The 121,873-nt window shown below is 44.2% G+C and overlaps 4 protein-coding genes across 4 annotated transcripts; all 4 read left to right on the forward strand.

The window, feature by feature from the left end:
• The first annotated feature begins 25,743 nt into the window (after positions 1–25,743).
• LOC133421599 (piggyBac transposable element-derived protein 3-like) lies at positions 25,744–27,853 on the forward strand. Its single transcript, XM_061711251.1, has 3 exons — positions 25,744–25,922; positions 26,326–26,557; positions 26,672–27,853. Exons 1-3 carry the CDS (start codon positions 25,744–25,746, stop codon positions 27,851–27,853), a joined length of 1,593 nt encoding a protein of 530 aa, XP_061567235.1.
• A 1,785-nt stretch (positions 27,854–29,638) lies between these two features.
• Positions 29,639–39,636, forward strand: pyya (peptide YYa). Its single transcript, XM_061711135.1, has 4 exons — positions 29,639–29,769; positions 33,720–33,907; positions 37,657–37,737; positions 39,265–39,636. The coding sequence occupies exons 2-4, from the start codon at positions 33,720–33,722 to the stop codon at positions 39,287–39,289; spliced, it is 294 nt and encodes a 97-aa protein (XP_061567119.1). The 5' UTR covers positions 29,639–29,769; the 3' UTR covers positions 39,290–39,636.
• Positions 39,637–49,169: 9,533 nt separating this feature from the next.
• Positions 49,170–80,201, forward strand: mpp2a (MAGUK p55 scaffold protein 2a). Its single transcript, XM_061712016.1, has 14 exons — positions 49,170–49,281; positions 57,045–57,088; positions 59,299–59,399; positions 59,493–59,648; positions 65,479–65,649; positions 65,795–65,902; positions 69,095–69,214; positions 70,234–70,365; positions 71,295–71,397; positions 73,234–73,302; positions 74,254–74,415; positions 74,997–75,199; positions 76,925–77,053; positions 77,159–80,201. Exons 2-14 carry the CDS (start codon positions 57,058–57,060, stop codon positions 77,333–77,335), a joined length of 1,662 nt encoding a protein of 553 aa, XP_061568000.1. The 5' UTR covers positions 49,170–49,281; positions 57,045–57,057; the 3' UTR covers positions 77,336–80,201.
• A 10,304-nt stretch (positions 80,202–90,505) lies between these two features.
• Positions 90,506–102,505, forward strand: LOC133421600 (all-trans-retinol 13,14-reductase-like). The gene is made up of 12 exons (XM_061711252.1): positions 90,506–90,665; positions 91,495–91,677; positions 92,143–92,281; positions 92,451–92,553; positions 93,950–94,145; positions 94,234–94,431; positions 96,120–96,239; positions 98,126–98,264; positions 98,520–98,629; positions 98,740–98,906; positions 99,938–100,097; positions 102,351–102,505. Exons 1-12 carry the CDS (start codon positions 90,506–90,508, stop codon positions 102,503–102,505), a joined length of 1,830 nt encoding a protein of 609 aa, XP_061567236.1.
• The last annotated feature ends 19,368 nt before the right edge of the window (positions 102,506–121,873 follow it).

Genomic DNA, 121,873 nt, shown 5'->3' on the forward strand with positions numbered 1-121,873 from the left:
TTTGCGGACTGAATCCAAAAAAGAAACATGGCGGACATTTCTTATTTTTTAGTGAATAAAATCAATATTTTGAGTTAGTTTCTGCATAAAAATGCGTTTTGATTACATTTCTAGCGAGAAATATATATTTTACATTCATAATATTCACTCAGTGAATGTACATAATCCCTTTTTTGTCCGTTGTTCGCGAAGATCGCGCCGGAGTAAAGGCTGTTACGTAAGCTACGGCGTAGGCTACGTAAGCTACGGCTTAGGCTACGTAAGCTACGGCGTAGGCTACGTAACCTACGCCGTAGGCTCTGCGTCGATTTAACGCGGACCCATAAGCTCCGGAGCCGGCAGGCAGAAATCTCCATTTTTTTGGGTGGGGGGGGTGACAACATCCACTGCCAATCCAGGAAGCAGGAACACACGGAGACACACGTCAAGCACTGGAAATCTGCAACAAAAAACCACAAACAAAACACGAAACCGGCACGGAGCCGACCAAAACAAGAACAGCAATCGAACCAAATCTTGAGATCTGATCGCAGTCTGAGCTAAGCTACCGCTACTGCTACCTAACCCCAAAAACTACAGAGCCAGCATGCAGGTGAACAAGCTGGTGTATCTCTATGTGTGTGTATGTGTGTATGTATATGATCATGCGTGTGTGTGTGTGTGTATATGTGTATGCGTACGTGTGTGTGTACATGTCTTTGTGGCTATGTGTGTGTGTATGTATATGTTTGTGTGGCTGTGTATGTGTGTGTATATGTATGTGACTGAGTGGCTATGTGTGTGTGTGTGTGTGTGTGTGTGTGTGTGTGTGTGTGTGTGTGTGTGTGTGTGTGTGTGTGTGTGTGTGTGTGTGTGTGTGTGTAATAAACCAAACAAAGCTCCACCTGAAGTGTATCTATAGTGGGGGAGGGGGGGAGCAACCCCGCCACCCGCGAGACCAGAGGCCGACACGGAAGAACCCGGAACCCAGGCCACCAGCAACCCCACAGAGGGGAGAAGTAGGAGGGAGGCAACCCACCGCCTGCGAGGCCCCCCCGCCCCCGGCGGCGGCCGAGGCGGGCCCCCACAGCGCGGGAAGAAGCAGCCAGGGATCCCGCAGCGGCGGACCGCGACCCAGGCAATCCCCGGCCACCCGGTCCGGGCCGGACACGTGGTCAGGAGGCCCTCACCCTTCAGGCCAACGACCCCCACCCGGCAGGGGGCCAGCCTGCCCGGAGAGACAGAGCCGCCCCGGGCCGCCGACGCGGGCAGGTGCGGCCGCCCCCACGAAAGTGGCCCTCCAAGACCAGAGGGGCGCCCCGCCGTGGAGGCAGCGGGGGGGACCGGAGACGGGCCCGGAAAGAGGGGACCCCCCAACAGGGCGACACCCGCGCAGGCCCGACAACGGAGGGCCCCAGACCCAGGCATCCCATTCCTTCATCCATTCACCTATCCGATACCTATACTAATAATAAGATATACTATACATAATAATAATAATAATAATAATAATAATAATAATAATAATAATAATAATAATAATAATAACCATCTTTGTATAATATAATATTGATAAATTATTAAGTTTTGTTGTCCTGCCAATGGAGGCTCAAATCCTCCATGGCAGGACCCTTCCACACCGCATTCTCACCGACACAGACACACAATCACGCACCGTTTCCCCCTCCCCGGGGGGGTCCAGCACCGCCAGAAGGCACCCCAGGCTGCACGGCGAGCCCCGCCAGGCCCGGGTATCCCGACCCACCTATCCCAGGTCGGCGAGGGAACGCGGGTGATGTGGGACCCCCTCCCGCCCCTGGTGTTGAGTGCATGTGATTAATGCCATAAAAACAGGGAGGGGGAGGGCCAAGTATCGATTTGACACCGACCCCCCCCCCCTCCCGAACTACGTGTCCTTGTCAAATGTATTTATTAAGTGTTGAATGTGCAGTGTCTACTTTGCTGTTAAAACCGTGAGGTGGGGAGTGCTGGGCCATGCGGGACAATGCCCCCCACGACCCGGACCCCCCGCCCCTTAGCCTATCTGCGTATGAATCGTGTAGGGGGGGAAGGAGGGGGAGCGGAGGCCGAAGCCAGGAAGCAGGACCAGCAAAGCCGGCCCTGGTAAGACACCCGCGTTCTCCCACCGGCCATCCAGTAGATGGGGGCCGGCCCTCCGAGCCGGGCCAGGGCCCCACCGTACCTCCACAGGCGCCCCCGGCGCCGCCGGAGCCCCCAGACGGAGGGGGAAACAGTCCAACATCCCCCCATTCATATGTGCCACCCCGCCGCCGCGCCCACCCGTGCACCCCCCGGTCAGGGGAGGCCCGATCCCCGGACCCGGCCCCACCCCCCCCCCGGCAGACACCCCAAGGGTCACGGAGTCCCCACATCCGCAGGGGCACTCGGCCCCTGCCCAGCAACGGAGGACCAAGGCAGCAATGCCCCCCCAGCGCAGACAGCCACCCCCCACCCAGGCAGGGCCGGGCCCTCCGAGCGGGACCCCCACGACCACGGCCCAGCCCCCCCCGGGAAAACCGGAGATGCCCAAGCCACCGCCCCCCGCCCGAGCCCATGATCATTTGTCCTTACACGTGCCTTGGGAGAGCTGTATAATATTTTTATCCAGTCAATGAAAGATTCGCCAAATCCAAATTTATGTAAAGTTGCCAATAGAAACTTTCAATTTACCTTATCAAATGCTTTTTCCGCGTCTAAGGATATAATAGTAGTTTCCTGTTTATTGATACTCGAATAGTCTATAATATTTAATAATCTGCGAATATTAGGAGACGAATGTCTACCTTTAATGAAGCCTGTTTGATCTGGATCTATAATAGAAGGGGTAATTCTTTTCAGACGTTCAGTAAGGGCCTTGTTAATTATTTTAAGGTCTACATTTATCAATGAAATTGGGCGGTAGCTCGATGGGAGCAAGGGATCTTTGTCCGGTTTTAATAAAAGACTAATATTAGCAGAGTTCATATTTAAGGGTAAGCTTTTATTCTCCCTAATATTTAGAATCATTTTATAAAATGTTGGTGCTAATATGCTCCAGAATTCCTTATAAAATTCAGCTGGGAAACCATCTGGGCCCGGAGCTTTATTATTGGGCATATGTTGAAGAGCTTCATGAAGTTCTCCTATTGAGAGCGGTGAGTCTAAATTCGTAACCTGTTCCTGATGTAACTTTGGCAGGTTAATTTCTCCAAGAAACTCATTAATGGATTGATCAGATGGTTCAATTTGTGACGAGTATAACTTCAGTCACTTCAGTTTCTTGTAGAAGTGGATGCATCTGAGTCTGGTGTGGGGGCTGTCCTCTCTCAGTGGTCTGCTGGGGATCAGAAACTTCACCCTTGTGCCTTTTTCTCTCGCAAGTTGTCTTCCACAGAGAGGAATTACGACATCGGCAACCGTGAGTTGTTAGCCGTCAAGCTGGCTTTGGAGGAGTGGCGGCATTGGCTGGAGGGGGCAGAGCTGCCGTTTGTCGTATGTGCCGACCACAAGAACTTGGAGTACATCCGTTCTGCCAAAAGACTGAACTCCCGCCAGGCCAGGTGTGCTTTGTTTTTCAATCGGTTCAACTTCACCCTCTCCTAAAGCCCAGGGTCCAAGAACACAAAGGCAGATACCCTGTCCCGCAAGTTCCAGGTCATGGAGCCCCAGGTCGCACCTTAGGGGATCCTTCCATCTGCCTGCGTGGTTGGTGCCATTACTTGGCCTGTGGAGGACATGGTCAAACAGGCAAGCTCTCAGTTTCCTGCCCCCAGTAATTGCCCCAATAACATTCTCTTTGTTCCAGACAACTTTCGCTCTGAGGTTCTTCAGTGGGGCCATTCTTCACCCCTGGCCTGTCACCCCGGTATCGCCCGCACCCTGGCACTCCTGAAGCAACGGTTCTGGTGGGCTTCCATGGAGAAGGATACCAGACAGTTTGTCGCTGCCTTTCAGGTTTGCTCCCAGAATAAGGGTCTTCGCCAGGCTCCTGCCGGTCTCTTACTTCCTCTACCAGTTCCTCATCGGCCTTGGTCCCACATCTCCCTGGACTTTGTCACCGGACTTCCTCCCTCAGATGGTAACACTGTCATACTCACTGTGGTTGACCGTTTCTCCAAGACTGCTCACTTCATTCCTTTACCCAAGCTACCATCTGCCAAACAAACTGCTGAACTGATGCTACATCATGTTTTCCGTCTTCACGGCCTCCCCAGGCCCATTGTCTCTGACCGGGGGCCTCAATTTACCTCTTGTTTTTGGTGTGAGTTTTGCAGGCTCTTGGGTGCCTCCGTCAACCTCTCATCAGTCCAATGGCCAAACGGAGAGGGTGAATCAGGAGATGGAGATGGCCCTGCATTGCCTCACGCCCCGCAACCCCTCATCCTGGTCCAAGCAGCTGTTGTGGGTGGAATACGCCCACAATACCCTTCCCAGCGCAACTACTGGACTCTCACCCTTCCAGTGTTCCCGGGGATATCAGCCTCCGCTTTTCCCGGCTCAGGAGGGAGAAGTCACGGTCCCATCTGTCCAGGCCTTCATTCGCAGGTGTCGGCACACCTGGCTGCACGCCCGCTCCACACTGCTTCGCACCTCTGACCGGTACCGTAAGGATGCTAACCGGCGTCGCGTCCCGGCTCCCCAGTACGCCCCTGGTCTGGCTTTCCACCTGGGACCTGCCATTAAGGGTGGAATCCAAAAAGCGAGTGCCCCGCTTTGTGGGTCCCTTCCCTATATCCAGTGTCATCAACCCAGCAGCTGTCCGACTCCGCCTCCCTCGTTCCATGAGGGTCCACCCCACGTTCCACGTTTCTCGCCTCAAACCTGTCAGGGAGAGTCCCCTTCTTTTTGAGCTGTGACAGGCCAACCATTTTCCACAAACTGAACTGAAAATAAATGTCAGCTATGTCATGCCTACATTGTGTTGGTCTTTGGTTTGAGTTTGGAAGGTTCTGTTTTTCTTTTTCCCCCCCACCCCTTTCTCTCTCCCTGGCAGCATGTGCAGCGGAGGGCGTGGACAGGCTGACATGCTCAATGAGGCACACCTGGTTCTCATCCAAGACACTCTATAAAGCCTGGCCAAGACATCACGCCTGTGCAAGATTATTCCGTCGCAACCGGTATTATAGTGGCTTCAGTTTCCAGTGGCTTTTGTGTTTAGTCATCGCTCTTAACCATTCCTGGGATTTTGTGCAGATACCGGGGTGCTTCTCTGCCGTGCCTGATCGCTCATCTTGTGCTTCAGCGTCTACCTGTGCTCAGCCCTGTCCTCCACCACCTTCTCCGTTTTTGGAAACACTGTATTTTACCAATAAAACCAACTTTGTTTCTGACTCTGCATTCTGGGGTTCCAAACACAAAACCGATACCTAACAAGCTATGCATTATGCATCTTCAGTACAAGTAAAAATATTTTGCCACAAACTGAATAGTTTCTCTCATGTGTGACTTGACTTTTTTCTTTTCCAGAAATTTAACAACAATAAATAAACTATGAAAAGTTCCAAACTCAAAATGCACCATGACTGTTATTTATCTTCTGCCAGGGCTAAGAGCTTCACCTGCTCCAGCCTGAGGCCGTAAGGTGAACCCCGGTATCCTTTCATCCCGCTCCCACATTTAGGGACGACACAATCTTTACATCATAAAAAAGATTGATTCATGCTCACCTTATAAGTAAAAGTTCGGAGCTCAAAACCCCCCAAGAGTCCCTTGAACCGCAAAATGGTACTAGTTTCTTCTGAGCGTAGTCAGATTTTAGTCAGCGGGTCGAGGTCGTCATGTGATCCCACTGCACACATAGGATGTTACTAGTAAACACAATATATTAATATTAATAACCCAATATCGAGCTACAGTTTGTCACCTCCACGACACGTATTGTGACGTTTTTGTATCGCAAAATTTCGTGGCACAATATATTATTACACCCCTAATATATAGGCAGACAACTGGTGTAAATAATAATAAAAAAAATACGTAAGAAATGTGATTCTCATTTCAAATCATATTTCGGCAGATTTAATGAGAGTAAAGCTGTGTTTTCAGCACATTGGTTAGATTTGATATGCTTCCATCACTGCAGTATCTAGATGTGTTCAGAGAAAGAAAAAGAGTCAACATAACGTGACACACACACACACACACACACACACACACACACTCACACTCACACTCACACACACACACACACACACACACACACACACACACACTTATAAATGACTAAATAAATGGCACACTAAGAGATAAAGTGAGGGACATGTGTGCATGCGCGCAGGCTCACAGCAGTGTACATTAGAGGGATATGTTATCCCTGATGCTGATATGCCCCGTTATCAGTCTGATGGTGAAACTGTCTTGACAGAGCGGAGATGCAGATAAAAGAATCGCAGGCTTAAATAAACACAGAAAGGCTCCCAAACAGCTTGACAGGAGATGGGCTTTAAAATCAAGCCTAAGCGTGCATTAGCACACGCCCAGCAAACCGTTAAAACTGTTAATAATAACACCAACCTGTTGACCTTGTGCAGCACATGTCTTAAAGTAAAGAAATGATAAGTGTGTTGGTGTGTGTGTGTGTGTGTGTGTGTGTGCGTGCGTGCATGTGTGTGTGTGTGTGTGTGTGTGTGTCTCTGTGTCTGGTTTTTTCTTCTCCTCCTGACTGATGTGCAGTGACAAGGCCGGCACTGTGGGTTTTATCAGTGCTGCTTAAATGTTTCCTGCCACTCTTTCTTCCCGCTTTCAGTGATTCTAACCTTTACACGCTTTCATTGATACGATCAGACAAACACGCGTGTACACACCGCTGCAGACACTCTCTCTCCATCGCAGTCTGGCTTTTTCTGAGCTGTCCCATATTCTCACATTAATATCCACAAACATATGAAGGATTTGTCTATGACGCCTGATGAAATAGAACCCTTAGCTAAACTTCAGGCGTGTCTTAGGGACATCAAGGACTGGATGCAAATTTTTTGCTTCTAAATTCAGATAAAACAGAGGTTATCATTCTTGGTCCAGAGCATCTTAGGAAGGGACTAGATGGTGTTGCGATGGCTTCCAGTGCAACTGTGAGAAACCTTGGTGTTGTTTTCGATCAGGATTTGTCATTTAAACCATATATCAGGATTGTAAAACAACATTTTTCCATCTCCGTAATATCACAAAGATTAGGAACATGCTGTGCTGGGGAAAAACGAATTCTTTCGTTTGTATCTTCTAGACTAGATTACTGTAATGTGTTGTTAGCAGGATGTCCAAGTAATTTGCTGAACAGGCTCCAGCTGATCCAAAATAAAGCAGCGCAAGTGTTGACAGGAACCAGCAGGAGAGACCACGTCTCTCCAGTGTTAGCATCGCTCCATTGGCTACCCGTAAAACTGAGAATCCAATTCAAAATTGTATTACTTGCGTAAAAAAGCCCCAAAATGCTTAGCTCCACGATATTTGCAAGACCTGATCGTGCCTTATGTTCCTGGCAGAGCTCTCCAATCTCGGAGTGCAGCTTTACTCGTAGTTCCTAGAGTATCCAAATGTAGATTTGGAGGGCGGGTGTTCTGCTTTCAGGCACCATTACTATGGAACCAACTTCCAATCTGGGTTAAGGAGGCTAACACCACCTCCACCTTAAAACTAAACTTAAAACCTTTCTGTTTAGTAAAGCCTATCGTTAGTGTTTAGTAAACCTCTAGCTGGTGTTGGTAAATCATTGTTGTCCATTTTTCTTGCAGTTTGCTGTGCTGGGGCCTCATTTAAAATGGACTGCGTAGGATTCATACTAAAAGTGCACGTACACCCAAAAGCCGAAAATGCCGGGCGTAAAAAAAAAATCCGGATCAATAAAACCATGTGCACGCAAATCTGCACGCAATGTTCACTTTATAAATCACAGTCCAGCTGGAAGGTTGCTCAGCTGAATCCGCCTCATATCCCGCCCTCTACACGCCCACTTTTTACCAATAAATGCATATGGATGAGCCTACTGAGCATGCGCAGTGGCTCCCTGCAGCCTGTTTGGCGTCAGAATGAATGAGAGGGTGTCCAGCCACCGTGACACTGACTTTCACAGAGACTTAGATCTATATGTTGTAGATGATGTGGAGGACAGGAAAACCACATTATTTGGTGGTCATAGTAAAAGTTAGAATAAGTATATAAATAGTATACAATAAAATAAAGCGAGTGAGTGGCCGCTGCTGCCCGTTAGTGCCACGACGCAATTACCACTGGGGACAGGGGGGACATGTCCCCCCCCACTTTTCAAAATCATGTATTTGTCCCCCCCACTTTACAGTTTAAAAACTAACGGTAGGCTCAGCCTGTGATTGCAAATCCTCAAGACTGTCTGTGCGAAAGCGATGCGAAGACGGGAGCGGAGCCCCGCTCCCCCTCCTCCCCTCAGAGGTGCTCAGGGCTGATTTATGGTTCCGCGTCAAACCAACGCAGAGCCTACGGCGTAGGGTACGGAATAGAGAAAAAAAAATCTGCTCGCCTTTTCTGAATTAAGGAGTAAATTATCTCAGAATTCCGAGAAAAGTTTTAATGAAAAAAAATAATTCTGTTCTGTTTTTCTGAATTAACCAGATACCTCACAACTTGCAAGAAGCTGTCATTCACTTGAGAGCTGGATTTCATGGAGGCAAACATGTTCCTGTCCAGTTTAATACAGTTATTTGCTTTTGGTTTGAAACATTGGGAGATACTTGTCTTTAAGTTATATAGATGGTATTGGTATTATTAGTTTGTCGACTTTGCGCAGGCACCTCAGGACTTTGCGGTCGTTCATACAGAAAGCCCATTCTGTTTTGCTGATCTGCAAAGCGCAGACCTCCGCCGGCTTTCCCATTGTATATATGTGTACGTGCTGCCGCGGAGCAACAACGGACCGCTCTGCAGCCGAGCTCGGCTGCACCAGAGGCCGCATGCCGCGGTGAATTGAAAATTTTTTCTCTCCCGCACCAAGACATTTGGGGAGAAAGAATCCCTGCAGACCTCATGTGATCACTATCACATCTCGGTTGAGGATGCTGAATTCACGACATTCATTCAGCAACTGCGTCGGAAGGTAGTGTTATAAGAGTGGCGTGGCTCCTTTAAAGAAGCATGAGGCAGGATTGAGGCAGGGTTTATGAAAAAAATTCGTATACGTTTTAAGTTTTCTAGTAATAATGTCGGATGAAATGTTCCAAACCAAAAAGAAGGAGCCCTCTAGCGTATCTCTCCGTTGCCTTGAACAGGCTGGGTGCTGCAAAATGTGCTGCAATTGTGTGTCCGAATTTCCCGCGCTGTCCTGCGGATGTGACGTCACATGACGCTGCATGCACGTTCTCCCCGTTCTCCCGTGCCGGCTTCGCTGTTGGCTGCAGAACCCCTGACGGCCGTTGTGGCGAAGGGTGGCGCTAATGAGTCTCATTTCTTAAAAGGACCCTCATGCTCCTTTATGGGACGGTGCAGCGTGTGCGTGTGTGGGAGAGCGAGAGAGAGAGAGAGAGAGCAGATAATGAACGCGTGGCTATCGAGTGACTGGGAAAGCAGCAAGCAGAAAAGTGTTAGTTAAGCCGGGGAAGTGCAGTGTAAAGGTTGTTGGCCTTATGAATAAAACCTGCAGCATTCAAGACCAAGTGGAGTTCCCGTGTTTTATTCCTAAACTGCTGGTAAAGTGGAGGGAGTTAACCCCGAAGTCCCATTATGAACTTCGGCCCTGGAGGAAAACAAATCTCCCCTGTGCTTCCTAACCACGGTCGGGGAGCCGAGCAGGAACGGTTAACAGTAGCCAGCAGGCTGGAATTTCCAAGTATCATGGAAATATTAGACCTTTGTGCATCTGACATTTTTCCAAACCCCAATAAACTACTTTGAGTCATCATCAGCCTTCCCATGACTTCTTAGTGTTGAGAGACTGTTCTCGGAATTCTGAGATGAAAACTCAATATGAGTGGTTGCCAGGGGTCCGTTTCACAAAGCAGGTTCAACAAACACTGAGTTTAATCCTGAACTCTTAGTTGATCTACTCTGAGATCGGAAACTCTGAGTTTTCGGTTCCAGAACAGCGGATTTGAGGTAATTTACTCAACTCTAAGTAGTTTCACCGGGAGTTAAGCGCGAGCGTGAGGGAAATAAAAAGCCAGCATCAGTAGAGCGCTGATACAAGGATTCACCATGGCAACCGGCGACACAAAAGAGCGACATACATTTTCTTTTTTTTCTTTTTAACTTTATTTATCTTTTCAATTTACAAAATCCCTTTGAGGAAACGTTAGTTTGCATCTGAAGATCCACATACTTCACGCCACTGGAGTTAGAAGCGTTAATACGTGCATATGGCGAGTGTGAGAGCATATTTTGAAAAAAAAAAATGAAATTTTATTGTCAATTAGATCAGGGCCGTCAATTGGGTACGGCAGCTGCCACACCTCGGCTTTTTAAATACATTTATGGAATTACTCTGTATCTATTTGTATTGATGTATTCTATTACTTCATACATATAAAATAACTACAAATGCATATCAGAACAACATGATGGATTTCAGTAGGTATTATCTATCCCAACACTTGTACCCCCCCCTCATATCTTGAAATGTCCCAGCGTCCCTGACGACAGTGGTCGCTATCAATCTCGTTTTTAGTGCGCTCTGCAGATATAATATATGTCCTGCCATTTTCTTTCTTTTTATTTAAATTGATTTATTTTATTATATTTATGTTACTTATGTAATGACTTATGCACTTCATCCACTTTATGTCTCATACTGTATTTGTTTATTTAATTCCTTGATGCCTGACTGTCCACGGTCAATGTTCTGACTGTATTTGGAACTTTTAAATAAAGTTTTAAATAAAGTTAAAAAAAAAGTGCGCTCTGCAGTGTTACTAACTTACAAAAATTAAAATGAAGCAGACAACCACGCAATAAAAAAAAAGAAAGAAGGCAAGTGATGGGTCCAGAATATATTAACGATGCTGTTAGCCACTGATGGATTAATTATGCAAGTTCATCTCAAAGTAAGATATAAATCCTCTTATACATCTGTTTAAGGGAAATATTTGACTTTTTTTTACTCTCCCTCTCCTTTTTGCATTTGGACTTTAACTGTTTGAAGTTAAACTGGGATGTCCCTGTGTTGCACTGACATAGTGAATAAAATACGTTGCGTTTGTCAGATACGCCTTTTCTGCTCTCTAACTCTGCCGCTTGCTGTCCGTGGTGCAGAAAACGGATGTGTATCGCGTAAAGACCCATTGGCTGAATTGACGCCACTGAGGGAGGAGACGGAGAGAAACTCCAGGTTCGCTGAAATAAACCTGGTCCCGACCAGGTTAGATTCAGAGAGTCTGTTACTACGGTAACTGACCGAGAGCTTAAGTTACCTCTCTTTGTGAAACAGGCTAGAGTTACCTCTCTTTCTCTGGTTTGAGTTACCTCCCTTTGTGAAACGGAAAACTCAGAGTTTCCCTCATTTCAGGGTTAACAGACTCAGAGTTTTCACTAAACCTGCTTTGTGAAACGGGCCCCAGGTCCCTAATGTCCGCGGTTTTCACGCATTACTTGATCAACGGCCGCACTGCTACATATGCTAATAGACCAGCTATACGTGAAAAACGGGCACCCGATCTGGCAACCTGGTTTTCCTCACTTTGCTCAGCTTTTAAACCGCTGGACAAAAAGCCGAACTCATATCACTATTGCAGTTTGTAGAAAAATACAACTTTTTGAGCTTCGGACTTTTTTGTTTTGTTTATGCCAAAGTTTGTTTACTTTATAAGATACTGCACGGTTTAGCTCCCCACCCTTAAATCTTAAATGCCATCCCTTCAAATATTTGATGTTAATGTTAAAAAATGGCTATAAGCACTGGTTTGTCCTATAGGTGAATTTATTATGATAGACATGAAATGTATTATTAATATTAATATAAATTATAAAATTATTAATGAATTTCTGGAGGGTGAGTCTGATATATAATTAATAATTAATTAAAAAATGTATTATATTATTGTATATATTGTATATAATTTATTTGTTAACTGGTAAAATAAAAACTGTCAGACTCAATTATTGATCCAAAAGATTACATATTTTTTTACAGAGTCACAGCGCGCAGATGGGATTCAAACCTGCGGCCCCAGGAGGTCTGTATCCTTAGAGCCACTGTCTAAACCCACTGCGCCACGGAGCAGGTGTTGATTTTTATATTTAAGCTCTCAGCAGGGCAAGAACGGGACGCTTTGATGAATCGGTCATTACAGTCCTGAAATACAATCAATGGTGGCATGTGGCTTTATAAGAATCTTTTTGCCCAGAAGAAAAAATAGCGACAACAACGACCATAACTATGTTCTTCTCTCGAAAAAACACTACTGCACCGCAGGCTTTAGGAGAAAAGGCGCTGCAGAGTGAGTCAGGATGCAGCGGCTCAGAAGAGCAGGGAAATACGTGCAAGACGGTGCTGATATCCACAATTTGAAGCCTTGTATAAAATAAAAGGTTGCTACTTCGCGGATTTCACTTATCACGGGTTCTTTTTGGAACGTAACCCCCGCGAAAAACCAGGGATTACTGTAATGAAAATATCTCCACATTGCGAAACTCGCCTCGCTCTCTTGGCCACGCCCGCCGATAGGGGGGCACAAACGGGTCTGTTGTCCCGGTCCCAGGGTAGGGGGGGGGGGGGGGGCCCAGAACTGAAAAAAAAATATTTTTAGTCTCATTAAATTATGGAATCATTTTTCAAAATGTTTCAAAATATGCCTATTTGTGGAAAAAATATGTAGTATTTGAGTTACATAAAAGCTTGTTATTTGTTTTCTTCCTAATTGTCCTTGTGGTCAAGAACCCCCAACACAAAAATGGTTTGGTCGCTGATCAAAATTTGACGTTATCATTTAATTCAACCATTAGAATGGTCAAAATGTCCGGTCAGCACAAGTCCGGTGCTCAGAAAAGAAGAGAAAAGAGAAAAAGAGAAGAAGAAAATATAGGCCTCAGAGATTCGCTACACAAATCTTTTAAAAAGGTGGTGACGGTGAAGCTGGAATTAATAAAGTCAGCGTAGAGCAAGGTAAGAAACAGTTACAACGTTTACCAACCTTGTAACTTAACCTAACAGGCTAGCTCTAATGTTAACGTCCATTAGCTTGTATAAAACCCTGAAGAGCAGAGGGAGAGGAGAGGAAGAGGGAGAAGGAGTATTAGTTACCGCCAAAGCTAAAACAGCGTTACTAAATAACGCGTTGGTCCCAACACCGGATATAACTCGAAGTAAGAATGTCATTGTTCAGAGTCACCATTTCATGTGACAGTGGTTTCTGGGATCTATGGTGGACCAGCCATATGGACAACACAAAAACGTGCGGCTGAGGTTGTGCTTGCTGGGACAGCTCAGACAGCCCCACCTGCCCCGAGACCTGCTGGTCAACTTATACTCTGGCATCATCCAGTCTGTCCTGTGCACCTTCATCGCTGTCTGATTTGGATCAGTGACCAAACTAGGACTTCAAACAGAAACAGGTAGGGAGCATCTCTGCAGACCTCTCACACCCTGCACACCAACGTCTCCTGTAACGCAGTACAGAGCTCTGCCACCAGAACCACTGCCACAGAGACAGTTTCTTCCCCCAGACTGTCACTCTGAACTTTCAGTAGTCACAGTGTCAAATACGTATGCAATATCTTCGTAAACATTGTTTCTGTCTTGTGTATAATGAACATATTTTTGATTGATTTTTTTATCTTCATTTATTTATTTTTTATTTATTTATTTATTTTTTTTACCTTGTCTGCACACATATTATTGATTGATACCATGACGGTAGAAACCAAAAGTGTATATGTGTGCATTATTACTATATATAATATATATACATATATATATGCACACATATGCGTACACATACATAAATATACACATACAAACCCAGTGTTTTTTTTTTTTTTTTTTTTTTTTCTTTTTCTTTTTTGTTTTTTTTTGGGGGGGGTTGGGTGACGACCTCCACTGCCAATCCAGGAAGCAGGAACACACGGAGACACACGTCAAGCACTGGAAATCTGCAACAAAAAACCACAAACAAAGCACGAAACCGGCATGGAGCCAACCAAAACAATAACAGCAATCGACCTAAATCTTGAGATCTGATCGCAGTCTGAGCTAAGCTATCGCTACCGCTACCTAAACCCAAAGACCCGGAGAGAGGGAACCCCCACAACAAGGCGACACCCGTGCAGGCCCGACAACGGAGGGCCCCAGACCCAGGCATCCCATTCATTCATCCATTCACCTATCAGATACCTATACTAATAATAATATAATATACTATACATAATAATAATACTAATAATAATAATAATAATACTAATAATAACCATCTTTAATAACCATATTAATGAAATCTTATTTCACTGCTGATCAAACACAGCGTGGTATCCCATCTTCTCACATCCGGCCCTCTCAAACTTGGACTCATCTGTATTAGACCATCCATCATCCATTGTGAAATCCTACTGCGTTGCTGTTTGCCCTTCTGCGTGATATTTTGAATCCCTGACAGTGCGTCACTATTGATCTGCCTGATCCCATGTGCCACAGTTTATTTGGTGTATTTTTTTACACCGTTTTATTCTTATATTTAATCACACACACACACACACACACACACACACACACACACACACACACACACACACACACACACACACACACACACACAGAGCAAATGACCATGTAGCAATAAATTGTCACGGGTATTATTTCAGGAAGGAACTATGGTGCTCTGCTTCTCCAAACACAACTACTTTCTCCAGCAAGTACTAAAATTTACATCACCACAATAAGCTCCTGGTGTGTGCGCGCGTGTGTGCGCGTGTGTGTGTGTGTGTGTGTGTGTGTGTGTGTGTGTGTGTGTGTGTGTGTGTGTGTGTGTGTGTTGTGTGTGTGTGTGTGTGTGTGTGTGTGTGTGTGTGTGTGTGTGTGTGTGTGTGTGTGTGTGTGTGTGTGTGTGCGTGCGTGCGTGCGTGCGTGCGTGCGTGCGTGCGTGCGTGCGTGCGTGCGTGCGTGCGTGCGTGCGCATGTGTGTGTGTTCAAGTGCATCTTTAATAATAGGTAATAGGTTCTATCTCAATCTTTGGAATGCAACATAAAAAGATACAAAATAGGAAAGTCAGCGGGATTAAATGCATGTTGGACATGTTTGTATTGCTTTCTCTGTGTAAGAGAGGAAGACATTAAGCTGCTTCAATGAGTTTATGGTTGTTGGGAGAAAATAGGAAAGCATAAAATATAATTGGGGCCGGTCACCAGATGTCAAAAGTTAGTATAGCAGCTGTGCCCTTCTAAATTGCTTGGATCCTTTTTACTACTACTACTACTGTCATTAAGCAGACGCTTTTATCCAAAGCGACTTACATCTGAGAGAACACAAGCAAGAAATCGCATAGTAGGGTACAGCTGGATCAGTGCTGGTCAGACTGCTGAGAGTCCTGTTGGACACACGTGCTGCCATGCCAGTGCTAGAGGGGTTTTTTTTCCTCACACAACACAACAGTTCCTTTATTCAGCAAAACTACGTCTTAAACTCACCACAATAATATCATCTTGTCATAAGTGCATGCAGCTTACTCAGTGCTGAGTCATGCAAAGAGCTGGACAAATCTCCTAACTCAATCTGATAAGCAAAGAAATTTACTAGATACAGAAGATACTGAATCTTTAGCTTGCTCTTAAAACACCATGTTGTGCTGAAGGCACCAGGCATCTTTCACTGGCTGAGTGGAGCTGTCGTGAGGTAGTGTAGCCAGTACTCGAGTTGAGGGGGGATGAGGGGGGACGGCATCCCCCCTGAAATAAAAACGGTCCAAATCATCCCCCCTGTAAAACTGCCATCCCCCTTTCCATCCCTTATGTCATTTCATCAATGAATGTGGTTTTACTGCTATTTCAACATTTAGAAACATCACCAGAAAAATAACCCCAGAAAAATAACTTATTTGACAATTTTCACCTGTTTCAAGTAGATTTTCACTTGAAATAAGTAGAAAAATCTGCCAGTGGGACAAGATTTATCTTATCATTACAAGCAAAAAAAATCTTGTTCCACTGGCAGATTTTTCTACTTATTTCAAGATAAAGTCTACTTGAAACAGGTAAAAATTGTTGTATTTTCCAGTGATGAGTCTTGTTTTAAGTGTAATGAGATTTTTTTACTAAAGTTAGACATTTTAACTAGAAATAAGACAAATGTTCTTGTTAAGATTTTGAGTTTTTGCAGTGATCCATTTTACTTATCCTGTGAAGGACAGAGTCATATTGATAAGTTCAGAAAACTGTTTTTATTGTTGTGTTTTGATGTATTTGATGTAAGCCCAGTGGATATTTAAAGCTTACAGAAGGCTGCATTTAACTGCTGCTATGTCATTCCTGCAGTATTTCTGCAGCTGTTTTGGTCACTGCTATTATTTGTAATATATTATATTATTTGTAATCAGCACAAATTATCTGTCCCCATATGATAAAATCCACCAACCCCCCTGATTTTTTTTTACAACTCGAGTACTGAGTGTAGCTGGATAAAGGAGTGAAGGTAGGCGGGAGACATTTTGGTTGCCAAAAGCACAGCTTTGAACTTGATGCATGCTGCAACTGGAAGCCAATGCAGAGATTAGCAGCGCAGCTCTCTTGGGTTGGTTGAAGACCAGACGTGCTGCTGCATTCTGGATCATCTCCAGAGGTTTAACTGAGCAGCAGGAAGACCAACAACCAACAAGGAATTACAGTAGTCAATGCGTGACATGACCAGAGCCTGAACCAAGAGCTGTGTCGTATGTTCTCTCAGGTAGGGTCTGATCTTCCTGATGTTGTAAAGAGCAAACTGGAAAGACCGAGAAACTGAAGCATCATGGTCCTTAAAAGGTCAGCTGGCTGTATAATATGACACCAAGATTCCTAGCAGAAGACGTGGGCGAAAGTGTGGTGAAGTTCAGCTACACGTTTATTTGAGGAGGTGAGGAATCACTGGCTGGACAGACAATAAGCTCAGTCTTAGACAGATTTAGCTGAAGGTGACGGTCCTTCATCCAAGCAGAGATATCAGAAAGACAGGCCGATATTGAGACGGCAGTGTCCCCAGTTGGGGATGAAAGGAAGAGCTGGGTGTCATCAGCATAGCAGTGGTAGGAGAAGCCGTGAGAGCTGATGATTTCACCTAGTGAAGTGGTGTATAGTGAAAAGAGAAGAGGGCCAAGCACCGATTCTGTGGCACCCCTGTTGCCAGCTCATGCGATCTGGACACTTGTCCTTGCTATGATACTCTGAAGGATCTTCCTGCGAGGTAAGACATGAACCACAAGAAGACAGATCTTGAAATGCCAAACTTTGAGAGTGTGGAAAGGAGGATGTGGTGGTTGACTGTGTCGAAGGAGCTGACAGGTCCAGCAGTATGAGGACTGAGGACAGACCAGCAGATCTGGCAGCCCGTAGTGACTCAGTAACTGACAGAAGAGCAGTTTCAGTTGAGTGGCCCTGCGTGAAGCTAGACTGATGTGGATCATATGGGCAGTTGTCGCAAAACCAAGATCAGGTAACAAACTGCTTTTTAAGTCCTAAAAATCCTTAACTAAGTGTGTAATTATTTACTAGAGTAAAAATCCTGAAATTATGTCATAAATAGCCACACAGAAGAAGGGCGGGAATGAGATACATGTGGAAAAAAGATGCATTTGGGGGAATCTAAACCATAAAAGTCCCTTTGTGCCCATCACCAAGACTGGCTTTGAAAATCTTGACATTTTACTAATGTCAAATCAATAACAAGAAATTAGACAATAAATAAGAGCCCCGTAGGGACGCGGAAGTCACACTGATGTTATTGAAGCTGCTCTAAATGTTTAACTGCAAGGTCAAATTTGATACAAGAGAACTCAATCATGACAATTCTTGAAAAGCTTCTAATTGCACCTGATTCGAATGTTGTCAGACAATGAGAACCTTAATAATGAATGACAACACCTTCTAACCTGCTATTATGTTAAGCCGCCCCTTATAATCCATAGGAAAGGGGCCAACAAAAGATAATAACGACCATTCAATGGTCTGACAACATTCAAATCGGGTACTAATTGCATGTGTCAGTCATTGCAAATGTCCTTCTTCTGTTTATCTCAAATGTGATGTGTGTTTAAAAATGTATCCTCTTTAAAACCAAGTTATTTGGGAACATTGAGAGATTAAGGCCAATTGTGAGTTGAAAACTGTCATATCAGGTGTCAATATTGATTTTATAAAGTTAATTTTGTCCATGGTTTTACAATTTAATTTGCTCATTCTTTTTGTCGGACCTGAAATTAGTAGTTTTTTTAAATACCTGATGTTTCGGCTATTCCTTTCGCCTTCATAGGAGTCACAACATGGTGTATGTGACACGTCAATGACAGGAGGCGTGACTCATCTGCCAGATTTGACAGGTAAAGCCTGATTTAAGGTTCTGTGTTAAACCAACGCAGAGCCGACGCCGTCACCGTGACGCCGTCGTGAACCCTTCGGACTTCTCCGTCACGCCATTTCTCCGCGGTGCAGTACCCCCCAGAGCACTATTGATACTTTGTTTAGCTTCTGGTTTTTCTGGTCACAGTGAATCAAAGAGATAAGGACAACTATTGTGCAAAAAACCAAAACAACCCAAAAAAAAAAAATCACACACACACGAAGAAAAGAGCGCTGAAAGTGTATGACTGCTTCACGAACCGGAACTGGAAATGAGTTGCTACCAAGCAAACCAATCACAGCCCTCTCGGTCTGCGTTGGGTCCAGCCCCCCAGTCTCGCACTCAGCAGGCACGGCGATATTTCCCAGTGGCCAGTCGCGGTAGTGCAACAAAAAATCCCATGAGGCCCAAAAAGCTTTTTTCCAATAAACCGCAATAGTAAAAGAGAAGCCTCTAAAACTGTTCACAGGAACCTCCAGCTGTAATCACCAGCAATTACTAATCTTTGTATTCTATATTTTTAAGTCATGGACTTTATATCCGTCAAAAATGTTTTATAACGGCCAGAAAAGTCAAAGAAAAGTCTCTTTCTGGGCGTGACGTCACGGCTGTGTCCGTGCACTCCATGGATGTATTATATTAATATATATTATATTAATACATATTATATTAATACTCGGGTCATTGCCCCGGGGCATGATGGGAGGCCCAGAGCATCATGGGAGGTGACTCAACTGCGCATGCTCTTTGGGCAGTAAGTAAACCCGGAAGTCCTGAACTCTTTTCGGCTTATGCGCCAGGCGAGCAACTTACATTGAAATGAATGGCGGCCATTTTGCGGTCTTGCATCCAGTAATATAATAGATCCATGGTTGGGTCTGCGTCGCCTCGACCCGAAGTTACATTTTTTGCACTTCAGGCTACGGCGTAGCTACGCAGAGCCTCCCGCGTAGCTGCGTACCCTACGGCGTAGGTTTAACGCAGAACCATAATTCAGCCTTAAGTCCTTTCCTCTGCTGTCCGTTGGCCCCCTCCAGGATGCTCCAGGTGGGAGAGAGCATATGGGCTCCCTCGTCCCTGTTAATGGTCCTCGGGCCCCACTTCCTGATTTCTATGGCCTCCCTGATCCAGCGCTGGTGTCTTCAGTGCGATTGACTCTGGCCTTTTCCCAATTCATGATGTGATTTTCCCTTTTGCAGTGATCGGTGATGGCTGACTTATAATGTTCCTGTTGTGTCTTTTCTTTTGTTGCTCTTGTTAGGGCACGAGCACTTGCAGTGCAAAGGCCCTATTGTATCTGTAGGAATTTTCCTTTTCCTTATTTTTCTGACGAAAGGAAGGCCTGCCCCCCTAAACGTGCCCCAAAAGTCACCAAATGTTGCACGCAAGCCAGGCCTGGCGATAAATTTGATATTTCACGGTTTGCATTAATGGGCATGGCAAAATGGCTCAACAGCGCCCCCTAGAAAAATTTGTGCCTCAAGCCCCACAATACGGTTTGACGTACATGCACGAAAATCGGTACACACCTGTATCATGCAACTTAAGGAAAAGTCTCTTGGCGCCATGGCTGAAACCGAGCCCGAACCGTAACGTGCACCCAGGTGTGTTATACATCAAAATGTGCGTCTCGATCCTGCGGCGCCGCGCCTTACTTTTCTCAGTCAAAAGCGTTACCGTGGCGACGATAGACGCTAAAAAGATTGGTCCATATTTGATAGTTCCTACTTTCTGCCATAACTTTTGAATGGTTTGACATAAAGACTCGTGGGTGGTGTCATCAGACATGGTTTTGAGTCCTTGAACATAATTGGTACAAATTAGCCCCGCCCCTTCATCTGATTGGTGGATATCTGATAGTTCCTACTTTCTGCCATAACTTTTGAATGGTTTGATATAGAGAGTCGTGGCTGGTTTCATCCACTAAATGTCCAGGCCTGAAGAATCTACATGCAAATCACACAAGCGCTTCCACTGCAGCCTGAACGTGCACAAGGGTGCGAGGGCCCGTTCATCGCTGTTTGCAGCTTTAATTTGTCTTGTTGGTGTATCCTTCTCGCACTCCTTTTTATGTTCCTTCTTCCTTGTAATAAAAGTCCTCCCTGTCTCCCCGATGTATGTTTTATTGCATGAGTGGATGGTATTTTGTAAATAGCCGGTATCTGGCGATGTGTTGTGTGGTTTGACAGGTGTGTTGATGTTGTATTTTTTCATTGTCCTTTGGATGTGTTCGGTGAGTCCTCTTATGTATGGCAGTTTTACGACGCCTCGGTGTTCCCGTGTATTTGTCTTATTTGTCTTTTTTTAAGCCGATAAATCAGCTGTTATCTCGTCTTTTCCACAGTTTCCCCTAGTAGCTCTTCGTATATAAACTTTTTTTTTTTTTTTAAATATATTTTTATCCCCAATTTTTTTCCCCATTGTCATCACCCAGTGCTCTACCTAAGTGACAGTCCTGGGCATTGCTCCCCTCTACCAACCCCAGGAGGTCCTGCACCGAGCTCAAGTGTCCTTCTTAACCTGAGCAGCAGCTTCTTCTCACCCGACAGGGTGGGGCTTCTCCGGCCGGACGTAGCACGTGGAAGGATCACATTATTCCGGCCAGATCCTCCCCACCCCATCTGGCGCCCCGGTTGGCCAGAGGGGGCAGTATAGCCCACTCCAGAGGGGGCATGTATAACCCACTGTGTGTCATGTCACTGAAAGGTTGGTTGGTACGAACTGATGTGACTCAGCAATGAATGAATAAAGTTTTTATTGAATGTTGAGGCAACTTTCAGTCTGATATCGATTCGGCTGCAAGTGGGCTAACACCCATGCCACCTGAAACGTGAGCAGTACATAAATCTACCGCCTCGCTAACATCATTTGTAGGTTGCACTTGTCGATTCGTAATTACCTCATCAATGAAGTCCTTTAACATTAACAAGTTCACCATCGCACCATCCTCCAACTCAAGCAATGTCTTACTGTACATGAAATAACTGATGTATCTGAAGCATTCTTCCTGGTCTTCCGCGTTGAGCTCTGGCTGATCTGGTCCCTCTGAACCCACATTTTTGGCGACCTTGTAGAGCTCCTCCTCCACAGAACAGGACACAGAAAATACAAAACCTTTGGGTGTCCGAACTGTGTTGAAAAGAATTGTTCAGATTGTTGCCATTGTGTCAGCTGTGGGGAAGAAAGCCACAGGGCTGCTTGAAAAAACGTAAGAATCAGGGAAACGCGAACTGGTCTCTGCCGTGGGGCAAGCAGTGACTGAGTCAGGAAAAGAGCCCCAGAGCGAGCACTTAAGGGGGGAAGTGACTCCGCCTAGCCTTAATAACAGCAAACCAGGTTCACCCTTGTCGGTTAGGCCAGAGGTAACTAATCCTCAGCGTGAAGAGTCACTCGCTCCATCTAGCATTATGTCACACCAAACAAAACGTGGAGCAGTTGCTAAGCTAATCGGAAAGAAAGCTTTCATACAATGTAACTTGAACGGCTTAGCATTGAAAGCATTAATTGACACAGGTGCTCAAGTTAGCATCAACAGTCGTCAATGGAAAGACAAATATTTACCCGACTTAGTCATGCGACCTCTGTCAGAGATCATAGAGTAAATGGACGAGTTGAGAGTGTGTGTGGTCAATGGAGAAACCATACCATTTGACGGTTGGTTACCCATAATGATCAACTTATCGGGGGGTGAGGACCCTAGCCTGTCCATTAGTACTCCGGTTCTCATCAGCACTCTGCCTATGGACAAACCATTGATTGGTTGTAATGTTTTGGAACAGATCATTGAGGGACAATCGGAGCGGTTGATACCTACCCTTGTCATGTTGCTTTGTAATGCCATTTGTCTGCCCCCTGAGAAAGCAGAAGTGATCATAAGCTTCATCCAGACGGTAGAGCCGAACAGGTCACAAGGGCGCTTGAGAACAGGTGAAAGGGACGTAGTCATCCCTGCGGGACAGGTCACCTGGGTGAGGTACCGGGTCCCATCGAACATGAACTCGTCTGATGGTCTGATGTTGTTTGAGGCCGAGGAGGGCAACCAGGCCCTAGAACAGTTAGATGTCTTGACAGGGTTAGTTCAGGTGCGAAATCGAGCTAAGCCCTACGTCACCATTGCTCTTAGGAACGACACTAAACATGACATTACTGTAACCAGAAGAACGGCTCTAGGCACCTTGCAGCCGAATTAACGTATTGTGGAGGCGGAAGCCCCAAACAAACACCAATCTGCCGTGGCAGTTCACGAGGTAACAGTTGAATCAGCTGAACCTCCTTCATCTGCATGGCACCCGCCAGTGAACTTTGATCATTTAGACGAGAAACAACAAGAGATTGTAAAGAAAATGCTATTTTATGAGTGCAGAGCTTTCGCGAAGGACGAAAATGATATCGGTTGTAATCTCGATTTTAAATGGTGATCAATTTAAAAGAGGACATACCAGTGCAGAGAGCATAAACTTCCATACCGAAATCACTGCTGCGGGAGGTTAAAGATTATGTTCAAGACCTCCTGGTGAAAGGATGGATAGTAAAATCCAAATCCTCTTATGCTGCTCCGATTGTGTGCGTGCGGAAGAAAGACGGTTCATTCCGTCTCTGTATAGACTACCGGCTGTTGAACCAGAAAACAGTGCCGGACCGACAAATACTGCAGCAAATACGAAACCTGCTCGATACCTTAGGATATTCTTGGTTTAGTATACTCGATCAAGGTAAGGCTTATCACCAAGGGTTTGTGGACGAAGGCTCCCGTCATCTTAGGGCCTTCATCACGCCCTGGGGCCTATACGAATGGGTGAGAATCCCGTTCGGGTTGACTAACGCACCCGCCGCCTTCCAGAGAAGTATGGAAGAGATCCTTTGTTTTCTGCGGGATGACTGTTGCATCCCATACCTGGATGACATTCTTTGTTATTCCCAGTCTTTTGAGGCTCCAGAGGGACGGTCTCGGGACAGAGCAGACGGATCAGAGGGACGGTCTCAGGACTGAGCGGACGGATCAGAGGGAACCCGAGGGACCGGCTTCGGGGGACTAAGGATCCGATTGGCCGGCTTCAGGGGACTAAGGATACGAGGGGCCGGGTTCGTGGGACTAACGATACGCGGCAATGGCTGAGGGGGACACCGGGTCCTCGGCACCGGCTGATGGGGACACCAGGTCCTCTGCACCAGCTGACGGGGACACCGGGTCCTCGGCCCCGGCTGAGGTGCGTCCAGTAGCCCCCCCTCAACGAACGCCCCTCGGCGTTCCACCCGGCCCGTCGGGGAAACGGAGCAGGTGGGGCGACCAACGATGAGTGGGTGGGAGGCGGGGCGATGGCCGGAGGGCTGAGGTCGCCCAAGCCCAAGGGTCTCAGCAGGGAAACATGGGGCGGTGTGTCTGGAACAGGAGCAGGGGCTGATGCGCCCGGGACCACCGCAGGTACAGAAACAGTGGTTGATGTGTCCAGGACCACCGCAGGAACAGGAACAGGAGCTGAGGTGTCAAGGGACCACTGCCGGGTCAGGAACAGGAACAGGGGCCGATGCACCCAGGACCACCGCAGGAACAGGAACAGGAGCTGAGGCGTCCGGGACCACCGCAGGAACAGGAACAGGAGCTGAGGCGTCCGGGACCACCGCCGGAGTAGGAACAGGAGCTGAGGCGTCCGGGACCACCATCGGAACAGGAACAGGGGTCTCTGTGTCAGGGACCACCGCCGGAACAGGAAGAGGGGTTGATGTGCCCGGGACCACCGCAGGAACAGGAACAGGGACCGATGCGCCCAGGACCACCGCCGGAACAGGAACAGGGGTCTCTGTGTCTGGGACCACCGCAGGAACAGGAACAGGAACAGGGGTTGATGTGTCCGGGACCACAACCGGAGCAGGAACAGAGGCTGCGGCGTCCGGGACCATCACCGAAAAGGAACAGGAGCTGAGGCGTCCGGGACCACCGCCGGAGCAGGAACAGGAGCTGAGGCGTCCGGGACCACCGCAGGAACAGGAACAGGGGTTGATGTATCCGGGACCACGGCCGGAACAGGAACAGGGGCTGATGCGTCCGGGACCACCGCAGGAACAGGAACAGGAACAGGGGTTGATGTGTCCGGGACCCCCGCCGGAACAGGAACAGGAGTTGATGTGTCCGGGACCACCGCCGGAACAGGAACAGGGGCTGAGGCGTCCGGGACCACTGCCGGAGCAGGAACAGGCTGGGACTGCCTCCACCGTCTTTTCTCCTGAAGCTGGAGACTCCTGGGCCCATCTCGGGCCAGGCGTGTTCCCCAGAAAGGGGGAAGAGGCTGGGGTGCGTCCGGGACCACCTCAGGAACAGGAACAGGCCGGGACTGCCGCAGCCATCTTTTCGCCTGAAGCTGGAGACTCCTGGGCCCATCTCGAGCGAGGCGTGTTCCCCAGAAAGGGGGAAGAGGTATGTAAGCCCCTCAATGTTTGTCTCTTTGTTTTACAGGCTGGCCTTCAATTCCTCCCAGCAACAAAAATCTACAAAAAAGACACAACAAAATCAACAAACAACTTCAATAAAAATATTAAATGTTTTGTGTTTGTGTCTTAATTTACTGATGATCACCATAAATACTATAAAATACACAATAGCAACAAGTAATGAAGAGGGCCTTCATTACAACACCGAACTTTACTTTAACCACAAATCCACGTTTCGGGGCCTGGAATCCAGTTGTTTCTGCAAATTGCAGTGATCCATTTATCTTTCTTTCTTCCCTTAAACAGGCATCGTGCAACAGGAGATACAATGTCTTTAACATCCTGTAGGGGGCTTGATTGGAAGTTTTCATCAATTAACTTATCATTTATCAAAAGTCTTGTCTTGTGTTAGTAAGTAGGTCACATGATTTGGTTCAGGTTATAGGTCATCGTTTAGTCAGCCTGATCAGAAATCATCATGGCTGCCAGTGGTGCAGGACCTGCTTCCCGGAGGGTAAGTAATTAAATATTAATCATAGTTATTTTAAATAAAACAATAATATAAATTCATAAAACTAATTAGGACTGTTGTCATAATGTGCTAATGAAGAAAAAATGTTCTAACTTTTGAAATGTATGTATCCCACAAGATACGTTGCCAGATTAGGGGTAGAAATGATAGAAAGTTGGTCAATGTGTATTATTCAAGATTTAGTTTAAAACTGCAACATGTGTTAATATTCACTGCAAAAACAGATATTATCATGTACATGTATGTACATTATGACAGTATAACCATATATTTTGTTCTATATATTTTCCTGCAGGGCATCACAGTTAGCTCTTTTTATGGCAAGGCTCAAAAATGAGAGAGAGGATGAGAGTGATCCCTGCAAGCTCTTCAGACTCAGACTCAGACTCAGTCAGTGATGAAGATGAGGAAGTCATTTTCAGGCAGCAAGAGATAGCGGCAGCAAGTGAGGATAGTTCTACTGAGGAGGAGGAGGAGACGGATCAAAAGTCCAAAAAAGCCAAAGGATTCAGGTGACAGCTAGGGACACTTACATGTGCGATCTTGCAGAAACCTCTTAAGTGCAAACCATAATAATTGTATTATGTAATATCTGATGTGAAAAACGCAAACCTATTGTATGGTCGTAATATTTACTGAACTTGGAATGCTAACCAGCTAACTTCAGTCTGTACTTGCTTCTTATACAGTACGGCTTTGTCCACACAGCATTGCACAGTTGTACACAATGCATGCCTGCACAATGTACATGTTGTGTTTTGTCTGTATTTTTGGTTTTGGATTTATAAGAATAATGTGTGTAGTTCATCATAAGGGAGAGATTAGTATCTGGGGTACTTACAAATATTGACAAAGTAAGAAGTTAACTCATTTCATAACTGTGCACGTACTACCTCTCTGTGTTTTTTTTCACAGCTGGCGGAAGAAGAGGTTTGAGCAACAGTCAACAGCAACTGCCAGTGAATTCAGAGCACCTGATGAGCTGTATCCTCCTCGTAGCTACTTTGCCCGTTTTTTTGATGACGATCTGTTTCAGCATATTGCTGAACAGACAAATCTCTACAGTTGTCAACAAATTGGAGCCAGCATTAACACCACTTTGGATGAGCTCAAGTCATTTGTTGGCATTAAGCTAATCATGGGAGTGGTAAGAATGCCATCTATGGATGATTATTGGGCAGAAGGCACACGTTATCCCAAAATAGCTGATGTGATGCCGGTAAAAATGTTTAAATGCCTCTCAAGATTCATCCACTTTCAGGATAATGAAACATCGAACCCTGCCCAGGATCGGCTCTGCAAAGTCACACCAGTGCTGGACCATGTAAGGAAGAAATGTCTGGAAATTGATAGCGAGAATCAGTTCTCCATAGACGAGATGATGGTCCCTTACAAGGTAACAAAGGCTGGGTCTCTCCGACAATATCTTCCAAGCAAACCTCACCATTGGGGTATCAAGATCTTTGTTCGAGCAGGTGTTTCTGGGATAGTGTATGATTTCCTCACATACACTGGAAAGAGCACATTTGGCATAGCACAGGGTCCTGTCAAAGAAATTGGAGTTGGAGCCAATGTTGTTGTTCAACTCTGCAAGACCATCAGGAACCCCTCAGAGTGTGTGGTCTATTTTGACAACTTTTTCACCTCTCTACCACTCATTGTGCACCTGAAGGAGTCCTTTGGCTTGCGAAGTCTGGGAACCATCCTCAAGAACAGGCTAAAGGGATGTATCCTTAAGGATGACCGTGCTCTGCTGAGGCAAGGAAGGGGCAGCTATGACTACAGGGTGGATAATGAGGCAGAAGTGGCTGTTTTAAAATGGGTTGACAACAAAGCAGTCACTCTAGCTAGCTCCTGTGCTGCTGTAAGCCCTCTTAAAGAAGTCAGACGATTCTCCAGAGAGAAGAGAAGAAGAGTTGGTGTTCCTTGCCCAAACATTGTGTCACAATACAATTTCCACATGGGAGGAGTTGACCTTCTTGACATGATGGTGCCCTTGTACCGCACCCCTGCAAAATCACACCAGTGGTACATGTGCCTCTTTTGGCAAATGGCTGATATAGCCATCAACAATGGATGGCTACTCTATCGCCGAGATGCCAAAAGCCTTGGTATGCAAAAGCACAAAAAGCTGAAGACATTCAGGTTGGAGGTTGCAGATGCACTTATCAACGGTGGAAAGAAGAAGGGAAGGCCCTCCAAGGGAAGGGAGGAGGATGTGCACAGTCCCACCAGGTGCATCCAAAGACCAACAACCCCAAGACCTGTGGCTGATGTCCGCTATGATCAAGTGGATCACTTCCCGGTTTTCATTGACAAGGGAAGGTGCAGGTTTTGCTCAGATGGACAGACAACAATCTACTGTCAGAAATGTGGTGTTCGTCTATGCATCGTCACTGGGAAAAGCCCACGCAACTGCTTCCAAATATTCCACAAAAAGTGAATAAAGAGAGGAAGTGAGAGGCATTGTAGTTCATTTTTATGTGCCTTGTCCTTTTTAAATCAGTTTTGTTTTTACGTTACTTTTTATGCAGCAAAAGGTGATGAAAGATGTTCCTGTTGGAGGTTTCATTGGTAAAACTGAAAGAAATCAATTTTAAAATTAGTATGTATGATGTAAATGACAACAATGTATAATATATGTTCATCAAATTAAACATTGAAATGTTTACCATTTTGACTCCGTTTATACAGGATACAGGATAGGGCAACGTATCTTGGGAGATACAACTCATAAAATCTAAAATATACACAAAAAAAATGTTTTAATTGTGGAAATGTTTTACTTAGGGGCAAATGAGATAAGTAGTGACATTGAAATTATTTTTTACAACTCATTTTCCACTCCTGCCTGTTTAAGGGTTAAAGGGGACCTATTATGGCATCTAATACCTGTTTTAAACAGGCCTTGAATGTCTTAAAAACAAGCTTTTGATTGTTTTTGCTAAATAAATTAGAAATTCAGCCTCTGAGCCATGTCTTTATCTTCCCATTCTCTAACCTCACGGGGTCACAAGGGTCTGCTGGAGTTTATCCCAGCCAATTTCAGGTGAGAGGCAGGAGCTCCACCCTGGACAGGTCACCAGTCCATCACTGGGCCACATAGATAACACACTCACAGCTACGGGCAATTTATCTGATTAATAATGTGACAAAGAAAATAAGAACACAGCTGTTGCCCAGAGTAGAACTAAAACATTTGGTGATGCTGCTTTTATCCACGATGCTCCAAAACTGTGGAACAGCCTGAGGATCTGAGAGGAGCTGGAAATGTGGACATTTTTAAACGTAGACTCATTTAAGATTAAGATTCCCAGAATATTCAAATCTTTTGAGATTTCTTAAGCTGTAAGCCATGATCAGCAATATTAAAATAATAAAAGGCTTGCAATATTTCAGTTGATTTGTAATGAATCCAGAATGTATGACATTTCTGTTTTTGTAATTGCATTACAGAAAATCACAATATTCTAATTTTCTGAGACGGTCCTGTATGTTGTATGTCAGTGTGCATTGGTCTCCCAGTTTTTATTTTATTTTTATTTGTATTATGCTTATTTTTCAGTCAAATTGTTAAGCACTTTGTATTTCATGGATGAAAGGTGCTATACAGTATAAATCAAATCTGATTGATTGATTGATTGATTGATTGATTGATTGATTGATTGATTGATTGATTGATTGATTGATTGATTGATTGATTGATTGATTGATTGATTGACATGCATGATCGCTTAACCATTCAGTCTTAATGGGAAAATATACTTAGTCAAGAAGATCATGAAAATGAGTTCCACTTTCAGTCCCTGAATAATGATAGCATTAAACTTGAGCAAGTCAATGATGAGCAAAAAGGGATATCTGATTTCTTTCTCATGGGGTTATTGCTCAATTTCAACTTTTAATTAAAAGTTTGCAAGGGAAAATGCAGTTGCATATACGATTCTGCTTTGCAGAATATTGTACAGACCTTGAGCAACCAAATATGTAATTGCGATCACTGTGATGAAGTTTGTGAGTGTCATGGCCTGAAAGGTCATCTCCCGAGTCCATCAGGAGCACAGGCGTGTTAGTAATGTGTCCTTAGTAATGTCTCCATCATCACTAGGATCTGACGCATTCGCTCTTTTCACCCCCACCCTTCACAGACGTGCTTGTGTAACCCCTCCCTCCTCTACTGTCTGTAAACTATATAAATTACCGCTGACGGTGCGTAGAACCAAGGTGCAGCGACCTGAAGACTAGATCGGCACTCCAGAGGAGAGAAGGGGAAACATCCTTGACAACGCACCGAGCTCCTGCTGTAGTTAGAATCCACCTGTGGCTCCGACTCCTCTCTGAACCTCCCAGTCTCTCAAAGTAAGTCTTCATATTCTCCCGTCTGTCTATTTACAATAACCAGCTCACGGGAAATTATTATTATAAGCCAATCAGTTGTTTCAGCTTATGTATATGATGTTGATTTTGATTGATTTTGATTTTGAGTTTTTATTTCGGTCCATTTGGATACAACATAATACAACATAAAAAAGGTCCAATATTTTAAATGGCACCGAAAAGGTTTAGGCTGAAGCCGAGGCTTATTATGACTACCCTTTTATGAACCTCCACTCAGGAGGTTTTATACAAAACAAAACTAATCATTTGGATTCAAACATTGAAAAAGAATGGTTATATTTGACAAGTAACAGAGGAATCTAGACAAGAAGCAAAGACAAAAAAACAAAGACAAAAACAAAACAAAAACATACTATGAATTGCAAGGAGTGATAAATTAAGTGGTTTTTGGCTAGGGACTGTACAGTGCGGAGAGCAGAGGTTAAGAGTAGGGTGTGTAAAAATAATTTACATGTTATGGAAAGCACAGCATTGCTATTCACTCATGTTGAATGAGTTTCTATAATCAATTTAATTTTCAATTCAATTTTATTTATATAGCGTCTAATACAACAAAAGTTGTCTCTAGGCGACCAGAGACCCAGAACATGAACCCCCGAGCAGTTTTATAAATAATTAAACCCTGCTTCAATATAGAAGTTGTCATTTCTCTCTTAGCTTTCCATAGTTGGGATAAAGAGGATTTCAATATCAGTTACTTTGAGGGTTATCTATTTCACAAGTCATGTTTGCAGATTTCCATTGTTAAATGTTTCAGAAGTTTGCGTGTGTCAACTTTAGTAAAACCAGCTTGTTTAGATGTGCCATGGCGTTTTCAGAACCAAGGATTTCTCAGATTCATGCAACTGACATGTTTTGTGCATCCGTCTCCCCTTTTACCCCTAGAGAGGCAACACGGTAGGCTTGAGCCTAAATCAGCATTTTACTCTGTTGAGTTGCCACTGACTTTTAATTAGCTTTTTAAAATGTATTAACAAAGATGTAGGCATTGGACTCAGCAGAAGCATGAGAATGAATGAATAAATAAATAAATAAACGGTACAACCTTAAAGAAATTAAGGAATGTGGATTTTTATTATTTTGTCCTGTACAAACCAAAAAAAAAGACTTTTTAGGCAACGCAGAAGGTAAACGTTCAAAATAACTGTATTACTACAATAATTCAATTCGATTCAATTGTATTTATATAGCGTCTAATACAACAAAAGTTGTCTCTAGGATCTTTCCAGAGACCAGGGGCCTCATTTAAAATGGAGTGCGTAGGATTCATACTAAAAGTGCACGTACACCCAAAAGCCGAAAATGGCGGGCGCAAAAAAAAATCTGGATCTATAAAACCATGTGCACGCACACTTGCACGCAATGTTCTCTTTATAAATCACAGTCCAGCTGGAAGGTTGCGCAGCTGAATTCGCCTCATATCCCGCCCTCTACACGCCCACTTTTTACCTTAAAAGGGTAATGCAAAGTAGTATTTGCATATGAATGAGCCTGCTGAGCATGCGCAGCAGCTTCCTGCAGCCTGTTTAGCGTCAGAATGAATGAGACGCATGATGACACGTGTCCAGCTACCGTGCCACTGAATTTCACTGAGATCTGAGATGGAGATGTTGTGGATGAGGTGGAGGATAGGAAAACCCCATTATTTGGTGGTCACAGTAAAAGAAGAAAAAGTATATAAATAGTATAAAATAAAGCGAGTGAGTGGCAGAACGTTGTTGCTGCGCTGAACGCCGTGAGTGCCACGGCGCAATTTCCACTGGGGACAGGGGGGACATGTCCCCCCCACTTTTCAAAATCATGTTTTTGTCCCCCCCACTTTTTACAGTTTAAAAACTAGCGGTAGGCTCAGCCTGTAATTGCAAATCATCAAGACACTCTGGGCAAAGACGATGCTTAGACGGCCCGGCAGCCCCGCTCCCCTCATTTTCACCTCTCTTCTCCGCTACTCCCCCCCATTCAATTCAATTCAATTAAATTCAATTCAATTCAATTTTATTTATATAGCGTCTAATACAACAAAAGTTGTCTTCAGACTCTTTCCAGAGACCCAGAACATAAACCCCCGAGCAATTATTACATAAACAATGGCAGGTAAAAACTCCCCTAGTGGGAGAAAAGCCTTAAGCCAAACAGTGGCAAGAAAAACTCCCCTTAAGGAGGGAAGAAACCTGGACCAGGACCTGGATCATAAAGGGGGACCCTCCTGCCGAGGGCCAGACTGGGGGGTCGGGGATGTCAGCAGCACAGCAGGCAGGTGGAAGCAGCAGCGGGATGACCAGAGGGGGGGACCGCAGGCCAGCACGCAGCTCCCGAAGCTCCGGCCCAATCATCAAGCCCCAGGTTAGGTGCAGGGTCGGGGAAAGGTTGAGAAGGGGCAGGGCCAGGGAGAGGAGTCTTGACGGACAAATCTCTCCCCCGCCTGACCGGGCTGTTACCCTGCCCCTCTCACTCCCACGCTGCAGGTTCCGGTGTTGTGCATTCAGAGATGCTCATGCCCATGCTTGTCCAGCTATGATGGGAGTCTACCAGCGTAGCTGACCACGCCCACACACAGGGACAGCCAATCAGTGTCCACTTCAAGGTGGGATGGACCGTTGTTTTCCGCCCACCACACAAACACAGATTTCCCAAATAAAGGCAACCTGCAAACAGAAAAGGTAAAGTTAGAGATAAAAAAATAGATTAAGTAATTTAAAAAAAGCGCAATAAATATGCCTGTAATTAATCAATCGCAATTAACACGCTAATTTGACACCCCTAAGATTTTCATTTATTTTTCACATTTAACCAATACTATTTAAACTATATGTCACATATATCAATACAATTGATCTATTTGACAGTTTAAAGAGTGTCCACAAAAAAAAGAAACGCCACGTTGGAAACAGTAAGACTTTACAACAAATTGTATTCAAGCCTCTGTTGAGAGACTTTACGTATGAAGGCACATCTGTTGGATTTCAACCCTGGCGAAAGCTCAATCAATGTCAGTAACATTTATAACCAGCAGCTCAGTGTCTCTGTACGTCTAAGGACACCAGAGATTTGCTGTCTGTCATAATGGCTTCATAGGAGTAAAAGTGACATGTTTGCCTGACGACGACTGGACCAAACGTGTTACCAAAGATGAAGTAGATTGCTACTATGAATTGATACACAAAAAGACTAATCTTTTTTTTCCTGAGTTTCCGATAGTACGAACAAAAATAAATAAGGAAAACTTGACACTCAGAACACGGATAACAGAAAGTATTGATAAGAGCAAACTTTGCTTTTGCCCTGTCACTAGTAATAACGCTACAGATTCCTGATAGAAATAATTTGCTTGTATCATCGCACATAAACCTCTCCCATGGTGTTGAAACATAGAGTAATTTCTCCTGTAGAATTAATATTGGTGTTTTATTTTCTTCATTAATGGAACAACACGCTGTCTAAAGACTTAATCCATGCCCCAAAGCTGTGTCTTTCATTTTTATTTATGTTTTTGACCAATACATTATTATTATTATTATTATTATTAATAATAATATATAAATTAATAATATTAGTATTAATAATAATAATAATAATAATATTGGAATCCCTGTTTTCAAATACCTTTTTATTTTTTGTATCTTGAATGCTATTGAAGCCAAACAGTAGTGTGTTTCTGTATCACAAAAGATTACCTGTGTCCTCTGCTGTACCTTTTTTTGCAACACTGATTATTAATAATAATAATAATAATAATATTAATATATATATATATATATATAATATATGCGTATTTTTCGCACTATAATACGTATAATAGTAATAATAATAATAATATTATTATTAGTTATAATAATAATAATAATAATAATAATATTAGTAATAATAATAATAATAATAATAATAATAATAATAATTGTCTATGGTTGCAGATGGCCATGCTGCTGAAGCCGTGGACGGTGCTGGTGGCCGTATTACTGTGTGTGCTGGTCTGTCTGGGTATGCTGGCAGACGCCTACCCCCCAAAACCCGAGAACCCTGGTGAAGACGCACCACCCGAAGAGCTGGCCAAGTACTACACGGCCCTGAGACACTACATCAACCTGATCACCAGGCAGAGGTATGAATCACTCATCCCTGGCCAGCCGGACCATTCTTTCACATTCCTTTGGCATTCTGGAAAAGGTAGACAATAACGACCGTCAAAATGAGAAAGCAGAAATGTGGAAAGGCAAATCCTCTAATATAAAACAACTAGCTCACATATTCTTTTCATTTTTTTTAAAACTCATGCAAGGATAGACAATGTTAACACATACATTTGTTCTGATCCTCTATCTCATCTTGATCATTGTATGTCCCTAAACTAATCCCATTGATGTGCAGTTAGAAGACGAATGCAGAGTGGATTTATAGAGTCCCTCAAGAAAAGTAACCATTCAGACTAGGTGATATGTTAACTTTAAAGCATTATTCTTAAATTGAAACATATTTTTTTCTTTCCTTCTTGTTTTTGAGCCAACAATTTACAGGACTGTCTCAGAAAATTAGAATATTGTGATAAAGTTCTTTTCTGTAATGCAATTAAAAAAACAAAAATGTCATACATTCTGGATTCATTACAAATCAACTGAAATATTGCAAGCCTTTTAATATTTTAATATTGCTGATGATGGCTTACAGTTTAAGATTGAAATTCCCAGAATATTCTAATTTTTTGAGATATTCTTAAACTGTAAGTCATGATCAGCAATATTAAAATAATAAAAGGCTTGCAAATTTCAGTTGATTTGTAAAGAATCCAGAATGTATGACATTTTTGCATTACAGAAAATAAAGGACTTTATCACAATATTCAAATTTTCTGAGACAGTCCTGTATTTTCTTCTATTTATGTCACCACAATGAGTAAATTGGCTCATGAGCCCACATTTCTACCAACGTGTGAGGTGTGAAGGCTTCAGCCAACAGAAGCTCCCCGATTAGATTACCCTTCACTCCACAAATCCTCCAGGCCTCTAAATCAACAGGATCAAAGCAATAAATGTGGCCCGGAAGGTCCTGGGAAGAATCCTGACGGGTAATTGTGTTAGTGGGGTCTGAGAGTAGGCCTGCTGGGTTCAGGTATAAAACTCCACTGTGTGGAATCCTCACGCGTCCTAAATCTTTATGTGAAGCCGTCTGACTCATGAGCTATCTATTCTTATTCATGAAAGTCAAATAGCTCATTGATATTTGACTGCTAGGGTGAAAGTGGAAAATAGAAGCTAAATTTGTTTTGGCAAGGCAAGGCAAGTTTATTTGTACAGCACAATTCAACACAAGGTCATTCAAAGTGCTTTACATCAACACTAAAAGCGGCAAGACACAATTAAAACATAAATAACAAATCAAATGAAGTAAAATGATAAGAAAAGAGGTAAAATAATAAAAATCACAAGTTGTTAAAAAGTAAGGGCAGTAGATCCAGCAGGTTCATCTCATTCTTACAATGGCAAGAATTACGTTTCTATACGGTCAAAACGTACAAAGACCGGGTCAAATACAGTATTACAAAAGTAATCTGTAACAATTTATACGGTGAATTAAACCAATTAGACAATTCTATGCCACAATGCCTGTTTCCAGGTCTTATTTTACACAAATGAGAATTATGTTTCTATACGGTCAAAACGTACAAAGACCGGGTCAAATACAGTATTACAAATTAATCTGTGCCGATTCGTGAGGTTAATCAAACCAATTTGACAATTCTACGTCACAATGCCTGCATTCAGGGCTTATCCATAACTTTGTGTGGTTTTCAAAAAGTATTTAATTTAAGAGTACACATGAATAACAAATAAAATGAAATAAAATTATAAGAAAATAGATAAAATAATAAAAAGCACAAGTTGGTAAAAATAAGGGGAAGTAGAATACAGCAGGTAAGTATTTAATTTAGGAGTACGCTTGAGTAAACAGTAATGTTTTTATCCTGATTTAAAGGATCTACAGTTGGAGCAGACCTCAGGTCTACAGGCAGTTTGTTCCACCGGTGAGGAGCAGAATAACTGAACGCTGCTGAACCTTGTTTTTGAAAACATTCTACTGGGTATTTGCTTATGAAGACCCATTTCATGCAATAAGGGAAGTCCTGGTTCCAGTGGTGTGGTTGGGGATCAGCTAAAGCACTGTCCATGCCAGCTAATGGATCTAAACAGCCTACTGGCTGCATAATAACTTAATATAACAACTATCTTCAATGTCACAATTTATTTATTTTTGTCTAGAATCTTTAATTCTAAGATTTTACATGAACCTTTTATAAAATTACACATTTTAAAGGAACGTCAGACCTACTTTCTGCAGGGACAGCAAACTATCTATTTTTGTCGGTATATATCTTACGAAACACACTGAAATTGTTCTCCACTTTTAACCCATCACTAGTTAGACTAGGAGCAGTGAGCTGCCATTTTCCAGCCCTCAGTGAGCAATTAGAGTTAAGGGCCTTGCTCAGGGGACCCCCCTCTGGAACCACTAGAGTAGACGACCTATACCTAAATATGTCTGGAGCCGCAAAAAATTAAAAGTCTTGTATCAGCCTTAGAATGAAGGCAACACATGCTGCATGTTTCTATATTAGTTAGAACTGGGGGAAGATTTTTTTTTCATTATGCACTTCGAGAAAAAAGTTGAAATGTCGAGAGAAAAGTTGAAATTTCGAGAAAAAAAAGTCGAAATGTCGAGATTAATGTTGAAGTAGAATTTCGAGAAAAAAGTCAAAATGTCGAGGAAATAGTAAAAATTTCGTGAAAAAAGTCGAAATGTCGAGAAAAAAGTCGAAATTTCGAGAAAAAAAAGTAAAAATGTCGAGATTAATGTTGAAGTACAATTTCGAGAAAAAAGTCAAAATGTCGAGAAAAAAGTAAAAATGTTGAGATTAAAAAGGAAAGGAAAAGGAAGAAAAAAAAGAGAAAAAAAGAAGAAAAAAGAAAAAAAGAAGAAAAAAAGGAAAAAAAGAAGAAGAAAAGAAAAAAAAGAAGAAAAAGAGAAAAAAGGAAAAAAAGAAGAAGAAAAGGAAAAAAAGAGAAAAAAAGAAAAAAAGGAAAAAAAAGAAGAAAAAAAAAGGTCAAACATTTTTGAAAAAGCTCCAGGAGCCACTAGGGCGGCGCTAAAAAGCCACATGCGGCTCTAGAGCCGTGGGTTGACGACCCCTGGATTAGATAATCAAATTCAGTACTTTTATTCTATTATGTTTCTCAGTTGCTAATAAAGATAACAAATAGTTTTGTCATTTGTTACAATACAGAATGGATAAACTTTCCCAATCAGTTTTTTCCAAGATAATTGGAGAAGTATAAAACAAAAGTAAAAGAAATGTAGAGCAAAAGCAGAAGATGGATTGAAATAAAGGCCGACAATCAGCCAAGCAGATGGAGAATGGGAGCACAGCCAAGCGTGATGGTTGGCTGATGGATCCTATCTGAGGGCCAAACATCCCACCGTCTACGCTGCCAGCAGGGAAAAAGCATATGTTGCTTGAATGTCTCCTTACATGACAGAAGCCGCAAACACTGGGAGGAAGCAGTGGAGCGTATTATTAAGAGCAGGGGTCATGGGGAGAAGTGGATCAGGTGACTGATGGGAAAACAGAGGAACTGCTGGTATACTCTGCCTTTTCACATTTGGAATTGACCGCCTATTTTATACACGATGTAACAGATACTCAGAGGCACTTGAATCTGAACCCGACTGTGAAATGTGAGCAATTAAGGTGAAATGCTCATCAACATTTTGGAAAAATGTGTGTAAGATGCCAAAGACCAAGGACAGGCAGTTCCTGCGGACCCACCGGTCGTAAACACCACTTTTATCCTTTGCCAGGTATGGAAAGCGCTCGGCTCAGGAGGACGTGATTGCAGAGCTGCTGTTTGGCAGCGACAGCAGCAGGGATCAGAGGCCGAGGTGACGTTTCTCACACAGCAGCACCAGGGATCAGTCTTATAGAGGGAATGTGCATGACGTCACAGATGAGACTTCACAGCGGGTTACGACCACTGAGTGTCAGAAAGACTGAGTGTCAGAAAGACTGAGTGTCAGAAAGACTGAGTGTCAGAAAGACTGAGTGGCAGAAAGACTGAGTGTAAACTTGTGGCAGTGTAAACTTTCAGTTTGAGCAACTGGAAAACATCTAAAATGGGAAAGAGCTGTTGTGGGATCGACTGTACTCAAAGATTTAGCAAGAAATCAGAGTTAAGACAAATGGATCGCTGCAATTCACAGAAACAACTGGATTCCAGGCACCGAAACGTGGATTTGCGGTTCCCATTTTGTATCAGGTAATGTTGGATTTTTGGGTAGCTAACGTTAAATGGTCAAATCATAAAGTTTGGTATCCTCATCAATTTAATTTCTACAACAAATCCTGCCTTGAAGTCGGACCAAGCGTCAAGACTTTTGTATGCCTTAGTTTAGTTTAGTTTATTTGCACATAAAAAAAAAATATATACAACCGCCAAAAGTTCAGACGAACAGTATGCAAAAAAAAGGAAACAAAAAAAAAGAAATACAATGTAACAGAAAAAATGTGCAGGAGGAACCAAAAAAACCATAAGGGCTTGTCGAGTGGTCCTCCTGTAATGAAACAAACAATATCTACAGAGATATGTAAAACATAGGACAACTAAGGAGAATAAGCTAAATTACTAGAAAAACAGGAATCTGATGAGGATGTGCAGAGAAGAACTGGAAATGAATGGTTAAGCTTTGCTAAGCTGGGTTAGAAAAAAAGTTGTGATTTGTTTTTTGAAATTATTTGTGCTCAAGCATTTTCTAATATTGAGTGGTAAGGTGTTCCAGTAAAGAGGAACCTCTGAATCTAACTGAAAATTGGCAAAAAGTAGTCCTGAAAAAGGTGGGATGGAGATTGTTTGCAGACCTGGTAGAAATTAATCAATATAAATATCAGGAAACTGGATTTGTGGCCAAATATTAATGTCCATGGACCACTGGTTCTTGGTAACTGTACCAAATATTAATGTCCATGGACCACTGGTTCTTGGGGTAACTGTACCAAATATTAATGTCCATGGACCACTGGTTCTTGGTAACTGTACCAAATATTAATGTCCATGGACCACTGGTTCTTGGTAACTGTACCAAATATTAATGTCCATGGACCACTGGTTCTTGGTAACTGTACCAAATATTAATGTCCATGGACCACTGGTTCTTGGTAACTGTACCAAATATTAATGTCCATGGACCACTGGTTCTTGTTGGTAACTGTACGGGTCACTGTCAAGTCCAACTGACTTTAATTTAAGCTGATAATCAGCTGTTATCCCGTCTTCTCCACTAGTTGGAGCTGTTTTTACCACTCAGTGTGAGTAAGGGGGCTGGTCCAGTGGGGAAGTGACGTCAATGCAGACCCTCTTTTGCTTCAGGCGTATTTGAAGTTACAGTTTCTACTCTTCGTCTGTCATTCAACAGATATGATGACTCCTACATGTGGTGACTTCTCGCTCACTGGGCTTTTCCTCTGGCTGCACCGCACAATGCACCTGGACAGGCCAACATGTGCCTCTCACTCCTGACCCCCCATGAAGACGAGTGGAACAGAAGCCCTCTCTGCCTCTCCTGTCATATCTCACATCTGTGTCTTTACAACAAAACTGTATATAATTTATTATTCAAATGAAATATGTATGTGAGATCATAGCAGCGGATCAGAAAATGAAGGTTCTCTGTGTGTGTGAGCATCAATGTTCTCCTGCTGTCCATCCCTCTGTAGAGTTGGACATTCTTGTTTAACTGTTGTTCATGTAAAAAGTGTCGTCACAAATAAATATGTTTTCTCTGAGATTAAGATTGGTTGAGGCCTTCTTATTCCCTTTTTTTGTGGGGATTGATGTAAGCATAATAGCGTTTTGGTTTTAGTCACTATTGAGAAAATACAGTGACAAAAAAGTTTTTGTACCTCTTGGCATCAAACGTTTTCTGAATGAATTAATAATTGATCTTCATCAGTCACAATAACAATTCAATTCAATTCAATTTATTTATATAGCGTCTAAAATAACAAAAGTTGTCTCCAGACGCTTTCCAGAGACCCAGAAGATGAACAAAAACCCCTGAGCAATTATTACATAAACGATGGCAGGTAAAAACTCCCCTAGTGGGAGAAAAGCCTTAAGCCAAACAGTGGCAAGAAAAACTCCCCTTTAGGAGGGAAGAAACCTGGACCAGGACCAGGACCATAAGGGGGGGCCCTCCTGCCGAGGGCCAGACTGAGGGGTCGGGACGTCAGCAGCACAGCAGGCAGGTGGAAGCAGCAGCGGGATGACCGGGGGTGGGGACCGCAGGCCAGCACGCAGCTCCCGAAGCTCCGGCCCAATCAGCAAGCCCCAGGTTAGGTTCAGGGTCGGGGAAAGGTTGAGAAGGGGCAGGGCCAGGGAGAGGAGTCTTGACGGACAAATCTCTCCCCCGCCTGACCGGGCCGTTACCCTGCCCCTCTCACTCCCACGCTGCAGGTTCCGGTGTTGTGCATTCAGAGATGCTCTTCGCCACCAGCAGAGGATGCTGCATCATGTACAAAAGAGAAAAAAGAGAAAAAAGGGGGCCAGCACAAGAAACTACAGGAGCGATGGAGAAATATGATAGCTATGAGATACTTATAATAAATAAAAATGGAAATGGAGAAGAGAGGAAGGGAAGAGGAGAGGAGAAGAAAGGTGGATCATGTCGGTGCCCCCCTGCAGCATAGGCCTATAGCAGCATATCTCCCGCGAAGCTATGTTTGAGACTAACTAGTCTTGTCCTATAGCTGCAACTATGACTACTGACTCTAACACACTAGAGTTTACACTAACTAGAGACTTACCAACACCAGCTAGAGGTTTACTAAACACTAACTATAGGCTTTACTAAACAGAAAGGTCTTAAGTTTAGTTTTAAAGGTGGAGGTGGTGTCAGCCTCCTTAACCCAGATTGGAAGTTGGTTCCATAGTAATGGTGCCTGATAGCAGAACGCCCGCCCTCCATATCTACATTTGGATTCTCTAGGAACTACAAGTAAACCTGCACTCCGAGAACGGAGAGCTCTGCCAGGAACATAAGGCACTATCAGGTCTTGCAAATAATGTGGAGCTAAGCCGTTTTGGGCTTTATACGCAAGTAATACAATTTTTAATTGGATTCTGAATTTTACGGGTAGCTAATGGAGCGACGCTAACACTGGAGAGACGTGGTCTCTCCTGCTGATTCCTCTCAGCACTCGTGCTGCTGCATTTTGGATCAGCTGGAGCCTATTCAGCAAATTACTTGGACATCCTGCTAATAACACATTACAGTAATCTAGTCTAGAAGATACAAACGCATGAACTAGTTTTTCTGCATCGCTCTGTGAGAGGATTTTCCTAATCCTTGCAATATTACGGAGATGGAAAAACGCTATTTTACAAACCTGATTAACATATGGTTTAAACGACAAATCCTGATCGAAAACAACACCAAGGTTTCTCACAGTTGCACTGGAAGCCATCGCAACACCATCTAATCCCTTCCTAAAATGCTCTGGACCAAGAATGATAACCTCTGTTTTATCTGAATTTAGAACCAAGAAATGTCTGGACATCCAGTCCTTGATGTCCCTAAGACATGCCTGAAGTTTAACTAACGGTTCTGTTTCATCCGGCTTCATAGACAAATAGAGCTGCGTATCATCAGCATAACAATGAAAGTGTATGCCGTGATTCTGGATTAGGCTTCCCAATGGCTGCATGTATAAACTGAACAAGATTGGCCCTAGCACTGAACCCTGCGGAACACCATAACAGACCCTTGACTGTTCTGAAGAAACTTCATGTACATGAACAAACTGGAACCTGTCAGATAGATATGATTTAAACCAACGTAGAGCTGTCCCTTTAATCCCAACAACATGCTCTAACCTGTGCAGTAAAATGCCATGATCTACAGTGTCAAAAGCAGCACTGAGGTCCAGTAGAACCAGTATGGACACTGTGGCAGGGTGGAGGAGCAGCAGCCACTCAGGTGATGGGTCACAGGTGTGTCCCATCAACCTCTCCACCCTGCCTGCCTTGATAAGGCAGGGCTGGACAGCAGCAAGGGGGTCTGCTGAGAAGGTGCTTGTGCACGTGTGGCGGTGTGTTCTGGTGAATAAAGAGTTCTACCCGAAAACCCTGTGTCCTCTCTGTCCTGTCGACCGGGCTCCCGTAGCACTCGCCCCGGTACACTGGCGCCCAACGTGGGGCGTCCGACAGGATGGAGGAGGGGGGAACGGAGCGGGCCCTGGAAGCGCTGGCCCATGCCCTGGCGGACCTAGCAGCCCTACTCCAGGGCCAGGGGGAGCGGCAGCTCACGCCGCTGGAAGCGCTGGTGGCACCGCAGCCGGCAGGCCGGGAGGCAGAGGCTGCGGGACCCGCGGAGCGACCCACCCCGCGCCACGCCTGAGGTTCGCCGCAGCAGCGATGCTGCTGCGGCGATATATACGATATATGTCGTCCATATATTTATGTTAATGTACACCTCGAAGGGCATTATCCCGCTTATACCACGGTCACTTACCAAAAAACACAAATATTAGATCAGTTATTCATGCTTTAATGTGTTTTCAGTGTAAATCATTAGTTTTATAACAAGCCACAGCTGAGCGGCTGAGCAACTATTTAATCTCTCGTCTGCAGCTGTTGGAACCTGGTAAGTTACAAAGTTTTTTAACAAGCCATAACTCAGTTTCCTTGGTAACGGGAGATATTCTAGACCATTCAGCTCTGCTCGGCTATTTTCTTTTCTCTCCTTTTCTGCATCCCAGTCATCAAAATTGTTAAATTCACCAAATTAGAAGAAACTACAAAATCTCTTGTCAAGCATATGAGCTTTGATGCACAGCTATGCGTTCCGGAGAATAAGCAGAGTGACTCGTTTTATCAGCTTTTAGTCTGCTGGCATATTTATTCAGTCATGCCGCATAAACCTCTTCCATCAGGAATAAACTGGCGCTCTCCGTGAGAACGTAATGACGTCACACCCTGAGCGTACCGTAAACCTTGTACAACAATACAACAGGGTACCGTAACATATAGAGTAAGGGCGCCATCTAGTGACAACACTTAACATCCCTCATGTGTCCGTCCTGCGGTAGCCGGCTCTTCTTCTTTGAATCTCTGTTGCCATGGTTACCACTTGGCAGTTGATCCAGCGCAATGATTTTAAATTTATCAGGCAATTTGACCGAACTTGTTTTCTAGGTGTAGGTTACCACTTATAACCTACAACTGCCAGCCAATTAGAATAAAGTATTCACACAGACCGTGGTAAAACTCACAAATAATTACAACGTGATGATTTTCTCTGTGCCTTCAGAGCGCTGGAAGAAAAAGTAAGTGAACCTTTGGAGTTCATACCTGGTGAACAGCTGGTGGACCGCCCCCCTCAAATTAACCTGTGACAGCAGCTCCATGCCTTAATGTTGCGAAACCAGCCCCAATCATTATGCTCCTGGAATAAACTACTGTTGGGAGGAAGTTTCCATGTGGGTAAACTGTACCCTTTCTGGGCCATACATAGTAGTAACCTTCATCACTCCACAAAGCATGATCCCAATAGTTTCCTGGATTTCCAAGATGCTCTGTTACAATCTTCAGGCATGCAAAATTGTGTTTTTGAAGAGCGGCAGTTTGTTTGCAGCAGTGGGGTCTAATCTCTGGAGCAACATACCCTTCCACATAAGAGCCATCCAGATGCTTGAGTTATATGGCTCAAAACAAGTTGTTTTTTTTCCATGCAATATCTGTCTGTCTACCTCACACACATTCAACCTGCTTTTTTTGCACTGCTCTTTTTTCTTTCGCACTGCTTTTATTTCCATTGCAATGTGCTGTATATACTGTGTATATTTTCGTAATTATATATATATGTTTTACTTTTTACTTTTTTACCCCTCCCCTGCATGTGTGTGTTAAGTGTACTGCTGCTGAACAAAGTGAGTTTCCCCATTGAGGGAGAAATAAAGGATTATCTTATCTTGTCTTATCTTATCTTATCTTATCTTATCTTATCTTATCTTATCTTATCGTTATGAGAGCAGATGTTTGTATTGCCTGTACAGCCCTTTGGTCAGCTGAGGCTGTAGAAATGTTTAACACACATAAACCTGAGATGATGACTGTTCACAGAACATTCTGAAGATGATTCTCTCCATCAGATTAACACAATAAAAATACAACTCAGTTAAGATGCAATACTAAAACCAGGCCACATATCGGTGCTGCTGCTCTGCTTGTAGCTACTTTTGTGTCACCCATCGCACCATTCCTGCCCAGCTGCATGAAAGATAGTTTTTTCTTTTTACTTGATTTTTATGTTTTAAAAATTTTTAAATGGGAGGATTAACATGACGCATAAAAATCCAACAGGAGAGACTTCACAGGAATAGACCGAGGGGGCGCTGGCCTGACGCCTGCACAATAGCTTAGTACCCGGAAATGAGAATGTATTGTAACGTCTCGTACAAACTCACCAAGACGTTCCCAGCTTAGGGTTATTTATTAAATAATTACACAGGTTACTGTGGGGCGTAACCAACGCAAGTTACTCCTCCGTTCATGTCCCTCACCGCTACAATGAACAGCCCCCATTCACCCGTTAACTGGACAGAACAGAACAGTTTAACATTCAACATTAACAGTACGTTACACTACCCCCCCACCCCCCCCCCCCCCCCCCGCCCCCCTTTCAAAGTCCCCAAGGGAACAAACAAAGTCTCAAGTGTCCAGGGGGTCTGCGGTTTCTACGGGTCCGCCCCCGACCTGGGGAAGGGGAAGTGGGAGACAGGCCAGTGTCTGAAGCAGGCACAGGCCTGAGGGGCAACAGTTCCTTTTTTGGCCGGGGTGGACGGGGCACTCAAGTCCGCAACGGGACCCTGCGATGGGTTCAGCACCACGGTTGGGGCTGCACCGGCCCCAGAGCCCGGCTCTGACGAGGCAGCCTCTCCCCGGTAGGGTGCCAGCCTATCCCAGTGAATGTCAACTTTCTTTCCTCTAGATGGCAGCTGGACCCTATAAACGACTTCAAATTCAAAATTCAAATTCAATTTTATTTATATAGCGTCTAATACAACAAAAGTTGTCTCCAGACGCTTTCCAGAGACCCAGAACATGAACATAAACCCCCGAGCAGTTATTACATAAACAATGGCAGGTAAAAACTCCCTTAGTGGGAGAAAAGCCTTAAGCCAAACAGTGGCAAGGAAAAACTCCCCTTTAGGAGGGAAGAAACCTTGAGCAGGACCAGGCTCATAAGGGGGGACCCTCCTGCCGAGGGCCAGACTGGGGGGTCGGGGACGTCACCAGCACACAGCAGGCAGGTGGAAGCAGCAACAGGATGACCGGGAGTGGGGACCGCAGGCAGGTGGAAGCAGCAACGGGATGACCGGGGGTGGGGACCGCAGGCCAGCACGCAGCTCCCGAAGCTCCGGCCCAATCAGCAAGCCCCAGGTTAGGTTCAGGGTTGGGGAAAGGTTGAGAAGGGGCAGGGTCAGGGAGAGGTGTCTTGATGGACAAATCTCTCCCCCGCCTGACCGGGCCGTTACCCTGCCCCTCTCACTCCCACGCTGCAGGTTCCGGTGTTGTGCATTCTTCAACACTTCAACACATTCTTCAATACTTCACGCAGTCTCTCCAGGATTCTGCAAGGTCCCAACCAGTCGCTGTCTAGCTTTGGGCACCTGCCTTTTTTCCTCTGTGGGCTGAACACCCAGACCAACTCGCCAGCTAGGAAATGCCGAGCCTTGACCCGCACGTCATAGTTCCTTTTTTGCTTCGTCTCTGCGCTCCGCAGCTGGTCCCTGGCAAACTTATTGGCGGGCTCCAAGCAGCCCTGAAGTTTTCTGGCATACTCAGGTCCCGGGGGATCTGCAGGGGAGTAACGCAGAACCATAATTCAGGCTTTAGAAGCAGCAGACTTGACAGTGCATCACCGGTCAGGCACATCGCTAGTTGGAGGGCTTTTACTTCAGTGGACCTCTTCGAGCTAGCAGTTCGAAACTGGGCATGAAAAGCCTCCCAATCGGCCTTGCCATCGTACCTGGGGGTCTTCATTGGGGGCACTGCACCCCTGTGCGTGTCCTGTCCCTCATCAGGACGACTTGTCCGGTAAAAGCCTGCCTCAGCAGCCATTGAAGCAGTCATTTTTCTAACCCCCTCTCTGTCCTCGGGCACTCCCCAAGCCCAGAGGTGGAAAAAGTACAAAAATATTGTACTTAAGTAAAAGTACAAATTTTCTGCTTGAAAATTACTTAAGTAAAAGTAAAAAGTACCCATTAAGAAAATTACTTAAGTAAAAGTATAAAAGCACCTCAAATTAAATATAATAAAGTACCGAAAGTACATGGTGTAAAATGTACTTAAGTACAAAAGTACAAAGTACAAAGTACAAAGTACAAAGTACAAAATTCAAAGTACAAAATTATTTTCAAAAGGATTGCAAAGAAATGAAGAATCCAAGAATTTGCTTACAACTCTAAATAATGGTTATATTATTCTGACCCCTTTAGCGTTTGTTTCCATTACCCCATTTTAATTTTGTCGGCTTGAGCGTCGGCTGCCGCTCAAGGCTGATTTATGGTACCGCGTTACACCAACGCAGAGCCTACGGCGTAGGGTACGTACCTTACGGCGTAGGGTACGTACCTTACGGCGTAGGCTCTGCGTCGATTTAACGCGGACCGATAATTCAGGCTTCAGTCTTCATCGGTCCTCGACGCAACGGTGGTTCCTCCGGCCTTTCCGGCCCGCCTCTGCAGCGCAACTCCCCCGGGAGATGCGTCTCCTTCTCGGGGAGGCCGGGTCTCCCCGTCCGCCCCAGGTCTCTCGTCACGGAGCCGCCGCCGGGCAATCACGGGCAATTCACTCGCCCCCCTTCCTTCCCGTCCGCCTTATGGTTCCGCGTTAAATCGACGCACACCCTACGCCGTAGGCTACGGCGTAGGGTGTGCGTCGCCGCGTACCCTACGCCGTAGCTCTGCGCCGGTGTAACGCGGAACCATAAATCAGCCCCCGCTGTGCTGTTCTCACGGCAATAGCCTACATTTTCATTTAATGTAAGACTTTAATTTGTAGCGAGTAACGACGTGTCCAATTTTAAATAGCTATAGCGGATTAAAAGTACGATTTTTTCCTTGAAAATGTAACTAAGTAAAAGTAAAAGTACAGAAAAATGAAAGTATCAATAAAAGTACAAATTCTCAAAAATCTTACTTAAGTAAAATAACAAAGTACTTGTACTTCGTTACTTTACACCACTGCCCAAGCTCCAGCGGTGGCATACTGATCCAACTCGTCAGCCTTCTCATCCTGTTTCATTTTCGAACGGACCGTTGGCAGCATTATCTCCAAGTTTCCGATTGTTTGCGGCTAAAACGTGTCGACACAGAGGCGACGTCTTGATAGCTTTACTTCTGACACCAGTGTAACGTCTAGTACAAACTCACCGAGACGTTCCCAGCTTAGGGTTATTTATTGAATAATTACACAGGTTACTGTGGGCTGTAACCAAGGCCAAACAAACAAAAAACTGTTCACTCCTCACTCCAGTTACTCCGTTCACGTACCTCACCGCAACAACGAACACTACTCTTCCATCACTGTCTGGTTCGGATTGGCCACCAAACTAGACAGGCACAGACTGCTACGGACAATTAGTTCTGGGAGAGGATAACTGGGACTAACCTCCCATCTATCCAGGACCTGTACCGGTCCAGGACCAGGACCAGGAAACGGGCAGGTAGCATCTCTGCAGACCCCTCACACCCAGGACACAGTCAGTTTGAACTCCTCCTCTGGACGGCGCTGCAGAGCTCTGTACACCAAAACCTCCAGACACAGGGACAGTTTCTAACCCCAAGCTGTTGCTCTGATGAACCTCATCACTCATAGAGTCTCAGAGAAATCAATCACTGTGCAATAATAATAAAAACAATAATAACAGTAATATAACACAATCATATGCTGTAAAAATGCACCTTCCAATAATAATATCTACCTCATTCTGCTGCACCTTTCACTTTTTAAAAATTGTATATATGTTATTAAGAGGCGTCATTACCATGTTTACCTCATACTGCTGCACCTTTCAGTTTTTTAATTGTATATATGTTAATGTGCCACATCTGTTTATTTACTGTAACTATTTTTTAATCTTGGTACAGTGAGTGAAATAACCAGAGTCAAATTCCTTGTCGGGCAATGTTCAAACTTGGCCAATAAAGCTGATTCTGATTCATGTTCTGGGTTTTTGCCATCCTGCTAAACAGCACTTTTTGTTTGATTAAATAAATCACTGCTTTTTGGAACTCCTACCTCCTGCTAGTGCTCTCCTACATCCAGTACTTGAGTTGTAAAAATAAATCAGGGGGGATGGTGGATTTTATCATATGGGGACAGATAATTTGTGCTGATTACAAATAATATAATATATTACAAATAATAGCAGTGACCAAAACACCTGCAGAAATACTGCAGGAATGACATAGCAGCAGTTAAATGCAGCCTTCTGTAAGCTTTAAATATCCACTGGGCTTACATCAAATACATCAAAACACAACAATAAAAAACACTTTTCTGAACTTATCAATATGACTCTGTCCTTCACAGGATAAGTAACATGGATCACTGCAAAAACTCACAATCTTAACAAGAATATTTGTCTTATTTCTAGTTATGTCTCATTTTAGTAAAAAAATCTCATTACACTTAAAACAAGACTCATCACTGGAAAAAACAACAATTTTCACCAGTTTCAAGTAGATTTTCACTTAAAATAAGTAGAAAAATCTGCCAGTGGAACAAGATTTTTTTGCTTGTAATAAGAAGATAAATATTGTCCCACTGGCAGATTTTTCTACTTATTTCAAGTGAAAATTTACTTGAAACAGGTGAAAATTGTCAAATAAGTTATTTTTCTGGAGTTATTTTTCTGGTGATGACTCTAAATGTTGAAATAGCAGTAAAACCACATTCATTGATGAAATGACATAAGGGATGGAAAGGGGGGATGGCAGTTTTACAGGGGGATGATTTGGACCGTTTTTATTTCAGGGGGGGATGATTTGGACCATTTTTATTTCAGGGGGGGATGATTTGGACCGTTTTTATTTCAGGGGGGGATGTCATCCCCCCTCATCCCCCCCTCAACTCCAGTACTGGGTACATCTGGGTCTGACTCCAACCGCATTCCCAACACTTTGTATTTCCAAGTGTTTTTATTTTGAAATGAGAGTTTAGTTGTAGTTTTTTCTGCTCCCCGCCGCCATCTTTGTAGTTCATAACGACCGCCGCCATCTTTGTAGTTCCTAACGGCCGCGAGCGAGACGACAACAGAACGCACGAGCAGCGCAGACTGATGAGTGTGTTGTTCAGGTCTGGTTCAGGTCTGGTGAGTGAATGGCTTTGTGTCCGACACAGACGACACGGTCCCGAGCAGCGAGCGGTGAGGCTTTATCTTATTTTCTTTTGTTTCCTCTCACATCATCATCTCTGGCTTGGTTATTGTAATAGAACTGGGTTTTAAAGGTGCGTGTGTTCTGCTGTAAACGCCAGTGCGCGCAGTCACACCGCAGACAAAAAGGATGGTTTATTGTTGTTTGGTTTGTTTTGGTTGTTTTTCTTCCTTAGATGAGCCGGTATGTGCGGGGGAATGTCTTGCTTTGTTGTGATACAAATATACAGGACTGTCTCAGAAAATTAGAATATTGTGATTTACTGTAGCCTAATGCAATTACAAAAACAAAAATGTCATACATTCTGGATTCATTACAAATCAACTGAAATATTGCAAGCCTTTTATTATTTTAATATTGCTGATCATGGTTTACAGTTTAAGAAAACTCAAATATCATATCTAAAAAAAATTGAATATTCTGGGAATTTTAATCTTAAAATAGAATAAAGAACTTTATCACAATATTGTAATTTTCTGAGACAGTCCTGTATGGGCATCTATTTGGCAGAGGTTCTTCCCCCAGTGTACACCTGTGTTAGGAGGAGGATACGCGCTGGTTAATGATAAGAATGATTTAAACAAACTGAAAATACAAAGTTATCATTTGAAAATATTCGATTAAGAAAATAATCTGTGAAATATATTTTTTTAAAAGCGCTCTGTGTCCATTCAAACAATAATCGCCTCCCCAAGGGCCCGACAATAATGTTTATGGTGTAGTTTACTCTGCATTACTGGATTATATAGATTTATAGTCATTTCTATGTATATAATTGGAGGTAAATATATGAACCATACAGCATATCTACTCTTATATAGTTAATCAAGTATATTGTTATACCATTGCTGTCTATTGTTCTCTATTATATTGTAGTATTATAGTAAAGTAATGATAATGTAATACTATGCATTATAATTACTTCTATTATTACATACATACATAGTAACAACTAAATGATGGGCGTTTGTTTTGTTTTCTTTTGTTTGCCTTGATTTGTTTGATTTTGACTATATTTATATATATATATATAATGTAATATTATATCACTGTATTGAACAGTTATTGAAACTTGTCTTGTTATATGTAAGAATGTATGTAAGATTCAGGGGTAGGACTTGACATGTATATGCAGTACACACACACACACACATATATATATATATATATATATATATATATATATATATATATATATATATATATATATATATATATATATATATATATATATATATATATATATATATATATAGTATTCTGTTTTTTCACTTTTTTGTACGCTTTTTTTTATCATGCATGTTCGAAATAAAATCATCAAATCAAATTAATACATCCCAGTATGCGGTGGAGTTAGATGCAGCTCTTTAAATGTGTAAATATGACAATAAAGTGGGAGAGAAAACGCATTTAATTTATATTTTAGCATTGGGTCACACAGAATATTTGTCAGCAGTTCCGTGTGAACTGAGAGCAGCATCAACGCCTCAGTCTGCGTGAGGGAGCAAACATCCGTATCTTTATCCGCGCAGGTCGGCAGATGGAAGGCGGTGGGAGATGAAGGGAGGAGGGGCAGGAGACGAGGTTGGGGGATGCATAAATAACGGAACAATAAAGGGGAAAATGTCAAGAGAAAGCAAATAAGGAGGGGGGGGGGGGGGAGTCTGAGCAAGAGAAAGCAGAAGGATGAGACAAAATAAATGAATCAGTCAACGGACCGAGGGTGGGAGCGGGTGAGAGCATCATTAGGGAAATTGTAAAAGCGGCGAGGAGAGAGACATGAATCTGATGAATCTGAATCGTATATGAATATATGAGGGGACCAGTAAAGTATACTACTAAATATGAGGCCAGGAAGAGATGCAAGATGGGCAGCAAATGGTTTTAAGAGGATCTACTTTATCGTGCTGAAGGGAAATCTGCCTTGGGTGCTCATTTCTGTGTTAGCTGCAGCATACGTGTGTGTGTGTGTGTGTGTGTGTGTGTGTGTGTGTGTGTGTGTGTGTGTGTGTGTGTGATTGTGTTTTTTACCAGTGGTTTTATTACAAATACAGGACTGTCTCAGAAAATTAGAATATTGTGATAAAGTTCTTTATTTTCTGTAATGCAATTACAAAAACAAAAATGTCATACATTCTGGATTCATTACAAATCAACTGAAATATTGCAAGCTTTTTATTATTTTAATATTGCTGATTATGGCTTACAGTTTAAGATTAAGATTCCCAGAAAATTCAAATTTTTTGAGATAGGATATTTGAGTTTTCTTAAGCTGTAAGCCATGATCAGTAATATTAAAATAATAAAAGGCTTGCAATATTTGACTTGATTTGTAATGAATCCAGAATGTATGACATTTTTGTTTTTGTAATTGCATTACAGAAAATCACAATATTCAGATTTTCTGAGCGAGTCCTGTATTTAATTTCTTTGACTGTTCTATTCTTGAACCTATTTGACCGACTGAGGTGTTGATCATTTTAAAGAGATGCTTGTGAACGGCTTAGACATCTCTTATCAAATTTAATCACTCAACATGGCGGAAAAGATCAGACAATATGTGTCATTCTGTTTCTTTTTTGTTGTCTTCATGTTATTTTGGTATAATTGTTCTTATTAAAACAAAACATTCTGATGATGTAACAACAGTACGGCTCTTCGTGTGAATGAATGAGAGATGAGACACATTTTTAAAGTGTTCACTGTATTTGTGTGTTTGGGATTCATGCAGTCGTATTTATGATTGTAAATGAGGAAGATGAAGCTGGGGTCAGGTTCAGATGTTGGAATGTTTCAGAGAAACTTGTACACACAATCTTATCATGCTTCTAATCAATTGTGCTGAAATGTGCTTGCATCACATTTATGTAACAGATGGGTCGTTACAAATGTATCATTTACAAATTCTAGGTTTGATCATATATTTTTATTGCTTTCATCTTTGGGATATAATTTCTCTTCCAGCCTACCTCCCTTTTGCCTGGAGTGTTATGTAACGCAGACTCTGGCAACAGGCAGTGATGTGTCTGTGTAAAACTGTAGGAGGGCATGTTTCCATGGCAGCTAGAGCTTTAACAGAAGCTTGTCAAGCAGCAAACATACAGTAGATAGATAGATTGACTACGTTTACATGCAGTCAAAATTCTGGTTATTGCTAATATTCCGGTTACTGAAACATTGGGAATATTCCGTTGATAATGATAATGAATCATTCTGGATATCTGGATCAAACCAGCGACGCACGGAGAACGTGATGACGCAATTACTGTCATTTCCCCTTCTTCTTCCTGTATCCAAATTCAAAACAAATGCTGCTTCAACTTTTCTCTCACCTTCTTGTAAATCTTCTATCCCGGTACTTTCTACCGTCTACAAATGCAGAAATGTTCATATCCTTCATTACATTTATGAAGTGATTAGTCTCCTCCTGGTCTTGGTTTCTCCGTGTTTATAAGAACTTCCTGGACTCAAAAGACCAGGATTCCTTGTGAACAGAGCATGAGCAGAAAACAAATTCCTGTTCCGTTTGATGGGGATATTCCGTTTGGATATTCGGGTTTTTAAAAACCCGATATTCGGGTTTTTAAAAACCCGAATATGAGCAAATTGGGGTTATTCAAAGGGGTTATTGGTGTTCACTAGGGGTGTAACAATATATCGTGCCACGAAATTTCGCGATACAAAAACATCACGATACGTGTCATGGAGGTGACAAACTATCGTGATATTGGGTTATTAATATTAATCTATTGTGTTGACTAGTAACGACTGCGACTCGACCCTCGGACCAAAATCTTCCTCCGCTCAGAAGAAACTAGTTCCGTTTTGGTCCCGATCACGGGACTCTTGCAGGGTTTTGAGCTCTGAACTTTTACTGATGTAAGGCTGGTGTAGAGTTAAGCCTTACCTTATTAAATTAAACCTTTTTGGGGTGGTGAGTAGGATAAACACGGGGAAACTTCTGCTGAGTTCCAGAGTACTTTAATGTCCCTCAACAGTGTAGGATTTTAGAACATCAACACAGCACCTAGTGCCGTACTGTGGCGTATCACTCCGCCCAATCTAAAACAGACTAATCACTACAGATAAACTGACTAGTGTCATTATAGTCCCTGATTTACATCAGAATATAAAGAATATATTTATAAAATAATCAACCCTGAATTACCAAAATAACCTTAACAAAAATAAATCTCTTACACTTATAAGGTGAGCATGAATCAATCTTTTTTATGATGTAAAATTGTATTTATTTACTTTTATTTATTTATTTAATTTTAGTTGTTACATTTCTGGAAAAGAAAAAAGTAAAATCATACATGAGAGAAACTATTCAGTTTGTGTCTAAATATTTGTACTTGTATGAAACTGAAGATCATAATGCAAACCTGACATTTACTTTTAGTTCAGTTTGTGGAAAATGGTTGGCCTGGCTTTCTCTTTAAAACTTAAACAGTTATAAAGCATTACAAACTGTAACAATAGGGCAAACGCACAGCATTGTTTTGTATTTTGTGTCTTTAAAATAAAAGACCATTTTTTCCAGTCATATGTTCCTCATTCAAGGTTGTTAAAAAAATACTGCTATAATATCGTATCGTATCGTTATCGTCACCTCAATATCGTGTATCGTATCGTATCGTGAGATTAGTGTATCGTTACACCCCTAGTGTTTACATGGCCGTGCAAAATCCGGTTATTGCCAATATTCGGGTTTTAATAGGGTTATTGATGCATGGAAACGCAGTCAGTGTTAAAGGAAATAATGGAACATGTGGCTCTTTTGCTACCTTCCTTTTTTCCCTGAAAGGACGGTTGTCAGTGTTTGTGTTGTCATGGTGAGGAGCAGGTTTGTTACATCCATGGCCCACCTTAGTTCCTATTGAGCTCCTTCTCGTCCTTCTTTACTTCTCTCTCTCCTCCAACCTCTTTCTTGTTCTTTCTTAATGAATCTTCAAGTCCATGTCCAAGTCCCTGCCTGGTTGACGTCACCTCCCGCTGTGTGTCTGTCAGTTCTGCCGTCTGACTGGTGGGAAAAGGAGGAGTATACATAAGATCATTCCCAAATGCACACACTCTCCACACGGTCCTGCACGCGCTGCCAGGCCTCTGCAGTTTTACAGCTGAGACTTATGTAACTGAACGTTAGTAATTAGCACCTCCCTAAGTGAAGGAGAACTTTTGCTCTTAGTTTGTAGTGGGATCATTTAGATCTGGATGGAGAAAAGGCATCACACTCACGTTCAATTAGCTCTGTTGTTGCTGCTTAAATCCATCCACGTAGTCTACAGCCTACTGATTATAAGACCCAACAAGGCGTCTCAGCTCGTATTGCACACAAACATAAGGTTGCCTGGGAAACCCCAGCCAGACATCAGGGGCCTCGTGTACAGAGAGTGCGTGGATTTCAACGGGAATCTGTGCCTGGAATTCTTGCATACGCAAAAGAAATTCTGATGTTCAAAACTGTGCGTACGACCAAATCCACGCAGGTTTCTTTGAACCTCGCAATATACGTGGAATTTTGCGGATATGGGGGAGCACAACACTCCGCCCTGTTTCCTCCGTCGAGTAGATCAATTTGAATATGGTGATGAGGATAATTATCCACTAAAAACCGCTCAGAGGGAACTTGCAAAAACAAGTAAAACAAATAAAAAAAAAACATCGGCCGTGAGGTGGAGACATTCCTGTCAGAAGTTGAGGCCTGGAAAAAATAATTTAATTAAATAATTTATGATTCAAATAATGCGCTGGAAAAATAATTTATTTTATAAAATAATTCTTCCAATTTAAACTGTAAAAGAAAACAGAGCAACGCGCTGTAGTTGTGTTGACCGCATTGCATTGTGGGTAACATTTTCCTTTGCTTTGTGTTCCGTGAAGAGTTGTGGGTTTATTATGTTGGTAAGGGTTTGTCAGCAGCACACAACAGTCATGTGGAAGCAGCAGCGGGATGACCAGAGGAAGGGGGGTGGGGGGGGTGCAGGCAGGTGGAAGCAGCAACGGGCTGACCGGGGATGGGGGGGGGGGCGGGAACACAGGCCAGAACGCAGCTCCCGAGGCTCCAGCCTGCAAACATGCACAAAAGAGAAAAAAGGGGGGCCGGCACAAGAAACTACTGGAACGATGGACAAAAATGATAGCTATGAGATATTTATAATAAATAAAAATGGTAATGGAGAAGAGAGGCAGGGAAGAGGAGAGGAGAAGAAGGGTGAGAGGCACCGCCCAGCGGATCATGTCGGTCCCCCCTGCAGCATAAGCCTATAGCAGCATATCTACCGCGAAGCTATATTTGAGACTAACTATTATAGTCTTGTTCTATAGCTGCAACTATGACTACTGACTCTAACACACTAGAGTTTACACTACCTAGAGATTTACCAACACCAGCTAGAGGTTTACTAAACACTAACTACAGGCTTTACTAAACAGAAAGGTTTTAAGTTTAGTTTTAAAGGTGGAGGTGGTGTCAGCCTCCTTAACCCAGATTGGAAGTTGGTTCCAAAGTAATGGTGCCTGATAGCAGAACGCCCGCCCTCCAAATCTACATTTAGATACTCTAGGAACTACGAGTAAACCTGCACCCTGGGAGCGGAGAGCTCTGCCAGGAACATAAGGCACTATCAAATCTTGTAAGCGGAGCTAAGCCGTTTTGGGCTTTATATGCAAGTAACAAAATTTTAAATTGGATTCTGAATTTTACGGGTAACCAAAGGAGCGACGCTAACACTGGAGAGACGTGGTCTCTCCTGCTGATTCCTGTCAGCACTCGTGCTGCTGCATTCTGGATCAGCTGGAGCCTATTCAGCAAATTACTTGGACATCCTGCTAACAACACATTACAGTAATCCAGTCTAGAAGATACAAACGCATGAAATAGTTTTTCTGCATCACTCTGCGAGAGGATTAGTACATCATTACACTATTTTTTTATTGTTTGTATTTTAAGAACTGACACCAGAACTTAAGTTGGTGTAGGAAAAATGGCTCCTTGTTCCACTTTATTGTCACGCGTATTATATACTGACGGATTAAGACCAATGTACACGTGTATTGAGTCTTATAGTTGGCATTGTGGATGTCCGTGTTCACCTCTCTCATAAGTATAACAATGTGAGCAACATAAACTTATATTTAAAACACGAAGCATCACAATCTGATTCCTCTGCTGCAGAAATAAAGACAAGTTTTTCCAATGTGATCATCGAGGAGCAAACGTGAGAAATCATCGTCATAAGCTTGTATGATGAATGTTTTGGTTGAATATTTCCTGGCGTGTTGTGAACATTTCTCTGGTAAAGTCACCAGGAATGTTGTCAGAGTCTAATGAGTGAAACAACCCTTGTTCATTTAGGGTTAGGGTTAGGATGGGTTAGGGTTAGGGTCTAAAGAGTGAAACAACCCTTGTTCATTTAGGGTTAGGGTTAGGATGGGTTAGGGTCTAATGAGTGAAACAACCCTTGTTCATTTAGGGTTAGGGTTAGGATGGGTTAGGGTCTAATGAGTGAAACAACCATTGTTCATTTAGGGTTAGGGTTAGGATGGGTTAGGGTTAGGGTTAGGATGGGTTAGGGTTAGGGTCTAAAGAGTGAAACAACCCTTGTTCATTTAGGGTTAGGGTTAGGATGGGTTAGGGTTAGAGTCTAAAGAGTTAAACAACCCTTGTTCATTTTAACAGCTTCACTTTTCAGCACCTGTTGACAATAAACACTGATTTAATTTATTTTCCTGTCTCCGTGTGTCTCAGACTGACTGAAGCCATGCCTGTGGCCTCCACCAGGACAGAACCTGGTAAGACCAACATTCTCAGGCTTTTAACTGACTCATTTAACTCTTTTACATTTCTTATGCTCACCCTTATTTTTATTGAATCTTACTGCTCTGTTTTATATTTAGTTTATCCTTTCTTATCGTATTTTATTTTTGTTTAATCTCAATGTTTTATCTAAATATTTTAGTTGTTATTTATGGTCTATTTTATACATTTTACTGTTTTATTATTTTAGTTTTTAATGTCTTACTTTCTAGACATACTTTTAGGATTTTATGTTTGTATGTTTTATGTTTTTTATAAACTCCTTTAGTGTATTTTATCCTGTTTTCTTGTAGCTTTTATCTCCAGTGTTTCCTCATGGGGAGCCTCCATGCTGGGAGTGACTCTGGCCTGCAGGGGGTCGTCCTGGGGGTCGTTCTGGCCTGGATGGTTGTGGAGCTCTGCACCACGGCTTCACCGCTGTGGTGTGGACTCCTCTATCCGTCCGGGCCGGAATGGTCTCTGTGGGCCCCCCCCCCTTGTAGCTGCGGGCTATGAGACCTCCTGGCGTGGACGGCTCCCCGTTACCGTTTCCTCACCTGGATCCTCTGTGCCTAGCCATGTCTACACCATGTGTCTGCGTGTGTGTCTGTGTGTGTAATTTAGGAATTTAGGTGAATTGTAGTGAGCTTTTGTCTGCGGGGAGGGGGGGGGGCATTAATAAGTTTTATGTTTATTTGTTTTTTCTTGTTTTTCTTTTTTTTCTGTTAAGCACTTTGTGTTTCATTATTTGTAGGAAAAGTGCTATATAAATAAAGTTTGATTTGATTTGATTTGATTTGATTTGATTTGATTCCCATTAGCAAATATCACAATGTTATTTTCTGGTTTATTTATTGTCAAACCTCCATTACGCATTTAAAACTTTTTTTTCACTGAGAGCAGCAACAGGAACAGAACAGATTTCGACAAAAGTAATATTTTTAACACCATTATAGAATGTCTGTCCCACTGAACGAGGAACCTGAATGTCAGTCTTTTCAGTACTTTAATGTGTGTGTTGTGGCGCTTTTCCTCTAGCACCTACTCAGCCCGACTCCACTCGCCTCGGTTTGGTTCTTCTCCACCAGGTCAGGGGTCGGCAACCCAAAATGTTGAAAGAGCCATATTGGACCAAAAACACAAAAAACAAATATGTCTGGAGCCGCAAAAAATGAAAAGTCTTCAGCCTTAGAATGAAGGCAACACATGCTGCATGTTTCTATATTACCGGTAGTTATAACTGGGGTTAGATTTTTTTTTTCATTATGCACTTTGAGAAAAAAGTTGAAATGACGAGAAAAAAGGCAAAACGTCAAGGAAATAGTCAAAATTTCATGAACAAAAGTCAAAATGTCGAGAAAAAAGTCGAAATGAAGAAAAAAAGAGAAATAAAGAAAAAAGAAGAAAAAAGGAAAAAAAAAGAAGAAAAAAGGAAAAAAAGAGAAAAAAAGGAAAAGAAGAAGAAAAAAAAGGAAAACATTTTTGAAAAAGCTCCAGGAGCCACTTGGGCGGCGCAGGTTGCCGACCCCTGCACTAGGGGTCTAACTACCGAGTAGAGACTTTTCTGTAACTATTCTGCCGAGGTTCTAAGCGGCTGAGTCGGCTGTATCTGACATCATCACACTACAGGCCACCGATTGGTCGGGGTGTTGGAGTCAGACGTCTGAGTCAGGAGGAGGAAATCAGAGAAAGAGACTCTGACGGATTATTGTTCATTTTATTCAACCAGCAACGGCAGCAAAAGTCTGTTTCATGATCCAACTCTGAGGTGCAGATGTTCATAAACCTGGTGCTGAGGAGAGAATTAAAAAGATCTAGACGGAGATAAGGAACGACCAGATCCACCAGGAACTCAGTCTCTTCATAGCTGCTCACGGCTCCAGCTGACTTTTCAGCAGCGCAGAGACAAACTAACAAAATTAAAAAGCGTTGCTGCTTGAATCTTCTCTCACTCTCATTTTTTAACTTGATATCAAACACAAGCCACAGATCCAGCAGCACATCTATCATCTCCTCCAGGTTCTACATCTTTAGTGTTCGTTTAGATCACACAATCAAATACGTCCCAGCAGCTTCGCTCCAACCTCCTACTTCTGATCCAGGTGGTGGATTGTTATGGAAAAGAAACTTGGCCGAGTTGAGCCGAGCTGAGTTGAGTAAAGCCGAGTAGGTACTAGTGTAAAAGCTCCATTGGTGTGTTTTGCAGGACTCCAGGTATTGGACGCAATGAGCGACAGCACCACCAGCTCCACCATTGCAAATGACCTGGACCTGATCTACCTTAAGGGCATCATGGAGAGCCCTCAGGTCGGGGCACACACCCTTGCATGATGACCATGTGTGAAAAGCTTAAAGTAATATATCAGTTACCGGCGGTTGTGTGTAACTGTGTTACAATAGGAGCAGGAGGAGAGCCTGAGAGAGCCGCGGTTGTCAGCGGTGAGGGAGAACAACGTGGAGCTACTACAAGAGATCCTCAAAGACCTGGACCCGTTCACAGATCGCTCCGACACGGCCGCCGAGCTGACCCGGATCCTCACACAGCCTCACTTCCAGGTGGCCAACACACACATCACGCTACAGGACTGTATCTCCTGCTTAGGCCATCCCCACTGTACACAGTGGGAAGTTTAACTCCTCTTTAATTCAGAATTAAAATGAAATCCAATTTAAAATGATTAAAAATTACCATGGCCATTCCGAATTAAACTTAATTCCGAAGTAAGTTGCTGGTTTATTCCGATTTCAAATCTGAATAGAATAATTCCGCGATCATGTATTCACTCATTCCTCTTAATTAATTCTGGTCTTTCTTTCTGCTCGTTCCCTCGTCCGTCTGTCTCCATGATCTTATATTCCGCGCTGGGCTGGTTTTCCAAACAAAGTTTCAAGATGCAGCAGCAGTAAACGCTGGTCAAGAGCAGAGACCATTTATTTAATAAATAGAAATCATTAAAAGAACACATGGAAACAGGAAACATCAAAATTGTGAGCTTTTCAAAGTTGTAGCGGCTAAGTTAGTTTTTCTTAGTTAGTTTAACTTCCGGTCCGCCCCCTATCCAATCAGAACCTTCCCAACCCCCAGACCTTAATGCCTGAGATATACTTGCAGTTCAGACCGCGTACGCATCGATGACGTCACGCGTATCCTGCGTTCATTTGACGCGTCGACGTGCACGTTCTCAAAAAGACACTGAATGCGTACGTGACCTGCAGTTCTGGATCTGGCCGCGAGTGACGCTGGTCCCGGTCTGATACCAGCTGGTCCCGGTCTGATACCAGCTGGTCAATTCAATTCAATTCAATTTTATTTATATAGCGTCTAATACAACAGAGTTGTCTCTAGACGCTTTACAGAGACCCATACCCAGAACATGACCCCCGAGCAGATATTACATAAACAATGGCAGGTAAAAAACTCCCCTAGTGGGAGAAAAACCTTAAGCCAAACAGTGGCAAGGAAAAACTCCCCTTTAGGAGGGAAGAAACCTTGAGCAGGACCAGGCTCATCAGGGGGGACCCTCCTGCCGAGGGCCAGACTGGTGGGTCAGGGACGGCAACAGCACAGCAGGCAGGTGGAAGCAGCAACGGGATGACCGGGGGTGGGGACCGCAGGCCAGCACACAGCTCCCGAAGCTCCGGCCCAATCAGCAAGTCCCAGGTTGGGGTGCAGGGTCAGGAAAAGACTTGTGCTCCGTAATGCAAGCTACAAGCCACCCATGGCCACCTGCAGGACAAAAGAGAGAAAAGGGAGGAGAAGGGGGGGGCAGCAACGGGATGACCAGGGGTGGGGACCGCAGGCCAGCACACAGCTCCCGAAGCTCCGGCCCAATCAGCAAGTCCCAGGTTGGGGTGCAGGGTCAGGGAAAGACTTGTGCTCCGTAATGCAAGCTACAAGCCACCCACGACCACCTGCAGGTTCCGGTGTCCGGCAAAGGATGCTGCAACATGGACAAAAGAGAGAAAAGGGAGGAGAAGGGGGGGCCAGCACAAGAAACTACAGGAGCGACTCTGACACACTAAAGTTTACACTACCTAGAGATTTACCAACACCAGCTAGAGGTTTACTAAACACTAACTATAGGCTTTACTAAACAGAAAGGTTTTAAGTTTAGTTTTAAAGGTGGAGGTGGAGTCAGCCTCCTTAACCCAGATTGGAAGTTGGTTCCAAAGTAATGGTGCCTGATAGCAGAACGCCCGCCCTCCAAATCTACATTTAGATACTCTAGGAACTACGAGTAAACCTGCACTCTGAGAACGGAGAGCTCTGACAGGAACATAAGGCACTATCAGGTCTTGCAAATAATGCGGAGCTAAGCCGTTTTGGGCTTTATACGCAAGTAATACAATTTTAAATTGGATTCTGAATTTTACGGGTAACCAATGGAGCGACGCTAACACTGGAGAGACGTGGTCTCTCCTGCTAATTCCTGTCAGTACTCGTGCTGCTGCATTTTGGATCAGCTGGAGCCTATTCAGCAAATTACTTGGACATCCTGCTAACAACACATTACAGTAATCTAGTCTAGAAGATACAAACGCATGGACTAGTTTTTCTGCATCACTCTGTGAGAGGATTTTCCTAATCTTTGCAATATTACGGAGATGGAAAAAGGCTATTTTACAAACCTGATTGACATATGGTTTAAACGACAAATCCTGATCGAAAATAACACCAAGATTTCTCACAGTTGCACTGGAAGCCATCGCAACACCATCTAATCCCTTCCTAAGATGCTCTGGACCAAGAATGATAACCTCTGTTTTATCTGAATTTAGAAGCAGGAAAGGTCCCGGTCTGATACCAGCTGGTCCCGGTCTGATACCAGCTGGTCCCGGTCTGATACCAGCTGGTCCCGGTCTGATACCAGCTGGTCCCGGTCTGATACCAGCTGGTCCCGGTCTGATACCAGCTGGTCCCGGTCTGATACCAGTTGGTCCCGGTCTGATACCAGCTGGTCCCGGTCTGATACCAGCTGGTCCCGGTCTGATACCAGCTGGTCCCGGTCTGATACCAGTTGGTCTGATACCAGCTGATATCAGACCAGCTGGTCTGATGTATCCTTCACCGCCGGTACGACGTGCTCTCCTCGCGTGCTACGCGAGCGACGTTGCGGTTGGTGGTGCACGCGAACGGACATGAACGGACGCAAACGCAAGCACCAACAGCAAGTATATCCCAGCTTTAAGCGGAATTGGATAAAGCTGATCAAACGTGTTTTCCATGTAAACCTCATTTCGGAATTACTATTTCCATCTAAACTCGAAGGAAAATAGTTTAATTCTGAATTATTTAATTCGGAATAATTAATTCCGAATTAAAAAACATGTAACCGTGGCCAATATTGTTGGTGAACCGCTTCCCCTTCCTGAGCTGCCGGATGGTGGACCGCAATGTCTTGGAGTCCGTCCAAAAGTCATTCTCCATGGCCTCTCCAAACTCCTCCCACACTCTGGGTTTAGCCTTGGCACCCAGCGCAGCTGCGTTCTGCTTGGCATGGCGGTACCTATCCGCTGCTTGACAACATCCCTAACAACTGGTGTCCACCAGCGCGCTGGGGGATTACCACCACGGCAGGCACCGGCAACCTTACAGCCACGGCTTTGGCCAGCTGTCTCCAGAACAGAAGGATGTTGAAAGTGATAATCTCCCTTTACAGGGCTCAACTCTGAATTTGGCTGTTTGAACCACCCTTTGCTCTCAGTTTTCTGCAGTGACAACAGACTGTGAACCTCACAGAAACTATTTGAGCTCAATTCAATTCAATTCAATTCAATTTTATTTATATAGCGTCTAATACAACAGATGTTGTCTCTAGACGCTTTCCAGAGATCCAGAACATGAACATAAACATAAACATAAACCCCCGAGCAATTATTATATAAACAATGGCAGGTAAAAACTCCCATAGTGGGAGAAAAGCCTTAAGCCAAACAGTGGCAAGAAAAAACTCCCCTTTAGGAGGGAATAAACCTTGAGCAGGACCAGGCTCATAAGGGGGGACCCTCCTGCCGAGGGTCAGACTGGGGGAGTCAGGGACGTCAACAGCACACAGCAGGCAGGTGGAAGCAGCAGCGGGATGACCAGAGGTGGGGGGGGGGGCGTCAGCAGCACACAACAGTCATGTGGAAGCAGCAGCGGGATGACCAGAGGTGGGGGGGGGGCGTCAGCAGCACACAACAGTCATGTGGAAGCAGCAGCGGGATGACCAGAGGGGGGGGTGCAGGCAGGCAGAAGCAGCAACAGCAGACATCCACGTAGGCAGGTGGAAGCAGCAACGGGATGACCGGGGATGGGGGGGAGGGCCGGGAACACAGGCCAGAACGCAGCTCCCGAGGCTCCGGCCTGCAAACATACACAAAAGAGAAAAAAGGGGGGCCGGCACAAGAAACTACAGGAACGATGGACAAAAATGATAGCTATGAGATATTTATAATAAATAAAAATGGTAATGGAGAAGAGAGGCAGGGAAAAGGAGAGGAGAAGAAGGGTGAGAGGCACCGCCCAGCGGATCATGTCGGTGCCCCCCTGCAGCATAAGCCTATAGCAGCATATCTACCGCAAAGCTATATTTGAGACTAACTATTATAGTCAAGAATGCCTTAAGCTGGGCATACACTGTGCGATATTTTAAATCGTTTGAGACAGCCCCATCTCAAACTGCACGACTAGATCGCTGAGTTCAAAAGTTCACAGCCCACGAGTCTCGATGCTCTGATGCGACCCGTCTGCCTACACTATACGATCATAATCATCACGTCGGACTTCTGTTACTGGAACTCGAGGCCGGTTTTGGGGCAGGGGTGAGCTGTGCCCACCCAAACGTGCGTCCTGCCCACCCGATCAAAGGTTATGGGGATCCTTTATTTTTTTTATATATAAAATAAAATCACAGAATATCTGTACCATTTCTGATTGGGTGGGCACTGCGCATCATTTTTAGACACAACAATGAACGCATACCGCAAAAGTTTTGTCTCGGCGGAGGGACCGGAAGTCCCAGCAAAACAGAGAAGAGAAGTGTTCAGAACAGCACACAGAGCGCGCACTAAAGGCTGATTTATGGTTCCGCGTTACACCAACGCAGAGCCTACGGCATAGGGTATGCGGCGTTGTGCCCCGTACGGTGCGTTGGTGTAACGCGGAACCATAAATCAGCCTTTAGCAATTTGTGCCATTCTGTGTGGCGATAAATTAAAAAAGATTAGACTACGCCGTGATTGGATAAGGAATTGAAAATGCAGCCTTTTTTTCTGCTATCAAAACATGATTCGTAATGTGAATTTGCAACACTTTAAAGTACAAATAACAGTTTTTGACGTGACATCAGAGATTGTGCATGCTCTCTGTGAAAGGATGAGTCCAATCGGGTCGCAGCTGCTTCAACTGTGCGAATCCTTCACAAGGAGCGACCAGGATTTCAAACACGTTAGATTTTCTTGCGAGCACACGATTTGTGATCGGGAGCTCGTCGTGAGGTGTTAATCTCTCGTCGTGAGGTGTTAATCTCTCGTTGTGAGGTGTTAATCTCTCATCGTGAGGCGTTAATCTCTCATCGTGAGGCGTTAATCTCTCATCGTGAGGCGTTAATCTCTCGTTGTGAGGTGTTAACCTCTCGTCGTGAGGTGTTAATCTCTCGTCGTGAGGTGTTAATCTCTCGTCGTGAGGTGTTAATCTCTCGTCGTGAGGCGTTACTCTCTCGTCGTGAGGCGTTAATCTCTCGTCGTGAGGCGTTACTCTCTCGTTGTGAGGTGTTAATCTCTCGTCGTGAGGTGTTAATCTCTCGTCGTGAGGTGTTAATCTCTCGTCGTGAGGTGTTAATCTCTCGTTGTGAGGTGTTAATCTCTCGTCGTGAGGTGTTAATCTCTCGTCGTGAGGTGTTAATCTCTCGTCGTGAGGTGTTAATCTCTCGTCGTGAGGCGTTAATCTCTCGTCGTGAGGTGTTAATCTCTCGTCGTGAGGCGTTACTCTCTCGTCGTGAGGTGTTAATCTCTCGTCGTGAGGTGTTAATCTCTCGTCGTGAGGCGTTACTCTCTCGTCGTGAGGTGTTAATCTCTCGTCGTGAGGCGTTACTCTCTCGTTGTGAGGTGTTAATCTCTCGTCGTTACTCCACGTTTACTACACAAGGCACGACCAACGATTGGGTCGAAATCCGGCCCGATCCAAAAAATAGTCGCACGACTGGAAAATCGGCTCAAAACGAGCCGATAATCTCACAGTGTCTGCCCGGCTTTATTCAGTTCAAGGTTGCTGGATTAACCTGTCGTTGTTGCCTGATTCCACCGCAGCTAAAGAGCCATGGCAGCATTATGTCTTCATCAGGATTTTGAATGACGTTTAAATGTAATGAAAATAAAGATATTTTGTCATGTCTTTGTGTTCAAGTCTCTACTGGAGACTCATGATTCAGTAGCATCCAAGGCGTGTGACAGCCCCCCTCCAAGCCCATGTGATTTTGTGGATAATGAACCAGAAGAAGGGCACACTAACAATCTGCATCTGCCCCCCGACGCCATCCGCATGGTGGGCATACGCAAAGTGGAAGGGGAGCATCTGGTAAGAAACAAGTGTACAAGCATGCGGTACCTGAGTATTTACTGTATACGCAGAATAGATGAACGAGAACATCTAGCCTGACTTCAGAATGAAAGTGGTAATTTTTTAATGACACTGACAACGACCTGCATGAATTCCTTTCCAGGGAGTGACATTCAAGGTGGAGGGTGCAGACCTGGTGATCGCCCGAATCCTCCATGGCAGCATGATAGACCAGCAAGGACTGCTGCACGTTGGAGACGTCATCAAAGAGGTTAACAACACTGTTCTTCCTATTTCCGTACATCAGTGTTTAAGGATGTTTTTCATTAATACATTATTTAATATTATACAAAAGTTGGCTCCTCTGTACAGCTTCCTGATGTTGAGTAACACAATATTTCAATTATTTTATTACCGTGAAGCCTCGTAATCACGGGGCGTTTATTTCTACAACCATCGCTACAACCGTCTCTAAAACAGCTTCTACAAACATCTCAAAACCGTCTCTAAAAAAAACTCTACAACCGTCTCTAAAACCGTCTCTACAACCCTCTCTAAAACTTCTCTACAACCGTCTCTAAAACCGTGTTTAAAACTGTATTTAAAACTGTCTCTAAAACCCTTCTACAACCGTCTCCACAACCGCCTCTAAAACCGTGTTTAAAACGTGTCTACAACCGCCTCTAAAACGTCTTTACTAACTCTAAGATGTCTCTTGAACCGTCTCTACAAATGCCTCTAAAATGTCTCTACAACAGTCTTTACAACCTTCTCTACAACTGTCTCTACCACTGTCTGTAAAACCGTCTCCTAACCGTCTCTACAACCGTCTCTAAAACGTCTCTACAACCGTCTCTAAAACGTCTTTACCAACTCTAAGATGTCTCTTCAACAGTCTCTACAAACACCTCTAAAACGTCTCTACAACTGTCTTTAAAACCATCCTTAAAACGGTCTCTAAAATATCTCAGTGGCAAGGCACCGGGGGTGGATGAGATTCGCCCTGAGTACCTCAAGTCTCTGGATGTCGTAGGGCTGTCTTGGTTGACACGCCTCTGCGACATTGCATGGAGGAAGGGGACAGTACCGCTGGAGTGGCAAACCGGGGTGGTGGTCCCTCTGTTTAAAAAGGGGGACCGGAGAGTGTGTTCCAACTATGGGGGGATCACACTTCTCAGCCTTCCCGGGAAAGTCTACGCCAGGGTACTGGAGAGGAGATTACGGCCGATAGTTGAACCTCGGATTCAAGAGGAACAATGTGGTTTTCGTCCCGGTCGTGGAACACTGGACCAGCTCTAGACCTTCCGCAGGGTGCTCGAGGGTTCATGGGAATTTGCCCAACCAGTCTACATGTGCTTTGTGGATCTGGATTAGGCATTTGACCGTGTCCCTCGTGCCATTCTGTGGGGGGTCAGTGAGTATGGAGTCCGGGGCCCTCTATTAAGGGCTGTCCGGTCTCTATATGATCGGAGCAGGAGTCTGGTTCACATTGCCGGCAGTAGATCAGACTTGTTCCCGGTGCATGTTGGACTCCGGCAGGGCTGCCCTTTGTCACCGGTCCTGTTCATAATTTTTATGGACAGGATTTCTAGGCGCAGCCAGGGGCCGGAGGGGATCCGGTTTGGGAACCACAGGATTTCATCTCTGCTTTTTGCGGATGATGTTGTCCTGTTGGCTTCATCAAACCGGGACCTCCAGCATGTGCTGGGGCGGTTTGCGGCCGAGTGCGGCGCGGCAGGGATGAGAATCAGCACCTCCAAGACCGAGGCCATGGTTCTCCACCGGGAAAGGGTGGCATGCCTTCTCCGGGTGGGTGGAGAAGTCCTGCCTCAGGTGGAAGGAGTTCAAGTATCTCGGGATCTTGTTCACGAGTGAGGGAACGATGGAGCGGGAGATTGACAGACGGATCGGTGCAGCGTCCGCAGTTATGCGGTCGATGTACTGGACCGTCGTGGTGAAGAAGGAGCTGAGTCGAAAGGCGAAGCTCTCGATTTACCGGTCAATCTACGCACCTACCCTCACCTATGGTCATGAACTTTGGGTAGTGACCGAAAGAACAAGATCGCGGATACAAGCGGCCGAGATGAGTTTCCTCCGTAGGGTGGCTGGACGCTCCCTTAGAGATGAGTTTCCTCCGCAGGGTGGCTGGACGCTCCCTTAGAGATGAGTTTCCTCCGCAGGGCGGCTGGACGCTCCCTTAGAGATAGGGTGAGGAGTTCGGTCACCCGGGAGGAGCTCGGAGTCGAGCCGCTGCTCCTTCACATTGAGAGGAGGCAGCTGAGGTGGCTTGGGCATCTGTACCGGATCCTCCTGGACGCCTCCCTAGGGAGGAGTTCCAGGCATGTCCCTCCTCCCTAGAGAGGAGTTCCAGGCATGTCCCTCCTCCCTAGGGAGGAGTTCCAGGCATGTCCCTCCTCCCTAGGGAGGTGTTCCATGCATGTCCCTCCTCCCTAGGGAGGAGTTCCAGGCATGTCCCTCCTCCCTAGGGAGGTGGTCCAGGCATGTCCCTCCTCCCTAGGGAGGTGTTCCAGGCATGTCCCTCCTCCCTAGGGAGGAGTTCCAGGCATGTCCCTCCTCCCTAGGGAGGTGGTCCAGGCATGTCCCTCCTCCCTAGGGAGGTGTTCCAGGCATGTCCCTCCGGGAGGAGACCCCGGGGAAGACCCAGGACACGCTGGAGAGACTATGTCTCTCGGCTGGCCTGGGAACGCCTTGGACTCCCCCCCCGGAAGAGCTGGAGGAAGAGCTGGAGGAAGAGCTGGAGGAAGAGGTGGAGGAAGAGCTGGAGGAAGAGCTGGAGGAAGAGATGGAGGAAGTGTCTGGGGTGAGGGAAGTCTGGGCATCCCTGCTGAGGCTGCTGCCCCCGCGACCCGGGAACGGATAAGCAGAAGAAGACTTCTCTAAAACAGTCTCTAAAACCGTGTTTAAAACCGTCTTTAAAACCATCTCTAAAACTTCTCTAAAACCGTCTCGAAAATGTCTCTAAAACCGTCTCTGAAACGTGTCTACAACCATCTCTAAAATGTCTTTACCACCGTCTCTAAAATGTCTCTACAACAGTCTCTACCACTGTCTGTAAAACCGTCTCCTAACAGTCTCTCAAACTGTCTCTAAAACTGTCTCTAAAACCGTCTCTTGAACCTATAAAAAGCAAAATCCTCCCTTAGGTTTCTACTTAGTTTCCAGATTTCATGTGTTGTCTATATTACTGATTCAAGAGCTGCATGTGGTTTACAAACACCAACACATGTTTGAAACTACTTCAGAGTTCAGCTCCAACTGAAACCATTTGAGTTTTTCACAATCAGAAACATTCATTTGGTTCTGTGTGGTTGGTTTTGCTTTTCTCTGAACAACTTTTGGAAAATCCATTTTTGGCCGTATTTTTACTAATATGTTCACAACTGAGTCCTCTCAAAGGTTGTCTTCATTGTTTCTCCTGTGATATCTGACTACGGCGGTGCAGGTGAATGGGCGTGAGGTGGGCAGGGATGCTAGAGTTCTGCAGGAGGAGCTGCAGGCAGCCAGAGGAATCGTGGTTCTGAAGATCCTACCCAGCTACCAGGAGACCATTCCACCAAGACAGGTAATAGTTTCCCCAAACGTTTTCTATGATTCGCAACATGTTTTTAATAAAAATGGGCTTTAGGCTATTTACCCCCTGCTACCAATATCCATGTATGCTATTTGCAACTACCGTATTTTCCGCACTATAAGGTGCACCTAAAAGCCTTTAATTTTCTCAAAAACCGGCAGTGCGCCTTATAATGCAGTGCGCCTTATATATGATCATTATGGTAATTTCTGTTACTGTAGTCAGGGGGATTGTGGGTAATGTAGTTGGTGTCGCCGAAGTAATGGCGCTAAAAACGTCAGGAATCGTCACAGACGTTCAAAACAGCAGCGACGCTGACTCACATAATGGAGACTTTGACGAGACGGAGCAAAGCTGGTTTTTATTTTGTTAATAAAGTTTGACATACAGTACTTTTCTTCTTGTTTTTTTTTTGCATTTGCTGTAGGATTTTGTAGCATTTCCTGTAACGCAGCTCCATCAGGTAGATACGTAACTCAACCCCAGCCACTATAGTACGGTATTTTACCATATATTTAGTGCGCCTTATAATGTGATGCGCCTTATATATGGAAAAAGTTTTAAAATACGTCATTCGTTGAAGGTGCGCCTTATAGTGTGGAAAATACGGTATGTATTATTAGAAAAAAAATGTAAAAACAATTATTTATAAAAAAAAATCCATCAGCTCAACAGTGATTTACAGGTATTCACACCACTTTTGATAAACTTCATTTAATATTAAATATCTTACAATGACATAAGAGCAAAAATTGTTCATACAACAGTGTGAGAGTAGATGTTTGCCTGGCTCTGTTGTTTGACATGGTTCCAGTTTTAGAGTGCTGCACATGCACATGGGCAACACATTTGTTTTCATCTGTCAACAGGGTGTGGATAGCTCAGCTGGTGAGGGCTTGCTATTTGTACCCTGGTGCAAATAGTCTCTCTGATAAAAATGTCCCCAACAATAAAGTGTTGTGTCTCTGAGAACACAAGACTGACATGACGACGTGTCTGCTTGTCTTCAGGTCTTCTTCAAGTGTCACTATGACTATGATCCAGCCCATGACAACCTGATTCCCTGCAGAGAGGCGGGGTTAAAGTTTGAAACCGGAGACATCCTACAGATAGTCAACCAGGACGATGTCAATTGGTGGCAGGTAATGGAGACAACATTCATACCATAAAAACTCCTTTTACCTGCCATTGTTTATGTAATAACTGCTCTGGGGTTTATGTTCTGGGTCTCTGGAAAGCGTCTAGAGACAACTCTGTTGTATTAGACGCTATATAAATAAAATTGAATTGAATTGAATTGAATTGAATTGAATGTCCGACAAGAGAGACAGAATTGTTATGATACAAATGTAAATGTAGAGTTCTATGTTCAATAAGAATCACAATTAGAATGTTTTCACATACAGGGGATTCGTCTTGGGTTCTAGTATTTTTCCTGAGAACTGTAAAATTGTGCAGGGCTGATCTGCAAAATATAAGGAATGGGCATTCAGTTATTCACAGGTTATAAAGTAAATTTTTATTTTGTCAGTAAGTATGTTGGACTAGCGTATGAGTTTGTAGTTTGGGGAGCATTATCTGGCTGAAACAGGACGGGGGGGCGGGGGGACTTCACTAATAAAACCAAGTTGAACTTAGTGATTTTCAACATCGTCATATTATACTGTTTAGCCAAAAATAGATATATTACCTCTTTGCTATCCATCCTGCAAATGACCGCTGAAAACAGAAAAGTAGTTTTGAAAGTCCGTCCCGTCTTATTTCATTCACTATCAAAACAAATGCAGCGACGGGACAGGAGTTTTCCGGCAGTACACGCTGGTGCTCATGGGAAATGTAGTTCTTTCTGGTAAAGCACTACCGCTTCTGTCCAAAGGAGCCGCCAAACTCAACAAAAGCTGAAAGTTACATTGTGCTGCTTTAAACTGTCAGTAGGCTGATGGGATTAGTGAATGCATGTGGAATGTTCTTCTTTTTTGTTTTTTTCTGATAATAATGCAGGTGTTAACCGATCTGAAGACAGAGTTCAGAAAGACCAGAGTAATTCTTGGGTGTTTCTTTGTGCCCTCAGGCCCGTCATATCGAGGGAGGGAGTGCAGGTCTGATCCCCAGTCAGATGTTGGAGGAGAAACGGAAAGCTTTCGTGAAGAGAGATGTGGAGTTGGCCCCTGCAGGTAATTTCAGTATAATCATGATGAAGTCTGGTGTCAAACGGCTGCTCGTTGCTGCCATCCTGTGGTCAAACCCCTCACTGGTGAAACACACGTGAAACATTTGATGAAACTAATCCATCTTTCTTTTTATATATATTTTTTTTATTCAAGAAAACACAAAATAAGATGCATTTAAATACTTTTTAACGAACAAAACCCACCCACCCACAATACCCATATACTGCTGTAAAGGGGGAAAAAAAATTAACTAAACAAAATAATAGTAATAATTAAAAATTACACATTACACATTCAAGTACATGTCAATATTTAGGCAAGACCAAAAATATATCCCAGGGCTCCATAGGCTTATGTACGACGGAGTATTAGGGCCAAACTAAGACAAAAAAAATGGAAATTACGAGAATAAAGTCATAATATTTTGAGAATAAAGTCGTAATATTACGAGAATAAAGTCGTAATATTAAATATATCATAAATATATAAATATAACTTCACAAGATGCTCAATATTCCTCATTTTAACACAGGGAGAAGAAGCTCTTCCTGTTAAAGTTCTCATGAATTATATTGTCATAATATTATGAATTTATTCTCATAATATTACGACTTTATTCTCATAAATTACGACTTTATTCTCGAAATGTTATGACTTTATTCTCATAATGTTACGACTTTATTGTCGTAATATTACGACTTTATTGTCGTAATATTACAACTTTATTCTCGTAATATTACGACTTTATTCTGAAAATATTACGACTTTATTCTCACAACATTATGACTTTATTCTCGTAATTTCCCATTTTGGCCCTAATACTCCGTCGTACTTATGATGGAAGGGCCATGAGATTTTTTAAGTACACAATCAAAGAGTCCCACATCTTGTGAAATGTTCTTGTTGAACCTCTAGTAAAGTATTTCATTTTCTCTAATTTCAATAAAACCATTAATTCAGTGAGCCAAACAGACACTTTGGGTGTTTCAGGAGATTTCCAATGTAAAACTATATTTCTCGGGGCTATCAAGGATGCAAAGGCAAAAGCGTTCATCTTGTCAGTATGTGTGTGCTCATTAACCAACACTCCAAAGATGGACATCTCTGCACATGCTTTTACCTTGGTTTTAAATGCATCACTTAGTGTTTTACAGATAGAAGACCAAAATTAATTTAACTTAGGGCAACTCCAGAACATACGGGTCATATTTGCTGCCGCAGAACCGCAGCGCTCATACTTATCATCAATGTCCTCATAGATTCTTGAGAGTTTATTAGTGTAGTAAATTCTGTGAACTGTATCAGGCTGAGCCGTGCACAGGACGATGTTCCATTAATTCTTTCCTCAGCGCGTTCCCAGAGGTATCCAGGAATTTCAGAGTTCTTCAGACCATGCAGATCTAAGCCCATCTAATGACGTTTCCAGGAGAGAAGTAATTATATTTGAGATGCTCGCCATATGCCTCCTGAGATGCATAGGGTTACGCAAAATCTTCTCAAGTCTGCTGGAAAATTTGGACTCTGGCTTTGAATAAAATGACGGGCCTGGAAATATCTAAATAAGTCAGATCTTTGTAGGTGGAATTTTGCAGAGAGGTCAGTGAAATTGGCAAAAATAGCATCTATATAGAAGCGGTGACATGCGTCCAAACCATTCCTACTCCATAGGGTGAAGGTGTGGTCCACTCTGGCAGCAGGAAAAGGTGATTATTACAGTGAGGGCTGGATATAGAACATTCTTTAAGTTTGAAATGTTGTCTGAATTGTGTCCATCTTACTAATCCATCTTTGACGTAACTGTTAGTCTTGCATGAAAGGAGTTCATGTTTAATCTTTCAGGGAATCTTTGTAGTGGTGTTGGCGGGAAGAAGAAGAAGAAGATGATGTATGTGACCACAAAAAATGCAGGTAACTACAACTCCTGCATGTGCTTTTCCTGCATAGGCCACATCTTCTGTGCTACGACTTGATCTGAATCATTTTGGTGTGTAATATTCAGGACCTAAACTTTTAAAAGCCTATACTGCTCCATCCACAACGATTGATTAGAGCCTTCAGCATAAACTCGTACCAGCCCAACGGTCTGGAGTACGGTGGCCGAGACCCGCCATTGCTGAAAATAAAAGTAACGCTGCAAACCGAAACAAACGCCGCTGCAAATAAAAACAAACGCCGCTGCAAATAAAAGAAACGCTGCAAATATAAAGAAACCCTGCTGCAAATAAAAAAGCCACAACGGAAGTGAATTACCGGGGACTATTTTTGCTGATGCACCAGTGTTTTTTATGTGAGAGGAGAAGAAGAAGACGAAGAGGACGTAAGTGAAAAGAAATGAGAAGAGCGAGGAATAAGAAGAACAACGAACGAGAAAATAAGTAAAAAGGTTAGTGTTCAATGTCGCTAAGTGTAATTTTTTTCGTCTTCTTCTTCTCCTCTCACGTAAAAAACACCGGTGCATCAGCAAAAATAGTCCCCGGTAATTCACTTCCGTTGTGGCTTTTTTATTTGCGTCGTTTTTTTATTTTATTTGCAGCAGCATTTCTTTTTATTTGCAGCGTTTATTTTATTTGCAGCAGCGTTTATTTTTTTTGCAGCGTTTATTTTATTTGCTAAGCGTTTATTTAATTTGCAGGGCGTTTGTTTCTGTTTGCAGCGTTACTTTTATTTTCAGCAATGGCGGGTCTCGGCCACCGTACTGGAGCGATGGAGCCTAAACAGACGTGATTACATGCATTCTCTGAATGAAGCAGTAAAACCTCTTTTCTTACTGTTTTGTATTTCATCTATCAATGTCTTCTTTTTTTCCCCTGCATCTTATTCCCCAGGTTTTAATGTATCCTGTCCATGTTTGTGTCTCAGAGTTTGACAGGCATGAGATCCTGCTGTATGAAGAGGTGGCCAAGGTTCCGCCCTTCAAGAGGAAAACTCTGATTCTGATCGGAGCCCAGGGCGTGGGCAGGAGAAGACTTAAGGCCAAGCTTCTGCTAAGGGATCCACAAATGTTTGGCACCACCATCCCATGTATATATACATCATTTGTATCTTCTTAGATTGGAATGCGATTTAGAGATTTTTTATTCCACTTTCTTTTTAAATGTTGTAAACTACCTCAACTGAAGTTTTGAAAACAAAGGAGCTACAGTTTTGGATTGAAAGTCATTTACAGGACTGTCTCAGAAAATTCGAATATTGTGATAAAGTTCTTTATTTTCTGTAATGCAATTAAAAAAACAAAAATGTCATACAGTCTGGATTCATTACAAATCAACTGAAATATTGCAGCCTTTTATTATTTTAATATTGCTGATCATGGTTTACAGTTTAAGATTAAGATTCCCAGAATATTCAATTTTTTGAGATAGGATATTTGAGTTTTCTTAAGCTGTAAGCCATGATCAGCAATATTAAAATAATAAAAGGCTTGCAATATTTCAGTTGATTTGTAATGAATCCAGAATGTATGACATTTTTGTTTTTTTAATTGCATTACAGAAAATAAAGAACTTTATCACAATATTCTAATTTTCTGAGACAGTCCTGTACACCAGGCACAATGTGGGTATGGTGTGATACTTGTTTTCTTTTGTTTGCGATGTATTCAGACACCTCCAGAAAGCCCAAGAAGGGCGAGCGTGACAGTCGGATGTACGCCTTCACCAGCCGCAGCAAGATGGAGGCCGACATCAAGAATGGACTTTATCTGGAGTATGGAGAGTATGAAGGGAGCTTGTACGGCCTGAAGATGGACTCCATACACGAGGTGGTGGAGGCGGGGCGCGTCTGTATCCTGGACGCCAACCCACAGGTATGAGAAAACTACTCTAAATAGTTTAGAGCCCCATAAACACCAGGTTCCACCATAACAGAGGACTTAAGAGTTTCACTTAGTTCCCAATTCTACCAGTCAAGTAAATACTAGTGCTGTCAGGCCATTAAAATTTTTTTTTATAATTAATTAATCTAATTAATCGCATTCTAATCTCATATCTGCTAAAGTTCCCAAATAAAGAATTAGAATTCTAGGACATTACAAAATTGCAGTGACTAATCAATTGAATACACTAAGAAGAGAAGATTTGAAATCCACATTTTTTTTGGTGAAGTGTTTCATTGAATGAAATTCAAAAGAAAAAACTCAAGCACATCAACAAACCAAGCCAGGTGCATTATTCAAAAATGCAATGCAAATACAGTTAAATAAAATTCAGAAATAAAATAAGGCTGAGTCTCAAAAAGGCACTTAAGTAGACTCTCAATTCAAAATTAAAACTAAAGCTGACTCAATACAGCGATTCAAGCCGCTCGGTGGCGCAGTGGGTTAAGCAGCGGCTCATATACTGAGGCTACAGTCCTCCTCCTGCAGCGATCGCGGGTTTGAATCCAGCCTGCGCACCTTTGCTGCGTGTCTTCCCCGTTCTCTCTCTCTTGGCGCTTTTGCATTAGTATCAGTTCAGCTCGGTTCTACCCGTTTTGCGCTTTCGCACTAGGGCTGAGACGGGTAGAGCCGCTCCAAGTCGATACTTTTTTCTGTAATCATTTCAGTGAGGTTCTGAAAGCAGGCTGAGCAGGGACTATTTCTGACGTCACCACCTCCTCGCCTCTGATTGGTTGGGGGGCGGGGCCGTCACCACCCTCCGCGCCTCTGATTGGTCGGGGGCGGGGCCGTCAGACGTTTGAATCAGGAAGCGGGAGTCATCCATGGAAGGGACTCGCGGCTCGCTGCGATTTTATTATGAAGCGCAAAACGTCTGTTTGGTGATCCAACTCTGAGGTGCAGATGTTCATAAACCTGGTGGCTGTCGAGAAAAAATTTAAAAAGGGATGTAGACGGGCTGTTTTACTCTCAGCCGCTCCCGGCTCCAGCTGATTTCTCCTCTGCGCCGACATGAACAAAGGTGTTGCGCAATCGAGTACGTCACAGCAGCTTCACCCCAACCTGCCCACTTCTCCCCTGGCTGTGGAAAAACACATGTGTGGGGCCGTGTAAAGCCGCGCCGAGCCGTGCCGGGCTGAACCGATACTAGTGGAAAAGTGCCATCTGTCCCTTTCCAGTCTGCATCTCCAATAAAGGGCCACTAGAGCCCAAAAAAAAAAAAAAAAAAATACAGCGATTCAAGTACTAGTAGCTGTCCCTCATCTTCACGAGAGCTCCCGCACGCTTGCCTCCTGTGTGTCTCCTGTGAAAGCGGTAGAGAGCCGCTGCTGCTCCGACCAAAATCTCCTTAAAACTGTCCAGTTTCCATGAAAACCGGGTAAAAAGTTCCGGGAGAAGACTTCCCAATGTTAAGGACTTGTTCTCTGCTGAAGGTGACCCGTGGTGGGCAGCAGGAAACATGAAACACACACAAAATGCTAAAAAGTAGCAGAGAGCGGAACACCGTGGCGAGCGTCCAAGGCGCCATCTTGCATAAACCCAAGCAAGCTCAGTTACTCAGTCACTATTATTAAACGTCAGTTTCAACTTTGTGGTGGAAGGATGATTTCAGCCTCATATTCCCGTGTTTATCAGAATTGTTTCTCTTCTTTCCAGTCTCTCAAAGTGCTGCGGACCTCTGAGTTCCTGCCCTACGTCGTGTTCCTTCAGTCTCCAGAGTTTGAGGTGCTCAAGGCCATGAATCGCTCAGCTGTAGAGGCAGACGTGGTCACAAAGACACTGATGGTACCAACAATTTACCCTCTCACACTTTCACCTCAGTATTTATTTCAATATATTGATTATGTTTCAGAAAGAGGTGACTTCAGCAAGTTGTGTTTCTGGTTACAGGATGAAGAGCTGCAAAGGACGTGTGACGAGAGCGCTAAAATCCTGGCAGATTACGGCCACTACTTTGACCTCAGCATCATCAATGACAACCTGGATGAGACCTACCTTACCGTGAGAGCAGCACTGGAAACCGTTTCTAAAAACCCCCAGTGGGTCCCAGTCACCTGGGTGTTCTAGAGACAGGCTGAAAGAGTGGACACGTCAGACGCACCGAAAATAGTCCATATTTATGCTTTCATCACTTTCTGAACAGTATTTTAGCAAAGTTTAGACATTTAAGCAGGATTATAGTCTTCTTTGCAATAAGGAATCATTAGAAAGGAAGAGTGCGTGTGTGTTGAGGTCCAGTTTAAAGTTCAGAATCACGTGTGAGCCGGTGTGAAGTCCTCTCAACCAGACTGTGCTGGGGCATGTGACCTGTTCACATAAGGCCGTGACACTTGTTTCTTTTTCCTTTGAAAGTTTTTAGAAATTGTGCCATTACTGACGATCATCAGCAGATATTCTAGACGTTTACATGTCCCAGTGGCATCCTCTTAGTTGTTTCAGCTTATGTATATGATGTTATGGAAAGCACAGCATTGCTATTCACTCATGTTGAATGAGTTTCTACCATCAATTCAATTTTCAATTCAATTTTATTTATATATATCGTCTAATACAACAAAAGTTGTCTCTAGGCGCTTTCCAGAGACCCAGAACTTAAACATAAACCCCCGAGCAATTATTACATAAACAATGGCAGGTAAAAACTCCCCTAGTGGGAGAAAAGCCTTAAGCCAAACAGTGGCAAGAAAAAGCTCCTGAAGCTCCGGCCTGCAAACATGCACAAAAGAGAAAAAAAGGGGGCCAGCACAAGAAACTACAGGAACAATGGACAAAAGTGATGGCTAGTGATGGATACTTATAATAAATACAAATGGAAAAAGAGAAGAGAGAAGAGGGAAGAGGAGAAGAGAAGAGAAGAAGGGTGAGGGGCCCCGCCCAGTGGATTGGAAGACAGGTTTTATTTGCAACAGATAAATTCAATAAAAATAAATAAAATGAGTAGAATAACTATTTTAATCAAAACTCAGCCGGCTGGGCTTTCCTCCGCGGCCCGGTCAGCCCCCCGGCCACGCGCCACGCCGACAGCCCGCTGAGTCCCAACACGGACCGGGGGTCGTCTCTTGTCTCTTGCCATCGTCTGTCTCTTTTGCAGAAACTGAGCTAATGTTGCTGTTGTGGTCTTCATTAGCAAACTCCTCATACTCATGCTTTATGATGCGTCTTGAGATGTTTTATCAAGTTTCTGGTATTAAACGACGTATTCTCCTTCCCTCCTCTTGACACCTTAGCAGCAAGTAGCTTCAGTCTGCCTTGCTTCTGTCGTCTTATTTTGAAATATGTCCACACTGCTGACGTCCCGCTGCATTAATTGTTGCTATCTTGCCTGAAACGGCGCTGCCAGTCTCACTCATGTATCATTCTCTTCTCACTCATGTATCACTCTCTTCTCACTCATGTATCACTCTCTTCTCACTCATGTATCACTCTCTTCTCATCACCACGCTAAGCTTAGCCGACTAGCAGCTAACCGGAACAGCTAGCTGAGCAGCGGCGGCTCGGCGGCTGCTCCACCGCCAGGCTGCACATTCACCCGGGAACATCTCCCCCTAGAGTCACTAACCAGTAACTACAACAACAATGTAGTGGTATGGGAGAATTTTTGCAGTACGAGTATATGAGAGAAGTATCGGGGCATCCCTACTTTTTAAGTACTAAATACTAAATTCAAACTACTTCAACACTGAATTCCAAAATATGACAGAGATGTAATGTTTCTTTCTGGAGCTGATGAGCCAGTAGATGTAATCAACCTGAGAGGATGTCAGGAAATAGAACTGCTTTGTTTTCCTCCAAACGGAGGATCTCCATCCTCCTTCAGAGGAACAGTTACCAAGTTAGAGAACTAAAACTAAAGCTCGGGTCTGTGTTCAGCTGTCGTACTTTCATATCGTCACAACTCTGATTTTAGAGATGCAGAAACTCAGTTGTATACAGTTTATAGAGATATGTAGATAAACTATGATAGGACTGATCCGTTGGTGACATTCTTCAGGACGACGTCTATGAAACCTGTTTATGGTAACAGACACAGGGGCTGATGCTGAAGCGCTCCTAATGTTTCCCCCCCTTTACTTTTGCTGTTTTTAAACTGTTCACCCCTTTGTTCACCATCCACATCATACCATCCTCGGTGCCAAGAAACCTTTCTCTGCAGAGTCTTTGTACTCAGGTGTTTTTGTGGCAGCTATAGCATAATTTTGATGCAGAACGACTTGTTTAGTGATGACTAAGGAAAATTAGAATTTGTGCCAACACAAGTCATTGATTGTTGTTTTCAGAGGTGTTCCCCCGTCCCCCTTGGTGCAATTTTACATGTTCTGTAAAATTGCACTAAGTACTTTCTTATGAAGCCCATGCAACAGGAACACTTTTGTGAATCGTTACCAGTTTATGCTCATGTTAGCATGGAAGCAGGTACATGTGTCTTTCTACTCTGCATTGTGGTACATTTACATTTATTACATACAAACTAGAATAAGTGACTTGAAGTTTACTGTACATGTGTACTTATTATTTAATAAGTGCATATGAGAAAAGTTTAATAAACTGTGTTTGTACTTATTAAGTAGTGTTCAAACATTCCATATTTTTACATGTTCAGTACTCAAACAGTACTATTCTGTACCGAAGCAAGTTCAGTCAGAATCCAGGATCCTTTCTCAAGGATGAAGTCTGGTTGGTTTCTGGAGACTTGAGTAAAACTCAGAAAGACAGACAAACATAAAAAGTGTCTTATAGGTATGGTAAGGTATATCATGGATGGTTTTCACTGGCCCCAGGAAAAGCCACTCCAGCATTAGCTCCCTGTTGGGGTTTGGCTGGGGAAGTGACCCCACCTTCATTAGGTCAATGACTACATTGCATGATGATGAATTGTCTCCTCTGTATCTCCAATACACCTGGAACTTGATGTAAGCTTGCAAATAATGATGTCTTCAGAATAAATTATTGATTTGACTGATGTAATTTGTGATTTCATGGTTCTTTTCTTCAAGTGGTTATGGTGTTTGAAAAATACACTGAAATAAGGTATAAAACTGAGATAACATTTAATTCAATTCAATTTTATTTATATAGCGTCTATTACAACAGAAGTTTGCTCTAGGATCTTTCCAGAGACCAGAACATGAACAATTATTACATAAACAATGGCAGGTAAAAACTCCCCTAGTGGGAGAAAAACCTTAAGCCAAACAGTGGCAAGAAAAGCAGACCAGCACAACAAACTACAAGAACGATGGACAACAATGATGGCTATGAGATACTTATAATTAATAAAAATGGAAGAGGGGAAGAGAAGAAGGGTGAGAGGCACCGCCCAGCGGATCATGTCGGTGCCCCCCTGCAGCATAAGCCTATAGCAGCATTATTACCACGAAGCTATATTTGAGACTAACTATTATAGTCTTGTTCTATAGCTGCAACTATGACTACTGACTCTAACACACTAGAGTTTACACTAACTAGAGAGTTAACAACACCAGCTAGAGGTTTACTAAACACTAAATAGAGGTTTATTAACACTAACTACAGGTTTACTAACAGTATAGGTTTACTAACTAAATATAGGTTTACTAACACTAACTAGAGGTTTACTAAACACTAACTATAGGCTTTACTAAACAGAAAGGTTTTAAGTTTAGTTTTAAAGGTGGAGGTGGTGTCAGCCTCCTTAACCCAGATTGGAAGTTGGTTCCATAGTAATGGTTCCTGATAGCAGAACGCCCGCCCTCCAAATCTACATTTGGATTGTCTAGGAACTACGAGTAAACCTGCACTCCGAGAACGGAGAGCTCGGCCAGGAACATAAGGCACTATCAGGTCTTGCAAATAATGCGGAGCTAAGCCGTTTTGATTCTCATCCCTGCCGCGTCGCACTCGGCCTCAAACCGCCCCAGCACATGCTGAAGGTCCCGGTCCGAGGAAGCCAACAGGACAACATCATCCGCAAAAAGCAGAGATGAAATCCTGAGGTCCCCAAACCGGATCTCCTCCAGCCCCTGGCTGCGCCTAGAAATCTTGTCCATAAAAATTATGAACAGGACCGGTGACAAAGGGCAGCCCTGCCGGAGTCCAACATGCACCCGGAACAAGTCTGATCTACTGCCGGCAATGCGAACCAGATTCCTGCTCCGATCATACAGAGACCGGACAGTCCTTAATAGAGGGCCCCGGACTCCATACTCACCGAGCACCCCCCACAGAATGGCACGAGGGACACGGTCAAATGCCTTCTCCAGATCCACAAAGCACATGTAGACTGGTTGGGCAAATTCCCACGAACCCTCGAGCACCCTGCGGAGGGTGTAGAGCTGGTCCAGTGTTCCACGACCGGGACGAAAACCGCATTGTTCCTCCTGAATCCGAGGTTCAACTATCGGCCGTAATCTCCTCTCCAGTACCCTGGCGTAGACTTTCCCGGGGAGGCTGAGAAGTGTGATCCCCCTATAGTTGGAACACACTCTCCGGTCCCCCTTTTTAAACAGAGGGACCACCACCCCGGTTCGCCACTCCAGCGGTACTGTCCCCTTCCTCCATGCAATGTCGCAGAGGCGTGTCAACCAAGACAGCCCTACGACATCCAGAGACTTGAGGTACTCAGGGCGAATCTCATCCACCCCCGGTGCCACTGAGGAGCTTACGAACTACCTCAGTGACCTCGGCTTGGGTGATGGATGAGCACGCCTCCGAGCCCCAACCCTCTGCTTCCCCAGTGGAAGGCATGTCAGTCGGGTTGAGGAGATCCTCGAAGTATTCCTTCCACCGTCCGACAATGTCCCCAGTCGAGGTCAACAGCTCCCCACAGCTCCCCACACCGTAAACAGTGCCGGCAGAGTACTGCTTCCTTCTTCTGAGGCGCCGAACGTCCATCCATCCATCCATCCATTGTCCACCGCATTATCCGAGTCCGGGTCGCGGGGGCAGCAGTCGGAGCAGGGATCCCCAGACTTCCCTCTCCCCGGACACTTCCTCCAGCTCTTCCGGGGGGACTCCAAGGCGTTCCCAGGCCAGCCGAGTGACGTAGTCACTCCAGCGTGTCCTGGGTCTTCCTCGGGGCCTCCTCCCGGTGGGACATGCCCGGAACACCTCACGAGGGAGGCGTCCAGGGGGCATCCTATACAGGTGCCCGAGCCACCTCAGCTGGCTCCTCTCGATGTGGAGGAGCAGCGGCTCTACTCCGAGCTCCTCCCGGGTGACAGAGCTCCTCACCCTATCTCTAAGGGAGCGCCCCGCCACCCTGCGGAGGAAACTCATTTCGACCGCTTGTATCCGGGATCCCGTTCTTTCGGTCATGACCCAGAGTTCATGACCATAGGTGAGGGTGGGAACGTAGATCGACCGGTAAACCGAGAGTTTTGCCTTTCGGCTCAGCTCCCTCTTCACCACGACGGACCGATACAATGACCGCATTACTGCGGCCGCCGCACCAATCCGCCTGTCGATCTCGCGCTCCGTTCTCCCCTCACTCGTGAACAAGACCCCAAGATACTTGAACTCCTCCACCTGAGGCAGGAACTCTCCCCCGACCTGGAGGGTGCAAGCCACCTTTGTCCGGTCGAGAACCATGGCCTCAGACTTAGAGGTGCTGATTCTCATCCCAGCTGCTTCACACTCGGCTGCAAACCGCCCCAGTGCATGCTGAAGGTCCTGGCTCGAGGGAGCCAACAAGACCACATCATCTGCAAAAAGCAGAGATGAAATCAAGTGGCTCCCGAACCGTACCCCCTCCGGCACTTGGCTGCGCCTAGAAATTCTGTCCATAAAAATAATGAACAGAACCGGTGACAAAGGGCAGCCCTGCCGGAGTCCAACACGCACCGGGAACAGGTCTGACTTACTGCCGGCAATGCGAACCAAGCTCCTGCTCCGGTCATACAGGGACCGTACAGCCCTCAGCAGAGGGCCTCCGACCCCATACTCTCGGAGCACCCCCCACAGGATGCCTTGTGGGACACAGTCGAAAGCCTTCTCCAAGTCCACAAAACACATGTGGACTGGTTGGGCAAACTCCCATGCGCCCTCGAGCACCCTGCGGAGGGTGTAGAGCTGCTCCAGCGTTCCACGGCCAGGGCGAAAACCACATTGTTCCTCTTGAATCCGAGGTTCGACTATCGGCCGAATTCTCCTCTCCAGCACCCTGGAATAGACTTTCCCCGGGAGGCTGAGGAGTGTGATTCCCCGGTAGTTGGAACACACCCTCCGGTCCCCCTTTTTGAAGAGAGGGACCACCACCCCGGTCTGCCAGTCCAGAGGCACTGTCCCCGACTGCCACGCGATGCTGCAGAGGCGTGTCAGCCACGACAGCCCCGCAACATCCAGAGACTTGAGGTACTCAGGGCGGATCTCATCCACCCCCGGTGCCTTGCCACTGAGGAGCTTCCGAACTCCCTCAGTGACTTCAGCTTGGGTGATGAATGAATCAACCTCTGAATCCTCAGCCTCTGCTTCCTCGACGGAAGGCGTGTCAGTGGGATTGAGGAGATCCTCGAAGTATTCCTTCCACCGCCCGACGATGTCCCCAGTCGAGGTCAACAGCTCCCCTCCTCCACTGTAAACAGTTTTGGCGGAGCACTGCTTCCCCCTCCTGAGGCGCCGGATGGTTTGCCAGAATTTCCTCGAGGCCGACCGGTAGTCCTCCTCCATGGCCTCCCCGAACTTTTCCCAGACCCGAGTTTTTGCTTCCGCGACCGCCCGGGCCGCAGTCCGCTTGGCCTGCCGGTACCCGTCAGCTGCCTCGGGAGTCCGCCGAGCTAGCCAGGCTCAGTAGGACTCCTTCTTCAGCTTGACGGCATCCCTTACTTCCGGTGTCCACCACCGGGTTCGGGGATTGCCGCCACGACAGGCGCCGGAGACCTTACGGCCGCAGCTCCGGACGGCCGCGTCAACAATGGAAGTGGAGAACATGGTCCATTCGGACTCAATGTCTCTGGCCTCCCTCGGAATCCGGTCAAAGCTCTCCCGGAGGTGGGAGTTGAAGACCTCCCTGACAGGGGAATCTGCCAGACGTTCCCAGCAGACCCTCACGATACGCTTGGGTCTTCCAGGTCTGACTAGCTTCCTCCCCTGCCAGCGGATCCAACTCACCACCAGGTGGTGATCAGTTGACAGCTCAGCCCCTCTCTTCACCCGAGTGTCCAAGACATGCGGCCGAAGGAAAGATGACACGACGACAAAGTCGATCATTGACCTCCGGCCTAGGGTGTCCTGGTGCCACGTGCACTGATGGACACCCTTATGCTCGAACATGGTGTTCGTGATGGACAAACTGTGACTAGCACAGAAGTCCAACAACAAAACACCGCTCGGGTTCAGATCGGGGAGGCCGTTCCTCCCAATCACGCCTCTCCAGGTATCACTGTCATTGCCCACGTGAGCGTTGAAGTCCCCCCGTAGAACAATGGAGTCCCCAGTTGGAGCACTATCAAGTACTCCTCCCAGGGACCCCAAGAAGGTCGGGTACTCCGCACTGCTGTTCGGCCCGTAGGCACAAACAACAGTGAGAGACCTTTCCCCGACCCGAAGGCGCAGGGAAGCGACCCTCTCGTTCACCGGGGTGAATTCCAACACATGGCGACTGAGCTGAGGGGCTATAACCAAGCCCACACCAGCCCGTCGCCTCTCACCCTGGGCAACTCCAGAGTAGTGGAGGGTCCAGCCCCTTTCAAGGAGCTGGGTTCCAGAGCCCAGGCTATGTGTGGCTATGTGTGGAGGTGACCCCGACTATCTCTAGCCGGTATCTCTCAACCTCACGCACAAGCTCCGGCTCCTTCCCCCCCAGCGAGGTGACATTCCATGTCCCCACTGTGAGGGTTTTAGTCCAGGCACCCCGCCACGACTGCTACCCAGTCCCCATGGCACCGGCCTCTCACGGACCTTCCTGCGGGTGGTGGGCCTACGGAAAGGCGGGCCCACGTCGCCGTTTCGGGCTGAGCCCGGCCGGGTCCCACGGGCAAAGACCCGGCCACCAGGCACTCGCCTACGAGCCCCAACCCCAGGCCTGGCTCCAGGGCGGGGCACCGGTGACGCCGATCCGGGCGACGTAACGGTCCTTGGTTTAACTTTATCCATGTTTGGCTTGTGAACCGCTCTTAGTCTGGCCCGTCACCCAGGACCTGTTTGCCATGGGAGTCCCTACCAGGGGCATAAGTGCCCCCGACAACATAGCTCCTAGGATCACTCGGGCACACAAACCCCTCCACCACAGTAAGGTGGCGGTTCAAGGAGGGGTAGCCTATACTTATGTGACTAAATAACGCCTCATTCAATGGGCTGATAACAGTCAAATTGAGGGCAAGTGATCAGGGCACTCGTCACGTGTTCAGGATCCCGCTCGTCACTATGACGTAGAGGGGACGCCCGGAGGGAATTCCCCATGTCAAACGTTCCCATATAAATAATAATAATGTAATAATCCTAGCTGCTCCCGGTTGTCAGGCCAGCGCCGTTGTGTGGCAGCTCCGCTGACAACCGGTGTGTGAATGGTGCATGTGTGGGTGAATGTCTACAGTGTAAAGCGCTTTGGGGCTGTAGGAGTACAGCTGGATCCCAAATGACTTCGCATAGGTACAATATCCTTGTTGCTCACACGGAATTTTAGAACTTAAACATCATCAAAACACCATTAAAACATCAATAAAACACTGTTAAAACAGCGTTAAAAACATGCTTTTACAAACTGACAGTAACAAACAGTAACTTGCGCTCAAAACTCATAACTTAGCCACTATAATAAAGAATAATATATAAATAATAATAATGTAATAATCAGGTTGCCGTCCAGCAACCAAAACGTTGCGATTTCACATTATTCTGGCGAGATCTGAAACAACTTCGCAACAACGAGCAAGCGAGTGATTATGTACATTCACTGAGTGAATATTATGAAAGTAAAATATATATTTCTTGCTAGAAATGTAATCAAAACGCATTTTTATGCAGAAACTAACTCAAAATGTTGATTTGTTTCACTAAAAAATGAGAAATGTCTGCCATGTTTTTTGGTGTCACGGCCAGAATCTTGAAAGTCACGTGACTTGGACACAAAACAAATAGTCAGAAAAATGTAACAGTTATACAATTCAAGGGCTATTATTGTAACCCCTCTACGTTTTTGCACTTTGGACCAACGTAGGCATGATTTGATAATTGAAACCCTTCTGACAAGTCATTTCTGGGCAGTCAGGATTTGATCCCATTTGTGGTGGAAGCGACCTTTTCATGGCTCAGATGGTTAGCTTGTGACCTGCAACGTTTAGTGATGCTTTTGATAAAAATCACATTATTGTACTCAGGCTTAAAGTGTCATTCTGATTAAAGGAATCATGTTAACTTGGTTTAAACTAGTTGAAGTCATATTTATCTGATAGATTCAGTTTTTTTCATGGTAACATCTTCTTGAGACTGGAGAGTTATTGATGGAGTACCTCATGGTTCTTTACACTGATTGTGTCTTTTTACTCTATATATATACCTCTATTATTTGCCAGCAAGACCGACTTGCTATGCAGATGATACCCAGTTATAATTATCCACCAGTCCAGGTGAGATCATCCAGAGAATCATGATCTCATGAGACAATAAGACAAACACCTGGATTATTTCTACTTTCCTGCTGCTAAACTCAGAGGACACAGATTCTCGTCTCTGGACCCGAGCATATCAGGAATACACTGTTTATTTATTGGTCATCTTTGAAATTACTTTTGACCAAGATATTTCTCTTAATTAACACATAAAACAAGATTCTAGCAGTCTTTTTTTTAACTACAAAATCGCGCCAAAATGAAAAACGTTCACCCTAAACAAAAATCCAATCTATTCAATTCAATTCAATTATATTTATAAAGTCTCTATTACAATATAAGTTTTCTCTAGGAACTTTCTAGGCTCTTCTTTATTCTCTCTGTCTGATCTCTCATTTCCCGCTCTACTCAGCTGGTCTTCAGCAGGAGGGCCCCCCCTTATGATCCGGATCCGGGTCCAGGTTTCTTCCCTCTTATAGGGGAGTTTTTACCTGCCATTGTTTATGTAGTCTCTGGAAAGATCCTGGAGACAACTTGTATTGTAATAGATGCTAGATAAATAAAATTGAATTGAATTCAAGGGGGTACCCTCCTGCCCAGGGCCAGACTGGGGGGTCGGGGATGTCAGCAGCACACAGCAGGCATGTGGAAGCAGCAGCGGGATGACCAGGGGTCCATTTCACAAAGCAGGTTTAGTGAAAACTCTGAGTCTGTTAACCCTGAAATGAGGGAAACTCACAAAGGGAGGTAACTCAAACCAGAGAAAGAGAGGTAACTCTAGCCTGTTTCACAAAGAGAGGTAACTTAAGCTCTCGGTCAATTACCGTAGTAACAGACGCTCTGAACCTAACCTGGTCGGGACCAGGTTTATTTCAGCGAACCTGGAGTTTCTCTCCATCTCCTCCCTCAGTGGCGTCAATTCAGCCAATGGGTCTTTACGCAATACGCATCCGTTTTCTGCACCACGGACAGCAAGCGGCAGAGTTAGAGAGCAGAAAAGGCTTATCTAACAAACGCAATTTAACTCGTTCACTTTATTCACTATGTCAGTGCAACAATATCACAGGGACATCCCAGTTTAACTTCAAACAGTTAAAGTCCAAATGCAAAAAGGAGAGGGAGAGTAAAAAAAAGTCAAATATTTCCCTTAAACAGATGTATAAGAGGATTTATCTTACTTTGAGATGAACTTGCATAATTAATCCATCAGTGGCTAACAGCCTCGTTAATATCTTCTGGACCCATCACTTGCCTTCTTTCTTTTTTTTTATCGCGTGGTTGTCTGCTTCCTTTTCATTTTTGTAAGTTAGTAACACTGCAGAGCGCACTAAAAACCATATTGATAGAGACCACTGTCGTCAGGGACGCTGGGACATTTCAAGATATGAGGGGGGGGTACAAGTGTTGGGATAGATAATACCTACTGAAATCCATCATGTTGTTCTGATATGCATTTGTAGTTATTTTATATGTATGAAGTAATATAATAAATCAATACAAATAGACACAGAGTAATTCCATGAATGTATTTAAAAAAAAAAACATTTACATTCTCCCCTGAAGCCGAGGTGTGGCAGCTGCCGTACCCAATTGACGGCCCTGATCTAAATGACAATAAAATTTCTTTTTTTTTTTCTCCAAAATATGCTCTCATACTCGCCATATGCACGTATTAACACTTCTAACTCCAGTGGCGTGAAGTATGTGGATCTTGAGACGCCAACTAATGTTTCCTGAAACGGATTTTGTAAATGGAAAAGATAAATAAAGTTAAAAAGAAAAAAAAGAAAATGTATGTCGCTCTTTTGTGTCGCCGGTTGCCATGGTGAATCCTTGTATCAGCGCTCTACTGATGATGGCTTTTGATTTCCCTCACGCTCGCGCTTAACTCCCGGTGAAACTACTTAGAGTTGAGTAAATTACCTCAAATCCGCTGTTCTGGAACCGAAAACTCAGAGTTTCCGATCTCAGAGTAGATCAACTAAGAGTTCAGGATTAAACTCAGTGTTTGTTGAACCTGCTTTGTGAAACGGACCCCAGGGGTGGGGACCGCAGGCAGGTGGAAGCAACAACGGGATGACCGGGGGTGGGGACCGCAGGCAGGTGGAAGCAGCAGCGGGATGACCGGGGGTGGGGACCGCTGGCAGGTGGAAGCAGCAACAGGTGGAAGCAGCAACGGGATGACCGGGGGTGGGGACCGCAGGCAGGTGGAAGCAGCAGCGGGATGACCGGGGTTGGGGACCGCAGGCCAGCATGCAGCTCCCGAAGCTCCGGCCCAATCAGCAAGCCCCAGGTTAGGTTCAGGGTTGGGGAAAGGTTGAGAAGGGGCAGGGCCAGGGAGAGGAGTCTTGACGGACAAATATCTCCCCCGCCTGACCGGGCCGTTACCCTGCCCCTCTCACTCCCATGCTGCATTGAAGATACCAGAGTGAACCTGGAGTCCTGGTTTAGGATTCCTTAACACACTATCCTTAGAAGGTACAGTTCTACCTTGTAATTTTTACTCACTTTTTACTTACTTTTACATTTTACGTAACAAGTTAATAATGTTGTTGATTCGGTGGTTCTGCATTTAAAAATACAGTAATCCCTCGCTATAACGCGGTTCACCTTTCACGTCTCGCTGCTTCACGGATTTGCATCGTGTTCTGCATTCTGATTGGCTAAACAGTCTCCCTGCTTCTTCACTTCCTGTGTCAATAACGTTGGTCTTAGCAACAAGCTGAGAACGGCCAATGAGCTTCAGCAGCAGCTCAAGAACGGGAGCCTTTGATGAATCGTTCATTACAGTCTCAGATATAATCCATGGTGGCATGTCGGTTTAGAAGAATCTTTTTGCCCAGAAGAAAAAAGAGCGACAACAACGACCCATAACTATGTTCTTCTCTGGAAAAAACACACCTGCACCGCGGACTTAGGAGAAAAAGACGCTACAGAGTCGGGATGCAGCGGTTTATTTGTTTATACAAATAAACTTGCCTTGCCATGCCTTTGTTGTCATTATCTTATACCTTGAATTTCTGATTCCTATCTTTTAAGCTCCCATGAATGGTCTTTCCTGTACTCGTCTTTATTTTGAGTTTTATGATTTCCATCACCCGTCATTAAAGTGATGTTAAGGTTTCTCCATGAAAGCCAAATACTCAGTGTCCCCTTCCCAGTACATTTACTGAGAGCATCTTTGTTGGCCGTGCGCTGCTGGAACTGTGATGATTTCCACTACACAGAAAGAGTTTTGTGAAACCATCCTGAGGCGGTAACGAGCAGCTCTCAATCAGTCTCATTGAAGGCAGAACAAGCGGCTCCTTCGTCTCTGCCAGCCTCATGTGCTCGGCATGGAGAATGCTTTACCCACCATGTCATTTTAAACCGGGAAACTCCAGTGTTACGTGCTGTATATTATATTGCTGCTCTTTTCTTAATTCATAACCGCTTATCCTCTTTGCTTTAACCCTCAATATCACCACCTCCTTTTCCATACTTTTTTTCAGGGAAACCTTATTGGATCTCTTTCCTCTCTCCCTAACTCGTATTTCTGCTCAGCCTTCACACTTCAAATGATCCTTCTCAACCTCTGCATTTGTCTTTGAATTCCCCTGTTTCTAACTCTTTTTGATTGTTTTTGCTAGCGTGTGTGCAGTCTTCCCCTCCAGCATCAGTGTTCCTCTCTCCAGCATCAGTGTTCCTCTCTCCAGCATCAGTGTTCCTCTCTGCCATGTGGTGGTGGCTGCTGGGAGTCGTCTTCCTGGTCCTGGTGGCCGTGCTCTTTTACCGGACCGTGGGCCGACGTCACGCCGTGTTCAGTGAGAGGAGCCTCCGACCTCTGGGGCCTCCGGTCACCGACAGCAAACAGAGGGATGCCCGGCTCAAGAGAGGTAAAACTAACTAAGACCATCTGATACAAAGACTGAATGCACTTTTGCTTCACCTGATATGAGAAATAATACGCAGAAAATCCTCTTCAGTTATTTGATTTGATTTGATTTTGTACATGTAAAAACAACAATTAAAGAGAAGATAAGAAAACAAAACAAAGAATTTCATACTTTAACACTTAATATCTTAATTTATATGTGCAACTCTACACAAATTTGGATTTGGCAAATCTTTTATCGACTGGATAAAGATATTATATAGCTCTCTCAAGGCATGCGTAAGGACAAATGATCAAGTCTCAACAAGTTTTAACTTGCAAAGAGGTACCAGACAGGTTTGCCCTCTTTCTCCTTCACTATTTTCAATATTTATTGAGCCCTTAGCAGCTGCTATTAGGCAAAATCTAGATATTAAAGGTATACAATGCAAAACATTAGATCACAAAATAAGGTAGCTTCAGTTTTTTATTTGTTAAAAAAGTTTGAAATATCCAATACATTTTGTTCCACTTCATGATTGTGTCTCACTTGTTGTTGATTCTTCACAAAAAATTGCAGTATTATACCTTTATGTTTGAAGCCTGAAATGTGGCAAAAGGTCACAAAGTTCAAGGGGGCCAAATACTTTCACAAGGCACTGTATTCATTCAGGAGATGTTTCTTTACTAACAATTTGAATTATTTAGTATTATATTTGTTTGTTTAATTTTGGCTCAGAAAAAACAGACAATGTATCCGATCTATAAGAGCTGTCTATGTCTGTGTTGAAGATGCCAAGAAAAGCTTCCAGCCCACCTCCCCCATGCTGACTAGAACCGTTCCCCTGCAGGGTTCCGAGTGGACAGGGTTCCCCCTGCACTGGACGCGGTGGTGATTGGCAGCGGCATAGGAGGTTTGGCAGCAGCAGCATTTCTGTCCAAAGCTGGAAAGAAGGTTGTAGTTCTGGAACAGCATGATCAGGCTGGCGGCTGCACACACACCTTTCAGAATAAGGGATTTGAGTTTGATGTAGGTAAGTTTCTTTTGTGGAAAAAAGTATCTGATACCTCACATTTTAACCACTCAGGGTGACTGCAATACCTGAATAAGATGGAAATGATATAATGGTGCTCTAAAACAAAGACTTGGCAGCATTACTTGAATTATTTAACTATCTTTCTGCATGTAAAATGGTTCACAGTTATATCGCAAGTTTCAGCACCAGGGGCGGGGCGCAGGCAAGTGGAAGCAGCAACAGGATGACAAGGGGGGGGGGGGCTCCTGAAGCTCCGGCCTGCAAACATGCACAAAAGAGAAAAATCATCATAGAATCGTAAACTGCTGCCTTGTGTCCCTTTCCATAACTCTTTATAATTTTATCTAGGAATTCTGCATTCCCCAGACCCAAAAATCCCAACCAACATATGTCGAAGTTGCAGGTACCTAAAAAAGTGAGATGTAGGAGGGACACTTGTTTAAACTCTTCCGGCTCCACCAGGCATCCATTACTTGGGCCAGCTCCATGAGAACAGCTTGTTGAAGGTTGCTTTGGATCAGATCACAGAAGGACAGCTGCAGTTTGCAAAGCTGGAAGAGCACTATGATACGCTGTTCCTGGGCCAGCCTGACCAGCGCAGGTGGGATGCGTGTCCTTACTCTTGTCCTTACTTGTCTGCATTTGTTTCCAGATAGTGTTCCCTTACATTTGAATTTGTCTCCAAGGGAAACAAATTAGGAAATAAATAACATTGTGCCCCCTCCATTAGCCTTTAAATTATTTTCTCTTGTGTATGTTTTTGTTCTCAGGGAATACCACATCCATTCGGGAAAGACTGAGATGGCAGCTTCCCTGAAGAAGCAGTTCCCTGGAGAAGACAAGAGCATTGATGAGTTCATGAGGTTGATGAAGGTAGGGAGAGAGGGAGGCGACGAAAAAATAAAAATTTGTAAAAACAACCAAACAATAAAGGTATGAATAGAGCGAATGCGCATCACGTCACAGATGCAACACAGTGGGTTACGCCCACTGAGTGTCAGAAAGACTGAGTGGCAGAAAGACTGAGTGGCAGCGTAAACTTTCAGTTTGAGCACTCAAACATCTAAAATGGGAAAGAGCTGTTGTGCGATCGACTGTACTCATAGATTTAGCAAGAAATCAGAGTTATCGTTTTACAGACTGCCGAAAAATAAGCTTACGAGAGACAAATGGATCACTGCAATTCACAGAAACAACTGGATTCCAGGCACCGAAACATGGATTTGCGGTTCCCATTTTGTATCAGGTAATGTTGGATTTTTGGGTAGCTAACGTTAAACGGTCAAATCATAAAGTTCTGTGTCCTCATCACTTTAATTTCTACAACAAATCCTGCCTTGAAGTCGGACCAAGCGTCAAGACTTTTGTAAGCCTTCAAGCTTTGCTTCGTGTATTTCCCCGGCGTAGAAATTAAGTACATATAAATATCAGGAAACTGGATTCGTGGCCAAATATTAATGTCCATGGACCACTGGTTCTTGGTAACTGTACCAAATATTAATGTCCATGGACCACTGGTTCTTGGTAACTGTACCAAATATTAATGTCCATGGACCACTGGTTCTTGGTAACTGTACCAAATATTAATGTCCATGGACCACTGGTTCTTGGTAACTGTACCAAATATTAATGTCCATGGACCACTGGTTCTTGGTAACTGTACCAAATATTAATGTCCATGGACCACTGGTTCTTGGTAACTGTACCAAATATTAATGTCCATGGACCACTGGTTCTTGGGGTAACTGTACCAAATATTAATGTCCATGGACCACTGGTTCTTGGTAACTGTACCAAATATTAATGTCCATGGACCACTGGTTCTTGGTAACTGTACCAAATATTAATGTCCATGGACCACTGGTTCTTGGGGTAACTGTACGGGTCACTGTCAAGTCCAACTGCCTACAGTTGCAGCTGTTTTTACCACTCAGTGCGAGTAAGGGGTCGTGGTCCAGTGGGGAAGTGACGTCAATGCATATCCTCTATTAGCACCAATCCCGCTGTTTTTGGCTGTTTTTTACCTGAGTATAGATTAAACTCAAGCAGCTGAAGGCTCCGGTGATCTTGGGCCTCTGTTCTTACTTGCATCAGTCCAGAGGTTTTGATTCCATCCTTGTAGGTCTGTGTGCTCCGTGGCACACACATGACAGACCGTCAAAAAAAGAACATCTATAAAATACCAACAAACTCTGTTGTATGCATTTGAAAATGCTTGTAAGACAACGTGAAGACCTGTCTGATGAATAAATGGACTGTGTTCTTGCAGCTTGCCTCACGGAGGACCCCGCTGATTGCGGTTTTGAAGATTTTACCCTTCTGGCTGGCTAACTTCCTGATTTGGACCGGCCTGATATACCGCATATCTTCCGTGTTTCATCTAGCTGGAACCAACCATTCAGAAATGATGATCCGCCTCACAAAGAACAAGGACTTGCAGGCGTTGTCTGCGTACCTGTTCTACGGTGCCAGTCCCTCACACACGCCTTCAAACAGAGCTCAGTAAGACTGCGCACACCTCTAACTATCTTGTGTCCCCTCCTTCTTTCGTAGGTGTCCCTCCTAAGGAGTCCAGCTTTCTCATCAATGCACTTCTTCTCCACCACTACAAACGTGGGGCCTACTACCCGATTGGGGGCGCCAGTGAATTTGCCTTCCACATTATCCCGGTCATTAAGCAGGCAGGCGGTGAGGTGCTGGTCAGGGCTCCCGTGCAGCGCGTCCTTGTCAACGACCAGGGGAAGGCCTGTGGTGAGTACCGCATGCTGGGGAAACTGTCACAGCTCAAAAGACAGAGAACCCAAGAGCACAACACCAAACAGAGTATCAGAGTCCAAGAGGCTTTAATCAGGTCAAACGTAGGCAGGAGTCAAAAACCGGGCAGACAGGCAGATCAGGCAGACAAAACCAAAGGGGCCAGGCAAAAATCCAAAAACAGGGAATCAGGCAAAGTGGCAGGCAGGCAGAAACAGACAGACTAAGGAACGCTGGAAAGCTAGGCCTGAACACTAGACAATCTGGCAGGAAGCATGTGGAAGTGGGCCGGTATATAAAGGGGAACTGATGACAATGGAAACCAGGTGTGGAGATGGGTGGGGAAGCACATGTGAGGGGGAATGAGTAGTTTGTCTGGCTGATGAGGGTGGAAAGATTCTGTAAGATCCAATAAACCCCCCCCCCCCCCCCCCCTCTGGTCATCCCGCTGCTGCTTCCACATGACTGTTGTGTGCTGCTGATGCCCCCCCCCCCCCTCTGGTCATCCCGCTGCTGCTTCCACATGACTGTTGTGTGCTGCTGACGCCCCCCCCCCCCCCACCTCTGGTCATCCCGCTGCTGCTTCCACCTGCCTGCTGTGTGCTGTCGACGTCCCTGACTCCCCCAGTCTGGCCTTCGGCAGGATGGTCCCCCCTTATGAGCCTGGTCGTGCTCAAGGTTTCTTCCCTCCTAAAGGGGAGTTTTTCCTTGCCACTGTTTGGCTTAAGGCTTTTCTCCCACTAAGGGAGTTTTTACCTGCCATTGTTTATATAATAATTGCTCGGGGGTTTATGTTTATGTTTATGTTCATGTTTATGTTTATGTTTATGTTCATGTTCTGGATCTCTGGAAAGCGTCTAGAGACAACATCTGTTGTATTAGACGCTATATAAATAAAATTGAATTGAATTTAAAACCTACCGACATCTGTAGATAGTGTGTGGGTTTATTTCTTAGAAGCACCACAGTGACCCAACGTAGCCCTGTTGAAAATACTGAAGCCAAGCTTTTGTTCATGCTAGCGTTTTAAACTGCAGTCTGCAGCTCAGTTTCATATGTGACGTCAAAAAGATGCTGGTTGCAGAACAAATTCACAGTTTATTTCACAACAAAGTTATTTTAAAAGCGTTTTACACGAAAAGCAAACAAGTTTAACGCAGTCCAATCAAATGCAGTCCTCTTCTGTTATTCGCTCTGAGAGCTACTTAGTCCAGTAACTAAAGTTTATCAGACTGGCAAAAGTGCAGGAAAAGAGGAAAAGAAACACAAGGGAAATTTAGAAATTGAGTTCTGAATTGTGCTAGGTTATGCAAATAAATAAATATAAGTAATAACACAAAACAAATCCAAGAAAAACCATAGCAATCTAATTATTGATTGTTTTCTGTCATGTCGTGCTGTACTCCTCTCAATTCAATTTAAGTTTGCATGAATTTTTGAAAATGGGGAAACTTTATACAAACCAGTTAAGATTTATTTTGTGCAAGTTCTCAGTATTTAATTGACAAAAGCAATGAATGACTTTAACAGGATAAAACATTAAATATCATGGACCAATGCTATCAGCAATGAAGAGCCTGCGTTTTTGAATTTGTTTAATTTTCGATTCCAACTCTTTTGATTGCAAACCCTCTGATCTTATCCGCAGTAATATTAGTTGTGTCCTTTTTGTGCTTGTGCCTCAGGTGTGACTGTTCTCAAAGGACAAGAAGAGGTTGAGATCCACGCTCCTGTTGTCATTTCCAACGCCGGAATCTTCAACACATTCCAGAAATTTCTACCTCAGCACATCCAGGACAAACCAGGTAGCATGTTTGAACAAACTTAATGAAATGTCTTCATTTGTTTGATTGTCTTTGTATGGTGGAGGAAGCTACCTTTCAATTCAATTCAATTCAATTTTATTTATATAGCGTCTAATACAACAGATGTTGTCTCTAGACGCTTTCCAGAGATCCAGAACATGAACATAAACATAAACATAAACATAAACATAAACCCCCGAGCAATTATTATATAAACAATGGCAGGTAAAAACTCCCTTAGTGGGAGAAAAGCCTTAAGCCAAACAGTGGCAAGGAAAAACTCCCCTTTAGGAGGGAAGAAACCTTGAGCAGGACCAGGCTCATAAGGGGGGAACCCTCCTGCCGAAGGCCAGACTGGGGGAGTCAGGGACGTCGACAGCACACAGCAGGCAGGTGGAAGCAGCAGCGGGATGACCAGAGGTGGGGGGGGGGGCGTCAGCAGCACACAACAGTCATGTGGAAGCAGCAGCGGGATGACCAGAGGTGGGGGGGGGGGGGCGTCAGCAGCACACAACAGTCATGTGGAAGCAGCAGCGGGATGACCAGAGGGGGGGGGGGCGTCAGCAGCACACAACAGTCATGTGGAAGCAGCAGCGGGATGACCAGAGGGGGGGGGTGCAGGCAGGCGGAAGCAGCAACAGCAGACATCCACGTAGGCAGGTGGAAGAAGCAATGGGATGACCAGAGGGGGGGGAGGGCCGGGAACACAGGCCAGAACGCAGCTCCTGAGGCTCCGGCCTGCAAACATACACAAAAGAGAAAAAAGGGGGGCCGGCACAAGAAACTACAGGAACAATGCACAAAAATGATAGCTATGAGATATTTATAATAAATAAAAATGGTAATGGAGAAGAGAGGCAGGGAAAAGGAGAGGAGAAGAAGGGTGAGAGGCACCGCCCAGCGGATCATGTCGGTGCCCCCCTGCAGCATAAGCCTATAGCAGCATATCTACCGCAAAGCTATATTTGAGACTAACTATTATAGTTTTGTTCTATAGCTGCGACTATGACTACTGACTCTAACGCACTAAAGTTTACACTACCTAGAGATTTACCAACACCAGCTAGAGGTTTACTAAACACTAACTATAAGCTTTACTAAACAGAAAGGTTTTAAGTTTAGTTTTAAAGGTGGAGGTGGTGTCAGCCTCCTTAACCCAGATTGGAAGTTGGTTCCATAGTAATGGTTCCTGATAGCAGAACGCCCGCCCTCCAAATCTACATTTAGATACTCTAGGAACTACGAGTAAACCTGCACCCTGGGAGCGGAGAGCTCGGCCAGGAACATAAGGCACTATCAAATCTTGTAAATACTGCGGAGCTAAGCCGTTTTGGGCTTTATATGCAAGTAATAAAATTTTAAATTGAATTCTGAATTTTACAGGTAGCCAATGGAGCGACGCTAACACTGGAGAGACGTGGTCTCTCCTGCTAATTCCTGTCAGTACTCGTGCTGCTGCATTCTGGATCAGCTGGAGCCTATTCAGCAAATTACTTGGACATCCTGCTAACAACACATTACAGTAATCCAGTCTAGAAGATACAAACGCATGAACTAGTTTCTCTGCATCCCTCTGCGAGAGGATTTTCCTAATTTTTGCAATATTACGGAGATGGAAAAACGCTATTTTACAAAAACTGATTAACATATGGTTTAAACGACAAATCCTGATCGAAAACAACACCAAGGTTTCTCACAGTTGCACTGGAAGCCATCGCAACACCATCTAATCCCTTCCTAAGATGCTCTGGACCAAGAATGATAACCTCTGTTTTATCTGAATTTAGAAGCAAGAAATTTCTGGACATCCAGTCCTTGATGTCCCTAAGACATGCCTGAAGTTTAACTACCTGTGTGTCTTTAATAGTCTCCATTTGTTGCCGTAGAGATCCGTTCACTGTTGGGTAAGGTGCGTCATGGCATGGGTTCCTTCTTGGTCTTTGTTGGTCTGGATGGAACCAAGGAAGAACTGAACATCGTTTCCACCAACTTTTGGATGTATAAAGGCAATGACTTGGACGCGCTGTAGGTTTTACTTTTCAGCCCTTTTTTTTTTACTTTTTTGTCTGATGTTTTATTATTTCTGGCAAATTAGTCAAAAATAGAGGTTTCCTATCCTCCAGCTTTTTCACTCACTTGTCTACAAATTCAGAAATGTACACAGCTAGAACAAAAAAAATAAAGAATAGAGCACAACTTTAACCGTGTTGTATATTGGGTTTCTTGTATTGAACTAACTAACGTAGTGCTTTGTATCTGTTTGTGGACATATGCGTGAAGTATGGAGCGTTACTCTTCTCTAGGCAGAGAGGAGGTATTAGGAAATATACCCATGATGTTCATCACCTTCCCATCTGCTAAAGACCCAACATCCAGCATTAGACACCCAGGTGAGGGATTGGCATGGATGAAGACGCTTCGTCCAATCATCACGTTTGCTCGCCTGTTCCAAGGTGTTCCACATTGTGTTTCCCCCCCCCCCCCCCCCCCCCCCCCACAGGTAAGTCATGTATGACACTGCTGACCATGGCGCGGTACGAGTGGTTCGAGGAATGGGAGGGTACTAAACTTGGCAAGCGGGGCCAAGACTACGTGGACCTGAAAAACAGCATGGCGCAAGAGCTGCTGGACTGGGCGTTGATTATCTTCCCTCAGCTACGAGACAAGGTGCGTCCCAATCATCCCACGTTGCTGCTTTTATGCACTTGCCCTGAGTTTGTTTTTCTTTTAAATGTTGATATATCTGTCTTTTTGTCATCATTTTTAATTCATCCAAGGATATACAGTATTAGGGGTGTAACAATATATCGTGCCACGAAATTTCGCGATACAAAAACGTCACGATACGTGTCGTGGAGGTGACAAATTGTAGCGCGATATTGGGTTATTAATATGAATATATTGTGTTTACTAGTAAGGCACATCCTATTGGTGCAGCGGGATCACGTGACGGCCGCGCCTCGACCCGTGGACCAAAATCTGACTACGCCCAGAAGAAACTAGTACTGTTTTGCAGTCCTGATCACGGGACTCTTGGGGGGTTTTGAGCTTGGAGGGTTTTGAGCTCGTCCCCGACGGTGGGAGGATGAAACGATAACGGGGTTCACCTTACGGCCTCAGGCTGGAGCAGGTGAAGCTCTGAGCTCTGCAGAAGATCAATAACAGTGGTGTTGCATTTGGAGTTTGGAACTCTTCATAGTTTATTTATTTACTTTTATTTATTTATTTAATTATAGTTGTTACATTTTCTGGAAAAGAAAAAAGTCAATTCATACATGAGAGAAACTATTCAGTTTGTGGCAAAATATTTGTACTTGCATGAAGATGCAAAATGCAAACCTGACATTTACTTTTAGTCCAGTTTGTGGAAAATGGTTGGCCTGGCTTTCTCTTTAAAACTTAAACAGTTGTAAAGCATTAACTGTAACAATAGGGCAAACACACAGCATTGTTTTGTATTTTGTCTTTCAAATAAAAGACAATTTTTTCCAGTCATATGTTCCTCATTCAAGGTTGTTAAAAAAATACTGCTATAATATCGTATCGTTATCGTGACCTCAATATCGTGTATCGTATTGTGAGATACGTATACAGTATACAGCTATTTTAAATGCATTGTTATTCATATAACCACATGATTCTTTTTCCATGTGACTGAGCTTATTTCTTCAAAAGTTCCCGTCCATGTGTGTGTTCAGGTGGTAATGGTGGAAGCCGCCACCCCGTTAACTAATGTCCACTATTTGGGTGCACCAAGAGGTGAGATGTACGGGGCTGAGCACAACGTGGAGCGCTTCAACCCAGAAACCGTTGCTCTGACACGGCCACAGACGCCCATAAGTGGACTGTACTTAACAGGTGACGCGACAAACATCTCTTCAAAATATCCTGCAGTAAAGACATATTCTACCAGTATGATAGACCGAGCCAGCATCATAACCAAGGTGACCTGGAACCAGCAGGTTTTTTCTCCTGTAGTTGCATTTGAACGGGGAAGTCCTAATTTTACTGATCCCAACATAAACATTTTCACTGGAAGCCTAACAACAGTAAGGAAAATGTTATTACATAGCTCAGCTAATAATCAGAACAAACATGTAGAAATTCAATTCAAATCAGTTCAGTCCAGTTATGCAGTTTTACAGTTCAGTCCAGTTCCATTATATCCATTTATAATCTAACTCGTTCCATTTGAGTCCAAATTAAAAACCCATAACATGTCAATGTGTCCACCCATCCCTCCACAAAATATGTGCTAATAGAGGGTCTGCATTGACATCACTTTCCCACTGGACCAGCCCCCTTACTCACACTGAGTGGTAAAAACAGCTGCAACTAGTGGAGAAGACGGGATAACAGCTGATTATCAGCTTAAATTAAAGGCATTTGGACTTGACAGTGACCCGTACAGTTACCCCAAGAACCAGTGGTCCATGGACATTAATATTTGGTACAGTTACCCCAAGAACCAGTGGGCCATGGACATTAATATTTGGTACAGTTACCCCAAGAACCAGTGGGCCATGGACATTAATATTTGGTACAGTTACCAAGAACCAGTGGTCCATGGACATTGATATTTGGTACAGTTACCAAGAACCAGTGGTCCATGGACATTAATATTTGGTACAGTTACCCCAAGAACCAGTGGGCCATGGACATTAATATTTGGTACAGTTACCCCAAGAACCAGTGGTCCATGGACATTAATATTTGGTACAGTTACCAAGAACCAGTGGTTCATGGACATTAATATTTGGTACAGTTACCAAGAACCAGTGTTCCATGGACATTAATATTTGGTACAGTTACCAAGAACCAGTGGTCCATGGACATTAATATTTGGTACAGTTACCCCAAGAACCAGTGGTCCATGGACATTAATATTTGGTACAGTTACCCCAAGAACCAGTGGTCCATGGACATTAATATTTGTCCACAAATCCAGTTTCCTGATATTTATATGTCCTACTTAATTTCCAAGCCGGGGAAATACACGAAGCAAAGCTTGAAGGCTTACAAAAGTCTTGACGCTTGGTCCTACTTTAAGGCAGATTTTGTTGTAGAAATTAAAGTGATGTGGCCCTGCAATGGACTGGTGACCTGTCCAGGGTGAACCCCTGCCTCTAACCTGAAAATAGCTGGGATAGGCTCCAGCAGACCCCCGTGACCCTGCAAAGGAAAGAGCGTGTATAGATAATGGATGGATGGAAATTAAAGTGATGAGGTCACCGAACTTTATGATTTGACCGTTTAACGTTAGCTACCCAAAAATTCAACATTACCTGATACAAAATGGGAACCGCAAATCCACGTTTTGGTTCCTGGAATCCAGTTGTTTCTGTGAATTGCAGCGATCCATTTGTCTCTCTTAAGCTTATTTTTCCTCAGTCTGTAAAGCGATAACTCCGATTTCTTGCTAAATCTATGAGTACAGTCGATCGCACAACAGCTCTTTCCCATTTTAGATGTTTTCCAGTTGCTCAAACTGAAAGTTTACGCTGACACTCAGTCTTTCTGACACTCAGTCTTTCTGACACTCAGTCTTTCTGACACTCAGTGGGACCCATTGTGAAGTCGCATCTGTGACGTAATGCACATTCCCTCTATATGTATCCGTGTTGGTTGGTTGGTTGGTCTGTTGGTTGGTTGGATGGTTGGTTGGTTGGATGGTTGGTCGGTTGGTTGGTTGGTTGGTTGGATGGATGGATGGATGGATGGATGGATGGATGGATGGATCGATGGATGGATGGATGGATGGATGGATGGATGGATGGATGGATGGATGGATGGATGGATGGATGGATGGATGGATGGATTTTAGTTGCTTCCACCATTCACAACACAGGCAGTATAGCTACATGAATTAAGGAGAAACAAGCAAACCTGATTCAAACTTTCTACAACTAAACATCAACGTTCCAATCACCAGTCTCCGAGAGAAATCTGCCTTCACAATTCAAGAATCTCTTGTGTCTTCATAATGTTTCAGCTATGCTCAGGTTTTTTCCTTCAGGGATTTTCTGTCAGAGAGAACCACCTGTAAGCCACTGGACTGAAAGCCAATGCATGCTCTGACTGACACGCCTCCTCAATGTTTTCTGTGTGCAGGTCAGGACGTCTTCTGCAACGGGATGGCCGGCGCTCTGCACGGCGGACTGCTGTGTGCCTCGGCGGTGCTCAATCAGATCCTATACATTGACCTTTTAGCCCTGAAAAGCCGCCTGAAGCACAAACAGATGCAAAAGAAGAAGAAGACCTGGTAGCAACAGGAATGTAGTGGAGGCTGAATAAATGTAACTGTCTCTGTTTTTTTGTATTTTCTTGACCCACTTTTTTGGTAGTTTGTCATACATAAAGAGTGCTGCAACTATCACACAATCCCAATGCAGAGTACAGAAAACATAATGATGTCTTGATACTTGTTACAATCTCACCAGGTTTGAGCACATGTGAAGAGTACATACTGTATAGACTTGTAGTATAAAACCTGCTGAAGCATGACAATATGGAGTAAATCTAACTCCATAAGACAATAAGCTATTCAGTTAGAAATGCTGTTTTTGATAACATGTTATGCTCCACTGCTCTTTTATGCTTTATAGAGGGTCTGCATTGACGTCACTTTCTCACTGGACCACGCCGAGTGGTAAAAACAGCTGCAACTAGTGGACAAGACGGGATAACAGCCAATTATGGGCTTAAATTAAAGGCAGTTGGACTTGACAGTGACCCGTACAGTTACCCCAAGAACCAGTGGTCCATGGACATTAATATTTGGTACAGTTACCAAGAACCAGTGGTCCATGGACATTAATATTTGGTACAGTTACCAAGAACCAGTACTCCATGGACATTAATATTTGGTACAGTTACCAAGAACCAGTGGTCCATGGACATTAATATTTGGTACAGTTACCAAGAACCAGTGGTCCATGGACATTAATATTTGGTACAGTTACCCCAAGAACCAGTGGTCCATGGACATTAATATTTGGCCACAAATCCAGTTTCCTGATATTTATATGTACTTAATTTTTATGCCGGGGAAATACACGAAGCAAAGCTTGAAGATACAAAAGTCTTGACGCTTGGTCCGACTTCAAGGCAGGATTTGTTGTAGAAATTAAAGTGATGAGGACACCGAACTTTATGATTTGACCGTTTAACGTTAGCTACCCAAAAATCAAACATTACCTGATACAAAATGGGAACCGCAAATCCACGTTTCGGTGTCTGGAATCCAGTTGTTTCTGTGAATTGCTCAGTCTTTCTGCCACTCAGGGGGCGCAACCCGCTGTGAAGTTGCATGTGACGTCATGAGCATTCCCTCTAGAAATGTCCAGAGAATGAAAGCCCGAGTGATGACTGTGGTCAAGACAGGAATCAATCTGCAAAATCAATCTAAGCTCCTTTCTCATGCAGACCCTCAGACCACCAGGCCTGCAGGAATCCCTGTCTCTGCCCAGCCTGCCACTTCCAGTGCCATCCATCCATCCATCCATTATCCATCCATCCATCCATCCATTCATCCATCCATCCATCCACCCACCCATCCATCCATCCATCCATCCATTATCCATCATCCATCCATCCATCATCCATCCATTATCCATCATCCATCCATCCATCCATCCATCCATTATCCATCATCCATCCATCCATCCATCCATCATCCATCCATTATCCATCCATCCACCAACCATCCATCCATCCATCATCCATCCATTATCCATCCATCCACCAACCATCCATCCATCCATCCATTATCCATCCATATTGTGCCTTTCTCTGTTGTGGGTTGTGTGACAAGCTGAACATACCCTTTGTCTGTTGTAAATTTGGAGATTGTTGATGACTTCAGAATGTCATCATTGAAATGCCCCATAACAGCAATTGTGCTACTCATTGGGTCTAGCCAATCAAGTAACTTCCCAAGATTTTCTTTAAACAACGAGATGTGATAAGATGGTGGCCGGTAAATTACTGCAAGTAAAATGTTATAGGTAACACAATTGTAAACCAAACATTCCACATTTACATGTGGTACTTTTATAATGTTGTATTCAACATTGTCTGCACAATACATGTCGACTCCACCATGTTGTTGTCCTTGCAATGAAAGAATTTCTGGTTGCAGCTATGATAACATAAACCCCTTGGAGAACTGTGAAAATTGTAGCCATCAATGTGTACTGCTTCAAATGAGGAAGCAGCAGGTAGCCATGTTTCGGTAACAGCAATGCAGTTAACCTGTAAATTCACTGTACGCGATGCCAATTCAGCTACATGTTGAGTCAAGTTGTGTACATTCATCATAAACACATTAAAAGTGTCTTCAATGTGTCTTCTATGTGTGCCTTGTCATTCAAGAATGGGGGCATACTCTGAATTGCATCTTTAATGTCATCCTTACAATATATGCTTTTTGTTTTAAAGTCTTGAATAACCAACCCTGCCAAACTTTTTACACGACTTAATGCAACATATGCCTGTCCTGCAGAAAATATTTTATTAAGACTCACCACAGCGCTATCAACAGTAATACCTTGCACTTTGTGTACTGTGCAAGCCCAAGCAAGTTTAAGTGGAAATTGCCATCGCATTCCACCTTTATTTGTAACCCTTTCTTCCTCTGGTTCAATACCTGTAGACCCCTGTGCATCTATTGAGACATGTGTAGATTTCCTCCTTTGTATGCCAACCTGATCATCATCAAATTTGACATACACCGTTTTAGGAAAGGAGTTGTCACAACTAACGATATGTGTTACGGTACCACATACTCCGTTAACCAGGCCATCGCTAACATCCACGTTTTTGCACAACATTACACAAGCTTTTTCCCCCAACAACAGCTGTTCTGCCAAACATGTGTTTTTAGTTTTCGAATGATGTCCGCTTTTTAATTCAAGATTCCCAGTTTTTTTACTATTTACAAAATCCTGAGCATCTATTGTGACATATTCAGGACATGTCTTAAATAGCTGCTCAAGATTATGCTCATTTACCTGTTGATTTGTGGGGAATATGTGTAACGCTGAGCTCACTTCACCAGTTTCACATTCTTTCAATATTTTAATGTCACTGTCTAACAATGGGGAACCCTTTGATTGAGTCTGCATTCTGTTTAACAGCCCAGCAAACACAGGGTGTTTTTGCCGAACAATTTCCTTCATTTCTACAACCTTAAACAAAGTAGACCACAAGTCAACCCCTACATTTTCTACATAGAGGGGCTTCCCTTTTACTGGAGCCAATTGATGGAAATCTCCAACAGCAACTATGCTCACATTTCCAAATGGAGCAACAGTTTGTTTAATTTGTCTCAGTCTACCATGAATATACGCCAACAGTTTATGATCGACCATGGATATTTCATCAATTATAACAATCTGCAAACCGCTGTATTTAGCCCTCAAAGAATTTAGCTTGTCTTCACCTAAAGGTGTATAGGGCAAGCAAGCATTTGTTCCTATGCTAAATGTGGTATGGATAGTTGCTGCCTGCAAATTGTAGGAAGCAATCCCTGTAGGAGCCGTTAAGAGCACGCAAATGTTGTCAGGCTGGCAACATGCTGTTGACAGTAATCTCATTGCCTCGTACTGAATAGCTTTTATTAAATGGCTTTTCCCAGTTCCTGCACCACCTGTAATGAATACATGAAATGGATCTGGATTTTTTTAATTTATCTTTTCTAAGCCCCACTGACGTATCTGGTAGAAAATGGACAGCTGTGTCTCATTCAGAGATCTGAGTAAAGATAACCAATCACTTCTGCACATTATGGGCCTGATTTACTAAGATCCTAAATAAAGAGTACTAAATTGCGTGTGCACTGAAAAAGTTTGCACGTGCTGTTGTTGTGTGTTTTGCGCGGTGATCAACTAAGAATGCTTGCGCAATTGATAACAGGTGCAAACCGCAGTATTTAAATGAGGTGTTGTCTTACGGTTTGCGCCATGGAGAGTCTGGATGGAAAGCAGGATAGTCGCAAGCGCAAGAGTTGGAGTTAGAGATATTAGTGGAAGAGGTAAATAAACACATTCATGAACTACAGCAAAGAAATTTAAACATTACCAAAAGAAACGCAATATGGGAGAAAATCTGCGATAGAATAAATGCAGTTGGTAAGACAAAAAGAACGGCATATGAGGTTAAAAGAAGGTGGCAAGATATAAGGCGAAGAACTAAAGAAAAAGTGGCCTTTAATAAAACTTCGGCAAACAAGACAGGTGGAGGGCCTGCGGAAGAGATGCCTCTAACCAGCATTGAGCAGCAGGTGCAGCTCACCTTCTGCGAGGAGCAGATAACTGGGATACCGGGGTATGACACGCTAGAGCCAACTGCAGAACAGGCGCACAATAAGAAACACTTTTTTCTCCATGAAAACACCTGATTTATTTATTATCACAAATAAAAAATGAATGTGCCTCCTGTGGCAACCTTTTGCTGAATAATACTCGATTTAACATTCAAATAAAATATTTCTCCTTTTGCATGTGGAGAATCCTCACCACAAATTGAGCCATCCCCACCCCAGTCCTCAAATCAACCCATAACTCATTCAACAGCTCCAAGTCGATATGTTTCAATTATCTGGTTTTCATTCATTCCAAACAAATTTACACGAGTCCGAAAGACTCTCTCTCTGCGTATTCTTTGATTTTGGCGATGTCGCCTCCTTGCCACAATAACAGCAGCCATCGGTGCGTAATGCTGGGCAGATTAGCACCTTCCTTTCGAACGTATTAAATACAGACGCAATCACAACCCCCGCAATTACTTTTAGGCTTGGTAAATCTCATTGCGTGTGGTAAATGAACCTATTTGCATTTTCCCCTCCCAGTATTTAGGGCTTTCTGGCGGGTACGCCCCAATATAGATTATTCATCAGGGCAAAACTACTACTACTAAATGAACAGCGTGTGCTATTTTGCTCATTTGAGAGGCGCAGTCCTCTTTGCACGCTGTTAGTAGATCAGCTTGCACATTGGTTTGCGGGTGATGTCAAGTTTGCACACGTTTTTACGCACGCAAACCTTTAGTAAATCAGGCCCTATGTTGTTTTTCTTCTCCAAATGTGCAACATCCTGCCCATTGACTGCCAGGCTGGAATGTGGTCGTCATGTTCCTCTGATATATGACCTTTGTCTCTCTGTTCCTGCTCACGCTCTAAACGCTCCAACTCTTGCTCTGGGCACAGCTCACACCAGGCGTCTTCTACTACACCTTCCGTTTCAACTACATTCTGGAGCTTCTCCAATTTATCAGCATCTATTTCAAACTTGCTTCTATTTAAATCCACAACTGATTTGACTGAATGTTTTGATCTGTCACTAAACCTCACATGGCCATCCTTGTAAAACTGTTCAAATGTTTCACAGTTTGCAGGTTTTAGTTGCCTATCTACACGATATGGCAGGAACAGCTGCAGAATGCTTTGATAACATTTTTCTGGATTGTTCCTCTCAGAAAAACGGGCATAACGAATAACTGCAGGCTGTGTTCGTGTCCTTCTAGTAACAGACCCCAAATTACTGCTTAATTTAATCGCTGTTTGACATTTTTAATTTTCACTCACAACACGGTATTCTGATGCAAATGTTGCCATGCACATGTCATTAAAAGTATTATCCCTTGGCCTATTCTTATAGCGATCAACACAACTAGCCATCCACATGTTGTCTGTGATCATGTGATTCTGCTTTTTGCTTCAGAACACTTAAAGACAAACTCATTTTCACTGTATTGTCCCCTGTCGGCACGAATACGACGTTCCTTGAACATTCCTTCAGATGCATATTTGTTAACCGATACACTGACTCTTGAGCAGAAACATCTCTGTTATGAAGATAAATACTGCCTAGCTGTTTCAAAGAATCTTTTGCACTAATGTTGCCATCTTTAGATGCTTCTCTTTGGGCATTCGCTAAGAACAATCCCATCTCCCTTTCCCCTTTTGAAATATAAGTAATAATGTACACTACACATGCATATGCATCAGTAACATACTGGAGGTCCATATTTGCATTCCAACAGCTTAACAGTTTTTTGCTATATTGATTTATCCAAACCTCATTGACCTGCCTTTTCAACACAACATGAGCCAAATCCACAAAAAGATTGCGCGGCTTTTGCGGCCGCTAAACCGGTGCAAATGAGACAAAAAGAGAGTCTCTAATTCACAAAGCACCCGCAAAGGGCAAATTGCACCACAAACTGCGCTGCCAAGCAAATAGTGTCATGGTGCGCCTGTGCCATTTGCATGCATGTAAATTAGGTAATATTCATACATTCGTCGTCAAATTGCCCCCTTTCTATGCAAATAAGCCTCATTGCAAAAACCGTCTAATTCACAAAGGCCAGCACTATTTGCCACACGCAAAAATATGGAGCAAATACCGTCTTTTCGAAGCATTTATTAACTGCGCGCAAACTCACTCCTCACTCCCCGTCTGTCTCTGTTTCTCTCTCTCTTCAATATCATTCAAGCCTGTGTGATACTGAATGATATTAAGGGTGAAATCTACAGTCAGACATGACGGTAGACAGTCAGATCAAGTGGGGTTGTGGATTTATCTCGGATTTAAAAATAAAAATAACAGGATGGAGCTCAGGATTCATCCATACAGTAAGGGGCTGCTTTATTACAAACAATTCCACCATATAAACATATAAATCTAGAATGTGTGTGTTTAACTCTTTAATTTACAGAGACCCACCATTTCCCAAACATAACGTTGAAATACGGAATACAGCATTTTACTGGAAATAACGTTGAATGATAGTTTGTCTGACATGCCTGCCCTCTTCTGCTCGCACATCAGGCAGTGGGGCAGATGGCTCCTCTTCATCAGGGTCAGAGTCATGCTCATCCTCGCGCTAAAGAGACTTTATGGGCGTGTTTGCGCCGGCATATCATTAGAGCAAAATCTTTTGTGAATAGGACCTTAAAGCGGGGCAAATTGCGGGCGCAAATGCAGCGCAATTCACAGCGTTATTTGCGGGCGCAATCTATTCTTTGTGGATTTGGCCCCATGTGTATTACGACCAAAGCGTTCATATGCAGCCTCAAAAATGGTTTGATTTATGCCTAAACTTTCAAACAAATGTTACACGCTATCATAGTTACTGTTCTCATCTTTAAGAGCCACCTTGATTGCCGTGAGAATTTGTGATGCCTGCTCTGTTTTCATTTGATTAGAATCTTTCTGGCTGTCTTGGCTATCTTCAGCACCCTTTTCATGACATATAAATGTTCGAATGGATGAGCCGGTGGGGGCCTTGGGGGCCTGTGGGGGGGGTTACCTCATGGCGGTGGGGGGGGGTGGCTGGGGAGGGCTCGGGCGGGGGGGCTGTGGCTGGGGCGTCTCCGGGCCTCCCGGGGGGGGGCGGGGCCGTGGACGTGGGGGTCCCACCCGGAGGGCCCGGCCCTGCCTGGGTGGGGGGTGGCTGTCTGCGCTGGGGGGGCATTGCTGCCTTGGTCCTCCGTCGCTGGGCGGGGGCCAAGTGCCCCTGCGGATGTGGGGACTCCGGGACCCTTGGGGTGTCCGCCGGGGTGGCCTCGGGGGGGGGTGGGGCCGGGTCCGGGGAGCGGGCCTCCCCTGACCGGGGGGGTGCACGGGCGGGCGCGGCGGCGGGGTGGCGCCATTCCCAGGTATCTATGTCTTATGTTGTCAGTATGAATGGGAGGATGTTGGACCGTTTCCCCCTCCGTCTGGGGCTCCGGCGGCGCCGGGGGCGCCCTTGGGGTGCGGTGGGGCCCTTGCCCGGCTCGGGGGGCCGGCCCCCGTCTACTGGACGGCCGGTGGGGGGACGCGGGTGTCTTATCAGGGCCGGCTTTGCTGGTCCTGCTTCCTGGCTTCGGCCTCCGCTCCCCCTCTTGCCCCCCCTACACGATTCATACGCACATAGGCGAAAGGCGGGGGGTCCGGGTCGTGGGGGGCACTGTCCCGCGGGGCCTGGCACTCCCCGCCTCACGGTTTTAACAGCAAAATAGACACTGCACATTCAACACTTAATAAATACATTTGACAAGGACACGTAGTTCGGGAGGGGGGGGGGTCTGTGTCAATCGATACTTGGCCCTCCCTCCTCCCTGTTTTTATGGCATTAATCACATGCACTCAACACAAGGGGCGGGAGGGGGTCCCACATCACCCGCGTTCCCTCACCGGCCTGGGCCTGGGACGGGTGGGTCGGGTTACCCGGGCCTGGCGGGGCCCGCCGTGCAGCCTGGGGTGCCTTCTGGCGGTGCTGGATCCCCCCGGGGAGGGGGAAACGGTGCGTGATCGTATGTCTGTGTCGGTGAGAATGCGGTATGGAAGGGTCCTGCCATGGAGGATTTGAGCCTCCATTGGCAGGACATCAAAAACTTAATAATTTATCAATATTATATTATACAAAGATGGTTATTATTATTATTATTATTAGTATTATTATTAGTATTATTATTAGTATTATTATTATGTATAGTATATTATATTATTATTAGTATAGGTATCGGATAGGTGAATGGATGAATGAATGGGATGCCTGGGTCTGGCGCCCTCCGTTGTCGGGCCTGCACGGGTGTCGCCTTGTTGGGGGGTTCCCTCTCTCCGGGCCCGTCTCCGGTCCCCCCCGCTGCCTCTACGGCGGGGCGCCTCTCTGGTCTTGGAGGGCCACTTTCGTGGGGGACGGGTGCGCCTGCCCGCGTCGGCGGCCGGGGCGGCTCTGTCTCTCCGGGCAGGCTGGCCCCCTGCCGGGTGGGGGTCGTTGGCCTGAAGGGTGAGGGCCTCCTGGCCGCGTGTCCGGCCCGGACCGGGTGGCCGGGGATTGCCTGGGTCGCGGTCCGCCGCCGCGGGGTCCCTGGCTGCTTCTTTCCGCGCCGTGGGGGCCCCGCCCGCGGGCCCCCTCGGCCGCCGCCGGGTGGGGGGGGGGGCCTCGCAGGCGGTGGGTTGCCTCCCTCCTACTTCTCCCCTCTGTGGGGTTGCCGGTGGCCTGGGTTCTGGGCTCTTCCTTGTCGGCCTCTGGTCTCACGGGTGGCGGGGTTGCTCCCCCCCCCTCCCCCACTATAGATACACTTCAGGTGGAGCTTTGTTTGGTTTATTACACACACACACACACACACACACACACACACACACACACACACACACACACACACACACACACACACACATATAGTCATTTAGTCACATGCATACACACACACACATGCATGATCATATACATACACACACACACACATAGACATACACACTGGCTTGTTCACCTGCATGCTGGCTCTCTAGTTTTTGGGTTTAGGTAGCGGTAGCGATAGCTTAGCTCAGACTGCGATCAGATCTCAAGATTTAGGTCGATTGCTGTTCGTGTTTTGGATGGCTCCGTGCCGGTTTCGTGCTTTGTTTGTGGTTTTTTTGTTGCAGATTTCCAGTGCTTGACGTGTGTCTCCGTGTGTTCCTGCTTCCTGGATTGGCAGTGGATGTCGTCACCACCCCCCCCCCACCCCCTCCCCCCCCCCCAAAAAAAAAAAAAAAACACTGGGTTTGTATGTGTATATTTATGTATGTGTACGCATATGTGTGCGTATATATATGTATATATCACATATAGTAATAATGCACATATATACACTTTTGGTTTCTACCGTCATGGTATCAATCAATAATATGTGTGCAGACAAGGTAAAAAAAAAAAAAAAAAAAAAAAAAAAAAAAAAAAAAAAAAAAAAAAAAAAAAAAAAAAAAAAATGTTCGAATGGATACTGGCCTGGGAAAATTAAAACGGCAAACAGTATTTTTGTTTTTACACGTTTTTGAATGTCGCTTTGAATGCTGCTGCACAGATGTGACAATATTCAATAGTGTCTCATCTTGTGATGGTAATTCACATGTTACATATTTATCAATAAATTGAATGACCTCTTCATTTGTATTTGTACCAATACGTGGGGCATTCTCAATCCAAAACAAACAATGACAGTGAGGGGAGCCTCTCTGTTGGAATTCGACCCTATAAAAATAATCCTTTATTTTTGCCAATGGGATGTGATTCAGACATGAGCACCTCCCTCAAAAAAATATGCCACCGATAATCAAACATCCTCGCTGCGGTCACAGGGTTGCGTCGTAACAGGTCACACCTTTCTGCCCACTCCAAGTCTTCAGCTGTCTGTGTTCTACCTTCCTGCCATAGTAGAAAGAAGATTTTGCCATCGCATATCAGCAGCAGAAAAGGAACCAAACCAAGTAGGGACACCAAGTTGTCGAACACAAGCTAGCAGGTTACGCTGTGCTGTCTGCCAAAAGGCCGGTGTACCTCTAATGGGTTTGAGAAAGCGATACCCATCATGAAACTCCAACAATTTTTCAAAGACTCTTGATCTTTCAAAAGATCAGCACTAACTTTTTTGCATGTATTGGCATTGTTTCCTTTTTGTAATGCTATGGAAACACTTGAGACAACCTGTTGAAGCTCACACATGTATTGAGCAAAGAATATATATTCTATATTTTGTGCAAACCGACAATCAGCATGTAAAAGTCTATTATTAAAATAGCGTGACAATGTCAACGGATTTGCATGGTATGTATTATTTCCATGTGGAACATGAGGCACTATCAGGTCTTGCAAATAATGCAGAGCTAGGCTGTTTTGGGCTTTATATGCAAGTAATAAAATGTATTATTATTATTATTATTATTATTAGGGCCCGAGCACCTTCAGTGCGAAGGCCCTATTGTATCTGTAGGAATTTTTCTTTTTTCTTTCTTTCTTTCTTCTGACGAAAGGAGGGCCTTTTTGCCCCCCTAAACGTGCCCAAAAAGTCACCAAATTTTGCATGCAAGTCAGGCCTGGCGAAAAATTTGATATTTAATGGTTTACATTAATGGGCGTGGCAAAATGGCTCAACAGCGCCCCCCGGAAAACTTTGTGCCTCAAGCCCCACAATGCGGTTTGACGTACATGCACGAAAATCGCTACACACCTGTATCAGTACACAACCTAAAGAAAAGTCTCTTGGCGACATGGCCGAAACCGAACAGGAAGTCAGCCATTTTGAATTAATCATGTCACTTTGGCGCAATTTATGCCATTCCTTCGGCAGTTAATACGGCCCGAACCGTAACGTGCCCCCAAGTGTGTTATACATCAAAACGTGCGTCTCCATCCTGCGACAACACGCATTACTTTTCTCTTTCAAAAGCATTACCGTGGCGATGCTAGACGCCAAAAAGTGCGCCTGGTTGGTTCAGACAGAAAAAACTTTGCGCCTCAAGCCCCATAATACGGTTTGACGTACATGAACGAAAATCGGTACACACCTGTATCATGTCGCAACTTAAAGAAAAGTCTCTTGGCGCCATGGCCAAAACCGAACAGGAAGTCGGCCATTTTGAACATTCTGAATTAATCGCGTAATTTTGGAGCAATATGAGCCATTCCTTCGAGAATTAATACGGCCCGAACCGTAACGTGCACCCAGGTGTGTTATACATCAAAATGTGCGTCTTCGTCTTGCGACTACGCGCATTACTTTTCTCTTTCAAAAGTGTTACCGTGGCGACGCTAGACGCCAAAAAGCGTGCCCCCCTTCATCTGATTGGTCCATATTTGATAGTTCTCCAAAAGTCACCAAATTTTGCATGCAAGCCAGGCCTGGCGATAAATTTGATATTTCATGGTTTGCATGAATGGGCGTTGCCTAACGGCTCAACAGCGCCCCCTAGAATACTTTTCTCTGCCATAACTTTTGAAAGGTTTGACATAAAGAGTCGTGGGTGGTGTCATCAGATTCTGTATGGAGTCCTTGACCTTCATTGGCCTGAATTAGCCCCGCCCCTTCTTCTGATTGATTGTCCCTTTTTTCTGGTATATCTTTTGAATGGTTTGACATAGGAAGTCGTGGGTGGTGTCATTTCTGATATACTTATGGGGGCGGTGGCCGTGAGTGCGAGGGCCCGTTCATCGCTGCTTGCAGCTTTAATTAGGGCCCGAGCACTGAAAGTGCGAGGACCCTATTGTATCTGTGATGTTTATTATTATTATTATTATTATTATTCTCGCCGTAAATAAATTGCCTTTTTGGAGGCCTTAAAATGCTCGAAAACTCACCAAATTTTGCACACGCTTCCAGAGTCGCGTAAAATTACGTATTTTATGGGCGACAGGCATGGGTCCACAAGAATGGGCTCTATAGCGCCACCTATTTTATGTTTTTTGACGAGCCCCACAATATGGTTTGACTTACAGCAATGACCTTTATGTGAGTATTATATTAGACAAAGAGCTACAAAAAAGTCTTTTGGACCCATGGTCTAAGTTACACAGGAAGTCCGGCATTTTGAACAGAAAATGTCATTTTTCATGAATTCTGATCATTTCTAGACCTCGTACTTTAACGAACTCCTCCTAGAGATTTTATCGAATTGGCTCACAACTTGGTTTGTACAATCTAGACACATGGCCGACGCTAAATTGCGAAGCTTTTAAGTTTCTGCCAGAGGGCGTGACCGTAGTGATCCGGCGAAGTTTGAGGTCATTTTTAAGCTTCGCCATCAAACATCAATTGGCTGTAATTCAGCAATACATGATTTGATGTGGTCGAAAACGTATGTGCATGATTGTAGGTTGATCCTGAACCCATCTATGGTGGAATATTCAGGATCGGTTGTAGCGCCACCTGTTGGCACCAGGAATTGTCATGTCTTCTAGTTTGCATCTGTGCTCCAAGCGAGATGAGATTAATGATCTCAAAGTTGGTCAGATAATAGGTAAGACATTGACGATGAGTGACAGAGAAAACTGTAAGTTTGTGTCAAAGGGCGTCGCTGTCAGAGGTTGTCAAATTTCGGGATCTTGCCATGAACATAAAAGTTGTTGTAACTTAAACATAATTGGTCAGAATGAACCCAAATTCAATACATTTAATCGGGCTTCCATTCTGAACAAGTGGATATGACAATCTTGGATGAACTCCATAGCGCCACCTTTTGGTCAGGTATACATTTTTCATCAAATTATGTGCTTTAGTTGCTGTTTGGTTTATCCAATCTTAAAGCAATTGACACATTTGATTGGCAGTAGGTCCCTTGTTGACCGTGTCGCGTATCGTGGCCGTAATTTGAAAGGAATTGGCATTTTTATGTCACTCTGTATTTCTGGTAAAATATTAATAAAAAATCAGAGATTTTGTGTAAGGAAAATTAAATGGCAGTTTCAGATAGATTACAACAGGACTAAAAAATCATACACTGGAACATATTATTTTCTGAGAACTCCGTCACTCTAAAAATTAAAAAAATGAACTAATAACATAAAAAGCTATGTCTTTGTCACAAAATGTCAAAATTGACATCCTACTTCATAGATATGTTGTTTACTATAATGAGAAAATATCTTGTGAATTTCCTAAGCCTGAGTGGGACCGTTGATTTTAGATTAATATTTATGTTAAATTCACTGGATTCTTAACTCTGACTGACTGCCTTTAGCGGCTGACAGCCAAAGGAGGAGAGGAGAGAAAGGAGGGGTGCTCCCACGGGGGACGGAGGGAGGGGTGGGGGGGGGGGGGGGGGGGGGGGGGGGGGCTTGTTATGCGCGCGCATCTCCCGCGGGGGGCGGGGCATTGGAGCTGACGTTCAGCGCGGCCGCCATCTTGGATAAGGTACCGACGGCCATCTTGGAGAGGCTGGCAGAGATTTAGTTATGAAACAGGACGCTGTCACACATTAAAAATACGTACTTTTATGCTGAAAGACTTTGTATTATGCTCTTTTACAAAGACATGGTATGGAATATTGATAAATGTATAAATTAATTAATTGTATAAAGAAACAAGTTTGATTGTTCATTTGAATTTATTTGAAGGGGAGAGGGGTGTGTTGTTGTATTTATTTATATATATTTATTTATTTATTTATTTGAGAGTGAGAGTGAACTTTGTAATATTATAAGTCCTCTTGGCTTCCTATTCCTATCCATTTTTCATTGACTGTTTTTTGTTTTTTTTTTTATAGCAAAAGGTGCAAATAAAAATATACACCGTCGGAATTCGGAAACTGATGATTATTTCTTCATCCACTGCATCTTTCATCCACTGGTGCGTTCAGGGACAATTGGAATTTACTCAATTTGGCGAGAATTGACCATTGTGGTTTCTCCTGTTTACTGGTGTGATGAGTGATATCTAAATATTGAAATCTTTAAAGGAGCTTGAGGCTCCTTTTAAGAAATGAGACTCTCTAGCGCCACCCTTCACCACGACGGCCGTTGGGGGTACTGCAGCCAACAGCGAAGCCGGCACGGGAGAACGGGGAGAACGTGCATGCAGCGTCATGTGACGTCACATCCACAGGGCAGCGCGGGAAATTCCGGGCACAATTGCAGCACATTTTGCAGCACACAGCCTGTTCAAGGCAAAGGACAGATACGCTAGAGGGCTCATTCTTTTTGGTTTGGAACGCTTCATCTGACATTATTACTAGAAAACTTAAAACGTATACACATTTTTTTCATAAATCCTGCCTCAATCCTGCCTCATGCTCCTTTAATTACCAACTTCATCTAATTAATGTTTTTCATCTAACCTCAGTAGTGTGAGATATTGTTTCAATGGGAAACTGCACACAAACTCAGCAGCGGTTGGTGTTGTTTTTCCTATGGGCAAGCCAGGCCTGGCGATAAATTAGATTTTTCATGGTTTGCATTAATGGGCGTGGCCTAACGGCTCAACAGCGCCCACTAGAATACTTTTCTCTGCCATAACTTTTGAAAGGTTTGACATAAAGAGTCGTGGGTGGTATCATGGGACTCGGTATTGAGTCCTTGACCATAATTGGCGAAAATTAGCCCCGCCCCTTCTTCTGATTGGTTGTCCTGATTTTCTGCTATAACTTTTGAATGGTTTGACATAGAGAGTCGTGGGTGGTGTCATCACATTCTGTATGGAGTCCTTAACCTTCATTGGCCTGAATTAGCCCCGCCCCTTCTTCTGATTGGTTGTCCCTTTTTTCTGCTATAACTTTTGAATGGTTTGACATAGGAAGTCGTGGGTGGTGTCATTTTTGATATGCTTTTGGGGGGCGGTGGCCGTGAGTGCGAGGGCCCGTTCATCGCTGCTTGCAGCTTTAATTATTATTATTATTATAGAGAAAATACCACCATTTTTAATCTTCTCCTTTTTGGAGGCCTTAACATGCTTGAAAACTCACCAAATTTTGCACACGCTTCCACAGTTGCGAAAAATTACTTATTTTATGGGCGACAGGCATGGATCGACAAGAATGGGCTCCTATTTTATGTTTTTCGACGAGCCCCATAATATGGTTTGACTTACAGCAATGCCATTTATGTGTCCATTGTATTAGACAAAGCCCTACAAAAAAGTCTCTTGGACCCATGCTCTAAGTTACACAGGAAGTCCAGCATTTTGAACAGAAAACAACTTGGTTTGTACAATCTAGACAACATGGCCGACGCTAAATTGCTAAGCTTTTACGTTTTTACCAGAGGGCGTGACCGTAGTTATACAGCGAAGTTTGAGGTCATTTTGAAGGCTCGCCATGAAACATCAATTGGCTGTAACTCAGCAATACATGATTTGATGTGGTATGATATAAGAATTTGCTAATTCTTTTTTACACCAGTCACACTTCAGGGTGTGACTGACCGTTGTTTTCTACGCACAACTCAAACACAAACACAAATTTAATTAAAGCTGCAAGCAGCGATGAACGGGCCCTCGCACTCACGGCCACCGCCCCCCATAAGCATATCAGAAACGACACACCCACGACTTCCTATGTCAAACCATTCAAAAGTTATAGCAGAAAAAAGGGACAACCAATCAGAAGAAGGGGCGGGGCTAATTCAGGCCAATGAAGGTCAAGGACTCCATACAGAATCTGATGACACCACCCACGAATCTCTATGTCAAACCATTCAAAAGTTACAGCAGAAAATCGGGACAACCAATCAGAAGAAGGGGCGGGGCTAATTAAGGCCAAAGAAGCTCAAGGACTCATTACAGATTCCCATGACACCACCCACGACTCTCTATGTCAAACCATTCAAAAGTTATAGCAGAAAAAATATTCTAGGGGGCGCTGTTGAGCCGTTAGGCCACGCCTTTTAATGCAAACCATGAAATATCAAATTTATCGCCAAGCCTGGCTTGCATGCAAAATTTGGTGACTTTTGGAGAGCTATCAAATATGGACCAATCAGATGAAGGGGACGCGCGCTTTTTTGCGTCTAGCGTCGCCACGGTAACACTTTTGAAAGAGAAAAGTAATTTGTTTATTTGTTTATTTAACTGGATCCCCATTAGCTGCCACCAGAGTGGCAGCTACTCTTCCTGGGGTCCACACACAACAAAACATCACATAAGACACAATAAATCAACAAAACGTAAACACAATAAGACATCAACAAAACATCACATGAGACACAATAAATATCATGTCTGACAAAACATAAAAACAATAAAAACAAGTAAAGCAAACATACAAAAACAATGCAAGACGTAAAACAAAACATAAAAACAAACGGTATAGGCTTCAAATTAAAACGAACTAAAGTGCACTAAAACTAACCATCACAATAAATTAAATATATCCCATCTAATTCCCTAAGATTTAGATAACATTTGGATATAAATTAATGTGTTTTTTAAAAAGTTTTTTAAAACTTGTCTTAGTCGGTGCTTCAATAATTGAAATTGGCAACTTGTTCCACACAGAAAGAGCCCGATATATGATAGACCTCCGGACTGCATCTGTTCTGGGTTTGGGTTTCACTAGAGAACCTCTAGTAGCCTGCCTGGTATTATAACTGTGGTGATCTCTTACATAATGTAATCGTGAGTACAGATGGTTTGGTTGTTTACTGTGGAAGATGTTTCTGAAAAAAAACCATTAAGTTACAAGCCAACCTCTCCTGGACTCTGAGCCATGAGAGACTGGCATGCAAACTTTCAGTACTCTGTCTCACCCCTGATGGACAGCACAATGCAAGCCTTGCAGCTTTATTCTGAGCAATTTGAAGCTTAGAGAGGTCTTTTTTGGCTGCACCCGACCAAGTTGGTGAGCAGTAATCAAGGTGAGATAACACCAGTGCTTGGATCACCAGTACTCTAGTGGCAGGAGTAAGAAAACCAGAACATCTTCTGATACATGCTACACCTTTACCCATTCTCTTGACCACATTCTCAATATGTTTTTCCCAAGACAGCCGCTCATCAAGTGTGACACCGAGCAATTTAGCCTCTTGAACCTGGTCAATACCTGAACCTTTGAATGATAAGACCAACTTGTTGTTATTATTAGCAGCATGTTTGGCCCCAAACATGATGCTTTTAGTCTTTGCCACATTCAACACCAATTTATTCTCACATATCCATTGCAGTATTAGTTGTAGTTCTGATTGAAGTGTGTTCCTTAACTCTGTCATATTATTTGATGCATAGTATATAGTTGTATCATCTGCAAAAAGTGTAGCACTGCACTTGTCCAAAGCATAGGGCATGTCATTAGTGAAAGTTGCGAAGAGTAACGGCCCAAGGCAACTCCCCTGGGGGACGCCGCACTGCACATACTTTGGGGAGGAAAAACTCCCATTGAAAAATACAGACTGCGTCCTATTGGACAAGTAGCTATTCATCCATTTGATTGCTGTTGGACAAAACCCATATGCAGCTAGTTTTGCTAATAATATCTCATGGTCAACAATATCAAATGCTGCGCTAAAGTCAATCAAAACAGCTCCAATCATCATTTTCCTGTCAATATACGCTGAAAAATGATCAATCATTTCTGTCAGTGCAGTACAGGTAGAGTGGTCTGCCTTATACGCATGCTGACAATCAGAATTCAATCCATTCAAAAAGAAGTAGTGACGAATTTGTTCAAAGACAACTTTTTCCATTAGCTTACTTAACACTGGAAGGATGCTGATAGGTCTGCTGTTAGCAGCCAAAGAGCCAAAGAGAAAAGTAATGCGTGGTGTCGGAGGATGGAGACGCACATTTTGATGTATAACACACCTGGGTGCACGTTACGGTTCGGGCTGAATTAACTGCCGAAGGAATGGCATAAATTTCCCAAAATGACATGATTAATTCAAAATGGCCGACATCCTGTTCGGTTTCGGGCATGACGCCAAGAGACTTGTCCTTAAGTTGCCCCATGATACAGGTGTGTACCGATTTTCGTGCATGTACGTCAAACCGTATCGTGGGGCTTGAGGCACAAAGTTTTCAAGGGGGCGCTGTTGAGCCATTTTACCACACCCATTAATGCAAACAATGAAATATCAAATTTATCGCCAGGCCTGGCTTGCATGCCAAATTTGGTGCCTTTTGGGGAACTATCAAATATGGATCAATCAGATGAAGGGGGGGCGCGCTTTTTGGCGTCTAGCGTCGCCACGGTAACACTTTTGAAAGAGAAAAGTAAAGCGCATAGTCGCAGGATGGAGACGCACATTTTGATGTATAACACACTTGGGGGCACGTTACGGTTCAGGCTGAATTAATTCTCGAAGGAATGGCCTATATTGCTCCAAAATTACACGATTAATTCAGAATGTTCAAAATGGCCGACTTCCTGTTCGGTTTCGGCCATGGCGCCAAGAGACTTTTCTTTTAGTTGCGACATGATACAGGTGTGTACCGATTTTTGTTCATGTACGTCAAACCGTATTATGGGGCTTGAGGCGCAAAGTTTTTTCTGTCTGAACCAACCAGATGAAGGGTGGGCACGCTTTTTGGCGTCTAGCGTCGCCACGGTAACGCTTTTGAAAGAGAAAAGTAATGCGTGGTGTCGGAGGATGGAGACGCAAATTTTGATGTATAACACACCTGGGTGCACGTTACGGTTCGGGCTGAATTAACTGCCGAAGGAATGGCCTAAATTTCGCCAAAATGACACGATTAATTCAAAATGGCCGACTTCCTGTTCGGTTTCGGCCATGGCGCCAAGAGACTTTTCTTTAAGTTGCGACATGATACAGGTGTGTACCGATTTTCGTGCATGTACGTCAAACCGTATTGTTGGGCTTGAGGCACAAAGTTTTCAAGGGGGCGCTGTTGAGCCATTTTATCACGCCCATTAATGCAAACCATTAAATATCAAATTTTTCGCCAGGCCTGACTTGCATGCCAAATTTGGTGACTTTTTGGGCATGTTTAGGGGGGCAAAAAGGCCCTCCTTTCGTCAGAAGAAAAAAGAAAAAAAATTCCTACAGATACAATAGGGCCTTCGCACTGAAGGTGCACGGGCCCTAATAATAAAGGCAACTCGTAAACAGAAAAAGTAAAGTTAGAGATTAAAAAATAGATTAAATTAAAACAATTTAAAAAAACAACACGCTAAATATGCTCATTAACAAGATTGATAACAACCTGGAGAAGTTGGGAGCTCAGCTTGGCCAGAATTGATCACAATTCGTCTGATTGGAGTCGCTGCTGAGGAACCAGAGACTGAAGGCAGACGGAAAATTACTGAGGCTGCCTGTTTTCAAAATAATTGCTGATTCTATAATCTGCCCTTGACAGAGCGGTCTTAGGCCTATCGCTCTTGGTCACAATCTTCCTGGTGGAATGTAAACAAGATGACTCTGCCCCCACTAACCCTCCCCCTCTCCCA

This window comes from Cololabis saira, chromosome 21, assembly GCF_033807715.1.
Source record: "Cololabis saira isolate AMF1-May2022 chromosome 21, fColSai1.1, whole genome shotgun sequence".
In the NCBI taxonomy this organism is placed as follows: domain Eukaryota; kingdom Metazoa; phylum Chordata; class Actinopteri; order Beloniformes; family Belonidae; genus Cololabis; species Cololabis saira.

Excerpts from the sequence above, each read along its gene's own strand:
- mpp2a (XM_061712016.1), top strand. The coding sequence starts at position 57,058 with ATGCCTGTGGCCTCCACCAGGACAGAACCTG. Across the intron at positions 59,400-59,492 it reads GCATCATGGAGAGCCCTCAG|GAGCAGGAGGAGAGCCTGAG; the intron begins GTCGGGGCACAC and ends GTGTTACAATAG. Across the intron at positions 70,366-71,294 it reads ACGATGTCAATTGGTGGCAG|GCCCGTCATATCGAGGGAGG; the intron begins GTAATGGAGACA and ends TTGTGCCCTCAG.
- pyya (XM_061711135.1), top strand. The coding sequence starts at position 33,720 with ATGGCCATGCTGCTGAAGCCGTGGACGGTGCTGGTGGCCGTATTACTG. Across the intron at positions 33,908-37,656 it reads AACCTGATCACCAGGCAGAG|GTATGGAAAGCGCTCGGCTC; the intron begins GTATGAATCACT and ends ATCCTTTGCCAG. Across the intron at positions 37,738-39,264 it reads AGCAGGGATCAGAGGCCGAG|ATATGATGACTCCTACATGT; the intron begins GTGACGTTTCTC and ends GTCATTCAACAG.
- LOC133421599 (XM_061711251.1), top strand. The coding sequence starts at position 25,744 with ATGAGAGAGAGGATGAGAGTGATCCCTGCAAGCTCTTCAGACTCAGAC. Across the intron at positions 25,923-26,325 it reads AAAAAAGCCAAAGGATTCAG|CTGGCGGAAGAAGAGGTTTG; the intron begins GTGACAGCTAGG and ends TTTTTTTCACAG. Across the intron at positions 26,558-26,671 it reads TTAAGCTAATCATGGGAGTG|GATAATGAAACATCGAACCC; the intron begins GTAAGAATGCCA and ends ATCCACTTTCAG.
- LOC133421600 (XM_061711252.1), top strand. The coding sequence starts at position 90,506 with ATGTGGTGGTGGCTGCTGGGAGTCGTCTTCCTGGTCCTGGTGGCCGTG. Across the intron at positions 91,678-92,142 it reads GGGATTTGAGTTTGATGTAG|GCATCCATTACTTGGGCCAG; the intron begins GTAAGTTTCTTT and ends CGGCTCCACCAG. Across the intron at positions 96,240-98,125 it reads GCACATCCAGGACAAACCAG|AGATCCGTTCACTGTTGGGT; the intron begins GTAGCATGTTTG and ends TTGTTGCCGTAG.